The 144179-nt window shown below is 41.8% G+C and overlaps 1 protein-coding gene across 1 annotated transcript; it reads right to left on the bottom strand.

The window, feature by feature from the left end:
• Nucleotides 1-31702: 31702 nt before the first annotated feature.
• Nucleotides 31703-131612, bottom strand: LOC132404307 (cadherin-23-like). Its single transcript, XM_059988480.1, has 40 exons — nucleotides 131349-131612; nucleotides 129901-130010; nucleotides 124705-124841; nucleotides 122498-122586; nucleotides 121722-121799; nucleotides 121439-121546; nucleotides 121158-121267; nucleotides 120926-121071; nucleotides 119999-120187; nucleotides 118880-118968; nucleotides 117898-118005; nucleotides 117678-117787; nucleotides 117435-117580; nucleotides 116587-116775; nucleotides 101756-101844; nucleotides 100704-100811; nucleotides 100485-100594; nucleotides 100248-100393; nucleotides 98677-98865; nucleotides 98094-98182; nucleotides 96924-97083; nucleotides 88892-88980; nucleotides 87872-87994; nucleotides 85893-86008; nucleotides 84600-84745; nucleotides 82801-82986; nucleotides 81717-81808; nucleotides 77713-77826; nucleotides 76996-77108; nucleotides 75587-75732; nucleotides 74186-74366; nucleotides 68239-68395; nucleotides 67020-67125; nucleotides 66706-66921; nucleotides 64728-64873; nucleotides 55183-55324; nucleotides 52701-52954; nucleotides 51975-52105; nucleotides 37901-37961; nucleotides 31703-32219 (listed from the first exon to the last, which is right to left on the bottom strand). Exons 1-39 carry the CDS (start codon nucleotides 131610-131612, stop codon nucleotides 37922-37924), a joined length of 5262 nt encoding a protein of 1753 aa, XP_059844463.1. The 3' UTR covers nucleotides 31703-32219; nucleotides 37901-37921.
• Nucleotides 131613-144179: the final 12567 nt, after the last annotated feature.

Here is a 144179-nt window from a genome sequence, read left to right as displayed (position 1 = left end):
ATAGTACCAGCAAACAACGTGACCAACTGCGACGTCCTGCAGACAGTCCATAAAACTACTTCTTTTACTACTTCTTTCAAATATGATTCTACTACTAAGTTCTGTGCAACTGGAACCTGTCATTTACATTCAGATGGTGTTTTTTTTTTTGACCAACTGGGCAATCTGGTGTTTTGCTATGTCTGAAGGAGTTCGGTGAGACTTAGACCAGAGTGTATGACCTGGAGAGAGGCTGCAAGCCCCTGTTCGAATCCTCTCCATCTCTCTGACTGAGGCGTCGAGGATGCGAGTTCATAATTGGCTCCGCTGCATTTCTCCGATTCAGGCATAAAGAAAGGTCGAAGTTGACAAGGACGAGAGCGGAGGACGGGCAGGAGCTCGGCGGCTGACTGCTTGCATTTGACCCGTCTTCCTCTCCCTCTCACCAGCCGCTCTCAGAGGAAAGTGGAGGAGTCTGGAAATCCACATTGCAAGGATTCACTGGAGAGGCTGTGGAGTCGCTTTGGGGGACATTGGGGTTGAGGTTGCATGAGTTCCTACTTTCTGTTGGCTCATTTTGAGCGGTTCAAGCTAACAGTGTGATGCTGAACTGGGCTAGACTGAACACTGCACGATTCCTGGTTTGATGTTTGATGATTCCTGGTTTGATGTTTGATGTTTGATGTTTCAAGCTAACAGTGTGATGCTGAACTGGGCTAGACTGAATACTGTTGGATTCCTGGTTTGATGTTTGATGTTCTATGTGTTGCCTGCTTGCCTTTTGCCATTCACACAATTTGTTCATTTTCTCCTGCACTGGGTGTTTGATGTTCCTCGAATGGGTTCCTTTGTTTCATGGCTGCCTGCAGAATGATCTATCTCAAAATTATATTCTGCATACATACGTTGATAATTAATGTACTTTAATTTTGAATTTCGATAGACAGGGACTGGTTCAGGATAGTCTGCATGACCTTGGGTGTGGTAGGCCATGTCTAAGCAATCTTACAGAGTTTTTCAAGAAAGCTACCAGGAAAGTGGATGAAGGCAAAGCAGTGGATATGGTCTACATGGAATTTGCTAAGGCAGTTGACAGGGAACCACATGGGAAGTTGGTTAGGAAGGTCTACTTGCTCAGCATTCAAGATGAGGTAGTAAAATGAGGATTAGATATTGGCTGTGTGGGAGAAGCCAGGGAACAGTAATGAATGGTTACCTCTCCGACTGGAGCCTGTGACTAGTGGAGTGCTGCAGAGATCAGTGCTGGGTCCATTGTTGTTTGTCATCTATACCAGCGATCTGCATGATAACCTGGTGAACTGAATCAGCAAAATTGCAGATGACGCCAAGATTGGGGGATATAGTGGACAGTGAGGAAGAGTGTCAAAGCTTGCAACGTGATCTGTATTAGCTGGAAAAATGGGCTGAAAATGGCAGATCGGATTTAATGCAGACAAGTGTAAGGTTTTGCACTTTGGTAGGAACAACCAGGGTAGGACCTACACGGTGAATGACAGGGCACTGAGGAATGTGGTAGAACAAAGGGATCTGGGAATACAGGCCCATAATTCATGGAAATAGCATCACAGGTTGATAAAGTCAAAAAGAAAGCTTTAGGCATATTGGCGCCATAAATCACAGTGAGTACAAGAGATAGGATGTTATGTTGAAGTTGTATAAGACATTAGTGAGGTCTGATTAGGAGAATTGTGTGCAGTTTTGATCATCTACCTATAGGAAAGATGTAAATAATGTTGAAAGAGTTCTGAGAAAACTTACAAGGATGTTGCTGGGACTGGAGCACCTGAGTTATAAAGAAAGATTGAACAGGTTAGGGCTTTATTCCTTGAAACATAGAAGATTGAGGGGAGATTTGATAGAGCTATACAAAATTATGAGGGGCATGGATAGGATAATTGCAAAGCATGTTTTTTCCACTGAGACTGGGTGAGACTACAACCAGAGGTCATGGATTAAGGATGAAAGGTGAAAAATTTAAGGGGAATAGGAGAGGAAACCCCTTCACTCAGGGGATCATCAGAGTATGGAACAAGCTACCAGCGTAGGTAGTGCATGCGAGCTCGATTCCAATGCTTGAAAGAAGTTTGGATAGATACGTGGATGGGAGGGGTATGAAGTGCTATGGTCCAGATGCAGGCCAATGGGAATAGTTAGCTTACATGGTTCAGTACTGGCTAGATGGGTCAAATGGCCTGTTTCTGTGCTGTATTTTTCTATGACTCCATGATGTCTTTATCAGACTTAGCCTCCATCAACAACGTTCAATTATTAAGAGAGAGCATTGCAATCTTTCCTTTTGTTCCTCATCTTCAGTCAGTGATTGCTACTCAAGACATTCTGCACACACTCTCTTCCAAGTTATTACAAGAACCTCAATGATAAACACTAACTAAAAAGGAGCAATTTTATATATAAGCATGAAACCAGCACTTAAATTCAGCCTCTTTCATTGACTTTATTATATTTAATGTCTTTAAAGCTATTGTAAACATTTTTTTCTATTGCAGTAACTTTTTAGGGTCAGAAACAGCTAAGTGAAATGCATGTTATGTTTTGTATTTTCTGACGTTCTCAGAATGTTTCTGGTGCCTGGCGGTTAAAGGTCTCAAACCTATTGGCTGCAGAAACAGTAGCCCGCTATTTGCTGACTGTGCAGGCAGTGGATCTGAATAATGATGCTGAGTCTGACCCACAGAAGCAGAACTTTACCACAGTCACTGTGAACGTTACAGTAAAGTACCAGAAAGTATCTGCTGCCAAGGCTCTCCTTTTGCCTTACTCACTTTTGGCACTTTTGAGTTAATGGAGGCTGTATTATATTTTATAACTAGAATCTTGGTCTGTGACTTACCAGAAAGGAGGAGGAAGTTAAGCTTCTTTCACAACAAATGTGCTGGGTACTGCCTTTCAGGGGAGCAATATCTGGGTCTTGGGCAAGATTTTCCAGAAAGATACTAGATCTTACCAGAGCTTCATTATAAGGAAAGACTACATAAATTTAGCCTCTATTCTCATGAGTGTAGAAGATTGAGAGTTGTTTTAATTGAAGTGTTTAGAATGATAAAATAATTCAATTGGGTAGATGCAGTGAAGCTATTCCTCTCTAGGGGTCTCAAAATCCAGGACACAGATGGAAAATCTGAGCTTAAATTACAAGTGGAACGCGGAGCTTTCCTGCCCAAGTGACTGAAGATAGTGCGTCAGATAAAATGTTCAAGATGCATCCAGATAAAATCTGTGCAGCAAAACTTCGACGGATGTGGAAACATAAGCACGTTAGCTCAATTTTTGTAGAAAATAGACAATTTTCATGAGTAAATAAATAACTCAATATCAATTCAAAGGTCATTAGGCCAACTCTGCCAGCATTTTCTTCTTCATTTTAGATATAAAGCCTTTGCAATATTTTGCTTATAACTTAATCCGGATCATATCGTTAGTATCCATTTGAGTGTGTGAAGAAATGCAATTCACAGCCAGGTCAGCAAGCTGATCCAGAATGCTGTCAATAAAAAGTAATGGAAAAACCTTTAATACCACACCATGTCCCAAGGAACAACACCTTCTCCCCGCTAACAGATTTCTGAACTGTCCATGAACCAGTAAATATTACCTCACTATTGTTCTTTTGCACTGTTAAAAATTTTTTTACGTCTTGCACTGTACAAAACAATAAATTTCAGGGCATGTGTCAGTGATCATAAACCTGATTCTGATTTTGAAGAGCCGGCTTAGTGGGCCACGGTTCAGAAAAGTTTGAGCACCTCGGTAGCGTAGCGGTTAATGTGATTCTATTACAGCTCGGGATGCTGGAGTTCAGAGTTCAGTCCCGGCATCCTCTTTAAGGATTTTGTACGTTCTGCCTGTGATTGTGCGTGAATTTTCTCCGGGTGCTCTGATTTCCTTGCGCAGTCGGACCAAGTATCAGTTAGTAGGTTAATTGGTCATTGTAAATTGTCCCATGGTTAGGTTCGGGTTAAATCAGACGTTGCTGGTGGTGCAGCACAAAGGACTTATTCCATGCTGTATTTCAAAATAAATAAATGCATTTATTTAATTTAATCATGAACCTATGCACACAGACTGAGTATGTGACTTAGTGAGTGACTGAACATTGTGTCTATTCTGCACAGGCCCAGACTTGCTGAAACTCTCTAATAATACGCTGGAAAATCCCATGCTCTTTTTAGATCTTGTAGAGGATCGATTAATTTCAATGAGAGGTCGAGGTTTGGTACTAGGAAACACTGTTTTTCTTTAGTTTGATGCTTTTGAATAGCTCTCTGTTTTTTCATGGACTGAACCGTGTCCATGCTGGCTGATGCACCATCAATAACTCTCTCTGAGACGTAAAGGCGAGATATCGGCTTTTATTGACTGGAAGAAAGAACAAGCAGTAGTTGACCACCATACTACATCCTGGAGACTGAGAGGCCGGGCTCAGGCCTCGATCAACTTTATACAGGGGTCTGTGGGAGGAGCCACAGGAGCAGTCAGCAGGGGGCGTGTCCAGACAGGTATATGTAGTTCACCACACTGGCTAACACCTCACTTTGGCTTCTGCGCGTTCCTCACAGCCACACTATCAACTGCCATGTGGCTTTGGTTCGATGGAAGGCTCTGGCTTCCTCTGAGGCAGTGGGCTCTTTGAACAGTGCTGGGCCTCAGGAAGGGGATTGGAAATCCAGGTTACACCAGGAGTCCAAGGCCTCTTCAACTGTTTCTGTCTCTGGTGATGAATAATAGATCTATTAGAAACACTAGAAAAATAATCTATTTAATAATACAATTAATGAATATAAGATAATAGAAAATACTTTATTATAAAATATTAAAAAGCCTACCACATATATTGTGCACTTTTTCAGCCTGGCTTGGTCATCACATTAAAATGACCCGGGCTACGGTGTATACATCTTATGACCATAAGATAAAGAAACAGACAGAAGTAAAACTCTGCCCCCCCAGATTCATGTCCCATCAGTGGCATTCTGTAGGTGGGTTCTCAACACTCTGCTCGTGACCTAGAGGCTATCTAGAACACTTGGTTAGGTCGGAGGGTGCTAATGTCAGCCCACGTATGTACAGGCATGTGGGGTCTGCAGGTAATTGGCCCGATTCAGCAAATCCTGTTCAACGTCTTTTTAGTGAAATATTTGACCATGCATGTGTGCATGAAAGCTGCCAAGGAATAAAAAAATGCATCTAATGTGTTAGATGTGACCTCATTATGCACCGGTTGGGCGGTTCCTTTAGCTCAAATGTTATCCTCAATACAAGAATGTAAAAGAGTAATTCTATTTTTAAGTTAAATCTGTTTAAGTTAAATTCAAGTAGCCCATTTTAGAAATTAATAATGTTAAAACAAAAATAATGAACTTAAATCATAGAAGTATCCTCAATCTGCTTTCCCTGCTGGTTGAAGGCACTTCAAAGATTTGAGATTTCAGAATTTAAGATACTTCAGTGATTTACGATTTAGAAATTCAACTTTATAATATTCCAAAGTAAACAACTTGAAATCCAGTTTGAGTTGGAATTTTAAAATTGCCTTATATGGAAGACATCTATTTCATTTGCTGCTTCTCTTTCTATAGAATATAAACGATGAGCCTCCAGTTTGCAACCCAGCTTACTATGAAGCTACAATATACTCCACCATTAAAACTCTCTTTCTTCAGCTCCACTGTTCGGGCAAAGATTCTCCAAATGACCAACTCAGTTACCTGAATGTGGCAAGTAAGTGCACACACAGTGTCTCTAATTTTAACTGTTGGCCACTCGTTCCTGGGCCATTTTGGTGTCAACTCAAACTGTCATAATGTATCCAGCCTACCTTGTCAGATAGGAAGCATCCCATGTGCACTGTAATCCTACTTTTCAATGTAAAGAGCCTGTGTGTTTTTAATGAGTTTCTGGATTTGAGGAAGACACTAACAAATTATTTATTTATGAATTTAGTAATACAATTCATTTCTGAGAACAATTATAAAATGATCATTGAGAATATTCCCATAAGTATAACTTATATGAATTTGCTCTTCCTGGGGAGTGGCTTAGACCCAGAACTTTTGGAAGTTCAGTGTAGTTTCATTAAAACAATCTGATTCTTAAAGCCCACCAATATGAAAGGTACATTCAAAATTGTTAATTATAGAAGTAACATGAAGTATGTAATCATATTCATGGGGAGGCACAGTAGGGTAGTGGTTAGCACAACACTTTACAGTACAGGCAATCCGGGTTCAATTCCCGCCACTGCCTGTACATTCCCCTTGCGACTGCGTGGGTTTCCTCCGGGATCTCTGGTTTCCTCCTGCAGTCCAAAGACATACTGGTTAGTAGGTTAACTCGTCATTGTAAATTGACCTGTGATTGGGCTAGGTTTAAATCGGGAGATTGCTGAGCACCAGCAGGGCCTATACTGCACAACATTGCAATAAATAAATAAATAAATAAATAAACAAACAAACAAACAAATATTCCTCTTATGAATGGTTCATGTACAGGTCCTTTTGATGTTGTGCCAACACTTTAACCTACTCTAAGACCAATCCAACCCCTTGCTTCCACATAGCCCTCCATTTACTTTAATCCATATGAGTCTCTTGAATCCATAAGAATCTCTTGAGTCTCTTAATCCATAAGAGTCTCTTGAATCTCTCTAATGTATCTGCCTCTACCACCACCGCTGACAGTGTGTTTGGTGCACCCAGCACTCTCTGTTTAAAAAAAACTGCATTTCACATCCCTCCTATATTTTCCTCCAAGCACCTTAAAATAATAAAATCTCCTCCTGTATTGGTCATTGCTGCCCTGGGGAAAAGGCATAGACTCTCCACTCTGTCTATGCCTCTTATCACTTGTACACTTCTATCAAATCAGTTCTCAACCTCCTTCATTCTAAAGAGTAAAGCTCTAGCTGACTCAACCTTTCTGTTTATTTATGGTCTGCTTTCCATATGCCAGGTGAGGCAGGATGGGTTTCTAATTCAGATTTTTTCCTGTTTAATTCTCCCATTCAAATTCAACTCACCGATATTTGAGGGTAAAAATTGCATGATTCTCAAGGCTCATCTCGGGACTTTCAAAAGGTTTGATCTCCCATAATTTCTGGAGACCGGTCTTGATGATGCTTCATTATTTCATGGGCTAGTCCACTCCACTGAATGAAGCATTTGGTACACATTGAGCAATATACAGGCTTTGCTCTTCCGCTGTTTGTGTTTGCATGCATGGCGTTCTATCACTGAATGTAACATTCTACATCCAGAACTTAACTGGTTTTGAATCGTAAGGATTTTATTTTTCTCAACGTTGCTTTTCTTGTGGTTTGTTCTTAGGCAACAAATGCAATTTCTTGTGCTCCAGAGAACAGATATGAACTTACCCACTCTGGCCATGACGCAAACCTTCCAGTTTGACATCCTCACGGGTGAACGTGAACCAGGAGACTATCAACTGTTGGTTGAAGTCACTGATGAGTTTGGTGGAATCAGTGGACAACAGCTGACCACCACAGCTGCTGTTGTTATACACGTGATTACGTGGAAAACAACACAACCAACAACTGGTACGCTAACTACTCCGGTATTGCCTTTTAACATTAACCAACAATATTGCCCATTCCAGAAAGTGGCTGACTATATCTCAGCATTTTATCAGATTAATATTTACTTTGGACTTAATTTGGACATTGTTAGCAAGGAATTGTTGCTTATCCCTAATTCCCTTTGAGAAGGTGGGGTTGAATCACCTTTGATCACTTTAGTCCTGCTGAACTGTGGTGAACTATGTATACCTGTCTGGACACCCCCCCCCCCCCCCGCTGACTGCTCCTGTGGCTCCTCCCACAGACCCCTGTATAAAGGCGATTGGAGGCACTGCTCCTCCCTCAGTCTCCAGGATGTTGTGTGATGGTCTCTTGCTGCTGACAGTGCTTTCTTCCAGGTAATAAAAGCCTATCTCTCGCCTCACATCTCCGAGAGTTATTGATGGTGCATCATGAACAGACAAGTATTGATACAACTGAGTGGCTTGCTTCGTCATTCCAGCATCAACTACATGGGGTTAGGGCCTGGAATCATGTATATATCAGGCCAAGTGAGAATGCCAGATTCCCTCCCATGAAGGATATGCATCAGATGTAAATTTCTGCCAAATTATAGTTTTGTTGCTTATTGTTAATGTTGATGATTTTTTTTACAAAATTCCAGGTTATTGATCTAAATTTAAATTCTACCATTGTCAGTGTGGAATTTGAATTTAGATTTCCATTTTGTTAGTTAGGCCCTCTGAATTAGTAATTCAACCACTCCATCTCTAACTAGGCAGAGTCTTAGGTAGCTCTTGCTTGTGAATACAGAGCTGGGTCTATTTTGTATTCCAGGGATTTGAACACAAAATTGAGGTTGACATTCCAATACAGCACAGAGCAAGTTCTGCTTTATCAGAAATCCCAAACGCCTGATATATAATGGTCTTCAGATGCTTTTGAAAGGTTTGCTTGAACCAAGGTTATTTCAAAAGTATTCTATGCTAAAACTGGAAGTCAAAAGGATACAAAACACAACTCACAATTCACCAATTCACTTTAGTTTCCTACTTGTAAATACTTATCAGATGAGCTTTATTTGTAAAAAAAAAGATCACACTGAAAAAAAAACAAACTGAAATAAAATACTAGGAACGGATAATGAATTTAGTGATGCATTGGTTAAATAACTAACCCAGAGGGCAGGACTAACAAGATTTTAGACCACAAGATCAGCAGTTGGGGCATTTGTGTTGGGGAATAGTTCAGTGGAAAAGATCTTGCTCATCGGTCAGTGTTTCTCCAGTGCAGTTCTGATCACAGTCCTCTGCTGCGAGCCTGCCTTCCAACTCACTGGTATGATCCAAGTACAACACAGGAGCTATCTCCTCACACATGGCCATCTACACTGGCAGGACTGCTTTGACACCAGTTCACCATCCACCAAAGTTGCCTCTGAAATTGAATGATTGTGATTACTTGAACATTTACAAACCTGCAAAGATATTTTGGGACCCATTTTAATTTAAAATTGCTTTTAAAAATAAAAATACCTTTTAATTAAAGACCAAAATCCACACATAAAATAACTATTAAAAATGTTCAGACAGCCTAAATTAATCAAACAAAAAGCATTGTTTACCTTTCTGCTGCTAGCCGATTCCTCCCATTTTTTTCAATGGGCAAGTTTCAAACCAGACAGCTAGGTTATCTGGGGATGTCTGTGCTACCCCAATGGAGTCCATGATGAGGACTCCGGTTCATCAGGTGTCCCAACCTAGAGCTCTGTTGAGCAAAAAACTGTACTGTGGCTTAGGATCTGAAATGAACCTGTAGGGCCTTACTTGCTGCCCAGACAGACCTGGTGGATCTCTTTTGAAGATCTACTGTCAGTAAAATATTAATGAAAAAGCAAAGTTGCAAGTTCCTTGGAATTGGGGAAGAGGTTAAATTCTGAAATTGGTGGGCAATAAATCTTTTTTTCCATTTCCGTGTTTGGTGGGCCTTGCTGGGTGCCCCAACACTGCCTAAATCAGGCAGTCTTGCATTGTAATGTACACAATGCTTGACTACTGTTATCAAGTGGTACTGAGCGGACCACATTCCATTGCTTGACGTGCCCAGCATTCGCCATTAATCTGGCTCAAAAAGAACCTGAGAGACAAATAAGCATATTTTCCAGGACCAGCATAAGCAGATGTATTATGGTATTTCATAATGTTTTAATCAGTTTTCTGCTTTTAACAGTTTACAACAGCTGTGCTGATGCAGCTCTCTAAGTACTGGGGCCCTGAGGGACAGTTTGTTGCCCTGCTGGTTTTATTAGGAGAGTCAACCTTTGTAGGCCTCTATGTGCTGGCCTGGGCTCTCCTCAAAAAGTAAGGCTGTCTGATTCTGTGTTAGCCTCGACATTAACTTCTTAATAGTCCACTAAGCTTTAAGCAGATTAATTTAATTATGATAAAGCAGTTACTGATAGCACCTCTTAATGTCTGACAGTCATCCCAGATATGGCCATATTTTTTCCCAAATGTGAAAAACCTGATAAAAGACCTGGGAGCAACATCATCAATGATGGCCAGAACCAACCAAGGTAGCATACAATTTTAGCCCATCCTTAAGGGAAATAAACATCAGATTTATGCATTGATTTATGCATTTGATTATTTTCAGGACTTTCTCTCTAATGGATGAAAAACCCAAGTCAAGAGACAAATTGATGTTACTTCCTGCTAACTGGGTGAGAGGAATTGTCCTGGTATGGTATCTTTCTGATGCACAGTAACTCTGGATTGTTTTAACTGTTTTGCATTTTGATCATGAGAGCTGGGTGCACTTTTTAGCTCAAAATCCTGTTTGTACTAAAGTTTGTAGCTTTCTGAAACTGGCTATATTCAGCATGGTTTGTGGGAGATCCTATACTATTTCCATCCTTTCTTTGTTTGACATGAGTGTTTCAAAAAAAATATATTTCCCATTGTGCTGCCTTGCACCAAATCTCTAAGCTTCTCTTCCTATTACTTCTCTTGCTAAGGATGCTTTGATTTCTTTCAATGATGCCAAATGAATTAATCTCTTTTGCTTAACTTCGGATATATGAAGGCTGGGCGACCTTGTACCTACATTCCACACTGCCACATTGAGCTCACTGGCTTGAACTATAAGACCATAATACCATAAGACTTAGGAGTAGAATTATGCCATTCAGCCCATCGAGTCTGCTCCACCATTTCATCATGGCTGAACCTGGATCCCATTTGACCCCATAAACCTGTCCTCTCACTATATCTCTTGATGCCTAGTCAGGAATCTAACAACTTCTGCTTAAATATACCCAGGGACTTGGCTTTCACTATAGTCTGTGGCAGAATTCCACAGATTCACCATTCTTTGGCTAAAAGAACTCCTCCTCACTTCCATCTAAAAGATGAGCCCTCAGTTTTGAAGCTGCTCCCTCTAGTTCTGGATATGACCACCAGAGGGAACATCCTCTCCACATCCATCTTATTTAGTCCCTTCAACAGTCGGTAGCTTTCGATGAGATCCCCACACATTCTTCTAAATTCCAGTGAGTACAGGCCCAAAGTTGCCGTATGTTCCTCATATGTTAACATCCTCATTCCTGGAATCATCCTCGTGAACTTCCTCTGGACTCTTTCCAATGACAACACATCCTTTCTGAGATATGGGGCCCAAAACTGTTGACAGTACTCCAAGTGCAGCCTGACTAGTGTCTTTTAAAGCTTCAGCATTATCTCCTTGTTTTTACATTCTATTCTCATTGAAATAAATGCCATCATTGCATTTGCTTCTTTACCACAGACTCGACCTGTGAATTAACCTTCGTGGAGTCTTGCACAAGGAATCCCAAGTCCTTTTGCACTTCCGATGTTTGAATTTTCTCCCCGCTTACAAAATAGTCTATACTATTGTTCCTTTTACCAAAATGCATTAACATACATTTCCCAAACCTGTATTACATCTGCCACTTTTTGCCCATTAATCCACCTAATTCCTGCTACAATCGCATTGCTTCCTTAGCACTACCCACCCCTCCACCTGTCTTCGTCTCATCCACAAACTTTACCACAGAGCCATCAATTCCCCTATCTAAATCATTGACAAACAATGTGAAAAGTAGTCCCAATACTGGTGGAGGAACACCACTAGTCACTGGCAGCCAACCAGAAAAGGCTTCCTTTATTCCCACTCACTGCCTCCCGTCTGTCAGCCATTCCTCTATCCATGCCAGTATCTTTCCTGTAACACCATAGGATTTTATCTTGTTAAGCAGCCGCATCTGAGACAGCTTATCAAATGCCTTCTGATCATCTAAGTAAATGACATTCACTCCCTCTCCTTTGACCACCCTGCTTGTTGCTTCCTCGAAGAATTATAACAGATTTATCTGGCAATGTTTCCCTTACAGAAACCATGTTGACTTTGGCTTATTTTGTCATTAGACTCTAAGTACCCAAAACCTTGCCTTTACTAATGTATTCCAACACTTTCCCAACCGCTGAGGTTAGGCTAACTGGCCTATAGTTTCCTCTCTTTTGCCTTCTTCCCTTAAAGAGTGGAGTGACATTTGCAATTTTCCTGTCCTCTGAGACCATGCCAGAATCAAGTAATTCTTGAAAGATCATGACTTTCAAAAAGATCATGACCTAGGCTTTTATGCAGTCCTTAACTTCCCTTGTCAGCCATAGTTGCCTATTCCTACCATTTGAGAGCTTCTTCTTCCATGGGACATGTCTATCCTGCATCTTGTGAACTATTCCTAGAAACTTCAGCCTCCTCTCTTCTGCTCTCATCCCTGCTGATGTTCCCCTCCAATCCATCTGAGCAAGCTCCTCCCTTGTGCCTCTGCAATTCCCTTTATTCCATTGTGACACTGATACATCTGACTTGTGCTTCTCCCTCTCAAATTGCCATATGAGTTCCATCATATTATGATCACTGCCTTCTAAGGGTTCTTTTGTGTTAAGTTGATTAATAAAATCTGGGTTATTACAGAACACCCAATCTAAGATAGCTCTTCCCCTGGTCGGCTCAAGCACAAGCTGCTCTGAAAAGCCTTCTTGTAGGCATTCGACAACTTCTCTCTCTTGCAATTCAACACCAACCTGATTTTCCCCGCCTCCTTGAATATTGAAGTTGCACTGAGTTGCAGATGAGGAAGTCAGCTGGCACAGAAACTGAAGGCAGGGGAATGGATTCTAGTCACTTCTGTCTTGCTGTCATTCTTCTTATTGTTCCTTGACCATTCCTAACAAGCCTGGCAGGTACTGTGTTAGAAAGCTGAGCTTAGCAAAAGGACCCCCCAACCCTGGACTGTAAATATCTATGACAGATCTACATTCACTTACTGGGAAGTGAGACAATGTTGATATTTTTATTTAAAATGTAAAAATGGAATTTTCCCAATAAACCCTCTTGAATTGAACGTGTATCTAAACTAACAATATTCTCATTGGTGACTCTTTTGAAGGTGATTTAGATCTATATAACAAGATAGATAATAACTTAGTATTTTTGTACTGCTAATGGGGAAACCTCCCTTCATTAGCAAAACATTATACAAATTGATGGGCGTGCTGTCCATGTCTAAAAAAGTGAATGCGCTGGAGATATTGGATAGCCAATGAGGTTTCCTACATTATCTCTTACTCCCCACCCCAGATACTCAGTGGCTCCTTAGTTGTTCAATATGTGGAGAGACTGTTATAGAAAGCTTTTAGAGAAGGTGGTGAAGGATTTTGCTTTTCCTGTCAAGCTGTTGTGCAGAGCATAGAAAGAGAAGATGAGAAAATCTGCAGATATTGGAAATCCAAGAAATGCACACAAAATGCTGGAGGAACTCAGCAGGCCAGGCAGCATCTATGGAAAAGAGTAAACAGTTAATATGTCGGGCCAAGACCCTTCATCAGGACAGGAGAAAAAAGGTGAATAAGTTGGAACAAGAAGGAGCGTGGAGGAGAGGAAGAAGGTGCTACATGATTGTTGAAAGCGGGAGAGGGGGAGGGATGAAGTAAAGAGCTGGGAAGCTGATAGGTGAATGAGATAAAGGTCTGGAGAAAGGGGAAACTGATAGGAGAGTGTGGATGACAATGGAAGAAAATGAAAGGGGAGGAGCACCATAGAGAGGTGATGGACAGGTAAAGAGATGAGGTGTGGACTGCTGTATATTGGTGAGACCTGGAATAAATTGAGACACCACTTCAATGAGCACCTACACTGCGTCTGCCAGAAAAAGCGGGATCTCCCAGTGGCAACCCAATCAAATTTACCTCCCATTCCCATTCTGACATGTCAGGCAATGACCTCCATAACTACATGATGAGGCCATAGATGGGTTGAAGGATCAACACCTTATATTCTGTCTGGGTAGCCTCCAACTTGAAGGCATGAACGTTGATTTCTCTGGCAATTGCCCCTCCCTTCACTATTCCCATTCCCGCTTCCGTCTCTCACCTCATCTTCTTATCTGTCCAGCATCTCCCTCTGGTGCTCCTCCCTCCTTTTCTTTCTTCTGCCCTCTGCTATCAGATTCCCCTTTCTCCAGCCCTTTATCTCTTTCACCTATCAGCTCCTCAGCTCTTTACTTCACCCCTCACTCTTTCCCAGTTTCGCCTATCACCTACCACCTTGTACTTCTTCCTCCCCTCTCCCCACCTTCTTGCTCTAACTTCCCATTTTTTTCCAGTCTTAATGAAGGGTCTCTGCTCGAAATGTCGACTGTTTACGCCTTTCCATAAATGCTGCCTAGCCTGCTGAGTTCCTCCAGCATTCTGTGTGTTTTGCATAGAAAGGAAAATATTCATTACATTGAGTGTAATTCATTAAAATGATTACCCTGTACCTCAGACTTTGGCTATCATACTTGTTCAAAGGCCCTGTGAATAAGGTGAAATATCCATACAAATGGCAGTGCAAAACTAATGTTAAACAAGACATTTCTAAAACACTTTTTGAAGTCTCACCAGTCCTAGAAGGTTACTATGAGAACAGATGCATGTTGATATATTACCTGCTTTGGTAATACATCTGAAACTTTGACAGCTGTCTACAGATGTGTAGTGCAGAGTACATCGACGGGCTGCATCACAGCCTGGTATTGAAACAGCAATGTTGTTGAATGGAAAATCCTACAAAAATTAGTGGTTACGGCCCAATCCATCACAGGCAATGCCCTCCCAACTATTGAGCACATCTACATGAAATGCTATCGCAGGAAAGCGGCATCCATCATCAGGGTCTCCACCACCCAGGCCATGCTCTCTTCTCACTGCTGCCATCAGGAAAAATGTGCAGGAGCCTCAGGACTCACACCACCAGGTTCAAGAATGGTTACTACCCCTCAACCATCAGGCTCTGGAACCAAAGGTGCTAACTACTGAACTTCACTTGAAGCATCATTGGAATGTTCCCACAATCAGTGGACTCATTTTTAGGATCCTTCATCTCATGTTCTTGATATTTATTGCTTATTTATTTATATTATTCTCTCTTCTTTTTGCACTTGCTCAGTTTGTTGTCTTCTGCACTCTAGTTGCACATCCTAGTTGAGTCATCTTTCATTGATTCTGATGTAGTTTTTATTCTATAGATTAGTTGAACATACCCACACTAAAATGAATCTCAGGGTTGTATATGATGACATATTTTGATAATAAAATTTACATTGAACTTTGAACATTGTAAAAGAAACTAGAAAGAAGATCCTCACATTATTGTTTTCTATTTTTCTGCTGATTTGTTTCCTTTATCATCTCCTCCCCTGGATATGTTGGGGGAAGAAACTCTTCTCTGATGTTAGTGCAGATTAATAGTTAATCTAGTTTCTGTTTTACGGTCATAATTTCTCTGATGGAATAAGATGTAAAAAAGATTAAATATTGAAGATTTGCTGTGATTTGTTTAGCACAAATGTTCAAAGTGAATTCACCTGGATTAAATCTTCCCTAGAAAGTAAGTAATTTTCTTCACCATCCTAACATGCAAAATTGGTGCATGACACAGTTGCCTCACCCTAGACCTGAATATAATGTATAAAATTAATTCCATTATAATTTAATCATGAAATTAAGACTTGTCATCAAGTATATCATATTGCTCAATTCTAGAGGGATGTCCTTTCCGGTGCCCGTGACAGCCAGACATTTTAGTAGAAAATGGTAATGCAGTTAGTAGAGCAAAGCTCTTATATTACATTTTGTTAGAAAGATTATCCAAAAAAAACAGTGTTATGCTCCTGAGACTGTATCTCTGGTATTCACTGGAGCAATATTTCATATTAACTGAAATGTATTGCTAATCTCAGCGAACAGGAAAATATCCTCATCAGTCCCTTCTTACCAGTCCCCTCCCATAACAGGGTACACTACAAAATAAGACATAATTGTAAGGAGTTGTACCGTAAAAGATGCAAACACACTTGTTTATGAAGTTGAGGCTGTTGCCATAGCTACCTTGCTCCCCCAGGTTAATTGAACAACGTCTGATTCTGGTCTTCCCAAAACATCAAGAAATGCCTGAAATAGACCTAAGATTATTTTTTTGATAGGGTTGTATTTGTCCAAATGTCACTGGAATGGAACAATTTTCCTTGGGACTCTCTAGAGAGAAAAAAAAATTAAAGGCTATCAATTTGCAGCCGTCAATGATTCACAAAAATAGCTGACTTTTGCCTTGATCATTTTCCCAGGCTGGAAGTGCTACAAGAAGTTGGGCTCATGGCTGTGGCGAGACTCTGTGGTGGCAATACCCTCTCCTATGTAATGTGAAGGGTGAGAAAAGTGATGGGAGGTCGGGGAGGTAGGAGGTGCAGAACATACTCCCCCAAACAAGGAGCAGAGAAAATATTGACAGCAGGTGAAGCAACACCACCTAGTTGAGCTGGCTACCAAAGCAGAGAATATGCCAGACTTTAAGGCTAGAACTGCTTGACGTTGAACGCAAGGCTTTTCTGCTGAAAGTCGGCAGCCTTGCACCAGTTCTAATACAGCCACTGATTCAGCACTGCAAAGGAAAATTTGGACAGGCAAAACTATGTTAAAGACAGGTAACAATTTGACTGGAGTGATTGATTGATATTTTGGGTGGCACATTAATATACAAAATTGTGGTGTTGGTTGATTTTACTTTTACTTTACCACTCTACAGTGATCAGCTGGAGTGGGCTGACAAGCTGTGGAGATATTGGTGACGTGGTGTTGTGTTCTTTACTAACACCGTTCGGTAGGATATTGATGGTCAGCCTGGTCAGGAAGGGGTTGCTGAGGTCTCCTCTTCCTACTCCATTTTTTCTATTCTCTGCAGCCATCCCCTTTAAAGCAACTGATGAGGGAGGAGGCTTCATTAGGGTGAGATCCTGTAACATACAGCTGATCAGCCAGAAACTGGACATTCGGTACACTAGGATGGTATAGAGAGCAAAAAACAGCAGTTTGGCCACCCAAAGCTGATTCCACGTATTTCATATGATATTTGTTATATGCCATTACCCCTTTGTTCTTGGCTGGTGTACTGGAATTGCATTTTCACCAAGTCAGCTCCATTGATTTCATCCTATGCTTTAAATGTTAAATGACGTTGGGAAGAATAGTTGGTTCACTCTGAGGGCATCATGTCTGCTGTCAACCTATCAGCCACACCCCTGCTCTGCTCATTGCCTAAGACCAAGCAGAGGCTGGACATTGATTTGCACTTGGTTGCATTGAGGAACATTATAACCACAGTGGAAATCACCTCGCAGAAGCCCGCAGCCTACACGAGTCATGTGTGCACCTACATGATACTCCAAGGCAAGGGAGAGTGAAATGTGTTCAAATTTTTGTTTATTAGGTGCTAGTGATCTCCCTTGTGCTAAAGGTAAGATATTGTAAACTTCTCTGAAAGGATGTATTTATTTAGTTAGTGATACCGCACAGAGCAGGCCCTCTCGACCCATCAGGTCATGCCACCCCAGCAACCCAGTAATGCCAATCAACCCTACCCTAATCATGGGACTATATACAATGGCCAATTAACCTACCTGGCATGTCTTAGGAGTGTGGGAGGAAATCAGAGCACCCAGGGAAAACCGATGCATTCCACAGAGAGGACGTACAGAGACTCCTTACAGAACAGTGCCAGAATTTAACTCCAATCTCCAGGGCTCCCCAAGCTGTAAAAGTGTTACGCTAACTGCTATGCTCTTCAACGAAGGGTGACTGATAGATATTGGCAATTCAGTCCTTGCTCTTTTATGGGACTGCAGACGAGGCTAGACCGGTTGAGAGAGATCTTAGTCAGGAAGTACATGCTGAAATGCAGAATTCACACATACTGTTTTAAAGTTTATTGCTCTCTGAACATCTGTGGCACATGATCCATTATGCTGTAACCCTCTCTTTCATCCCGTAGCTGGGCCATTCTGTATGCCCTCAGTTCATTTGACATGCTGTACACCATGTAGTGTACCTGTAAGTGTGTCTCATTCTGAATGAATGTCTATCGTGCCTATTCTGAACTCAAAAAAAACTTTTTACAGTATTTGAAACAATACTCTCTGTAGGTGTTTTGTAATTTTAAACTCCAAACATTTTTGCAATCATACTAATTGACAGAGATATTTATCATTGAGCCTAGGACTAGAGGGCACAACTTTAGAATAGAATAAACACACACAAAATGCTAGAAGAACTCCCCTTACCTGTTCATCACTTCCCCCTGGTGCTCCTCCCCCTTCCTTTTCTTCCATGGCTTTCTGTCCTCTCCTAGGAGATTCCCTCTTCTCCAGCCCTTTATCTCTTTCACCAATTGACTTCCCAGCTCTATACTTCACCTGCATCCTCCCCCACCCCCCACCCCCAGTTTCACGTATCACCTACTACCTTGTATTTCTTCCTCACCTCTCCCCACCTTCTTACCCTGACTTCTCATCTTTTTTCTCCAGTCCTGATTAAGGGTCTCAGCCCAACGTTGACTATTTACTCTTTTCCATAGGTGCTCCCTGGCCTGCTGAGTTCCTCCATCGTTTTATGTGCGTTGCTCAAATTTCCAGCATCTGCAGATTCTCTCTTGTTTGTTAGAACAGAATGATGTATCTTTGGAACAGAGATGATGAGGAACTTCTGCAGCCAGAGGTTGGTGAATCTGTGGAATTCATTGCAACAGACAGCTGTAGAGGCCAAGCTATTGGGTATACTTAAAACGGAGGACGATAGGTTCTTGATTATTAAAGGCGACAAATTACGGAGAGAAGGCAGGCGAATGGGGTTGAGTGGGAAAATAAATCAGCATTATTCAAATAGTGGAGCAGACTCACTGGGCCAAATGGCACATTTCTACTCCTCTCTCTAATGGCTTCATATCCAGCAACAGCTAACCCTTACATTTAAATTATAGCTTTAATAATTTCAAGGTGATCTTATTATCAAAGTACATATACAACACTGAGCAAACATGAGGAAATCTGCAGATGCTAGAAATTCAAACAACAACACACACAAAGTGCTGGTGGAACACAGCAGGCCAGGCAGCATCTATAGGGAGAAGCGCTTCTCCCTATAGATGCTGCCTGGCCTGCTGTGTTCCACCAGCATTTTGTGTGTGTTATACAACACTGAGATTCATTTTCTTGCAGGCATACTCAATAAATCCAATAACCATAAGAGAATCGATGATAGGTCTCATCAGCATGATGGATCACCAGTTTGCAAAAGAACAACAAACAATGCAAATGCAAAAATAAAGAAAATAAAAATAACAATAATAATAATGAAAATGAGCAAGGTATCCATTGTCCCAATAGTAATATCGACAATTAGTATCATCCCAAAGTTACTACACAATAACATTAAAAATTAGACACACACTGTAATATTTTATTAAATCTCCAGAAAACTAGAATACCAAACATCACTGGAATGGTCTGAAAGTTTCAAGAAATTGAGAAATGAATGTGCTTGGCTATCCCTGTTCTTCAGGCTTTACCAGCTTGATTTGAGAAAAAAAATAAAAACACAATAATAATAATACATAAGCAATTAATATCAAGAGCACAAGTCCTTGAAAGTGAGTCCAAAGGTGTGGGTACAGTTCAGTGACGGGGTGAATGAAGTTATCCTCTCTGGCCCAAGAGCCTGATGGTTGAATAACTGTTCTTGAACCTAGTGGTGAGGGAATTGAGTCTCCGGTACCTTCTTCCTGAAAAGAGCTGAAAATGGGTTATTTCTGTTGATTTTCGGTCATTCTGCTGTCTGGATGAATGAAATAGTGTTATATGGAGTCTACGTCTATGTGATACTAAACAAAACAAACCCTCCCTGCACAGTGAATAATGTCACAATCACACGAAGTTCCGGCAGACAATGGAAGTGTATGTACTAGCACCCTCATGAAACAAATCCAGCTGTATATGTGCATAATGCGCCCAATATTGTTAGTGAGTTAGCACTTGTAGCACCAAAATTCACACTTAATCTAACCAACATAAAAGAAATTCACAGGGAGATGCACAGGTGGCAATTTTATCCCAACGTGTTGGGCAAGAAATCACAAGAGGACCTTCAACTTGAATTCTGCTTAATATTACTTTCTGTTGAGTACGGTGGGGTGTCAATTTGGACATAATGCAAAAACCCAGATTGAATCTAGTCCCGTCAGATTCCCAGAGGATAGATGATCAAAAGCCCTAAAAAAAAATTGTTACACTTGATGCATCTTGTAGAATTAAGATACGCACTTGCTGCATTAAGAAGATTAAAACAATTACTGCAGAGTTTGAAAAAGAAATCACTTGTCTGGCAGCTATTTAGTTCAATGGTAGTCACATCATTAGTCAGTAACAGGTGTTGAAATCTACGGTTTCCCTCATGATCCTAACCTCAGCCTTGGGGAATGTTGCCTTTCTGAGCTCAGCACACAAAATGTGAGTGAGCTTCCTGTATAGATGAAGGTTCATAGTTTTACTCTCCTTGATGCACATACATCTCTCAGCTTCAATTAGTGTTCCTTTCAAAAACTAAATGATTACATAGAATTATTAACTTAAATTGATCCCAAATGCGAATATGGGTTCTGCAGGTATTGTTTCACTTGAACTCGAATTGTTAGATATCTCTGTGTGTGTGCAGGGGGGATGGGGGAGGTAGGGGGAAGTTCATTTTGAGTTAAAGTTCAAAGTTAATCCCACATCATAAAACAATTAACATTTATGCTGCCTCCAGCCAATCTGAGACCTAATCGCCTAGGGATAATGTACCCCTGTGAACACATCCTTCTTTACATCTGAACTTGGTTATTTATTTAATTGCCAACATATGGTGTTAACAGATTATGAATGGAGACATATATAGCACTTGTCCTTCTATCAATGAGTTACCACTTCAAATGCTCAGTGAATGCAACATTACATTTAGATATTTATCAACCTATTTGTTCCAGCTTATCGTTGAAATATATTTGAACCTGAATGGTGATTTGAAAAAGCAGGCTTGCAAGAGTTATTTTAGAACGGTATTTGATTCATGCTTGTTCAGTGCAAATGAAAGCAGAATTAATCTTGGCAATGATGTTTTTTGTAATTACTCTCCTCAACCCACATATTCACTGGGATTTCTTGTATATGAAAATGATAAGAGATTGTATTAGCAATGTATATTTGGTATTTTCACATAGAAAATTGTTTTTGTTTAAAGTTAATTTGACTTTTTGAATGCTGTCATTGAAATATGTTATCCATTTAAAAATATTACTATGTTTGCTTAATTGGTTTATTAACTTGACTTTTAGCGTTTGTACATTTTGATGGACATGCTGTAGATAATTATCAATTTTCATGCTTTCTGTTCCATTTTTTTTAATATGAGGAATTATTATTTTATTTCAGAACAGTTCAATGCAGCAAGCTGACCTCCTAAATTTTCAATGATCAAAAATAAGTCGAAGGGTAACATATTGTGATAATCACAAGATTTTGCAGATTCTGGAGATCTTGAGCGATACACACAAGATGGTAGAGAAACTCAACCAATTATAAACACAAAAGAGTCTACAGATGCTGGAAATCCAAAGTAACATGCACAAAATATTGGAGGAACTCAGCAGGCCAGGCAGCATCTATGGAGATGAATAAACAGTTGCTGTTTTGGACCCAGAACATTCTTGGGGACTGAGAAGGAAGGAGGAAGACACCAGAATAAAAATATGGGGAGAGGGAAAGGAGAGTGGCTAGTAGTTGATTGGTGAAGTCAGATGGGTGGGAAAAGTAAAGGGCTGGAGAAGAAGAAATGCATAATAGGAGAAAGGAATGGAGGAGGGGACCCAGGGGAAAGTGATAGGCTGGTGAGAAGAGGTAAAAGGCCAGAGTGGGGAATATAAGAGGGGAGGAGAGAAAACTTTTTTTTAACTGGAAGGAGAAATCAATATACATGCCATCAAGTTGGAGGCTACCCAGATGGAATATAAAGTGTTGCTCCTCCACCCTGAGGGTGGCCTCATCTTAGCACAAAATGTCAGAATGGGAAAGGGAATGGGAACCAGAATTAAAATGTTTGGCAACTAGTAAGTTCATTTGTGGGCAGATACAGCGGAGATGCTCGATGAAGCGGTTCCCTGATCTACAATGTCTTGTCAATGTTGACAAGGGCGTATCAGGAGCACTGGATACAATAGACTGACCCAGCAGAGTAACAGGTGAAGTGTTGCTTCACCTGGAAAGTCTATTTGGGGTCCTGAATGGATGTGAGGGAGGATTTGAGCTTCCAGGTGTAACAATTAGGACACTTTCAGGGATAAGTACCAGGATGGAGATTAATGGGGAGGAATGAATGGGCAAAGAAATAATGGAGGGAGTGAGTCCAGTGGAAAGTGGAGGGGAGTTGAGGTAAAGATATGTTTATGTTTAGTGGTGGGATCCCATTGAAGATGGCAGGAGTTGTGGAAGGATGCTATGTTAGATGCGGTGGGTAATGGGGTGGTAGGCAAGGACAAGAGAGATGGTTAAGGTGGTGGAAAGATGGAGTAAACGCAGATGTTCAGGAAATAAAGGAGATGCAGGTGGGGCAGTGTCAATAGTAGGGGAAGGGAAACCCCATTCCTTGTAGAAAGAGGACATCTCTGATGTTCCAGAAGGGAAAGCCACATCCTGGGCTCAGACGCGGTGAGGCGAAGGAACTAAGAAAAGGGAATAGTGTTTCTACTGGAGATAGGATAGGAAGTGATATAGTCCAGATAACCATGGGAACTGGTAAGCTTATAAAAGATGTCAGTTGACAGTTATTTCCAGAGATGGAGACAGAGACATCGAGAAAGGGAAGGGAGGTGAATTTAAGGGTGGGTGGAAGTTAGAGACAAAGTTGATGAAATTGACAGCCTCAGCATGGGTGCATGAAGCAGCATCAACGCACTTGGCAATGTAGTGGAAGAAGAGCTGGGGAGTATAACAGGGGAAAGCTTCGAACATGGACTGTTCTATGTAGCCAATGAAAAGGCAGTCAGGTGGCATCTCTGGAATGGCCATAAGACATAACAGCATGATTCAGCAATTTGGCCCATGAAGTCTGCTCTGCCATTCCATCTTGCTTAATTTATTATCTCTCTCAACCCCATTCTCCAGTCTTCTTCCATAACCGTTGACACCTTTAAGGACCTATTAACTTCTGCTTTAAATACACCCAATGACTTAGTCTTCACCATCAGCACTGGGATGAAAGGGCACTGTGACCAGAATAAGAAGATGAGGGGACGAGGGAAAAGACTGCAAATTGACAGGAAATAATAAGACTAGTGGGGATGGGGAAGGGGGAGGTGGGTGGGTAGCAGATGAAATAAAAAGCTAGGAGGTGATAGGTGGAAGAGGTAAAAGCTGAAGAAGAAGGAATCTGATAGGAGAAGACAGTAGACCATGGCATAAAGGGGAGGAGGAGAAGAAGCAAAAGGAAGTGATGGGCAGGTGAGAAGAAAAAATCAAGAGAATATAAAGAGTTAGGCAGATAGCTGAAAGACAGGGCCTCCAGAGTAGGAATCTCTGGACTGCTGCCACACAACAGTGAGGGTAAGAATAGGATGAGTTGACATTTGACCCTGTGGCTGAGGAATTGGTGCAGGGGGCAGGCTTTCATATTTCTGCATCACTGGGATCTCTTCTGGAGAAATATGGCCTGTACAAAAAAGGACAGGTTTCAACTGAACCTGAGAGGGACCAATATCCTTATGGGTGAGTTCACTAGAACTGTCGGAGAGGATTTAAACTAATCTGGCAAGGGGATGGGAACCAGAGCAATGGGGTGGAGGATGGGGCAGTTGGTATACAACTAAATGCAGTGTGCAGTGAGACTGTCTGGAAGGTAGGATTAAACTGCAGTCAATGGAATGTGATATGGAAGCAAAGTTTTAAAAGGGTACACGTTGTATCAAAAGGACAGGCAGGTAGGCAGAAGCAGTGTGTTGGCTGTATTGGTAAAAAAAGAAACCAAATCCTTAGGAAGAGGTGACATTGGATTGGAAGATGTATAATTCTTGTGGGTAAAGTTAATAAACTGCAAGGGTAAAAAGACCCTGATGGGAATTATGTACAGGCCTCCAAACAATAGCCAGGATGTGGGGTGCAAATTACAATGGGAGATAGGAAAGGTATGTAAAAAGAGCAATGTTACAGAAGTCATGGGGATTTCAATATGCATGTAGATTGGGGAAAATTAAATTGGTGCTGGATCCCAAAAGAGGATTTTTAGAATGCCTCTGAGATGGCCTTTCAGAGCAACTTGTGGTTGAGCCCACAAGGGAAAAGGCAATTCTGGACTGGGTGTTGTGTAATGAACCAGGTTTGATTAGGGACCTTAAGGTGAAGGAACCCTTAGGAGACAGTAACTACAATAGAATAGAATTCATTCAGGTATATCAGTGGAGTAGGATTGAGTGAGGAGTTGGCCAAAGTTGATTACACTATCAAGGATGACTGCAGAACAGCAATGGCTGGAGTTTCTGGAGGTGATTTAGATGGCAGAGGATAGATACATCTCAAAGATCATGATAAGGGAAGGATAAGTGAACTGTGGCTGACAAGGGAGGTTAAAGATGGCATAAAAGCAAAAGCAAAGGTATATTATATAGAAAAAAGTAGTGAGAGGTTAGCACATTTGGAAGCTTTTAAAAACCACCAGAGGGCAACTAAAAAGCCATAAGGAGAGAAAAGATGAAATATGATAATAAGCTGGCCAATAATAGAAAAAAGGATAGCAAAGGTTTTTTTTAACAAATACTCTAAATAAAGAGTTAAAGGAAAATAGTGGTCGATATCTTACTGCTGGAAACCGATGCCGGAGGTGCAGTAATGCGACAAAGAAATGACAAACTTTAGTATTTTGCATCAGTATTCACTGTGGAAGACTTCAGCAGTATGAAGAAGTGAGTGTAGTTGTTATTACTAAGGAGATGGTGCTTGGGAAACTGAAAGGTCTGAAGGTAGAGAAGTCACCTAGACCAGATGAACTACACCCCAGTGTTCTGAAAGAGGTAACTGAAGACATTGAGGAGACATTACTAATGATCTTTCAAGAATTACTAGATCCTGGAATGATATAAGAGAACTCGAAAATTACAAATGTCACTCCACTCGTTAAGATGGAAGAGAGACAGAAGAAAAGAAATTATAGGCAGGTTGGAAGGTATTGGAATCCAACATTAGGATGAGGTTTTGGTTAATGGAGGCACCTGATAAAATAGGCCAATATCAGCATTGCTTCCTTAAGGGGAAATATTGTCTGACAAATCTGTTAGAATTCTTTGAGGAAATGGGTATACAGGATGGACAAAGGAGAGTAGGTAGATATTGTATGCTTGGATTTTCGGAAGGCCTTTGACAAGGTGCCAAACATGACTTTCCAATTTTAGAGCCCATGGTAATATAGGAAAGTCGCACGCATATATTAAATATTGGCTAATGAGCAGGAAGCAGAGTGGAAATAAAGGGAGCCTTTTCTGGTTGGTTGCCAGTGATTAGTGGTTTTCTGCAGGGATCAATGTTGGAACCGTTTCTTTTCATGTTATGTGACTATGATGTAGATGATGGAATTGATGGCTTTGTGGCCATGTTTGCAGACAAAAGAGTTGGAGGGGCAAGTAGTAGGGCTAGAAATTAAAAGGAAGGATGTAATGCAGAGACTTTATAAGGTATTGGTCAGACCACACTTGGAGTATTGAGCAACACACACAAAATGCTGGAAGAACTCAGCAGGCCAGGCAGCATCTATGAAAAAGAGTAAATAGTTGATGTTCCAGCCAAATTCCTTCATCAGGACTAGGGGAAAAATGAGAATCCAGAGCAAGAAGGTGGCGGGAGGGGAGGAAGAATTACAAGGTAGAAGTTGATAGGCGAGCACATGGTCAAAGAGTCAGAAGGCAGCAGGGATCACAGAGAGGAAATAGTGAGAGAGGATTTCACTGAACTACCATTGAAGTGAGGAGTTAAGCTTCTTCAGGCTAAGCATTTCTGGAAGAGACTTCACATGCAGATTTTTTTTTTGCATTTGGAGTATTGAGAGCAGTCTTTAGACTCATATCTAAGAAAGGATGCACTGGCATTGGAGGGGGTTCAGAGGAAGTTCATGAGAATGATTCCAGGAATGGAAGATTTATGGAGTATTTGATAACTCGGGACCTGTACTCCTTGGAGTTTAGAAGAATATTGAATGTTGAAAGCCTTAAAAGGAGTGGATATGGGGAGGATGTTTCCAATTGTGGGGGAGGCTAGGACCAGAGAGCACAGCCTCATAATAGCATTTAGTACAGAGATGAGGGGGAATTTATTTAGCCGGAGCATAGTGAATCTGTAGAGTTCATTGCCATAGATGGCTGTGGAGGCCAGATCATTGAATATGTTTAAAGTGGATGTTGATAGGTTCTTCATTATTCAGGGTATCAAAGGTTATGGGGAGAAGGTAGGAGAATATGGTTGAGAAGGAAAATAAATCAGCCATGATGGAATGGCAGAGCAAACTCTATGGGCTGAATGGCTAACTCCTGTCCCTATGCCTTATGGTCTTATAATCAGAAAGGTACTTCTTTGAGCACCTTCACTCTGTCTGTCATAAAAGAGAAGATCTCTTGGTGGCTACCCATTTCAATCTGACTTCTCATTCCCATTCTAACATGTCTGTCCATGGTGTCCTCTACTGCCAAAGTCTGACTGATGGAGCAACATCTCATAATTCTGTTTGGGGAGCATCCAACCCGATTTCACAAACTTCTGGTAATCACTGCCCACTTCCCCTTCTTTCCTTTTCCTTTTCTGATTCTCTTCTGGTTCCACTTCTCCTTCCCTTTCTTCCATTGTCCCCTGTCCTGTCCTATTTGATTCCTTCTTCTTCAGCCCTTCTTCCACCTATAGCCTCCCAGTTTCTTTCCTCATTGCCCCTCCTTCACACCCCACTTCCCCCATACCTGATCTCATTTATCACCTGCCAGCTTGTACTCCCACCTCGGAGGGAATAAATACCAATTATAATCATGTTATATTTATATATTTGGATGATTTTTATATTTTGAACTTGTGGTGTGCAATGTTCTATCTATTTTGGACCATTGTTTGGGGTTGCTAGGCAGCATAGCTAATTGGGCTGGAAGTGTTTGTTCTGCACTCTCTCTGTAAATCAATCAATAAATACATAAATAAATAAAAAATAAAATATTAACACCAACTGTCTTGTGTTCCAGGTCATTAAGTTCAGATAGTTGAACAAACATCAAATTAAGAATGTTGAAAATCTGTTTGTATTAAATGGCACTATTTATTTGCTGTCTTAGAAAAATTTGATTTTGGATACAATTTTATTAAGTGGATTAAGTTACTATATTCCCATCCAATAGCATCAGTTTTGACTAATTCCCAGCAATCCCAACCGTTTGATCTTAAACGTGGCACCTGACAGGGATGCCCTCTAAGCCCTCTGTTATTTGATCTGGCTATCGAGCCATTGGCAATTGCGTTTCGCAGTCGTACTGAACTGACTGGGATCTGGAGGGGCATTTTTGAGCACAAAGTCTCTCTATACGCCGATGATTTGTTACTTTTTATATCAAACCCGACCACCTCCTTACCTTCGTTGTTTTCACTTCTCAATAAATTTAGTCAGCCATCCGGATATAAACTCAATCTACATAAGAGTGAACTTTTTCCAATAAATAAGTAAGCACAATCACAATCTCCCTTTTAAAGTAGTAAACAATTGTTTTACTTATCTTGGTATTATCATAACAAGGAACTATTCAATGAGAATTTCAATAATCTTTTAAATTTTACAAAACAAAGATTAGCACAGTGGTCACCTCTGTCCATGTCTTTAATTGGGCAAATTAATGTAATTAAAATGTATATTCTCCCTAAATTTCTATACTTATTTCAATCTTTACCTATATTTATTCCTAAAGTGTTTTTTGATTCTTTAGATTCTATTATCTCATCATACCTATGGAAGGGTAAACAGCCCAGACTCAATAAAGCTCATCTCCAAAAGCCTAAAAGAGAAGGTGGCTTGGCATTGCCTAATTTTCGTTCATATTATTGGGCAGCCAATATTCGTAATATTATCTTTTGGTCCTAATTCTATAATCAGTCTGTTTGTCCAACATGGGTGGCAATGGAATTAAATGCTTATAAAAAATTATCTATTCCAGCTTTACTTGGATTTCTTCTTCCTTGCCAATTGCCAAAATCTATTATTAATCCTGTAATCAGGCATACTCTGAGAATATGGGCTCAATTTAGAAAATACCATGGTCTTTGTAGTTTTTCTCTCTCTAGTCCTATTCTATACAATCATTTATTTCAACCGTCTATGCAGGATTCCACATTCCAAGACCGGTGTAGGAGAGGTATCAGGCACTTTGAAGATCTTTTTATAGACAATCGGTTTGCGTCTTTTGAACAGTTGTCTATAAAGTTTAATTTACCGAATACTCATTTTTTTAGATATCTTCAAATTAGACACTTTACTAGCCCTTTAATACCACATTTTCCTGAACAACCTGATAAAAATGTAGGAGACTTGTTTCTTCAAACGAAACCTTTGGGCAAAGGCGTAATTTCTACCATTGGTGTTAAATTTATGACTCTCAGACAAGCCCCTTGTGATAAAATTAAAACTGCTTAGGAGCATGACTTAGGTTTTTCTTTGTCCAACAAGGTTTGGGATTCAATTCTTAAATCCGTTAATTCAATCTCTTTATGTGCTCGTCATTGTCTCCTGCAATTTAAAGTGTCCACAGGGCTCGTATGTCCAAAACCAAATTGGCGAAGTTCTATCCTGATATTAGTCCCTGGTGTGACAAATGCAAAGGAGGTGAGGCCTCCCTTTTCCATTTGTATTGGGCCTGTCCTACTCTGGAAAAATTTTGGAAAGATGTTTTTTTAACTTTATCTTCTATATTAAATTGTCATTTGGAACTTGATCCTTTGATCGCTCTTTTTGGTATTCTTCGAGACCCTGACAAGCATTTGACCCCGGCTAAACAATGAACATTGTCCTTTGCCTCTCTTCTAGCCAGATGAGCAGTACTCCTTAAATGGAGAGATGTAGCTCCCCCTACCCATGTTCAATGGCTTAGGGATATTATGTCTTGTTTAGATCTTGAAAAGATTCACTACTCACTTTCTAATTCGGACATAAAGTTCCATAGGGTGTGGGGATCTTTTCTCGAATATTTTCATAACTCTCACCTAGATTGACAGGTGTTTGTTCTTTTTTCCCTTGATAATCGGACCCTACATTTCCAGCTTTTCTTTTTGACTTTTGTTTTTTTTCTGATCAGGTAGCAGGCTGCCCCCCCCCCCTTTTACTTTTATTACAATATGTAGTTCTGGGTTAATAAAAGTGTTTCTCATATAATGGTTGGCTTGGAGTTGGATTGGGTGCTTTTCTTTCTTTCTCTTTTTTTTTCCCTTTTTTACTATGGGTGACTTGCTCATTTGTTAAGACATGTATTATTGTTATTTTTGTTTATTTGGCAATGATCCTTCTATATGTATTATTGACTTTCTTCGTTGTACTTTGTAGAAAATTATAAATAAAATATTTTTTAAAAATATTTTATTTAAAAAAAGGAACTAAACATATTAAAAAAGTTAAGTGTGTATTAATAAAATGCTGCTTTCTGCTGAGACCTATTGTTAAATCTGTTTTTAGGCTTCTCAACTTCCTTGACATCAATACAGATTTGGAAACCATTAAACTTAATTCTGATTGCACATAATTTGGTAGCAAAGATATAGTTGACTACAGTGTTGAAAATAAATGTACAGATTTATTAGCAGAGCAGTAATTGTGGCCTTGAAAGTAAGTGAGGTTGTATATATGAAAGAGATCAGGTGTTAATTTCAATTGCTGACATAATATTGGGGGAACACAGACAGAAAATACAATTTGTATCCAGGCATAAGAAATTGAAATTTCTGTTGCGTTAATGGAGCTACCTTGCCGCATAAATATGCTATAAAAGAGTAGCACCTGTTACGTTTCCCGTAACTGGATAACTTACCAGCAAAGATAGAGAGGCCTGTTGAAGTCTGATGTCACTATTTTCAAACGTTTTTATTTATAAAGGGGCACAAAAGTAAGGTTAATGCAAACATTCAGATAATGCACATCACCAATACGCAATCTAAAGCCCAGATATAGTCATAATCATCATTAATCTCGGCTGTTGTCTAGGGGATAATATTTTTTGTCCATTGGAAATCTAAAGAGTCATTCAGAAGTCTTGCGAGGAATTGTTGGGTTTCACGTGTCTTAGAGGGATCGGTGAGAACGAAAAGAAGACTTGCCCGTATCTTTTTGACCACTCCGTTAAAATCAGGGGAGCGTTGGTTTCCCCGTTGTTAGTTCGAAGTCCTTCTCGGTATTATCAGCCACCCGCTCCCCAGGCAAAGGAGTTAGGAGCACACGTGGCGTTGAGTGGCTTCCAGCTCTCCCGGGAGCGTTGAGCGAGCAAGTTCCTCTGGTGCATCGCTAGGGTACCGCCTCCTGCAGTCCGCTTTTATCTTTACTTGCAGAGTTGGCGCTGTCCATCAAAGTAGGGGGATGCAATCTCCACCCCCACATGGCCCGAGGGTGTTCAGGTTCATGGTAGTTGTCACGTAGCCGGGACTTGCACGTGACACAGGTGCCTCTATGAACAAATGGTCAAAACCGTTGCATTGTCTCTCACTTCCGAGTCCCGAATTAATAGCGATCTTGCGATTCTCCGGAAGGAGGGGGCTGCTCCCGCTTCTTCGGCCCCTCAGAGCTGTGGTACCTTCATAACACACCCGAAGATGGCCTCAGTACCCTCCATTAGTGACAAGCTGATAGAAGTACTCACCAAAGAAACTGATGGTGGAAACTCCACCTATTTAGGATAGAAAACTAAGACATGGGAGGTAATCTCTATATGTAAAGGGAAAAACACTGTGTTAAGTGAAGGAAATTTGAAATCAGATAGGCAGAGCTGGAAATAAAATTGTTCCATTTCTTTTCTGACAACTCTCCTCCTACAAGGTTTAACAAAACTCAAAAGAAACTCAGGCCAACTTTTTGTTAGTTAATTTATTAGCTGACTGTTGAGTCCAACTTTAATTGAGATAGTATTTCCTTATGACTGGTTTTGAAATTATGGAAATGATACTGCATAGAGAGGATTACTTGTAACCCTTTTGTTCCTTAAAGCCTCCCTGAGGATCTTGCTAAGAACAAAAGAAGAAATTCTCTACCTGGTAAAAGCTAGTTATTGTTATTGTGAGGAAACTTTTGAATCAAAAATTAAGTTGTTGATGGCTTGTTATCAGATCAACCAATCTGTGTCCCTAAGCACGTGTAGAATATAACCCAAGAATAGATGTTCCTTTTGATTATTTTCTTAGTTTTATCAAGAACAATCAGAAGCATTTTCATGGAAATATCCCAAAGGAAATAAAACACAAGACTTCATTTTTAGTATAGTTTGATGAATAAACAGTGGATGTAACATTCCACTGTGGTAGGGCTATAAAACTGTGGAATAGGGATCATCTGCAAGTGCCCAACTTTCCTTCCCACTGAAGTCAGTGAAGGAGATAAGATAATGTGAATTGTTTAAAACATTTTGCCATAGTTTGCATCTTTTGGATAAACTAATTCATTAGAATTTTTCACCTCATAAGACCTCATTTCCATTTGTTCTATTAACAAGTTACCCACTGTCCATCCTACAGATATGACTATACAGTTTGTACATGCTACTGAGGGGCAAATCGGACATTTACTGCTGAATGTTTGGGATGTCTTGACAAAGTTCAAAACCAGATCCAGTTTTGGCATTACTGTAATTGAGGTAACATGTCAATAAATAGATTCAATGTTATTCCATTTGTTGTAGCATTAAACATTGACAGAGAAACTAAGTTTACAATTCATCATAACAACTTTCACGTATATATTCGGATCCATTCTAATGGAACAGTCCCATCATCCAACAGTTGCTCATGTTATTTATTCTTCACTTATCCATTTACACTGCGCCATCTCACTATTGTACATGCACCAATTTTCTGAAACTAAGGCAGACGAGTTAACAGTATTCCTTGTCCAAGATAAATGCTACATAGATGAGCTGCTATAGTAGAAAGCATCAATTGTTCATGGTAATTCACTCCACCTGGTTTTACAGCTTTCCCATCGGATGACTCCTACAATCAAAGACAAAAATTGTAAATGACGTTTGTTTTTCAAATGAAATTATTTAAATGCCTTTTTCAATTTCATATACACTGAGTGGCCACCTAATTAGGCACAACTGCTCATTAATGCAAATATCTAATCAGACAAACGTGGCAGCAACTCAGTGCATAAAAGCATGCAGGCATAGTCAAGAGATTCAGTTGTTGTTCAGATCAGATATTAGAATGGGGAAGAAATGTGATCTAAGTGATTTTGTCTGTTGGTGCCTGACGGGGTAGTTTGAATATCTCGGGAACTGCTGATCTCCTGGAATTTTCATGCACAAGTCTTTAGAATTGACAGAGAATGATGAGGAAAAACCAAAAGTATCCTGTGAATAGCAGTACTGTGTGTGAAAACGCCTTACTAATGAGTCCTGCTCAAGGTTTTTGGCCTGATATGACAACTGTGCTTTTTTCCATAGATGCTGCCCAGCCTGCTGAGTTCCTCCAGCATTTTGTGTGCATTGCTCGGATTTCCAGCATCTGCAGGTTTTCTTCCGTTTGTTAATGAGAGAGGTGAGAGGAGAATGTCAGACAGGTTCAAGCTGACAGGACGGTGTTGTGTTATGTCAGTGATGTGCAGGAAAACATCTTTGAATGCACAGCGCATCGAACCTTGAAGTGGATGGGCTACAGCAGCATGGTCCTACACAGCTTAAAGTTCAAAGTTCAAAGTACATTTATTATCGAAGTACCTATACGTCATCACATACAACTCTGAGATTTTCTTGGGGGCAGACTCAATAGATTCATCATAGAATAATAACCAGAATAGATTCGATGAAAGATCACACCAACTTGGGCATTCAACCAGTGTGCAAAAGAAAGGTGTACCTAATAAAGTGGCCAGTGAGTATATATCTTCATTAAAATAGCATGTCCAAATCAAAATTAGAGAAATCACAGAGCCTGCTATGCGAGTCATTCCTTATCAAGATGTACTTGTAGATTAAATAGGATGAATGAGAGTGGGAGTAATAATTAACCCATCACCTTGAGTCAGTATGATAAGTTGGCAAAATTATAACCTAAATTAGAAACTTGATGCAAAAGAAACACAAACAAAACACATAAAATATCACATTTTGTGTGTGTTGCTTGGATTTCCAAATTCTGCAGATTCTCTCTTGTTTTTGGTGCAAAAGAAGCAAAACTGTATCCAAGTGTCCAAAACTTTATATGAATAGGACTGAAATATTAAAAGTGCAGTTTTTATTCTAAACTTTTTTCAGGTTGCAAGTACTTTTGACAGGTCCAGCATTCATTGCCCATGCCCGTAGTGAACTGCTACAGTCTTTTCGGTGAATGTAATCCCATAATTCTCCTTGGTAAGGGATTGGGGGATCTAAATCCAGTGTTAATGTGGGACACAGGATATTTCTACAACAAAAAAGTATGTGACATGGAGCGGAGCTAGAGGTGGGGTTTTTCCCATTGCACCTGCGGGTCATATCCATTTTTGGTGGGTGTTGAGGGATTTGGCAATGTTATGGTTGCCTGAGTGAGTACTGCAGTATATTTTGTAGTTGCCACAAGCTGCAGCCACACCCTTTTTAGACAGAATGAATGCTATGCTGCTGGGTGGCCAGCTGCTTTGTTGAATTTCTTGAGAATTGTTCAGATCACTCTCATCCAGCCAAGAAGTCCGCATCCCAGCATAGCATTAATGTACCTCAGAGATGATGGAATGGACTCAGGAGCCAGGACGTTAGGCACTTGCTGCATGTTACGCGGATTCTGACCTGTTCTTGTAACCACAACGTTTATGTGACTGGTCCTACTGATGACAAAGATGACAACCAGGATGCTAGTGACAGATACTCAGTCACAGTAATGCCTACAACAACATTAAGGCCTAATGATCATACTCTAGTGTAAAAGGTGCCCTGTATTATTTAGGTTACTTGGTGCTTTTCAATCCATACTAACGTTGGCTAGGTTTTATTGCACACTGGTATGTAGGAGTTTCAGACTGAACTCAGCCTCATGCAGTCATCAGCAAGTGTACCATTTCTGACCTTATTGTGGAAGGAACATCCTAAATGAAGCAGATGAAGATGGTTGTACTACCCTCGGGAATTCTTGCAGTGCTGTTGCGGAACTCTGATAATTGATTTTCAACAACCATTTTTCACGCGAGTTGGGAACGTATAACACTTGGTAGCCATTAATTTCAATTTTGCAGGACTTCTTTGTGTCATACTTGGTCAAATGTCGTGGTATCATGGGCAATCACTCTTGCCTCATATCTGGAGTTTAGCTCTTTGACCCATGTTTGCACTGAGTCTGTGGTGAATTCTGTGGCGGAGTGGTCACAGGGAAATTCAAAGTAGGTATCAGTAGAGGTTTTATTGGTGAGTATGTGTCAATTAGCCAGTATTTATTAACCTTCTCTAATTACCCTGGATTAGATGATGATCTATGGATGATGATGATTCACTACAGGATGGTTTAAGTTGCGAGTAGAGATTAGATAGGCAGGAACTTCATTCCCTGAAATGTAGAAGGCTGAGGGATAACCTTAAAGGGGATGTGTTGCCCTAATTAAGATTTCTACTGATAATACTGTGGGGTATTTCACTTTGTAGCTTTCTGTAAAAGCAATGTATTCTACTGGTAGATTGTTTCCGTTCCGGCTAAAGACGAGGGGTTATGATGTTCAATTTAGACATGTTGTGTCAGCCAGTCAGGATGGTGGAATTGGGAGGAGGTTCTAGAGGGAGCTGGATGGAGAGAGATTTGTGACGGACACTGGTGGGGTTTATGGTTTTCTGGTGGGCGAAGCAGAGAAGATCGGGAGAGATGGATGTATGATCTGAACCGACGGGAAGACGTGATTGCAAGGAGTGCATCGGGAAGTGAAGGAGTTCAAGATGGGAAGCTCTACTGCTGAGTGGTGCTGAGAATTCGGCATTGTGAGTAACGGTCTTACCCAGCTTTTGGACTGTGGGATTTCCAACGCTATGTGCACATTTAGACTGGCTTAACTGTAATGGGCCCCTCTATTTTACTTTTCTTACTCTTAAAAACTGTTTGATACAGCTGAAATTAGTAAATACATTTCCCTTATAATTGTGTCTTGACAGTATTTAAACAGCATTCACTCAAATTAAGGTTCCTTTAATCTGAAAATCTCAGCTTTCCTGTTTGGTTGAAATCCAAATCATAACGACCGTAGACGTGTGTTGTTTATGAAAAGTGGCCTTCTCACCGCTGAGTCTTGTGGCTGTTAGCAGAGATGCATATGAGCCCAGTGAGGGGGCTACAGGGGCCTGTAAAAACTTAAGGATCATGGATAAGGAGGATGGCCACAGTTTTTTTCACAGGGTATGTGAGCCTAAAATAAAGGGGACAATTAAAGTGAGAAGGAAGAGATTGAAAAAGAACACCAGAAGTAAGTTTCCCAAACTCAGAGGATAGCTGATATATGGAGCAAGCTGACAAATAGTAAAGGCAGGCATAATTATAGCATTCACAGGACATTTAGACATGTTCAGGGGATGGAGACCGTATGCAGGCAAATGGAACTAGCTAAGGAAGGAACCTGCTCGACATGGACAAGATGGCCAAAGAGGCTCCCGTTTCCATACTGTATAATCTATAACTCCTTATCCAAATGCATTAGTGCCCTTCAGATGAAGGTACTTACGTATCATTGTTGGGGAAGGAAATCCAGGATTTAGATCTTGCAGTGATAAAGGAATATACTTCCAAAATCAGCATGGTGTGGGCTTTGGAATAGAACCTGCGGGTGGCGGTGTTCTCAAGCACCTACTCTCTTCGACCTTTTCGGTGATTGTGGTTGTAGATTTATGAGGTGCTGTAAGAGTGGCCTTGGTAAGAAGGTACAATGAATTATGCAGATAGTACGCACTGTGGTGCACCAGTGGTGGAGGAAATTAATATTTAGAGCTTGTTTGATTGGGTACTTCGGATGGTGTTAAAATTATAATATGATGTTGGAACTGTACTCTTCAGGCAGTTCACTCCTGAAATATGCCTTGTAGATGGTGGGAAAACTTTGAGGTGTTGGGGTATATCACTTATTGCACAATCCCCAGCTTCTGACCTGCCCTTACAGAGAATCTAATGATGTGGTTTGTCCAGTGGATGACATTGATTTGCTGATTAAAAATAACTCTGATTGGCATGCAATTGACTGGATTGGATTTGACCTGCTTTATCCACATGGGACATACCTGGGCAAATTTCCACCTGGTAAGATCAGTGCCAGTGTTGTAAATATACTAGAGCATCTTGGCTAGTGGTGTGGCTTGTCTGGGAACCCTAGTCAATGTTGTGTGGTCCCAAAACTTCATAGGATTTTCTGCATTCAGACATTTCTTGACTAAATGGGAGGAGAATCGTATTTGGTTTATCTCTGATTTCCATGGCAACATGGACCTTAGAAGGAAGCCAAGCAACAATATCCACTCTGACCACTTTTGCCTTAACGTTAGCACCCAGCTTTTGCACTCTGCCACTGTCCTTGTACATGTCCTTGGAGCCTCCTCCTCTCAGTAAGTCTGTAACAATTCATCAACAAATATGTCAGAGCTGCAGAGTTCCGATCTGATCTTTTGGCTGTGGTACAATTTAGCTCTGCCTATTGCACAGTGCTTTGGTTCTTTAGCTCACAGGTTAGGTCAGGTGTGGTATTATCAGGCTTAAAGAAACTTTGGCAAGATAGTTAAACTCCCAGTACCTTCAGTCACCACCAAGATATTTTCCAAACTAAATCTTGAACTCCTATTTAGTATTGTCCACTCATGAAACAATTAGTAATATGTCTGCTGACTGACACTGTGCCAGTTAAGTATTTTAATCAACATAAAAGCAAAGAGTATATTTTTTTTCTGCTTACAAAGTCAGACTCACTAGTTATTTCAGTTACCACTATCTGTTAAAGGTAACAAAAGTTAATCTACAAAATCTTCAGATTTAACATTCCTTTATTCACCTGGAAATCCAGCCATGGCCTCACCCTTCTTACAGTATCTATATAACATTCTGCAAGATTATAAACCTAGATAATATTCAGATGTGCCAATAAGTAGCAAGTAACATTTGTGTCACAGAAGCGGTACATGATTACTGGGCTCAACAAACCTGAATCCATTCCGTACCATCAATATCTAAGGGCGAGTGAGTCACTATTGTTCAGCATGGAATAGATGGGCCAAGGGGCCTTTTTCTGTGCTGTATTTTTCTATCTCTCTAAGTGGGTCAAGTACATAAATACTATGGCGACAAGAGCAGGTCAGAGGCTGTATACCCTGCAGAAAGTGATTCATCTACCTATGTCCCACATCCTTCCCACCATCTACAAGCCCCAAGTAAGTAAACGAGTAAGTGGCACTGGAGGACGAAGAAAGCAACAAAAGAAACCTCAATACTGACATACTAAATTTCTTAGAGTAGAAATTCTCACCAAAAACAAGTAACACTGCTAAAATGCAGGATTAATATTTAATGCAGAAATCAGCATAGATAAAGATTTGTTTACTGCACTGTATGGCAAAATCATATAATATTTCCAAACAAAATTAATTTTCTGCTACATATGACACAAGAAGAAAACAGAATCTATTGCAAGGGAATTATAAAATGTATCTCCTTGTTTAACGAAGCTGTATTTATGGAACTACCTCTGGTTGTGGAGAAAGGATTCATGGCCTTAGTATAGATCTCAGCTTGTTTGGTGGAATCCTGAAATACATAATGTCACCATGTAACCATCCACAACAATCTTATTGGCTAGAAGAAATGACGTCGGGAACACATTAACAACTTGAGCAGCTTTCACCATCTGATATTTTATTTTAGGGCAAAATAAAATCTAAAATTTTCCAGACTCTGCCAAATTTTTAAAAAGTTGTTAGAAAGCATAGGACTGAATAAACAGAGGCATAGAATATGAAGGAAGTTATGATATACCTTCACAGGTTCCTGGTTAGACCTCAGCTGGAATATTATATCCAATCAGTGTTGCTGACCTGCAGATAATAAGTAAAGTAAGTTCCCGAGGAGGGTGGGTTAATGGAATGTGGAGTAGTCATTAGATGTTGATGGAAGAACTGCAGACACTGAACACAGCTGAAGTGTTTGAGTTTTATCACTTAAAATCCAGATGTTGAATGTTGCTCACATTTTGTTACAGCTTTAAACTCTACCTAATTACATATTGTTCCAATACACACAGTCATATATTAGAACCATTCACAAAGATCTAAACATTTCCAGTCTGAACCAATTGTTCAGAGGATCAAAGCAGAAAGAGGTTACAGTGATAAAACAGAACACATATTAAAGGTAGGAAGCCTTTTAACTCACAACTTTACTCAAAAGTGAAGATCCCGGTGCTGAATTTGAAAGAATTTTGACAGATTCCAGGGTAGTAGGCAATCAGGAGCAGAAGGAAATGTTTCACCTCTACAGTTCGAGAATTAAAACCCCCATTTTCAAAGTTATTTTGACTAGGGTGGCTAACGCCATAACAATTAAGAACGATAGCTAACTAATCAACCACTGTCATAGTGGCCCCAGCAGTGAACAAGAGCAGAATTTCCTCTCTGTTACCATTCCCTCATTCAGTGCCTAGACAAAAACGTCATGGCTGCCCGCAATGATCACCTTGAACTTTAGATAGACGGACATTGAGTGTACCATATACAAAAGGCACGGCAGCAACTTGTCAACACATCACTTTCTAAACTCACACCCTCAGCCACCTGGAAACAGAACGAAATGGGGAATATTTTCTCACCATGCTGGAAATTTAGTTCCAAGGTTGGGAATTAAATATTCCAGCATATTTAACTATAGGAAGATCTGGGCAAAGTGGAAAATGAGTTGGGATAGCACTGAAAATATAGAGTGGGGTGAAAATGTTGTGATCTTAGCTTAGAAAATTATATAAAAAAAGAGGAAACAAAATCAGAAAATAAGTAGTGGAGAAGGTACAACAGATATTCACCAGGATTTTCCCCAAGATGGAGCATCTCATAATGCGGAAACCCTGAATTTGGGTTTAGAGCAAAAGGAAACTAGGGATGACTAGATTAACATATACAAAATTACTAAGGATATAGACAGGGTAGGTAATGGGACACCTTTCCCCACGGCAAAGGTGCCTAAAACTAGTCTGCATAGATTTAAAGTTAGGGGTAAGAAGTTTACAGTGGATTTGAGGAAGAATCTTTGCACCCAGGAGGTGTGAAGAACCCGGAACACACTGTCTGAGGTGAGTGGTGAAGGAAGGTACTCAGAATATTTGCAATAAGATTCTAGATGAGCAGCTGAATTACCAAGACATCGAAGGTCACAGAGCAGATCCTGGTAATGGGACTAGAGCAGACTGGAATTTGAAGGTTGTCACGAATATGTTAAGCCAAAGAGCCTGTTCCTGTGCGCTATAAATTTATAACTCCAAGATTATAACAATTCTGGAGACACTCAGCAATCTTCCAACTCTGATGCTAATGCTGCTCTTTCCACTAACACTGTGCATTGCCAGCGTTTCTCACTTTTATTTCAAATTTCTAGCGTCTGAAGGTGCATACATCAAGGGAAATACAACAGGCCTGAGGCATTTTAATCTAGAAAAACCGGAGGGAAGGACAAAACAGTAGCAGGAACTCGTGGAGTATGTGCAAGATGCTTTGGTAGATCAATATTCTGGGGAAATAGCCTGCTTTAAAACTGCTGTTGGCTGTCTGGTACATGGGGGCAGTGATTATAATCTGACAGAAGTTTACATAAAGATTAGGTGTAAAACTATGTAAACATGAAGCAGTTATGGTGGATAGAGAACCTGTGTTAAAAGCTATGGCAGACAACAAGCAATGGTTAACATTGAGAAAATAATATTGAATTTATAAGTAGCATAATTCTTTAAAACAGAAGCAGTGGTTCAGTAGCTGCTACCTAGAGGCTTGGTTTTGATTAACAGACAGAAAAAATGTCACTGAAGTAAATGGAACTTTTTGGGTTGTAAGATTGTAACCAGTAGAAAGCTGCAAAGATCAAAGTTGTGACTTCACTTAATAACGTCCATGACCGGAATTAAGAATTCAATTGCAATATATCCAAGTTTGCTCATGAAACGAGGTTACGTGGGATTGTGGGCTGTGAAGAGGATGGAGCAAGGCTTCAGATGTTTATAAACTTCCAGAGTGAATGAGCTCGGACTTGGCCAATGGAAACACCTAAAGTCATCCACTTCAGTTAAAAAAATAGTAGAGACTTGGGTTACTTTTAAATGATAAAAGAATGGAAGCGCTGATGTTAATACTGACTCAAGAGGTCCTGCTGATGCTGGAAATCCAAAGAAACATACACATAGCGCTGCAGGAACTCAGCAGGTCAGACAGAACCCACGGAGCTGAACAGACAGTTGACATTGCGGATCGAGACCCTTCATTAGGACTGGAAAGGAAGGGAGGAAGATACCAGAACAAGGAGCTGGGGAGTGGGGAAGGAGTATAAGTTAGAAGATAATAGGTGAAGCCAGGTGGGGGGAGGGTGTGAAGTATAAAGCTAGGATTGATAGGCGGACAAGTTCAGGGGCTGGAGAAGAAGGAATTGAATAGAGAGGAGGGAATGGACCATGGGAGGAGGGGCACCAGGGGGAGGTGATAGGTAGCTGAGAAGAAAAGGTAAGAGACCAGAGTGTAAAAATGAAAAAGAGGGGAGGGGAGAAATTACAGGACATTGAAATTCATGCCATCAGGTTAGAGGCTTCCTAGACTGAATTATAAGGTGTTGCTCCTCCAACCTGACTGTGACCTCATTGTGGCAGACGAGGTGGCCACAGACACAGCATTTTGGAGTGGGAATAGGGATAGGAATAAAAATAGTTGACCACAGGGAAATCCTGCTTTTTGCAGACGGAGCAGAGGGGCTGAACAAAGTGGTCCTCCGATCTGTGTCGTGTCTCACCGATGTAGGAGATCCAGATCGGGAGCACCAATACAGTAGACAACCTCAACTGGCTCACAGGTGAAGTGTTGCCTCACCTGGAAGGACTGCTTGGGGCCTTTAATGGAGGTAAGAGAGGAGGCGAATGGGCAGGTGTAGCATTTAGGCCCACTTGGCCACTTGCAGGGATAAGTCCCAGGAGGGATGGTCAAAGGGAACCGTAAAGAGAGTGATTCCTGTGGAAAGCAGAGTGTTGGGGGGCGGAGGTGAAGATGATAACGTGTGTTTGGTGGTAGGTTCCCGTTGATGATGGTGGAAGTTGCGGAGAATGTTATATTGAATGTGAAGGTTTATGGACAATGTTCCGTCTAATTTGTAATGACCAGTGTGCACTGATTAATTCCTTCAATTAAGAACAGTATAAACAAGCCAGTTATAAAATCTGCAGACAAATTATCGCAAACTCCGCATTGTCAACTCTGTCCACGTCAGAAACTGGAAAAGGAAATGTGATTGTGTATGATCATGAACTATACTGAACATGCCAACGAGGTAGAGGGTGATAACCATTTGTGCGCAGTTTAAATTCAATTGTGCACTTGTAGCAAAAGATGTGTACACACACACACACACACACACACACACACACACACACACACTCACACGCACACACACACACACACACACACACACACACACACACTCACACACACACACACACACACACACACCTTAGAGGGAACATTGCTCATGGGGTGGTAGGTGAGGACGAGAGTAACTCTATCCTTGTTAATGTGGCAGGAAGAAGCGGCAACTTTGGATGTTCGGGAAATGGAGGACAACAATGGTGGAGAAAGGAAAACTCTGTTCTTTGAAAAAGGACATCTCTAATCCCCTGGAAAGGAAAGACATCCTGGGAATAGATGCAATGTAGAGCAAGGAATGGAGAAAAGGGAACAACATTTTTCCAGGAGCAGGGCAGGAAGAGATATAATCAAGATAGCAATTGGAGTTGGTAGGTTTATAAAAGATACCAGTGAACAATTTGTCTCCATAGACGGAGACAGAGAGATCAAGAAAGGAGAGAGGTGTCAGAAATAGAACAAGTGAAGTTAAGAGTAAGGTGAAAGTTGGAGACAAAGTTGATGAAATTGACAAGCTCAGCATGGGCACATGAAACAGCACCAATGCAATCATTAATGCAGCACAGAAAGAGTTGGGGAGCATCACCAGAGAAGGCTTGAAATGTGGATTGTTGCCTGTGCCCAGCAAAATGGTAGGCATAGAATGGGCCAATATGGATGCTCATGGTTACACTTTGAGTTTGGAGAAAGTCAGAGAAGCCAAAAGAAAAATTACTCACTGTGAGGAGCAGTTCTGTCAGACAGAGGAGGGTGGTAGTGGAGGGGAACTGGGTGGGTCTGTTGTCGAGAAAGAACTGGAGAGGTTTAAAGCCTTCTTGAAGGCTGATAGAAGTGTTTAGGGGCTGGACATCTATGGTGAAAATGAGATGATCAAGGACAGGAAATTAAAAGTTGTTGAGGAGATTGAGAGCATGTTACAAATGTACGTGGGAAGGGTCTGAACCATGGAGGTTAAAATGGAGTCAACGTATGCTGGCATGAGATCTTCTCCCCCCATCATCTCGTTCTGACATCTTACACTTCATGTCCAGTCCTGATGATGGGTCTCGGCCTGAAATGGCGACTGTTTGTTCATTTCCGTGGGTGCTGCCTGGCCTGCTGAGCTCCTACAGCAACTTGTGGGTGTTAAAAGTGACCTAGGTTCCTTATCCACACTGAATCCCCCAGGAAATCGAAGAAACTCCAGATCATTCATCCAGCCCTGAAATACATTCTTAACTGGGACATTACAGGCTGCAATCGTTAGCAGCTCAGAAGAAGATGAAGAAGTACTACATTAATGTAAGTTACTGTGTATGTATAGTAATAGCAAAAAAGGGAAATTATATGTTTGCCTTTCTCTATAGCAACAAATTCCACAGTTTCAACATCCTCTAGGTGAAGAAATTCCTCCTCATCTCAGTTTTAAAGGAACATCCCTTTTATTCCGCAGCAGTGTCTTCAGATTTTCCAGCAAGATGGCGCCAGTGACCAACGGCAACATCTTGCAGGCCACTGGGTACTCTTCTAAATATAGAACTTCTTCATCTTCTTCCTCTGAACTGCTATCAAGTGCAGTCTGTATTTCCCCATTTAAGAAAGTATTTTTGGGCTGAATAAACAATCTTGTGCTTCTTCGATCTCCTGGGGGATTCGGTGTGGAAGAGATTCTGTGTTGATCCCTAATGGCAGAACACGAGCCGGTGCTGATTAAAGGATCAAGTGAGATTAAAATCATTGAGGAGGAGAGTGGAAAGCAAACAGGGCCACCTGCCTGCATTTGACTGATCACTCTCACTGCTGCTGGCAGGCAGAAGGTGCAGGAGTCTTGGGTTCCACACAGCCGGGTTTGGAAAAGCAGCTGTCGCCTGCAACCATCGGGCTTGTCTCAGTGCTGAACGGGCTCCGCACTTGTGGTCTCTGCAGTTCATCCTCCTTGTGTGTTTTGTCTACTTCTTTTGAGTATTTGAGCGATTGGATCAGGGCCTTTCAATGCTGAACTGACAGTGGACTGCAGCCATTGGCACAGCACTGGGGAGTCACTTTTGGGGACACTGTGGTTAATGTTACTTTTTATTGTTTACATGATTTGTTTCTTTCTTGCACATTGCGCGTTGATGATCTTTTTCTGTGGGCTTTTCTTCGAACAGGCTCAATTGTGTTTATTTGTTTTGTGGCTGCCTGCAAGAAGACAAAGCTCCAGGTTGTATAATATATACGTACTTTAATAATAAGTGTAAACTGAACTTTGAGATCCTAGACTCTCCTAGTGGAAACACCCTCTCTACATCCACTTGAATCAGGCCTTTCAGTTCTTGACAGGTTTTAATGAGAACTTCCCCACCTCCATCCCCCCCCCATCCAGTAAATACGGGCCCAGAGACATCAAATTCTCCTCAAATACGAGGGATGATTGATAAGTTTGTGGCCTAAGGTAGAAGGAGATGAGTTACACAGTTCTCGTTACATGCACATGCAGTTCAACTCTGAGTGATTATGCAGAAAGTTTGAAGTTAATAACTTATCAGTTTATAACTCATCTCCTTCTACCTTAGGCCACAAACTTATCAATCACCCATCTGTGGACACTTTCTGGAGGTCCAAGATCCGTATGCTCCACGACCGCTGGACTAAGTGTGTACATGTAGGAGGGGACTATGTTGAAAAATAAATGTGCTAGGTTTTCTAAAATTGACTCCTTCTACCTTAGGCCATGAATTTATCACCCCTCATATTAAGCCTCGCAATCCTGGAATTAGACCATAAGACCATAAGATATAGGAACATAATTAGGCCATTTGGCCCATCGATTCTCCTCTGCCATTTCCTGATGGCTGATCCATTTTTCCTCTCATCCCAATCTCCTGCCTTCTCCCTATATCCCTTCAAGGCCTGACTAATCAAGAATCCATGAACGTCTACTTTAAATAATGTCTTGGCCTCCACAGCCGTCTGTGGCAATGAATTCCACAGATTCACCACCCTCTGGCTAAAGAAATCCTTCCTCATTTCCGTTCTAAATAGTTCTATTCTGAGGCTGTGCCCTCTGGTCTTAGATTTCATCGCCATAGGAAACATTCTCTCCGCTTCCACTTTATTGAGACCTTTCACCATTCGATCAATTTCAAAGAGTTCACCCCTCATTCTTCTAAATTCTAGTGAGTAGCCCTTCAATCCCAGAATCATTTTTGCAAACCTCCTTTGAACCCTCTCCAACGTCAGCAAATCTTTTCTTGGATAGGGGGCCTAAAACTGCTCACAAAACTCCAAGTGAGGCCTTCCCAGTGCAGCTGAAGAGTTCTTCTTCTTGGAAGGCTAATGGCAGTCAGCAGACCATTACTGGCACCTATGTTGGAGTGCGGAGCAAAGCAACAGGAAATATACCCACTTAATTCCTGCCCCCCAAAACTTAAATAACGTCCAAGTCTAATCAACACAGACAAAATGCTGGAGGAACGCAGCAGTCCAGGCAGCATCAATCGAAAACAGTACAGTCAATGTTTCAGGCTGAGATCTAATGCCTTTCAGAAAGCCACATATACACCTATATATACTACAAAGGCAGTGATATCCAAGAACTTTCCACTGTAAACTGTGTCTGTCCCAAAGAAAATTAAAAAAATAATTTGTGAATCTCCTCTGGACCCCGTCCAGGGGCAGAGCGTTCTGACCAAGACAAGAGCAGGATGGTAGAGGACCTTGGTCTTGAACGTGTGGAGACTAAGACATTGGCTGTGGTTAAAGCAGAGATTGATAGGTTCTTGATTAGTATCAGGGTTAAGGGTAATTGGGATAAGGCAGGAGAATTGGGGAGAAAAAATAACAGCCATGATTAAATGGTGGAAAAGACCTGTATGGTATGGTCTTTTGATATGAATGAAATATCTAAGATACCCTGTTCCACTTATATCAAACCCCAATGAGACTTCATCTGGAATGTTGTACTGTCTGGTGTTCCTCCGTAAGGAAGGATATATTTACGTATGAGAATTTAAAAGAGCTGCAGTCCTTAAAGTATAGCAACTTCAGAGATAATCTCAAGGAAATGGGGAAAAAAACACCTTAGGAGGCTTTATAGGATAGATTTCTAGTGATGATTCCCTGGTTAGATACATAGAATTGCAGGTCACAGTCCCATTTTAAGGCACAACAGTGCCTCTTTCACCTCAGATGGTTGGGAAGATTCGTATGGGCCCCCAAATCCTAAGAACTTTCTACAGGGGCACAACTGAGAGCATCCTGACTGACGGCATCACTGTCTGGTTTGGGAATTGTACTTCTCAATCACAGGACTCTGCAGAGAGTGGTGCAGACAGGCCAGCGCATCTGTAGTTGTGAACTTCCCAAGATTCAGGACATTTACAATGACAGGTGTGTAAAAGGGGCCCTAGGATCATTGGGGACTGAAGCTATCCCAACCACAATCTACTGTAGCTGCGGTACCGCAGCATAAAAGCCAGGACCAACGGCCTCTGGGACACCTTCTTCCACCAGGCCATCAGACTGATGAATTTACACTGATTTGAATGTACTCTATATTACATTGACTGTTCTATTTATTATAAATTACTATGATTGCACATGGACCATTTAGACGGAGATGTAACATAAAGATTTTTACTCCTCATGTATGTGAAGGATGTAAGAAATAAAGTTAATTCAATTCAGGACAGTATTGAGAAAAATATGGATAGATATATAGAGGGATGGGGTTCAGAGCAATACACAGGAAACTGGGTCTAACTGGTTGGCGTTGTGGTTGGTCCGGGTTCATTTGGCCAAAGGGGCCTCTATCCATGCTTGTTGTTCTATGACTCGATAACTTCCATCACCCAGAGGGTATTGACCCTTTGGAGTTCTCTACCCAAGGGACTTGTGGATACTGAATCTATTCAAGGCAGAGATCAATGCATTTTTAGATGATGAGGGAATCACGAGTTGGTGCAGGGAAGTCATGCTGGGGTGAAAGATCAGCTATGATCAAATTAAAAGCTGAAGCAGGCGTGAGGGACTGAATCACTTCTATTTTTGAGGAATTTAGCAAGTCAGGCAGCATCTATGGAGGAAATAACCCGTTGTTGTTTCAGGCTGAGATAATTCTGCGTGCTAGTCCCGATGGAGGGGTCTCAGGTGAAAAATTGACTATTTATTGGTAGGAATAATCCAAATAGGACATACATGGTAAATGGTAGGGCATTGAAGAATGCAGTAGAACAGAGTGATCTAGGAATAATGGTGCATAGTTCCCTGAAGGTGGAATCTCATGTGGATAGGGTGGTGAAGAAAGCTTTTGGTATTTTGGTAAAGCTGGCCTTATAAATCAGAGCATTGAGTATAGGAGTTGGGATGTAATGTTGAAACTCTACAAGGCATTGGTGAGGCCAAATTTGGAGTATTGAGGACATTTCTGGTCACCGAATTATAGGAAAGATGTCAACAAAATAGAGAGAGTACAGAGAAGATTTACTAGAATGTTACCTGGGTTTCAGCACCTAAGTTACAGGGAAAGATTGAACAAGTTAGGTCTTCATTCTTTGGAGCGTAGAAGGTTGAGGGGGGACTTGAAAGAGGTATTTAATTTTAAATTATGAGGGGTATAGATAGAGTTGACGTGGATAGGCTTTTTCCATTGAGAGTAGGGGAGATTCAAACAAGAGGACACGAGTTGAAAACTATGGGGCAAAAGTTTAAGGGTAATACGAGGGGGAATTTCTTTACTCAGAGAGTGGCAGCTGTGTGGAATGAGCTTCCAGTAGAAGTTGTAGAGGCAGACAATAGACAATAGGTGCAGAAGTAGACCACTTGGCCCTTCGAGCCTGCACCGCCATTTTGAGATCATGGCTGATCAACTATTATCAATACCTGGTTCCTGCCTTGTCCCCATATCCCTTGATTCCCCTATCCATAAGATACCTATCTAGCTCCTTCTTGAAAGCATCCAGAGAATTGGCCTCCACTACCTTCCGAGGCAGTGCATTCCAGACCCCCACAACTCTCTGGGAAAAGAAGTTTTTCCTTAACTCTGTCCTAAATGACCTACCCCATATTCTCAAACCATGCCCTCTGGTACTGGACTCTCCCAGCATCTGGAACATATTTCCTGCCTCTATCTTGTCCAATCCCTTAATAATCTTATATGTTTCAATCAGATCCCCTCTCAATCTCCTTAATTCCAGCGTGTACAAGTCCAGTCTCTCTAACCTCTCTGCGAAAGACAGTCCAGACATCCCAGGAATTATCCTTGTGAATCTACGTTGCACTTCCTATACAGCCAGGATGTCCTTCCTTAACCCTGGAGACCAAAACTGTACACAATACTCCAGGTGTGGTCTCACCAGGGCTCTGTACAAATGCAAGAGGATTTCCTTGCTCTTGTACTCAATTCCCTTTGTAATAAAGGCCAACATTCCATTAGCCTTCTTCACTGCCTGCTGCACTTGCTCATTCACCTTCAGTGACTGATGAACAAGGACTCCTAGATCTCCCTTAACTAACTCTACACCGTTCAGATAATAATCTGCCTTCCTGTTCTTACTCCCAAAGTGGAAAACCTCACACTTATTCACATTAAATGTCATCTGCCAAGTATCTGCCCACTCACCCAGCCTACCCAAGTCACCCTGAATTCTCCTAACATCCTCATCACATGTCACACTGCCACCCAGCTTAGTATCATCATCAAATTTGCTGATGTTATTCTCAATGCCTTCATCTAAATCGTTGATGTAAATTGTAAACAGCTGTGGTCCCAATACCGAGCCCTGTGGCACCCCACTAGTCACCACCTGCCATTCTGAGAAACACCCATTCACCGCTACCCTTTGCTTTCTATCTGCCAACCAGTTTTCTATCCATGTCAATGTCTTCACCCCGATGCCCTGAGCTTTGATTTTACCTACCAATCTCCTATGTGGGACCTTATCAAATGCCTTCTGAAAATCGAGTTACACTACATCCACTGGATCTCCCTTGTCTAACTTCCTGGATACATCTTCAAAAAACTCCAATAGATTAGTCAAGCATGATTTACCCTTGGTAAATCCATGCTGGCTCGACCCAATACTATCTAGAGATGCCACGATTTCATCCTTAATAATGGACTCTAGCATCTTCCCCACCACCGATGTCAGGCTGATGGTCGACAGTTCTCTGTTTTCTCCCTCCCTCCTTTCTTAAAAAGTGGGATAACATTAGCCATTCTCCAATCCTCAGGAACTGATCCTGAATCTAAGGAACATTGGAAAATGATTACCAATGCATCTGCAATTTCCAGGGCCACCTCCTTTAGTACCCTAGGATGCAGACCATCTGGACCTGGGGATTTGTCAGCCTTCAGTCCCATCAGTCTACTCATCACCGTTTCCTTCCTAATGTCAATCTGTTTCATTTCCTCTGTTACCCTATGTCCTTGGCCCATCCATACATCTGGGAGATTGCTTGTGTCTTCCTTAGTGAAAACAGATTCAAAGTACTCATTAAATTCTTCTGCCATTTCTCTGTTTCCCATAACAATTTCACCCAATTCATTCTTCAAGGGCCCAACATTGTTCTTAACTATCTTCTTTCTCTTCACATACCTAAAAAAGCTTTTGCTATCTTCCTTTATATTCCTGGCCAGCTTGCGTTCATACCTCATTTTTTCTCCCCGTATTCTCTTTTTAGTTAAGTTCTGTTGTTCCTTAAAAACTTCCCAATCATCCATCTTCCCACTCACCTTAGCACTGTCAAACTTCCTTTTTTTTAATGCTATGCAATCTCTGACTTCCTTTGTCAACCACTGTGGCCCCTTTTCCCCCTTTGAATCCTTCCTTCTCTGGGGGATGAACTGATTTTGCACCTTGTGCATTATTCCCAAGAATACCTGCCATTGCTGTTCCACTGTCTTTTCTGCTAGGATATCCGTCCAGTCAACTTTGACCAGCTCCTCCCTCATGGCTCCATAGTTTCCCCTGTTCAACTGCAACACTGACACCTCCGAGCTGCCCTTAGCCTTCTCAAATTGCAGATAAAAACATCATATTATGGTCACTACCTCCTAATTGCTCCTTTACTGTAAGATCGCTTATCAAATCCTGTTCATTACATAACACTAAATCCAGAATAGTCTTGTCCCTGGTCGGATCTCGTACAAGCTGTTCCAAGAATGCATCCCGTAGGCACTCTACAAACTCACTATCCTGTGGTCCAGCACCAACCTGATTCTCCCAGTTCACCTGCATGTTGATATCCCCCATAACTACTGCGACATTACCTTTGCCACATGCCAATGTTAACTCCCTATTCAACTTGCACCCAATATCCATGCTACTGTTCGGTGGCCTGTAGACAACACCCATTTGGGTCCTTTTGCCCTTACTGTTCCTCAGTTCTATTCACACAGACTCTACTTCTCCTGACCCAATGTCCCCCATTGCAAAGGACTGAATCTCATTCCTCACCAACAGGGCCACCCAACCCCCTCTGCCCACATTTCTGTCCCTACGATAGCACGTATATCCTTGAACATTCATTTCCCAGGTCTGATCTCCCTGCAGCCATGTCTCCGTTATCCCAACAACATCATAGTTACCCATTCGCACCTGGGCTTCAAGCTCATCTGCCTTATTTCCGACACTTCGTGCATTCAGATATAGAATTTTTAGCCCATTTCTCCTTTCTCTGTTTCGGCAGGTTCGGTATTGTCACTTAAAGCAAAATTGGACAGGTATATGGATGAGAAAGGAATGGAGGGTTATGGGCTGAGTGCGGGTCAGTAGGATTAGGTGAGAGTAAGCGTTCGGCACGGACTAGAAGGACCGAGATGGCCTGTTTCCGTGCTGTAATTGTTATATGGTTATATGGTTATTCCCCTCTAGAAAAATGCTGGCTGACTTGCTGAGTTCTTCCAACACTGTATGTGTTACTCAAGATTTCCAGCATCTGAAAAGTCTCTCGCATTTATCACTTCTATTTTTTGTGTTCTTAAGAAATACAAGGACAGCAGGGAGATGGCAGCTTGGAACCTGCTTCTCTCCAAGTCACACACCAGCTGACACCGGAATATTCCTTCACCACTGTAGATTCATATCCTGGAACTCCCCACCTAATGCAACCACAGAATTAGCTTCGCGAGAGTGATTGTAGCAGTTCAAGAGGACATTTCTGAGCATACAGAGTTGGGCATTAAGTGCCAGCCGGGGCAATGAGACTCGCTTCTGTGTCTCAGTACAGCGCCCAAAGCCCCTGCCTTTAGAGGGGAGGCAGTTTATTTTTCTCTTGAGTTGGAAGGAGGATCTGATCACATTAATTCGCAGGCAATGAGGGGCACTGAAAGAAAGGTACCTGCAAATTCGCAGTTTGCAGATAGAAGTGCTTGCAATGGTACAAAAAACACATTATTCAGCAAGCGCTCCAACTCAATTCTGTCACCAGTGGATTTGATGAAGAAGAAGTACTCGGGCAGCTGAGAAAAGGATGGTTCTCTCAACAAATAAAACATAACTGGCCCAATTCTTGCTTTGTGCCTGTGGGAAGTTCATTCCCCATTTGCAATACAAAGTAAACTTGGTTAAAACTTTAGGGCTTTTGATAATTTTCAGGAACCTCTCAAGTGTGTAGGGCAGGTGGGACAGGGGAGGCAGAAGTACCTACAGTACTTCTTCAAAAGGTGTAACCTTGGACAGAGCATGTAAGGGAGGTATCAGGGATGCTCCAGTGACCTCTGTTGGATCTTTTATCATTGCAGGCCAGTGCATTAGTAGAAACTCTATCAATAGCTGTGTGAGAAAAGGGACTTGTCCTTTCATCCAGATCTGCAAACAAAAATATGAAGAGAGTAGGCAGCAAAATGAGAAACACAAAGGAGGCCTTCCATTGTCTTTACTTCTCCAGCAATCTGCTTCTCTCGCCAGAGATGCCGCCGACTCGCTGAGTATCTGTTTTTATTTCCTGTTTCTATTTCTTCTATCAGTTCCTGACTTCCTGTACATGCAGTAGTTCTTGCTTTCAGTTAATCATTCTACAATCCCTCAAATCCTACCTTATCTTCTGGAAGCCAAATATATTCAGCAATTACTTTTCACTCACGTTCCTCTGCAAAGTCTGATTGCATTATTCGTACAACACTGTGCAGGTTTATGAATTTGTCAAGGCTGCGGGCATGACACACTTGCAGAAAGGAATGCCCGGGTGTTGTACTGACCTTGTGGCACAAGCCCAGGCTATTCCAGAGATGACAAGCACCGTCAGGGCTGCAGATAGAGTAATCACTGCCACAAACCAACTCTCAGGAGCCCAGTAGGAGGAGGTTATTGACAAGACACTGGTGGTAAACTGGAGAAGAGAGTGAGAAACCTCCATCAGGCTGAGCAAAATCAGGGGGAAAAAAATTCAACACTTTAAAAAGGTCAGTAACTTTTTTCCAACTATTCAAGTCGTAGTGTGAAGAAAACTTAATGCAGGGGAGATTTGAATTAGTGCCCAGGACTCGCGACAACAGTTAATGAAATAGATTTCTGGTCAGTCAATGGGAATTCCAATGGGAATCAGCATGGTGGGGGGGTTAACCACAGCAAGGGACTGTGCGGGGAGGGGGCATCTGCTAGTAAAGAGTCATTGTGAAACAGTGATAAAATACAGATTTATGGGTGCAATATATGTGATTTGCGTGCATCTCCCCAGTTAAAATGTAGTAGCTGTGCTATTATGTGGGCGTATTTCGAACTTCAGTTCCCAGCAGGCATTGTGGGTGGTTTACCCGGAACCGGAAGTTTCAATTGTGACCTGGCCGCACAACAGTTTAGTAATAAAGTGTTCTAGTGGTAAACCCACCCCAAGTTTGTCTCTATTAAGAAGAAACATAACAGTAACCACCCCCAAGACCCACTGATTGGTAGGTATATTTTGACAGGTGTTGGAGCGGGGATACCTGTGTGGTGGTGGTGGTGGTGGTAGTAGTTGGTTGTGTGGTTGTCCATGGCACCACATGTATCACCACAGTCGCCGTGGACGTGAGCTGCTGATGTTTGTCCTTGCCAAGCTCATCTGTCACCTGGATCAGCAAGGTGTACTCCCTGGAGTGCTCAATACCTCGAAATGTGTCAAACTGAAACCGCTGAGTGGAGACCACCTTAGGAGGATTGTTGTCTGGTCTCTGTAGCTCAAAGAGGTCCTCTGTGTTTTCTGCAGAACATTAAGATATTTCACTAATGGATTAGCAATTGCCTGGATGGTATTGCTAAGATGGTTATATACACATATTTAACACACTTATCATCTTCATTGAAATCAATTGAATCAAGTGGTTTGATGGATTCCTGGCTGGATGGCAAATTACTCCAATGGGTGTTGGTGCGAGGCCTAGTGGCTAAGGCATCGGTCTAGTGATCTGAAGGTCGCTAGTTCGAGCCTCAGCTGAGGCAGCGTGTTGTGTCCTTGAGCAAGGCACTTAACCACACATTGCTCTGTGGCGACACCGATGCCAAGCTATATTGGCCTAGTGCCCTTCCCTTGGACAACATGGGTGGCATGGAGAGGGGAGACCTGCGGCATGGGCAACTGCAGGTCTTCCATACAACCTTGCTCAGGCCTCAGTCAACACTGAAATTGATGGACAGCCGAAGAGAAGAAGGGGGGCTCAAGTTATAGGCAGGGTCTCTTTTTAAGAGCTGCAAACCCTGTACTTGGGTCTGTCTTGCACAGTCATATTCTCCTGTATCTTCAATTCTATTGATTCATACTCTCCTTCTCTGATTTCAAACCTTTTATCATTTTACCTATAATATTACTCAATTCTCCCCAATGGTGTTGCCAGTATCTTTTATTTCTTTTGAGTGTTTGCTTTCAGCAGAAATCTATTGGAGATGGAGTTGATCATCCTCCATTAAAACATCTCCTGCCTATTGTTTCTCATTCAAGTCATTGATGTTGACATCTCTCAGCACGTGTACACACGCACACTCACACTCACACTCTCTCTCTCAGTGCCTATTGCCAGCCGTACGTGTTGCCCCATGTTCACTCTGTCATGTTGAAGCTAGCAATTTGCTAAAAGTGGATGATTAAGGTAATTGTTATGAGCCATGGCTTTAGCTGCAGACTATTCCATTTCCTAATGATCCCAATTTTATTTCTCACACAATTTAATCTTTGAGGAAGTCAAATGAAACTTAAATATTGTCAGATGTTATGGACTTCCCTACAACCTAAAATCCATCAGTCACAAATTTATGTAAGTGAAGTGTAAAGATGCATCAGAAACACAAGAAAATCAGCAGATGCTGGAAATCCAGACAACACACACACAGTGCTGGAGGAGCTCTGGGCAGGCCAGGCGGCATCTCTGGAAAAGAGTAACCGGTTGATGTCACGGGCTGAGGCCCTTCATCAGATATGCTACTGTTCAGCTCACATGTTAATGATCTGGATGAGGAAATTGATGTCTTTGCGGCTAGATGGCAGATGATACCAGGAGTGGTGCAGGGGGAAATAGTATTGAGGAAGCAGGGAGCTGCAGAAGGACTTGGACAAATTATAAGCATGGGCTAAGAAGCGACAGATGGAATATTGTGTAGGGAAGTACACAGTCATGTACTTTGGTAGAAGGAATAACTGGGAAAAATTAGAAATTGAAGATGCAACGGGACTTTGGAGTCATAATGTCGGATTCCCTGAAGGTTAACCTGCAGGTTGAGTTGGCAAATGCAATATTTGCATTGATTTCAAGACTAGAATATAAAAGGAAGGATGTAACACTGAGACTTTATAAGGCTTTGGTCAGACCACCCTTGGATTATGATGAGCAGTTTTGGGCCCCTTATCTATAAAAAGGGTGCTGGCATTGATGAGAGTTCTTGAGAATGACCTGGGAAAGAAGGGGTTAATATATGAGGAGCGTTTAATGGTACTTGCTGGAGTTTGGAAGAATGAGGGTGGATCTCATTGAAGCCTATTGGATGTTGGAAGGGTTAGAGAAAGTAGGCGTGGAAAGGATGTGGAAAACTCTAGGACCAGAGAGCAGAGCTTCAGATCAGAAGATCCCGTTAGAACAGAGATGAGGAAGAACTTCTTTAGCCAGATATGGTGAATCTGTGGAATTCATTGCCAGAGACGGCTGTGGGGATCAAGCTATTGGGTATCTTTAAAGTGGGGGTTGATAGGTTATTGATGAGGAAAGGTGCTAAAGCTTACGGGAGAATGCAGGAAAATGGGGATGAGTAGGAAAATAAATCAGCTGTAATCAAATGGCAGAGCAGACTCTAAGGGCCAAATGGCCTAATTCTGCTCCTATGTCTGATGCTCTTATGGTCCTTCCCTGCCCCTTCCTCAAGTAATCTACACACTTTGTTTTATTGATTACAATTATTAAAATAGAAAAGAATATTTTCCCAATAACACAGTGTTATGCTCACCTCCCACTATTGAGTAGCTGAGTTCACTGTCAGGAGAATCTCTATCAGAGCACTGCAACTGAACAAAGGGGGTGGTGATGGTGGAGTAGATGGTGCTCTCGAAATAATCGGGGTTACATACTGGAGCCTCATCATTCACATTCTGAAATTTCAATGAATTAGTGTTAGCAACCATAGCTGACGTGTATGTTGTTGATGAAAAATGAAACAGAATGAAGACAAAAGTAATCAAACTGGAGCTGGGTCTCCGACATTAGAGGATGTTTGATCCATTCTAATAGAAATATCTCTTTCAAGCAAAAAGCATTGGTACATTGAAGAATTTCTTAGTTAAAAGACATTAATACATTTTAAAGATCCAATTTATTTCACATTGGATAATGAATTTTAAGTAAAAACAGAAACTTTGGGAAAACTTGGGAAGGTCAGGCCAAGTCTGTGGAGAGAGAGGACGAGAGGAAAAGTTAACCATGGCCTTTCAGCAGAATTGAGTGGCCGGTGTCATTTCTGGAGAAGGTTTATTAACCTGTAACATTAACTCTGTTTCTCACTTCCCAGATGCTGCCTGAATTGTTGAGTATTTCCAGTACTTTGTTTTTATTTCAGATTTCCAGTGCCCATAATTTTGCTAACTTTCAAATATGTCTAGTTTAATTCATGAACTTTCTCAGGGTTTTGGAATCTACAGTGCAAAATAACTGTGATTAGGTACAAACGTACTTCGTGTTTCTATCTTAGTACTAGAGTTAACCCAAATAAGTTTTTAGGTACTATTGATACTTACATGAATATATTTAACAGCATAACTTATAAAGTATGTGTTTAAGACATTCAAAATGGTCTGAACTCTTCTACTTAAGTAGATTAATCAATTTGAATTATTTCTATTGATATGATGTTGGTCTTGCATCTGCTTTTATAAAACCCTAGCTTTCTACTTCAAAACATCTTTTATCCAACATTTTGCTTCAGTTGTGTTCCAAATCTTAAAGTAGTCTTGATTTCATATCCCTTTTTGCATTATCGTCCTTGGATTGGGGTCAGGCTGTCTTTGCTTTGTATCAGTGTTCTCGCTCAGAGACCCTGAGAGCCAATCAGGCATTCTAGGGTTGTTGATGTGGATGGGAAGGGAGCTTTGTGTAGTGACTGACAGATCCCTCGCAGCGGTGGATAGAGTTCGGAGGCCACAGCATGCCAAAAAGTTTTCAGAAAAGACTAGGTGAAACAGAGCGTTGCTGGAAATTTGAAATAAAGTCAGAAATTGTTTAATGGCAGAGTACTAATGGAATGATAAGGCCTAAGCCTAGATCAATGACTTGCATTTTAGACAGGGAGGGAGAGCAGCCAGATGTCTTGGTACATTTTGGTACCAGTGACGTAAGACGGAAATCAAAGAAGTCCTGAAAAGAGAACTCAGACAGCTAGGTAGAACGCTGAGAAGCAGGACCCCCAGGGCAGTAGTTTCTGGAATGCTGCTTGTGCCAAGGTACCAATGAGGGTAGAAACAGGATGATTTAGCAAATTAATGCATGGCTGAGAAGCTGGTGCAGGGGGCAGGTCTTCAGGTTCTTGGATCATTTGGATCTCTTCTTGGGGAGGTATGTCCTGTTCGAAAATGACAGGTAGCACCTGAACCTGAGGGAAACCAATATTCTCACTGGCAGGTTTGTTAGAGCTGTTGGGGAAGGTTTAAACTATTTGAACAGAGGGTTGGGAACCGGAGTGAAGGGCCTCAGGATAGGACAGATGGTACAAAAGCAAAGATAGTGTGCAGTCAGTCTTTCAGGAAGGGCAGGTAGATGATAGGACAAAATTGCAACCAGCAATGCATTAGGGATGCAGAATCAAAAAGGGTAGGAAGCACAGTGCTCAAAGTATTATAAGTCAATGCACGGAGTACAAGAAATAAGGGGGATGATCTTGTTGCACATTTATGGATTTTCAGCTATGATGTTGCAGCCATCATTAAATCATGGCAGAAGGATGGTTGCAGTTGGGAACTAAATGTCCAAGGTTACACATTGTATCAGAGGGACAGGAAGGCAAGCAAAGGGAGTGGCATGGCTCTGCTCATAAAGAATGGCATCACATCATTAGAAAGACGTGACGCAGGATTGGAAGATGTTGAATCCTTGTGGGTTGAGTTAAGAAACCGCAAGAGTAAAAGGACCCTGGTGGCAGTTATATACAGGGCTCCCAACAGTATCTGGGGTGTTGACCACAGAATACAACAGGAATTAGGAAAAGCACGTCAAAAGGGCAATGTTACGATAGTCATGGGAGATTCCAACACGCAGATCAATTGGGAAAATCAGGTTCAAAATAGATCTCAAGAGAGTGAGTTTGTTGAATGCATACTAGATAGCTCTTTGTCATTGAGCCTACTAGGGGATCAGCTACACTGGATTGGGTGTTACCTTATGAACCGGAGGTGATCAGGGAGCTTAAGGTAAAAGAACCCTTGGGAGACAGTGATCACAATATGACAGAGTTCAACTTGAAACTTGATAGGGAGAAAGTAAAGTGTAATGTAGCGGTATTTCAATAGAGTAAAAGAAATTACAGTAGTATGAAAGAGGAATTTGCCGAAGTACATTGGAGGGACATGCTGGCAGGGACGACAGCAGAGCAGAAACGGCATGAGTTTCTGAGAAAGGTTAGGAAGGTGCAGGATAGATGTATCCCAAAAACAAAGAAATACTCAAATGGTAAAATCGTACAACCGTGGCTGACAAGGGCAGTCAAAGTGAATGTAAAAGCAAATGAGGGAGCACACAACAAAGCAAAAGTGAGTGGGAAGACAGAGGATTGCAAAGCGTTTAAAACTCTACAGAGAGCAACTGAAAGAATCATTAGGAGGGAAAAAAGGAAATATGAAAGCAAGCTAGCAAACAATATCAAAGTGGATAATAAAAACTTTTTCAAGTATGTAAAACTAAAAGAAAGACGCGAGTGGATATAGGCCAACTAGAAAATGAGGCCGGAAAAAATAACAACAGGGGCCACGGAGAGGGCAGGTGTGTGCGTGTGTGTGTGTGTGTGTGTGTGTGTGTGTGTGTGTGTGTGTGTGTGTGTGTGTGTGTGTGTGTGTGTGTGTGTGTGTGTGTGTGTGTGTGTGTGTGTGGCATCCGTTAGTCTCGTGAGACCATGGATCTGCCACCCCTCCAGGGCGCAGGTCTGGGCAAGGTTGGGTGGAAGACCGGCAGTTGCCCAAGTAGCGAGTCTCCCCTCTCCACGCCAACGATGTTGTCCAAGGGAAGGGAAAGGGCCGATACAGCTTGGCACCAGTGTCGTCACCGGAGTTGCCAGAACGAGGTTGAAGGCAATGTCGACTGCCTTAGGGACTCCAGCTCTGGATTTGTCCTCAGGGTTTACTCCCTAAGCCTTTCCCATGAGTGGCCACAAGGCAGCGGAGGTTTGAAATCAGAGTTTTCCCTCTCTTAGAAGGACTGCCTTCCCAGGCTGAAGAGCTCCATCTACCTGAAGGGTACTAAATTAGTATTTTGCATCAGTTTTCACTGTGGAAGACACTAGCAGTGGGCCAGATGTTGCAGGGGTAAGGGAAGAGAAGTGAGTGTAGTTACTATTACAAGGGAGAAGGTGCTCAAAAAGGTGAAAGAACTAAAGGTATATAAGTCACCCAAGACCAGATAAGCTGCACCCCAGCATTCTGAAAGAGGAAGCAGTAGAAATTCTGGAGGCATTATTAATGATTTTTCAAAAATCATTGGACTTTGGTATATACCAGAGGACTGGAAAATTGCAAATGTTACTCCATTCTTTAAGAAAAGAGGAAGGCAGCAGAAAGAAATTATAGACCAGTTAGCCTGACCTCAGTGGCTGGAAGGATATTGGAGTCACTTATTAAGGATGAGGTTATGGAGTACCTGGAGACATAGGACAAGATAAGACAAAATCAGCATGGTTTCCTTAAGGGTAAATCTTGCCTGATAAAGCTGTTGGAATTCTTTGAGGAGATTACAAGTAGGATAGATAAAGTGGATGCTGTGGATGTTGTATATTTGGACTTTCAGAAGACCTTTGACAAGGTGCCACACACGAGGCTGCTAACCAGGTTAAGGGGCTGTGGGATTACAGGAAAGTTATTGGCATGGTTAGAGTATTGGCTGATTAGTAGGACACAGTGAGTGGAATAAAAGTATCCTTATCTGGTTGGCTGCTAGTGAGAAGTGGTGCTCTGCAGGGGTCACTGTTGGGACCACTTCTTTTTATGCTCTATATCAATGATTTAGATTATGGAATAGATGGCTTTGTTGCAAGTTTGCAGAAGATACAAAGACTGGTGAAGGAGCAAGTAGTGTTGAGGCTGCAGAAGGACTTAGACAGATTACGAGAATGGGCAAGAAGTGGCAAGTGAAATACAATGTTCAAAATGCATGGACATGCATTTTGGTCGAAGAATTCATTGTGCAGACTATTTTCTAAACAGGAAGAAAATCCAAAAATCTGAGATGCAATCATCCTAAATGTTAACTTTCAGGTTGAGTTGGTGGTGAGGAAGGCAAATGCAATGTGAGCATTCATTTCAAGAGGTCTAGAATACAAGAGCAGGGATGTGATATTGAACCCTTATAAGGCATTGGTGAGGCCTCACTTTGAGTATTGTGAACAGATTTGGGCTCCTCATCCAAGAAAGGATGTGTTGGCATTGGAGAAGGTTCAGAGGAAGTTCAAAGGGTGATTCCGGGAATGAAAGGGTTGTCACACAAGCAACAGTTGATAGCTGGAAGTTAGAAGGATGAGGGGGGATCTCATTGAAACCATTGAATGTTGAAAGGTGTAGACAGAGTAGATGTGGAAAGGATACTTCCCATGATGAGGGAGTCTGGAACAAGAGGCCACAAACTCAGGATAGAGGGGCATCCATTTAAAACAGAGATGCGGAGAAATTTCTTCAGCCAGAGGGTGGTGAATTTGTGGGATTTATTACCACAGGCATTGGGAGTCATTGGGGGTATTTAAGGCAGAGCTTGGTAGGTTCTTGTTTGGACAGGGCATCAAAGGTTACTAGGAGAAGGCTGGGGAGTGGGGCAGAGGAGAGGAAAAAGGATCAGCCATGATTGAAGACTTGATGAGCCAAATGGCCTAATTCTGTTCCTTTGTCTTATGGTCTTATGGTTAACCCAAATTTCAAACCTCTTCCTTTGCCTGACATTCTGTAATTTCATTAATTACCACATCTGGTTTTGAATAAATGATTTCATATTGTTGAGTTTATGCAGCTATATAATTAATTTTCCCATCAAATAAATAATTATTCATTGGTTTATCATTGAATTTTTTTCATCATTATAATTTGTTATTTATTGCTAAGCTTTCTTGAAGTATTTGTAGCGATCTTATCCATGACCTTGCAGTTAGCAGTGAAGCTACACGTGTAGCTATCAACATTTTTACAAGGCTTTTCTCTTTTCATTGTCTTTATTTTAGTAAAATCATTGAGGTGTGAAAACCAAGAATCTGTAGAAACTCAACTGTAAATGATTTTCATTTTACAACCACGTAAATCTTCAGATTGGCTGTAATACTGATTCCACCTTCCTTAAAAGTTTGCCTGAAAATGCCAGGCAGTGGCACTAGATGGCGCTCTATGTATGTACAATCACAGCCTAGAACAACTGAGCAGATACACGACCCTTACGGGAATGTGTATGTGGAGCAGTTTGAATAATATCTGCAGACCAACACGTCAATTTTAAGCCACTTTTCTCAGTTTAAGATCCATGTTTAAACTTTGGTTTTGTCAGCTAATACTATAATTTATTGATGAGAATCAAGAACTTAATTCTAGTATCAGCTTTTTAAAGCAAATGTGTAATGTGAAAGTTTAAACACCATGGAGCAAGTTGGACAGAAAATTTCATATATTCTTTTACAGGATCAAAATGCAATTGTTCGAATGGTGTCACCAGTGAGGCGACAATGGGCTTAACTGATTTGACCTCTGAACTGGAGGGGTACTAACATTCTTGCAGGAATGTTTGCCAGTGCTGCTGGGGGGGGGGGGGGGGGGGTTTAAACTAGATGTGCAGGGGGCAGGGATCCAGATTACGAGAGAAGATGATATGATGAAGGATAAAGGGACAGGTGGGGAATACACGTTTCCCAAATATTAATTGTGTAAAGGAGAAAGGTGAGACAGAACATATGTCGGAAAAGTTACATGTACAGAGGGTTGGTCAGAAGGAGCATGGGGTTAAATGTGTAGAAGGTTTGGGTGATCTTGAAAAGGTCATCAAAATTCAGGGTGCAATTAGCCCGATGGAAGTTCAAGGAGCTGGGTTAGGTACAATAGACAGTGTTTTAAGCAAAGAGAGGAGGAATGGGCTAAGAATTCTATACTTGAATGCGCGTAATGTCAGAAATAAGACAGATGAGCTTGAAGCTCAGATGAAAATGGGGAACTACGATATTGTTGGGATCACGGAGACATGGCTGCAAGGGGATGAGGCCTGGGAATTGAGTGTACCAGGGTATACGTGCTATCGTAGAGACAGAAATATGGGAAGAGGGAGTGGGGTGGCCCTGTTGGTGAGGAATGAGATTCAGTCCTTAGCAAGAGGTGACTTGGGAACAGGGGAAGTAGTGTCTGTGTGGATTGAGCTGAGGAACAGTAAGGGTAAAAAGACCCTAATGGGTGTTGTGTACAGGCCCCCAAACAGTAGCGTGGATATTGGGTACAAGTTGATTAGGGAGTTAACATTGGCATGTGCTAAAGGTAATGCAGTCGTTATGGGAGATTTCAACATGCAGGTGAACTGGGAGAATCAGGTAGGTGCTGGACCCCAGGATAGGGAGTTTGTGGAGTGTCTAAGGGATGTATTTTTGGAACAGCTTGTGCTTGAGCCAACCAGGAACGAGGCTATTTTGGACTTGGTGATGTGTAATGAACAGGAATTGATAAGTGATCTTGAAGTAAAGGAGCCATTAGGAAGTAGTGATCATAACATGATAAGCTTTTATCTACAATTTGAGAGGGATAAGGGCAGATCAGAGTTGTCAGTGTGGCAATTAAATAAAGGAGACTACGGAGCCATGAGGGAAGAGCTGGCCAAAGTTAAATGGGCTGGTGCCCTGGCAGGAAAGACAGTGGATCAGCAGTGGCAGATACTCTTGGGGATAATACAAAAGATGCAAAAGCAGTTCATTCCAATGAGAAGGAAGGATTCAAAGAGGGGAAAGGGGCCACAGTGGTTGACAAAGGAAGTCAGAGATTGCATAGCATTAAAGAAAAAGAAGTATGACAGGGCTAAGATGAGTGGGAATACAGATGATTGGGAAAGTTTCAAGGAATAGCAGATCTTGACTAAAAAAGCAATACGGAGAGAAAAAATCAGGTAAGAGCTCAGTCTAGCCAAGAATATAAAAGGGGATAGCAAAAGCTTTTTTAGCTATGTGAAGAGAAAGAAGATAGTTAAGAACAATGTTGGCCCCTTGAAGAATGAATTGGGAGAAATTGTTATGGGAAACAGGGAAATGGCAACAGAATTTAATGCATACTTTAGATCTGTCTTCACCAGGGAGGACACAAGCAATCTCCCAGATGTATGGATGGGCCAGGGTCATAAGATATCAGAGGAATTGAGACAGATTGACATTAGGAAAGAAACTGTGATGAGTAGACTGGTAGGACTGAAGGCTAATAAATCCCTGGGTCCAGATGGTCTGCATCCGAGGGTTCTAAAAGAGGTGGCTCAGGAAAGTGCGGATGCATTGGTAATCATTTTCCAATGTTCCTTAGATTCAGGATCAGTTCCTGAAGATTGGAGAGTGGCTAATGTTATCCCACTTTTCAAGAAGGGAGGGAAGGAGAAAACAGAGAACTACCGCCCTGTTAGCCTAACGTCAGTCGTGGGGAAGATGCTTGAGTCCATTATTAAGGACGAAATAGTGGCACATCTTGATGGCAGAAATAGGATTAGGTCGAGCCAGCATGGATTTACCAAGGGCAAATCATGCTTGACTAATCTGTTGGAGTTTTTTGAGGGTGTAACAAGGATGTTAGACGAGGGTAAGCCAGTGGATGTTATGTACCTAGATTTTCAGAAGGCATTCGATAAGGTGCCACATAAGAGATTGGTGAGTAAAATCAGAGCTCATAGCATTGGGGGCAGGGTTTCAACATGGATAGAAAACTGGTTGGCAGATAGAAAGCAAAGGGTAGCAGTGAATGGGTGTTTCTCGGACTGGCTGGAGGTGACTAGTGGGGTACCACAGGGCTCTGTATTGGGACCACAGCTCTTTACGATTTATGTCAACGATTTAGATGAGGGCATTGAAAACTATATCAGCAAGTTTGCTGACGATACTAAACTGGGTGGCAGTGTGACATGCGAAGAGGATGTTAGGAGAATACAGGGAGACTTGGATAGGCTGGGTGAGTGGGCCGACACTTGGCAGATGTCATTCAATGTGAATAAATGTGAAGTTATCCACTTTGGAAGCAGGAACAAGAGGGCAGAGTATTGTCTGAATGGTGTAGAGTTAGGTAAGGGAGAAATGCAAAGAGACCTAGGAGTCCTAGTTCATCAGTCAATAAAGGTGAATGAGCAAGTGCAACAGGCAGTGAAGAGGGCAAATGGAATGTTGGCCTTTGTTACAAGGGGAATTGAGTACAAGAGCAAGGATGTCCTTTTGCATTTGTACAGGGTCCTGGTGAGACCATACCTGGAATGTTGTGTACAGTTTTGGTCTCCAGGTTTGAGGAAGGACATTCTGGCAATTGAGGAAGTGCAGCGTAGATTCACTAGGTTGATTCCTGGGATGGCAGGGCTGTCTTACGCAGAGAGATTGGAGAGATTGGGCTTGTACACACTGGAATTGAGGAGATTGAGAGGGGATCTGATTGAAACGTTTAAGATAATTAAAGGATTTGATAGGATTGAGGCAGGAAATATGTTCCAGATGTTGGGAGAGTCCAGTACCAGAGGGCATGGATTGAGAATAAGAGGTCAGTTATTTAAAGTTGAGAAAGAACTTCTTCTCCCAGAGAGTTGTGGAGATGTGGAATGCACTGCCTCGGAAGACAGTGGAGGCCAATTCTCTGGATGCTTTCAAGAAGGAGCTAGATAGATATCTGATGGATAGGGGAATCAAGGGATATGGGGACAAGGCAGGGACTGTGTATTGATAGCAAATGATCAGCCATGATCTCAAAATGGCGGTGCAGACTCGAGGGGCCGAATGGTCTACTTCTGCACCTATTGTCTATTGTCTATTGACCTTGTGCAATAAGACCGCACCATATTGTAGAGCAAGGTGCGGTCTTTGGATTTCTTTAATGCGTAGCTGTGTTCTGAATCACTTGTTATGGGGGCGGGGGGGGGGGGCACCAAGTTGTGCCCCAATGCTTTTCAATAATCTGGGCGCATCGTAAAAAAAAATAGCGGTGAAGTATTTAGCTCACTAAATCTTCATAATATTCACCTGACATGAAAATGAAAAGAAATTGAATGATCAGTACAAAGGTATAGTGAATCATGCCAGGATACTTTCACTGACTGAGCTTCAGGGTTCTACCTTACCAAGACATTAACAGTCACTATGGCTGAGCTGCTCCTTTGCTTAAGCGGGTCGATTTGAAGATCATTTTTCATATCTGTTGCTTTGACAGTGAGGACATAAGTCTCTTGTTTCTCTCTGTCCAAGGAATTTAAAAGTCGTATTCGGCCTGTCAAAGCAAACATTAGTATATTGCTGAGCTAACGAAGACTGAAAATGGCATCAAAAGAACACTAAACCGCAGTCCAGACCAATAAATATAAAGTATATAATTTTCACATTGTTTCTCTTTGATTTCCTGGTGAAATGTGATACGACTGAAGGAAAATGATTATCAGGTGATGATCACAATTTGTTCCTCGAATGCACTAGAAAATGATAAGTAATGATTATAAGCTTTGCTCTCACTATTATGCCTTCATTACCCACTGTAGCTGTTAATGTTCTCATTGTTTTTGACTCACCACACCACCAGCCTTCACGTTCAGTACATAATTCTCCATAATTTCCATCATCTCCAACAGGATCCCACCACCAAGTACATCTTTCCCCCCCCCCCCCACTTTCTGCTTTCTGCAGGAATCACTCCCTATGTGACTCCCTTGTCCATTCATTCCACCCCCCACTGATCTCCCTCCCGGCACTAGTTCCTTGTAAGTGGAGCAAGTGCTACACCTGCCCCTACATTCCTCCCTCACCACCACTCAGAGCCCCAAACAGTCCTTCCAGGTGAGGCGACACTTCACCTGTGAGTCTGCTGGGGTCACCTCCTGTATCTGGTGCTCCCGGTGTGGCCTCAGGTATATCAGTGAGACCCGACACAGATTGGGAGACCGCTTCGCCGAGCACCTACGCTCCATCCGCCAGGAAAAGCAGGATTTCCTGGCGATCATCCAATTCGATTCTACTTCCCATTCCCATTCCGACATGTCAGTCCACAGCATCCTGTACCACTGTGATGAGGCCACACTCAGGTTGGAGGAGCAACACCTTGAATTCCGTCTGGGTAGCCTCCAACCTGATGGCATGAACATTGACTTCTCGAACTTCTGCTAATTGCCCCCCAGCCTTCACCAATCCCCCATTCCTGTTTCGCTCTTTCACCTTATCTCCTTACCTACCCATCCTCTCCCTCTATTTCTCCTCCTTTTTCCTCCATGGTTAACTACCCTCTCCTATAGACTACCGCTTCTCCAGCCCTTTATCTCTTTCACCAATCAACTTCCCAGCTCTTTACTTCACTCCTCCCCCTCTCCCGGATTCACCTGTCGCCTGCTGCCTTGTGCTTCTTCCTCCCCCTCCCCCATCTTCTTGCACCTCATCTTTTTTCTCCAGTCCTGATGAAGGGTCTCGGCTGGAAACATCGACTGTACTCTTTTCCATAGACGCTGCCTGGCCTGCTGAGTTCCTCCAGCATTTTGTGCGTGTTGCTTAGAATTCCAGCATCCGCAGATTTTCTTATGCCCTCTGCTTTAAGCCCACCTAAGTTTACACTGATAATTATGATTAATCTGTTTGCAATGGAACTAAGCTTAAACTCGGTTTACACGGTATGATAGTGCATGTAACTCTATTGTAGCTCCAGTGATCCCAGCTCATTTCCTGCCGCTGTCTGTACGTTGTCCCCATGACCCTGTGAGTTTCCTCCAGGTGCTCCGGTTTCCTCCCACTTCCCAAAGACATGTGTCCTAGCAGCTGATTTGGGTCACATGAGTGTAATTGGGTGGGGCGGGTTCTTTGGGCTGGAAGGGCCGGTTACCGTACTGTATCTCTAAATAAATAAAACAAATGAAACTATTTCAGCAGTTATGGCACTGAATCATTTCATGGATAAATCTGCAGTGGCAATAAACTACATATACCATACAAAAACAACCTGCTTAACTACACAGATTTTATATTTCACAAGGCCAAATGAAGTTGTTATATAGCATCTCCAGTGGAACGTATACAGCCCCTTATAAATAGGACTTATGAATGGAAATTCATAATATATATTACCTGAGTCAGATTCAATGTAAAATATAGGTGGGATTTCACTGTTGCCTCCTACGATCGAATATTTGATGTTGTTAAACGGGAGGTCATCATCAGTAAATATTGCAGTTCCAATGAGAGCCCCAATTGGGCTGTCTTCAAAGACGTTAAACGTTCGTGATCCTGATGCAGGATTCCACTCATTCACTGGTGTAACCTTCACTATAACTGTGGCGGTACCTAAGGTAAACAAGTTAGCTTGTGAATTTAAAGTTCATAGCCGCGCCAGTGACTTGATGTTTTGGAAAAACAATGTATAAATAGAGCTAAAAACTTACTTGTCAATTGAGGCTTTCCATTATCTGTTACCTTAACAATGATCAAGTGTTGAAAATGAACTGCAGCAAATGAGTTATCATCATACTGCAAGAGCGATGACCCAATCTGTAAAATAATTGGTGTTATACAGATTACTTGTTCTGGGGGATTCTTAACAAATTCAAGATTTTACAGAATTCTTAATCACTATGACTGGATCAGAGGTAGAATTGTTATTCTTCTTGTAGTTGAATTCTCCTATGTTTGTATTTTTATATAATCGCCGACTGTATATACGAGTAATTGTTCGGTGAATTAATTGTTCAGTAATTACCGTGCAGTTGCTTTGCATTTTTCTAGAACCTTAGTTTTCACCGTTAGGTGTCATATCTTTTGAAACAGGCTATTTTATAGGTTAATCGTTTTCACTGGACTGTGTTGCTTTCTACAGTTGGAGAATAAGATTACTACAACTATTTTCCGTCTGTTCTTTTCTTTGTTCTCTCAATACCTTTTCCTTTTTGTTCTTCATTGTTCTTGTATCACTTGATGAATTGATGAATTCATTCCTGACTTCCAAATAACCTTTGGATCGCAAAAGCATCAGAATCCAACGCTGGTTTCACATGATGGGTGTTGAAATGTTACAACAAACAACTTTATTTTAACTCATCTTTTTATTTTCTGAGGGGATGAAGACAACGCTGTCACGTAGGGTAGCACGGTGGTTAGCACAATGGTTTACAGTGCAAGTGACCTGGGTTCAATTCCCTCTGCGGCCTGTAAGGAGTTTGTACGTTCTCCCATGACCTCGTGGTCTCCTCCAGGTACTCTGGTTTCCTCCCACATTCCAGTTAGTAAGTGAGTTACCCATTGTAAATTGTTCCGTAATTAGGCTAGGGTTAAATCGGGGGGTTGCTGGGCAGCGTGGCTCGAAGGGCTGGAAGGGGCTCTCCTGTGCTTTACCTCAATAAGTAAATAAGAAAATATTTGTTGCTCTAATGCAGTAGATTTCCCAAGGACAGAAATTTGACACTGTCTTCAAGCCTGAGACAAATCAAAGCGTCAGAAAATGAATGTGCAGCTGCCTTAGGAAGAGTTGAGTAGTCCCAGCTAGTCTGATTTGACGTCTCAGTGGTATGTTGTCAATCAGAAATAGCTTTGGGGTCACATATTGCAGTGGCTCATAGAAGCTTGAGTTTATTGCTACCAAATATCAACAAATTTACTTGTACTTACTGTTATTTCATTACCAGTGATGTTAAACCTTCCTGTCGAATATGAGTCAAGAACCATACTGTAGTTCAAGATATTATTTGCTGGTGTTCTGTCATTATCCCAGCAGTTTAGTGACACAACTGGAGTACCCTGTGGGGAAGTCTCAGCAAGCTCCATGCTGGGAAATGAAATATGGATAAAAATTAGATCTACCATATAAATGTGGTCAATAAGAACAGTGTTTCCAACTCAACCATTAATAAAGGGCTTATCAGAAACCGACTTTAAGAGTATGGATGTAAAATATTTGTATGTTATGGTGCAAATGAAGACAAAGAGCCTTAAGAAAGAAGATGTTCTTTAACAAATACAAAATACAGATCAAAAGAAACTTCTTTTAGTGGAAATGCTCAACTCTTAAAGGTGAATATTGCAGCTGTATTCAATGGCAAACTAAAACAATAACGGCGAAAGGAGTAGACTGAGTTTGAAAGAGACGGATGAGGATGGAGACTGAGTAAACTAAACCCCAGCTTAGATTCAGTTCACTGCTCTTAAAATTTTGTAATCCTATAGTAGTTGTAATAGTGACCTTTAGCATTGGCCTAATATGCAAATGTTATGAACATAAACGCTTAATCAAAATTTTATTAACAATTTGGACATGGTGCGTATTCTTGGCTCAAGCTTGGAACTGATTTGAAATGTTTGTATTAACAACAGTAAAGAAGATATATGAATTTTAAAAGCCAGAACAACTGGCAGTTTAATTTTTTCAGGCATGTGGTTATTAGAGGATGAGTGATTGACTGGTTGCCTGTTGTATCCAACGATGACGGTGAAACTTGTGTGGTGTGTTTGTGAAGTGGAAAAGCCATTGCACTGGGGCAGTCCCACTCTCTCAACTTCAAGACTGGGCCAAGTGGTACGAATAGTCATCACAACTGGAGTCTTCCCTGATTGCAGTGGATGATGATATTAGACAATATTCTTATCATAAAGTACTAATTTCCACTGAGAGTGGTAATATTTCCTTTAAACAATTACTTTGCTTTTAAAAAGTTAATTCAAGGAATAAACACCAATGCCATGACAATGAACCTTTGACCTGAAACATCAACTCTGTTCCTTTCTCTTTCGAAGCTGCCTGACCTGCTGAGTACTTCCATTATAATCCAGCTTCATTTCTGATTTCCATAATACATATCTAAACTCTTTCTTGATATCAGTTCCTCCCACTGATATTTGTCCTCCTTACTGATATCCTTCAACCTGAGTGGTACCCACTCAGGCATATGTATTATTTTCCTTTGCACCTCAGCAATAATTTTTGATTCCCTAAATAAATATTTAGCACATAAAAAAGAGGAGATAATAATGGATGAGCATCTATAAGCTTGTTGAAAATGGGCATAACCCACCAGATTAACACAGGGAAGAGCCAATTCTTCCCGCAACTAATTTGCTTTTTTTCCAAGTAACTTTTGTCCTGTGGTTAGGGTTAGGATTCATAGACAACAGACTCTAATCGAAAAGATATTAGAGCAGGTGCTTCCAACCTAGTGTTCACAGACCCCTTGCTTAATGATGTTAACCCGTGGTATAAAAAAAGTCGGAGGCCCCTGATTTAGAGAAATCTCCATTTAATGGGTTAAAATGTTTGAAGAAGCACTATCTGCATTTTGACAGGGGTAGACCTCATTGATGTTTGTTACTTCCCTATCAGTGACTTGGTATTGCCTTGTTAATAATCTGCCATGCCTTGCTGAAACCCCACAATTATTTTTAAAGCAGCATTATTGTACTGCTGGGAGGATGCCCATATTGTTTGAATACAGTTCATATGAGGTGCAAAGGAAACATCCACTTGCTAAATGGAGGTCTTTGGGTCAAACACAAGTTAACATGGAAAGCTTGCAAGCATGTCACTGCTCCTGTAATGTAAATAAGTGTGCATTTGACTTTCTGAAAAGCATTAGATTTTTTGATATGACTTGGGTTTTTTTGTGAAGAGGGTATACCTCCTATCACATAGCTCCACGTGCTAACTCAGTAGCTGGTGCTAATACACCTTATGCTGGTCTGCTGACCACTATTAATCTTTACAAGAAGAGCACTGCTGAGAGAAGTAGAAATAGAGGTCAAGAGAGCGAGCCTGGAGCGCAGTGTGTTCTGGACATTGTCGGTGAGAGTGATGGGGGCTGGCAGTTTGCACCACCTGTGGTATGGCTGAGGGGAGCCTATGGTGGGAAATTCGGATGGGGAGCCAAGTGATAGTATGGAATGGATTTCAGCAAGAAATAAAAGAACAATGAGTCGCGGGGGGGGGGGGTACAGGTTTGGATGAGGAGGGTCTCCCGCTGAAGGGCTTCAGGACTGGGGTAGAAGATGCTGTCAATCTCAAGATGATGGTTACTTTCATACGGTGACCCAGTTAGATTGATGAAGGCTATTCAGTAGGACATTGGTAAAGTCAGCAATATGTCTTAGCAAAGGTAGGGTGTTGATTACATGTGCTGATTTAAAACAATAGGAGATAATACTGAAAATGAAGACTTTGGAGAGGAGTAAAATTGTTACCACATTGGTTGGGTTAAAAACAAAGGTTTGAGATGTTATTTCAGGTGTATCTCTGTGTGTATCTATGGAGGATATTAGGGACCATCTGAGAGGGGGTCAGGCTGGTTTGGTTAAAAGATTACAGACCTGGAGAGAAGGGAATAATGGAATACTTTGTTCTGTTGTGACTTTCTGATGAAGTACTACTGTCAAAAGTCTATTTCGGCTGCATTAGTTAATCTGTCAGAATGTATGACCCTCCACTGTTGCAATGTTTTAAATGCCAACATGGGACACGTTACTGCTTCTTGCAGGGGGAAATTGTGATGTGCAAAATGCAGAAGTGAACATGAATTTGGGAATTACGAAGTTGGTGCCAAGGCAAGGTGCTGCAACTGTGAGGGAGCTCGTAATGCAGCTTATTTAGGTGTCCTGTTTTACAAAAGGCTTGGGAAATTCAGAAGGTGAAGTAAGTGCAAAATACTTCTTATGCTGATGCTGTGAGAAGATTTGATTCCTGTACATCTGTAGGGTGTTGGGTTAAAATGAACATTTACAGGGATTTGGCGGGAGTAAGATCATCGAGTGAGGTTGTATGTGTGGGGAGTGGGAGAGGTGATGCATCTAGTGAGGTATTGATTGTTAAAATAGATTTTCCTGCTTGTAAATGTACTGTGGCAAATGGAACAGTAGCAGTGGGAAAAAATCTGATAGACTCAGAATAATGCTGGATGCAGCATCAAGGTATTGGGGATTTTTGGGAATTACTGCAGAATGGACACCTGAAGTTCTTCAGAGAGAAGATTTGGGGAATGATAGTAAAAGGAATGGGCTGGTGATGGAGGGTGATTGGGGAATGGGGTGGTGATGGAGGGTGATTGGGGAATGGGGTGGTGATGGAGGGTGATTGGGGAATGGGGTGGTGATGGAGGGTAATTGGGGAATGGGCTGGTGATGGAGGGTGATTGAGGAATAGGGTGGTGATGGAGGGTGATTGGGGAATGGGGTGGTGATGGAGGGTAATTGGGGAATGGGGTGGTGATGGAAGGTGATTGGGGAATGGGCTGGTGGAAGGTGATTGGGGAATGGAGTGGTGATGGAGGGTGATTGGGGAATGGGGTGGTGATGGAGGGTAATTGGGGAATGGGGTGGTGATGGAGGGTGATTGAGGAATGGGGTGGTGGTGGAGGGTGATTGAGGAATGGAGTGGTGATAGAGGACTACTTGAAAGTTATATTTACAGCAGTAGTAATTTTTGCTTTTTGCCCATCTTTACAGATGATTCTAAAAACCCAGTTAGTAATTGGAAGGGCTCTGGGATATTTATCCCTTTTTAATGTGTTTTAATGAGATTAAGGCTGACAGATGTATTGTCCATCAGAAATTATGGCTGTTATCATTAGTTTGCAATGGGTCCAACAAGTTAAGACAAATTGAGTTGTGATCTACTCAGATTCTGTCTCAGTACTGCAGAGTTTGGAATCAAAGCTCTTAAGCAGACCCGGCCTGTTGATGGAAGAGTACTGTCATTTATATTTCGTGGAGAGTGCGGAAATAGTAATACAGTTTTGTTGGGTACCAGCACATGTGGGTGTATCTGGTGATGATGTTATAACAGACAGCCTCTTACCAATTCAGAGGTAGATATCATAGTTAATATTGAAAAGCATGCAGCCAGCTCTTGTATTACTTTGGCTGGGATTAGAAATGGCAGAAATTGAGGGATGGGGGTGGACAGGGAGGTGATACTACAACTTGATTCCATCAGTTCAGGGGAGGTGCCTTTTGGGAAGGGATAGGAATGAAGATGTGTGGTTGGAGAGACTGAGGTTTGAGCATATGGGATTGCACTGCACTTTTGGCTCTTGTTGGTAAACATTGGAATAGGTGGTGTGACTTTTGGAACGTCACAGAGACGGTGGAACATGTGATCATGGTGTGCCACAGATATTCGTTAGAATGTAGCAGCAATTATTGGGTAGATCGGTTGCAGGATTTTGTGGCCCCTGAGGCAGGGATGGCTAAGTCATGTAGGGCCCTGGTGAATTTTTTAATTAAGAGAGGTTTGGTGGACAGGTTCTGATCCCCATCAAGGCTCCTTTCCTACTCCATTACAGCAGGTGATGGTAATACACTTCCCTGACAGGTGTGAGCCACCATTAGCACAAAAGAAGTCGTTGAAATAGTCAGGCAGAGCTTGCTGTCCTGAGGTAAATTCAATAACACTGCAGCTAAAGTAATAAAGGTTTGTTGTTAACTCTTATGAACTGGTTCAGGGTTATAACTGGAACAACCTACAGAAGGACCAAACCTTAAGCAACCCTGGGCTCAGAGGAATTTGAAACAGGGCAAGCAGTGAACTATTGAAAATTTAGCAATTTACTTTACTCTTTGGAAACACAACTTTCTCAATGTGTAGATGCTCGAATAAATGACTTGAACAAGGCTGATAAAAATTATTCAGAATGTAAGTTAAATTACTTTTCACTGCTAAATGTACAAGAAAGGGATGTGCAATATTACTAGTTATCTGAGGCATAGTTTGCTTCCGTGAATTTTAGGGAACAAGAAAAACATAGTTTGCATAAAACACTAGGCATATTTCAAAGTATCTGTGAATTTGGATGTACAAATTGCAATTGTGGGTAATTTTCTGAAGTTACAGTTCTTGTATTGGATCGATGGCCTTAGCCAGCACTTGAGGCGAAAATGAGTGTTACTGAAGAGAAAACCCGGGAGTGTTGTATGTTGTAGAAAAGAAACTCACTTTGAGAAGATACAAAAATATAGAGCTATCAAGACCATAAAGAGACAACCTTATCAGGGCTCTGTGGTTTTCTTTTCTCTGATGATGATGTCACAAAATAAAGCACTGTAAACTTTCTGCTTTGTCCTCTGAAGTATTAGCATCTTTGAAATTGAAATCTAGTTGTGCCACTTTTTCATTGTGATCAAACAAACTTTTCAGTGGGCAATAATCTCGCAAAATCTTTGATCCAACAAAATGAACATGTTCTGACTTGAAGCAAACGGTAAATCACAGGGACAGGTGAACTGAAATGGTTCAGCACTAGTGGCAGGCTTGGACGTTAAATGTCACAGAAGAAGAGGAAACAGTTTTTTTTTAACCGTCATGAAGTAGTGATAAGGAAACAAAAATATTAATCGGTAGTATTACTAGTATCTTCCAAACCTAGTCAATCTGGATGTCATGATCCTCAATGAAGAGCAGGACACCTCATCCTGTGGATGGTCTAAATATCACTGTTGACAGCCTGTGCAATTTCTTCAACCCAAAGCACTACCCTCTATCTTTAATTCCACAACAAGAACTTTTAAGGCTTACTGCTACCGAGGTTGCAAACTCCTGGTTCTGGTTAGGTTTATGCTATCTTTAATGGATACTTACTTGTAAAGGTACCGGGAGCACTGGGGAGGGTTATCGTTCACATCCGCAATATGAATAGTAAGCGTTGCGGTGGAGGAATGCACTCGGTCTGTATCATAAGCTCTTATCTCCAGAATTGAAGTGGTGAGTGTGTTGATATCATCATAATCCAACAAGGAGGCTATTTTGATCTCACCAGTATCTGTAAAAGAAATGTGAAGATATTATTGAGCATCTCTGTTGCAATATCAAAGGATCTTTTGAAAAGATCTAGTAAAATAGAAGCATCACCTAAGCACACAGAGTAATTAATGGTCATTGTCATTTGCTGATTGGAACAAGTAATGATAAAATACTTTCCGGATTTGTCACTTGTAAAGTGGACTACATAGACCTTTCATCATGTTAAAGTGGAAGATAAATATGCCCAAAATCAGCTGAGGTAATAATCAAACATGCTATATGTCTATAATGTGGCTACCATGAACATATATCTTCATAGACTTTGCATTTCACCAAGTATAGCAGCACAACTATGCAGCCAATGGAACCCAGGCTCAGTCCTAACCTCGTGTCCTGTCTGTGTGGAGTTCATATACCCTCCCTGTGATTGCATATAGGATGTTTCCTAGGGTTTTCTGATTTCCTCAACATCCTCACATTTTGTCCAAACTTTCCTTTATTGCTTGTGCCCTCTAATCCAGGTGGCCCCCTGCTGGACCTCTTCTGCACCCTCTCCAAACCTTTGACGTCTATCCAAGAATGGGGTGACTAGAGCTATAAGTGGTACTCCAAGTGTCATCTGACTATATAGCTGCAGCATGTCCTCCCTACTCTTATACTCGCCTAACAATGGGAGTAAACATGCCATATCCCTTCATGTTACTCACTTGCATAGCTACTTTCAGTGAACCATGGACTCACTCGAACCCCAACATTCCACCCTACTTCAATGAGAATAAAGGGCCTGCCATTAATTATATGCTTTCTCCTTTCATTTGTCTTCCGAAAATACATCGCCTCCTATTTGTCCAGATTAAACTCTTGCCAATTCTCAGTCCATATCTGTAACTGATCTGCATCCCTCTATGTTCATCGATATATCCTCAACTCCACCAATATCGGATTCATCTGCAATCTTGCTAATCCACCCAGAAGGGTCTCAGACTGGAAGGTCCAATGTTAATTCACCCTCCACAGAAGCTGCTTGACTTGCTGAGAAAAAGACAACATTAGTTGTTTGTCATTCTTTGTTTGCATTTTTCATTAATTCTACTTGATTTCTCTGTTCTACTGTGAATGCCTGCAAGAAGATGGATCGCTAGTTAATATATGGTGTCATATACGTACTATGATAATGCATTTATTTTTACTTTGAGAACTTCCTAATACCGTATGTGAGGTATATGAGTTTGATCTTACCTTCTTCAATCAGGAAGCCCGTGTGAGTCTTCACAAATTCATAATAAATGACATCATCTACATCCTCGTCAGTGGCGTTAACTCTAATTAAGAATGTTCCCCAAGGCAGATTCTCATCAATAGTTAATGGGTTAGGTGATATTGGCCTTGAAAGACAAAGGATGTAGCTTAATTGTTCTATGCATATAGTTACATGGTTAAACTTTCAGTTTTAATCTTGCAACAAATGCCATATAACATATGGCAAGCTCTGCAGTGTGTCCAAGCTTGGGGTCTTGTATGAAATGCAATATTCATGCCAGGCATGGACATAACATGTGGCTTGAAAGATATAAGGAAGAATTGGAATAGTTGATATAATAACTCAGGCTTTTTTGGAACTGGATATATCATAAATTCTGGGAATTTCAAAGCTATTAAAATCTTAAAAATAATCACAGTCAAAAATAATTAAACATTTAAAATAACTGGAATTCCTTTGGATATTCATAAAACTGCATTGGAAAGATTTAAACATATTATAAACTAATGAAATTCCAAGTCTTTGAAGGTTACAAAACTCTTAACTAAGCAATTTGGAACTGTTCCAGTCCACTTATCTCAGTGGGAATAAATACCTCAAGTGTCCTTAAATGCCACTTGGGGAGTTGTTCAATTGGCTCAACAGTTTGCTTTCTCACTGAGTGCTACAGTGAGTCTAGTGTTGGGGTACAAGCTATGGCTGATCAACCTCTGTCAGCCTGTGTACCCTACCATGTATAGCAAAGCCAACATTACTGTCAATGTAAAGGTGCCAGCTCACAGGTACAGGCAGTGGGCAATGGAGGGTTCTGCCCAAGCACTGACTATGCCCAGGTGATTCAGGAGAGGAAGGATGCATTGTCCTCTGGCTGGTTCTCTGGTGCCCAAAGGGCTGGAGTGCATCCTGAATAAAGATAATAATGTTTTATTTTGGTGGTTTAATTTGATGTATGTATATATGTGTTTGATTAATTGAGATTATGTAAATATACCCTCTTGGAGGAAAACAAACTGTAGTTTTGACCCTATTATGTTGCAAAAGCTGGGCCACTGGAATGAGACTTTGTCTGTGCGGTGTTCTCCACTGTTGGTCTTGATCTGCCTACCTGTGCGTCTATTTGGACATACATTTCTGTCTCAATTTTAACTGGATCAAGAGCCTGAACATTCAAGGAAACAAACAACCCAGAGCAAAGTCTGTGGGGAGTGTAACAATTGTTGATGATTCAGGTCACAGTCCACCGCCCTTCCATCAGATCGTTCATCTCTCCACATTCCAGTATCTGTGTCTCATGGACATTCAGGAATCTGCCAGCAGGTTGAAATTAAGAGCTCGAAACTGCAGATACACATCCATTTGTTTAAAAAGTAAAATCAAAATTGCTCACATGAATTGTGGCGATTCATCATTGACATTTTCCAGATTAATTGTAATGGAGCCAGTGCAGGACTTGGGGCTGCTCTTTCCCACTTCCGCCACCACTATTTTCATCTGAAACCTCTGTCGTGAAAGGAAATGAAGAATGATTCATAGATAGAGGCACATTACCGGAAAATCAGAGTACAGTATAACCTACCAGAAGTAGTAACTGTAATAGAAGATGTGCAGCCTTATGGGGCATTTAATGCTTTAAGAGTTCCCAGTCTCTTCGCATGAGAGTATGATAGATGCCATCTTTTTGAGGTATCACCTTTTGAAGATGTCTTTGATGGTGGGGAGGTCAATGCCCATGATGGAATAGACTGAGTGGCTTGTTTCTATTAACCATCTTGTTAAGCCCTGCTTTATTGTGAGTGGCCAGTGTTATGTTGGAATCCCATTTGGGGCAGAAGAATTTTTGCTTCAGAAACACGTAAGTGCTCAGGGCACATTCTGACCCTGAAGACTAGGAGCAAATTCCTGGGCAGCAGCTACCTACGGAGTTCAGGGACTGGGTTTTCCACAATGTTTCATTGTGCTGAATATACAAACGTTGCTCTGTGTTTCTCGACCAATAACAACAACTCTTGCCGAAGCACGGTTCAACCAATTTTACCAGGAAGTAAATTGTTAAATCCCGCAGGATGTTTGTGAGCCAGTAAAAAGTTAAATTCTCATCAATTACCTTTATGCCTTTTTCATAATCTAAAGGTGAAATGGAAGTTCTAGAAATGAGTCCAGTGCTGGAATCCAGGATGAAGTATTGTTTAGTTCCTGAGGTTTCTTCTGTTATAGAGTACTGGGATAGGAGATTAGAATATCAGTAGTCTACAAACACACCAAGCCAATTCACAGAATTCAACAAAATTGCAATAATTTTTAAAGATAAAAAATGATTTACTTGTATTTCATGTGTATTTGTATTTATTTAAAATCTTCAATTAAAATCATAGAATGTAAAACATAGAACATAGAGCATTACCACACAGTACAAGCCCTTCACCCCATGATATCTATCAACCTTTTAACCTACTCTTAAGGTCAATCTAACCCTTCCCTCCCATATGACCTTCCACTTTTCTATCAGACACGCACCTATCTACAAGTTTCTTAAATGCACTCTACCACCACCCCGGCAGGGCATTCCACACAGCCACCACTCTCTGTGTAAAAAAAAAAGGGGGGAAGGGTTAAGGGGAGGGGGAGGGCTGATATCATATCATATTATTCTATTCATTCTATCTAATTATCTTAAAAATTTAATAAAAATAATTTAAAAACCTATCCCTTAGATCCCCTTATACTTTCCTCCAATCACCTTAAATTATGCACCTTGTATCAGCTATTTCTACCCCGGGAAAATATCTCTGGCTTTTCACTCAGTCTATGCCTCTTATCATCTTATAGACCTCTATCATGTCACCCCTCATCCTCCGTCACTCCAAAGAGAAAAGCCCCAGCTCACTCAACCTATCTTCAGAAGACATGCTCTCTAATCCAGACCACATCCTGGTATATCTCCTCTGCACCATCTCTAAAGCTTCCGTGCTTCCTGTAACGAGTCTAACCATGGATTTATAGAGTTGTCACATGATCCATTTGCTTTGAACCCAATCTCTCGCCTAATGAAGACCAACACACTATATACACCTTCTAAACAACTCTATCCACTCGAGCAGCACCCTTGATGGATCTGCAAACATGGACCCCCGAAATCCCTCTGTTTCTCCATCTTTTTATTTCTTAGGTGGTCCCTCAGGATCAAGGATTAGTTGGTTCCATCCTAGTTCTGTGCGTTCTGAGACTGTTGATGAGGGGAATGTGAGACCATCAGACGCTACTACAAGTGGGACAGGACACTGTCAGTGGTGTAGGCAGTGTGGGAATAGGCAGGATTCTGTGTAATCCTGTTGCATGGGCTCCAGGTTCTAAATGCTATCCACAAATGATACTGCTGAATTTTTAGTTCTATGGGCTAGGGATCCCCATGAGTCGGTAGGGATGCCACACCATTTCAAGAAGGTTTTGACAATATCTTGTCAATTTTTGAAGAGGGGACAGACCATTCAGATCAAGGCATCAGAACAGCTTGGGGCTATAGAAACTTCACCTACTAATTTCTTTGGTCTGGTATCACAATGTTATCCATTCCTGAAAAACACATTCATAGATTTCAATATATTCCTGGATGTACTGAAAGGAGCAATGGTATTCAAAGTGAGAAATAAATTCTGACATTAAGGTGCCAAAATCTTCTTCCTCATAGTGAAAGCTCACCGTTGGGGTAAAATGGATTACTTCTTTCCAAGAGGAAAAAGGCCGCTGATGAAATTGCACTCATGATTTTTAGAATGTGCCACTAATTGTAAATAGATAAATTAGTTTACAATTGCAACAAGTTAAAAGTTAAAGTCGAAGTCCTGTCCCGAGCCTTATAGGCTCATCAGGCCGGTGCTTATGCCAGTTTCCATGGCGTGAAGCGACTGAGAGTACGAGACTCCCCTCCCCCCCCCCCCCCCGCCCCAGATAGGTCGCCAGTCTATCGCGAGGTTAACCCCCAGCATTTTGCCAGTACCCATTTTCAGCTGGGTGGATTGGAGCAATGTGTGGTTAAGTGCCTTGCTCAAGGACACAACACGCTGCCTCGGCTGAGGCTCAAACTCACAACCTTCAGATCACTAGTCCAACAGCTTAACCACTTGGCCATGCACCACACATTGCAACAAGATAAAGTGGAAAAACTTGCCTTGCATTCTTATCATAGAGATCAATTCATTACAACAGTGCATTGAGATAAAACAATAACGGAATGCTGATTAAAGTGTTACAGCTACAGAGAAAATGCAGTGCAGGCACACAATAAGGTGCAAGGTCATAACAAGTTAGATTAGGAGACCAGAAGTCATATCTATCAAATTAGGGTACCATCCAACTATCTTATAACAGTAAAGGCTGTCCTTGAGTCTGGTGGATTCAGTTTTCAGGCCACTTCATCGTCCATATGACTGCGCCATTGACCTTTCACCTGGCACATCTCCCCCAAGAAGGAAGAAGAAGGAAGAGAGAATTTCCATGATGAATGGGATCTTTGATTATAAGGCAGTGAGAAGTGTCGACAAGATCAATGGAGGTCCCTCCCCTTTCTCTGGAGAGAGTTTATTATCGATGACTAATGCAAACCCACAGAATCTCACGGCTACTTGAACTATACCTCCTCCCACCCTGTCACTTGCAAAATTGCCATTCCCTTCTCCCAATTCCTCCATCACCACCACATCTGCTCTCAGATAAGGCTTCCAGAACAAATGAGATGTCCTCCTTTTTCAAAGAAAGGGGCTTCCCTTCCTGCACCATCAATGCTGCCCTCAACTACATCTCTTCCATTTCAAGCACATCTGCTCTCATCCCGTCCTTCTGCCACCTTATCGGAGATAGAGTTCCTCTTGCCCTCACCTACCACCCCACCAGCCTCTGCATCAGTGCATAATTCTCCACAACTTTCGCCATCTTCAAAGGGATTCTACTACCAAGTACATCTTGCCCTCCCCCCCCCCCCACACTTTCTGTTTACCACAGGAGTTACTCCTTACGTGACTCCCTTGTCCATTTGTCCCTCCCCACTGATCTCCCTCCTGGCACTCGTCCTTGCAAATGAAACAAATGCTACACCTACCCCTACACCTCCTCCCTCACTACCATTTAGGGTAACGAGGCACCTTTCAGTGTAACCAATACCCAAAACAGTCCTTCCCGGTGAGGCAACACTTCACCTGTGAGTCTGTTCGGATCATCTACTGTGTCCAGTGCTCCCAGCTTGGCCTCTATCGGTGGGAACTAGTGTGGATTGGGAGACTGCTTCTATACACCATTTGCCAGAAAAAACAGGATCTCCCAGTGGCCACCCATTTTAATTCCACTTCCCATTCCCTTTCCAATACGTCCATCCATGGCCTCCTCCATTGACATGATGAAGTCACACTCAGGTTAGAGGAACAACACCTCATATTGCATCTGGGTAGCCTCCAACCTGATGGAGGCTCGAACTTCCGATAATGCCTGGCTGTGACATCTATGTGGTTGGACCAGGGCACTCATAGAACTTCAAAGCTCTCAACCTTCTCGACCTCAGCACAGGATCAAGTGCACCCCGCACCCCCCCCCCCCCCCCCGCTTCCTGAAATCGGTGACCGATACTTTTGCTTGGTTATGGATTGAAATAAAATAAATAAACTGGTGGTGAAACTGGTTGACACATTCAGAGCTTAATGTGCGTACTATTCTAACATACCAATTAGAAGAGTAAAGTAACTAAGTTATGGTTTATTACATTTGTTGGAGATGCCATCGAAATTCAGTTCAATTTTTAAGAAGCAACATACTTGCTTTAAGTCTGCAGTGCTGGAAAACTTTGTGCTTCATCAAGACAGAATTGATTAATGCAAAGTCGAAAGAAAAGACAGCGGGATGGTATAAAGTTTGCTCAAAGATATATACAAGGACAAATTTTGAGTAGGTAAACTACATTTAGAAAACAGATCACCTAATGAAAAATTTGTAAGTGCAGACTTGGAAATACTGACTTATGAATTAATTATAAAGGGACATGATGTGAAAACACCATTGCCATTTAACAGTGACATCACAAGTCATTTTCAATCAAAGTAAAGAATGTGATCTGCATTTACTTACTGTGACAGAATCGTTGACATCTGGGTCAGCAGCAAGGATCTGATAAACTGATCCTGAAGTTGGAAAGTTTTCAGGAATACTCAGTGAAATACCTGGTTAGAAGAAAGAACATAGGGTAATTTGAATCTGGAAACCTATTTAACAAAACACTGCCTTGTTCTGCTTTCATTAAACTGCACCTACTTAAGAGGAGTAACTTGGCATGTAACGTTAGAGAATTTTCCATTAAAGTGAATAGCATATATAATCATTAAAGTTAATAATGCATATAACACTCTGAGCATAGTATTGCCTGCAGGTGCAACGGTATTCAAACTTTTGGTCACTCCATCATTTTTTTCAAATAACATATAATTAGTTATTTATTTGTATTATTTAAATGTGCTGGAATCCTTAAAGGTGCCCTCTAAACACAAGGCAACAAATCTCTTTTCTGATTATGGTGATAATTTTATTCCAAAAGAATGTGATTTCCTTTTTGTACTTTTCGGTAACTATCAGCAGTTGAAGCTGTTCAGTCTGTTGTGTAACAAAATCAACTTTCTTCAATTACCTATTCGAAGAGGACAAAACAGCAGATTCTTTCAGTTTATGCCATATAATGGAGTGAATGGGGAATAATTATGTTTGTTTACAATACAACTCAGCAGTGTGGTCAACCAAATGACCAGGCAGGGGGAATACCTGATCGTCACCAATGGCTGAATGGCTGTAGAGATATCAATATGCGTCGCTGTTCAGTAAAATCATTACAAGAAATTTAAGGCCTGCATATAATCATAAATTTCTAAACATGCTCTTGCTGTTGATTTCAAGCAGAAAGCCTAACAACAAAATCAGCTGACTTTCAGATCATTAATAACTGAGGCCCGAACACTGATTTTATAAGAAAACAAAAACAGGCCACTGGAAGAGCTGAGCGAGTCACGTAACATCTGTGGAGGCAAATGGATTGTTGATGTTTTTGGGTGAGACCCTGCATCAGTCCTTTTGCTTCCATAGATACTGTTTGACTCACTGAACTCCTCCAGCACCTTGTTTTTGTTACATAAAAGTAATTTTGAGTGTGATTTTAGATAAATACCTGCACCGACAGTGAATGCAGGGTCGCAGTTGGGTGCTTCATCGATATTAACCACAGAGACTGTCAGGGTGTACGTGGATGAGTGCGTCCGATTATTGTCGTATGCTCTGATGGCTAAAAAGTGGACTTGTGCAACATCGGGGCTGTCGTAGTCCAGCCGGCTCTGTAGAATAATATCGCCAGAATCTGAGAAAAAAATAGTTGAAAATAAAGGCAATAATCATGTCGTCTTTAAGATGAAGCAACATGGAACCTTAATGATGGAGACAGCACCATGTCATGGCAATTAGTCCTGAAATTTTGGCACAGTATTCTCAGCCTCTCTAACAGTGGTGCAAAATTAGATACAGTTAGTAACATTAAAACATAACCAACAGAAACTTCTTGAAAATTAGCCTCCAACCTGATGGCATGAACATTGACTTCTCTAAATTCCATTAATGCCCCTCCTCCCCTTCTTACCCCATCCCTGATATATTTAGTTGTTTTTTTCCTCTCTCTCTCTCTCTCTCTCTCTCTCTCTGCCCATCACTCTGTCTGTTCTCCATCTCCCTCTGGTGCTTCCCCCCTGATGCACCATCAATAACTCTCTCTGAGATGTAAAGGTGAGATATCGGCTTTTATTGACTGGAAGAAGGAACAAGCAGTGAGTGACCACCATACTACGTCCTGGAGACTGAGAGGCCGGGCTCAGACCTCAATCGCCTTTATACAGGGGTCTGTGGAAGGAGCCACAGGAGCAGTCAGCCGGGGGGGGGGGGCGTGTCCAGACAGGTATATGTAGTTCACCACACTCCCCCCCTTTCTTTCTCCCGAGGCCTCCCGTCCCATGATCCTTTCCCTTCTCCAGCTCTGTATCACTTTTGCCAATCACCTTTCCAAGCTCTTAGCTTCATCTCACCCGCTCCGGTCTTCTCCTATCATTTCGCATTTCCCCCTCCCCCCACTACTTTCAAATCTCTTAGTATCTCTCCTTTCAGTTAGTCCTGACGAAGGGTCTCGGCCCGAAATGTTGACAGTGCTTCTCCTTATAGATGGTGCCTGACCTGCTGTGTTCCACCAGCATTTTGTGTGTGTTGCTTCTTGAAAATTAATTCATTTAGTTTTGTTAGTACCAACTAGTGTTATTTCTGTTGATTCACGGGCCTTCATTACTATTTACTGTTGGGAATATTGTACTCTAAGGCATACCAGTATGATGAAATTTGCTATTTTCAGCTTTCTTCTGTACTGTACAATCTTTCTGCTAACTCCAGCGTAGGAAGCTGTGCCTGAATAATGAGAACTACTTATTGCCTACATCTCCTAATCCCAGATGTCACAAGCTAACTTAATGAGCTGGATTACAACATGCAGAGTTTAATTTTTCTTGCATGCCCCTATAGTAAGCCAGCAGTTTGTAAAGAGCTCTCTGTAAGTGACTGAGCTTTACTGTTTTAAAAAATGGCTTATTTAACCAAATTTAACAATTTAACCATATTTAACAAGGCAGGATCATCAGCACTGCTCCACTGCTTGATCATCTCTTTGTAGCATTGAAGTAGTCTGCAGTCTGTATCCAGTAGACTGTGTTCAAATACTTGCATAGTGGCAGAGCTGTCTGGGGGCACACATATCAGGTTGGGTTCTTGCAGCATTGGCAACATAGCGGAGTGAGGGTACTCCCTCCACCAATGACACTTTGTACCCCTCGTTGGTTCCGGGTTGCTGAAATCTAATTCTATTGGTTTGTGGAGAAACGTAATCCAACGGGTGTTGTTATGTCTGATTGTGCAAGCTGCAAGTTTAGATAGACTCACCGTTGTCCAAAGAGAACAGAGGCTGATTATCAATGAACTCAAACAAGACATTATCATTCTCATCCCAGTCAAAAGCTTCCACCTTCCCAATTAGAGTTCCAAGAAGCACTTCCTCTTGTGCTTGAATTGTATGCGAGGGAATAGGTCTGTAAGAGGGTAAGGTTCCAATTACCGCCATAATAAAAAGTAAATAGTGTGGCAGCACGACAGTGCAGTAGTTAGTGTAATTCTCTGGTTTCCAAGACGTATGGGTTAACAGGTTCATTGATCACCTGGGTTGAATTGGACTGGAGGGGCCTGGTACTGTACTGTAGCTTGAAATAAGAAATAAAGCAAAACTTGTACACAAAGCAAACAACCTTCATCTGATGCATTGGTAATGTTCTGATTTGTGCATATTATACGTTTGGGAATTGGACTGATTATTTTGTGATAGTGCAGAACAGTTTGCTAATTAATCTGTTTCTTTAGGCTACCTGATGTATCCTTGGGCAATAGCTACAGGAGAAACTCTGGGCTAGTTACTATCTGAGCTTCACACGTCCTACAACTTAACTTCAGGATTACTCAAAATAAGAAACTTGAAAGCCAACTAATGCAGCGCCTAACAATTTTCAAATTTAATGAGGGAGTAAACAGTGATGGTAGCTGCTACTCTGGGGCCTGCTGTATTAAGAGCCTCCTGGCTCCGTGTGGAAAATTAGATGCCCAGGAATTCCAGTCACCAAAGTTCATACACTGGACAAGTGCATAGACTCCTCCAACATGAGGTTTGGTGGTGGGCTTATCACTATAAAATTGAATAGCCTCTAAAAGGATGTTGTACTGTTTTGTAATAGACCTGGGACTGAGACAACAAGATTGTGACTGGTTTAGATACGGGAAATAGAGAGAAGCTGTTATTGGTCATGGATGAATCAAGGTGGGGAACACAGTAAAAATTACAAGAAAAATGTGAGAAAAAGATTCTTTTAACATCTTCAGATTACTAAAATGTAGAACTCACTGCCTGTAGGAGGGGTGGAAACAGATTCAGCCAGAAGATTCAAAAGAGAACTGGGTGAATGTTAGAGGAAGTTGCAACATCACGTTTACAGGAACCTCTGCTTGCTGATCTTCCCTTGGGGGCTTACATTGTTGTCTGAGACTCACCCCCACCTTGCTGCCACCCAACCACTAGCTAGAATATCACCTTCTGCAGAGATTTAGACGTTGTGTTACCGTTAGCATTGCAACCACTCTTGGAAATGATGTGGAATAGTCTATATACTCGAATGTGAAAACCTTACTTACGTAAATATAGGTTCCTCATCATTTAAGTCATTTACAATGATGGTCAAAGTTCCCTTGCAAGAGTGTTGTGGAGCCGGGTTTCCTTTGTCATCTACCTCAATCTTTAGTGTGAAAAACTGTACAAGGAAATAATGAATCAATTAATACAGTAGGATTTATTGACATCTAGCCCATCAATGGGACAGTGACCAAATTTGCCTGAAATCAGCGCCGTGTTTTCATGGGGGGAAGGAGAAGAGTTTAGCATTAACTGGCTGGCATCTACTACCCGTGCTGATGATGTATCATTTAAGTGGAAGAGCTGCAGGGAAGCTGGAGGGTCTGTTCTGGCGGTGTAGTAGTCTCTGGGACGACACTCAATGGTCCTTTTATGAAGATACAAATTCCACCAATGGGCCAATGATAAGAAGTGAAGTTAAACTAGATTTAAGGCAGCCTTGTTTGTGTTTAGAGAGTAGCATTGCTGATGGGAAATTGCTCTCCTGTCTTGTATGATGTCAAGTGCCAGGAATTTCCCTCAGTCTTCCAGTAGACTATAGAATAAAGAAGTTTACTCCTGTCCAAATCTTGCCACTTCCACAAAATAATTATTATTTTTCATATAATTGAAATTCCATTACAGATACAAAAATGATGATGGAATCCATTCTTTAAAGCTCCTGTACACAATTTTGCCTGAAAATCTATCTTACCAAATGGATTTTCTGTTCATGTACTGAGATTCCCTTTGGAAATCACACACAATATTCTGTACATCATTACTCAACAATTCCCCCCCCCCCTCCCACCATCACCACCAGCAGTACTGATAAAAGGGAAAGAGGTTGGCACAAATTGGTCAGTGGTTAGGAAACATTGTGTTTATTGCAACAGAGCTATAAGAAAGAACGAAAGTAAGAAGGCTTTGCTGAGCATACAGCTTCAACCACCAGAAACTGGAGACTTTCCCAGTAAGCTATTTAGAGGACAGTGGCATCTCTCTATTTATTCATTTATTTTTATTTATTGAGATACAACATGGAATGGGCACTTCTTGCCCTTCAATTCATTCTGCACAGCAATCCCCTGATTTAATTCTAGCCTTGTCATGGGACAGTTTACAATGACCAATTAACCTATCAACTGATGTGTCTTTGGACTGTGGGAGGAAACCAGAGTACCTGGAGGAAACTCCTGCAAACACGGGAAGAAAGTACACACTCTTTACAAAAAGCAGCAGTAGTTGAATCTGGCCTGCTTGTACAGAAAAGCATCATGCTAACCACCGATGGGAAATGGACAGTCAGTGTTGCTGTTCAAAAGCCTTCAACTGGATTGGATGACAGCTGCCGGCTTTCTACAAGAAAGGTTTCAACCCAAAACGTCAGCTGTCCATTTCCCTCCATAGATGCTGCCTGATTTGTTGAGCTCCTGCCCCTTCTTCTGTCTTGATAACTAAAAATAAGTTCCGGTGAAATTCCTTCTGTTTTCATTCTATTTTAAACTAAATTAAACGTAGCTTGGCGTTTTGGAATATCAACTGAAAGCAGTGAAGCTGCCATCAACATCTCAAGTTGTGATTGGCACTTGTGGTCTGAGTAGTGAAAGCCCCCAGTATATTCTTGAAAGTTGTTTTTAAAGCAAATGCAGCTTTCCAAGAAAATATTAATTCAGTGCTCTCTTTATTTTTTTATCATGCAGGATAATGTTAATACCTCTTTCAGTAGATAGAAGAAATGCAATGCACTCTTCTTCCAAAAGTCATATGAAATGAGCAATAGAATTAAGTACTAAATAAAAACATTGTGACTCTTGATTTCAGGATAAAATCGTAAAAGTAAGAAAATCAGTTCAGTTCATTGTAATGTGAAAAAGTAGGTGTCAATCAGATATTTCAGGATAACTGCTTTGATTTAATCATCAGTAAATTAAAAAGAAGCTTTGCACACAAGAATAAAAACATTGGCTATTAGTGTCTTGTTAATATTCTTTTGACTCACATGATATGTGTGGTCGTAGTCCAGAACTGTTGTTGAGTTTCTGTACACGATTCCTGTGTCAGGATCAATGCTGAACTGATTACCTCCGGTGATTGGACTAGATTCCTGGGACACAATGCTAAACTAATACAAATATGAAGTCTCGTTAGTTGATTTCAGTATAGATATTGTTGCTGGCATTTAATTACAATGGTGCTACGTGATATATAGAGTAGATTAAACCCTGGACCGAACTCTGATTGCATGGTGAAAGGTTGTACGGCTAGGTTTGGTTGGAAACTTTGATCATCAGGTAAGATTAGTGATAGAATTTGAGCCTGTAGGATTAAAGTTGTCATGCTAACACCAAGAGTAGGAGGTTATCAACAAGTGAAAACTGACTTAGTTGGTGGTAGATGGAGATCAGTGTAGGAGAGTGTGTGGTAAACTGACAAGTATGCAAGACTGGCAAATTTGAGTATTTTCTTGAGGGGACATGAGAAGTAGTGGAGGAGTTTTGTTGTTGAAGAGTACAGATCATGTTCGCTTGTGAACAATAGTGCAATATTCAGGAAAACTAATGGAACATGCATGAGTGGAAGTCTTACCTCAGTTTTGGTCAGTCATTACGTGATTACTGAGCTTAGTGTGAGTTGTTCATGCTGGGAAAGAATGTGTTCCACTTCAAGGGACCAAGAGCAAATTCCCAGAAAAGCTGTCAAAGCTTAAAGGGTTAAATAATAAAGAATGGGCTGTATGAGCCTCACTTGAGTTTTAGGAGACAATCCTTCAAGGAAGATCTATTTCCGGGCTTTAAATTGAATAGGATAAATAGAGAAAATTAATATCCACTGTTGGGGAAATTCAGAAGTGGGGACACAAACTCAAAGGTTCTTCTTGCACAGTGATACTTAACCATTATTCAAACCATTTTGAAAGGCGAGTAGCACAATATCATTGGTGCATGTCTAAGAATTGTCTATTATCAATATTTACCATTGATATAATAATTATATAGCTCAGAGGTAGGGCAGGACTTACTGTCAGTGAATCCCCTTCATCAGGGTCTGTAGCAGTAACCTGGTAGATCGTTTTCAGATTTGGGTAATTCTCATCAATGTTCATTGTGGCTGCAAATATTAAAGTAATCATTTTAAAACACTGTATGCAAAGACTTTATACTGCACTGTATTAGACTAGATGGATATCATCTCCTCCCTCCCCTCGCCATCTTTTCCAAGTGAAACAAGCCTTCCTCATTCTCACTCATAGCAGACTTTACAAGATGAACAAAAATAAGATTGTGTGGAAAGTGAGGTGTTCTCTGTGTGCTGAATGTAAGGGACAAATGTTAAACTTGCCAGTTCCTGCTGCCAGCTGTGGTGAAGTGCACACTGGTGGTTCATTGACAGGCTGAAGCACAATGGTCAGGCTGACTGTAGCCGTGTTCAACGCTTTATCTGTGACAAACACTTGCAGTGAATGGAATTTTATTGTCGTGCTGTTATCGTAGTCCAACACATTTGTTGCAGTCAATATCCCTGTAACTGTAAAGATAGGTACACTTCAATAATTTATTGTTTCAACCTGTTGTAATCAATTAATATTTTAATTCTCAAGATGCATGAAAATGGGACTCAAAGAGAATACAAAAACAATGAATTGCAAATCATAACAGTGTTGTGAGTCAACATTGCAGATTCTTGCATTATTAACAAAGACTTCTGTTCTAACAAATGGGATTTACAGAAGTAGAAAAAGTAATTCAATAATGTTATACATGTAAAAAAAGAAATTTTTTATGCATGACTTGACCTTTGATATCCTTAATGTTTCTTGCATTCAATTTGATCAGAATCAGGTTTAATATCATTGGCATGCGTTGTAAAATTTATTGTTTTGCGGGTGTTGTACATTATAATAATAATAATAAAAACTATAAATTACTATAAACTATAAATAATAATCTATAAACTACATATTTATTTTTATTTTTATATATACTGAAGTATATATAAAAAGAAAAAGAAGTTAAATATGTAGCGCAAAATTGAGGGAAAGATACTGAGGTCGAGTTCATAGGTTCATTGCTCATTCAGAGATCTGATGGCAAGAGGGGAAGAAGCTGCTCCTGATACACTTGAGTGTGTGTCCTCAGGCTCCTGTCCCTCTTCCTTGATGGTAGCAATGAGATGGGGGCATGAGAAATGGGTGATGGATTCCACCTTCCTGAGGCAATGCTTTTTGAAGGTGCCCTGGTTGCTGGGAGGTGAGTGTCCATGCTAGGCCGGAGCTAATAGCTCTGTGAAGCTTTTTCTGATCCTGTGTGTTGGCCCCTCCATACCAGACAGAGATGCAACCAGTTAGAATGCTCTCCCCAGCACATCTATAGAAACTTGTGGCTGTCTTTGGCGACGTACCAATTCTCCTCAAACTTCTAATGAGATACAGCTGCTGCCTTCTTTGTAATTGCATCAATATTTTGGGCCCAGAATAGTTCCTCAGAGACATTGACACCCAGGAACTGCTCACCCTTTCCAGTTCTGATCCCTCGATGAGGACTGGCATGTGTTCCCTTGACTTTTCTTCCTGAAATTCCACAATCAATTCCTTTGTTTTACCGACATTGAGTGCAAGGCTATGGCTGTAACACCACTCAATCAGCTGATCACACCTATCTATTCCTCGTCACCATCTGAAGTTCTGCCAACAATAGTTGTGTTGTCAGAAAATATATAGATGGGATTTGACGTGCCTAGCCACAGTGAGAGTAGAGTAGTGGGCTAAACGCGCATCCTTGAGGTGAGTCGGTGTTGATTGCAGACTCCTGGTGAGGAAGTCAAGAGTCCAGTTGCAGGCCCAGGTTGTTGATTAGAACTTAGAGTAATGATTGTGTTGAATGCTGAGCTGCAGTCAATAAACAATAGGTATTGCTGTAAGCCAGGTGATCCAAGTCAAGCAGAGTGCCACTGAGACTCTAGACCTATTGTGGCAATAGGCAAAATGCAGGGGGTCCAGCTCCTTGCTTGGGCAGGAGTTGATTCTAACCATGACTAAACTCTCCAAGCACTTCGTCACAGCAGATGTGAGTGTCACTGGGTGATAGTCATTGAGGAAGCTCACCCTGCTCTTCTTGGGCACTGGTATGATTGTCATCCTTCCTGAAGCAGCTGGGAACCTCCGAGTGCAACAGTGAGAGACTTAAGGTCCCTGAGCACTCCCACCTGTTGGTTGGCACATGTTTTCAGAGCCCCACCCACTAGGTGCACCGTCAAGACCTGGCGCCTTGTGAGAGTTCACCCTCTTGAAGGATATCCTAACGTCAGCCTCCAAGACAGAGATCTCAGGGTCACTAGATGCTGCAGGGATTCACATATTCTTGCTGGTCTGAGATAGCCATCTGCTTCAAACAGGCTTCAATTATACAGGTGCCCAAAATGAATGTGGTGACCTGCCTCATTGACTATCATTCAGTAGTCCATGGTGATGAAGTGTTTTGAGAGGTTGGTGATGAAAGATTTCAACCCCTGCCTGAGAAGTAACCTGTATCTGCTTCAATTTGGCTTCTGGAGCAACAGGTTCACAGCAGATGCCAATGCATTGGCTCTTCACTCAGCCCTGAAACATCTGGATAGAAAAGGAGCATACCTCATGATGTTCTTTATCAACCACAGCTCAGCATTCAATGCTATTATCCCCAGAAAACTAGGCAATGTTCCTGGACCTTGGCCTCAATACCGCCTTGTCCAATTGGATCCTCGATTTCATCACTAGATGTCAGTCAGTTCAGACTGACAACAACATCTCCCCCAAGATCTCCATCAGCCCAGGTGCACCACAAGGCCATGTGCTTACCCCCTGCTCCACTCACTTTACACTCATGACTGAGTTGCTGAGCACAGCTCCAATGCCATTTTCAAATTCGCTGATTTCACCGCTGTCACAGGCCAAATCATAGACGGCGAAAAAACAGTGTATCGGAGGAAGACTGAAAATCTGGCTTAAATTTGGCCACAGCAACACCATAACAATAATTCAACATCAGCAAGACCAAGGAGCTGATAATTGACTTCAGAAGGAAACCAGAGGTTCATGAGCTAGACCTCATCAGAGAATCAGAGGCGGAGAGAGGGGTCAGCAATTTTAAATTCCTTGGTGTTATCATTTTGAAGAACCTGTACATAAGTGCAATCAGGAAGAAAGCACAGCATTACCTCTAATTCCTTAAGAGTTTGCAAAGGTTTGGCATGGCATTTAAAACTTTGACGAACTTCTATAGATGTGTAGTAGAGAGAATATTGACTGGTTGCATCACAACCTGGTATGGAAACACCAATATCCTCAAATGAAAAATGCTACAAAAGTTAGTTGTATGGCCTAGTCCATCATGGGTAAAGCCCTCCCCACCACTGAGCACATCTACATGAAATGCTGTCACAAGAAAGCAGGGAACCTCACCACCCAGGACATGCTCTTTTCTCGCTGCTGTCATACAGGAGCCTCAGGACTCACCCCACCAGGCTCAGGAAAGGCTTTTACCCCTCAACTATCAGACTCTTGAACTAAATGGGATAACGTCACCCAACTTCATTTGCCCCATCATTGAAATTTTCCTATAACCTATGGACTCACTTTCAAGAACTCTTCATCTCATGTTCTCAATATTTATTGCTTATTCATTTATTATTATTATTTCTTTCTTTTTGTATTTGCACAATGTGTTGTCTTTTAGACACTGATTAAACGCCCAAGTTGGTGCAATCTTTCATTGATTCTGTTACAGTTATTATTCTATGGATTTACTGAATATGCCCACAAGAAAATGAGTATCATGGTGGTATATAGATCATAAATGTACTTTGATCATAAATTTACTTTTAACTTTTTCCTTTCAAAGTGCACATAAAAGGCATTGAGGTCATCTTGGAGTTTCATGACTTTCATGAAGTTAGGTTTTGCTTTGAATGAAATAATGGCCTGCAAGCCCTGCCAGAGCTGACGTGCATTCAATTCCAGCTCCAACCTCAATCAGAATTTTTCTTTCACCCTTAAAATACCCTTCTGTAGGTCATACCTGAACTTCATGTATATCTCTACATTACCAGTCTTGATATCCAAAGATCTGACCCTCAGTGAACTATGACGGTCCAGGTTTATCCACAGCTTTTGGTTTGGGTATATTTGTTATATTCTCGAAGGCACACACTCATCCACATAGGTCTTAATGAAGTCAGTGACAACTGTGGCATATTCATTCAGACTCGAAAATGAATCCCAGTATATTGTCCAGTCCACCAACTCAAGGCAGTCCTGTAAGTGCTCTTCTGCCTCCCTTGACTATACCGTTTTGGTCCTCATCACTGAGTCTCTATCTCTATGCAGGAAATAGAAGCATAACCAGATGACTTGACTTGCCAAAGTGTGGCAGTGGGATGGGATGATAAGCATCCTTGACGGTGGTATAACAGTGGTCAAGTTGGCTCCTCTGGTTCCATGGGTTGGTGGTAGATGTTCAGAGACTTCTTCAAGCTGGCCTGGTTGAAATCTCCGCCAATGAGAGCAAAGGCATCAGGGTGTGCAGTTGCATGCCTACTGATTATGTTTCTTAGCTCCCTGATGTTGGCCTGAGGTGCAATGTACGCCATTACAAGGATGATGGTGGAAAACTCCCTTGATAGGTAAAATGGATGACATTTGACCACTAGGTGTTCCAGATTGGGTGAGCAGGACAGAACCACCACCTTTGTGCATGCAATGAGCTAATCATAAAGCACACTCCACCTCCTCCACCTTTAAAAGACGCAGCAGATTTGTCTTTGAAGAGAATTGTGAAGCTATTCAGCTGCAGTGCTGCTTCCAAAATGGCGAGCTATAGCCATGTTTCTGTGAAGCAAGGCGTACAGCATTCCCTGATGTCCCTCTAGTACAGCAACTTTGCTCTGAAGTCTTCAATTTTATTTTTCAGTGATTCTATACTTGCCGGCAGGATAGTCAGGAGTGGGGGGGGGGGGGGGGGGAACGGGTGGTCTAACGCCTCTGCGATTCAATTATACCTGCAGACCAGCGCACCATTCCTGATTCCATTTCCATAAAGGGGAGCTGCATACATGACCCGAGTCTGCTATCTGAGGTCGAATTTGGAGTATCGATAGATTTTTTTAAACGTCTAAAAGGATGCTCCTTATGAAGTACCCTACTGTTAAAGTGAATCGTTCCAGAGGATCCAAGACATTCTGGTGCTGTGAAATCACTAAAACGCCAACTACCTAAAACTCGGATTGCTTTCACTGGAGTGCATATATATACACAAACACATGCATATGTACATCACCAACACCACCATATACCATATTGAGATTCATCTGCTTGCAGGTATTTAAAGTAGAACAAGAAATACAATAGAGGCAATTTAACACTACACATAAGCAAAGACAGACAAACTACCAATGTGCAAAAGAAGACAAACTATGCAAATAAAAAAGAAATCATGAATTAATTAAATAATACTGAGGATAAGTTGTGGAGTCCTTGAAAGTTAGTCCATAGGTTGCGGAGTAAGTTCACAGTTCAGGTGAGTGAAATTATCCACTGAGTTTATCTATGGGATTTTTGTAATTTCCATATTAAACTCCATTTGTACAGGAACTCCAAAGTTCTGTCTCCTTTTATGGAGTAGTAATGATAAACAGCAAGGGTTTCAGACATTTCACTGCAAAAAGCACCTCAGTTGCAACTTTGGAAAAGGTGAGAATAGCACTGGACAAGGAGAGCCATAGTAACAGTGTCAAGATGAATTATAATAGCGTTGTGGCGCCATCTAACAACGTACACAGTGGATATGGCAGGATATGAAGGAATGCTTGGAACTCGTCACAATAACAGTAAGCTTTTCACATATTAAATACATATGTGTGTAATGTCCTTGCCTGGATTAATGGAAAAGTCTTGGGAAGCTTCAGCAAGACTATAAGTTGCAACATCACCAGCATCCCTATCAGTGGAATCCAGTTGCACTACCACAGTTCCAGCAGGACTGTCTTCTGTGAAATTTATTGGATTTGCAGGGCTAAAACTTAAAACAAATAATCAAGCTTTATAAATCATTCTCTGGAGTTAACAACATGTATGCTTCTGTCGTATTAAAGTTTTCATGAGCACGCTTGTTCCAGCATTAAAATAAAAAAGGGTACTTGTTTAAGACAGTAGGCAACTCATGATGTCTCAAATACTTGACAACAAGTAATAAGTTGTTTTAATGCATGATGTGTGACAGACAATTTGCACGTTAACAGTATGTGGTGATGATCACATTGTTGCCTGTAGTTCTAGTGTGTACAGGTTTGTGTGCAATATGTCCATTGTGACAACAGGACAACAATTGTTTCAGCCGTCAGCTTGCAGCTGCAGATGTCAATAGTACTGAAATGGCATTGAACCTTTACTAGGACAACATTATACTGCCAAAGCTGGGTGCATCGGGTTCACTGAGAGAGGGTAGCCAGCAGATGTAGGCCCAAATGAGGCCAACGGATCAGATACACAGTTGAGAGTGGAGGCTGGTGTCTGCAATCATGATTTGGGTCAGATTATGAGCAGGTAATGGGGCCTGGGGACTGAACATTGAGCTCTCCATTCTGAGCCTCAGGTTCACTAAATCAGGGGCTGAGACAAAAGAAGGATAGTGGACTTGCCTTTTGAGGGGTTCCAGTCCAGTGGAGTGGTCTGAAGAATTGGTTGCGCTGAAAGTGGTCACTTCAGAAATCAGGTGAAGCATTTTTTTTTCCTGCTCATGCCATGGGGAATTAAATGATTTGCTGAGTGTGTGATGCAGAAATAGCATCACCTGCACTGTCGCACTTCCTATTGGGAAGAGTCTGATCAGATTTCTGGAGTGACAGCAAATGACCCGGAAATGGTCCTTATGATGCTTCTCTTTGTGTTACCCAATGTCTAAGCCAATCACTTTAATGATTTTGACCAAGAGGTAAAGCTTCCTACAAAACTGTGCAGTATTCTCCTCAGCAAGCAGGCTAGGCCTTGGTCTACCATCTCATCCAGAGGACTCACCCCTGACAAAGTGTCACCTTTGGAACAGCATCTCCATCCAAATACCACAAAGGAAATGATTCCATCCTCATCTTACCTCACAACAGGAAGTTCATCATTCTGATCTATGATATTTATGGTAAGAATTCCTTCACAGGACTTCTGTGGAGATGGGTTTCCTTTATCTTTCACTGTAACATCCAATGTAAACACCTGTGGTGAATAAATTGATTAGTGATATAGTTACGTTGGACAACAAGCACACTACCCTAGTTTCCAATTCCACTCCAGTGTGCCCATCTCCAACGTTAGCAGATATAGCTTTGATTTCATCACATTATGTTTGGGAGCTTCAAATTGATGCTTAAATCTTACCCAAGCTTTGGGATACCTGGCAGTTAAAGGACTGTTTTGTGGAAGAAGCAGGTTGCTAAGGGAGAGCAGTGTTTGCCTTCTACCTAGCCTGGTCTCAGATCCCTTCCTTAACTCCACCACTCAACACATGACCAAACTTCTTCCCGGACTGAAATTTGGATCATCACTACAGGGAGAAATGTTAAAGCAAGCTGTGAAGTTAAAATGGCACAGGATATAAAACCCCCACACTTCCTACTCATCCCCCAGTAACTACCACAGGGTTGCTTGTCTCCTTGATCTGACTGATTGAAGGTACCATCATATACCCCACTCTTGCACACCAAGATGCCCACTAGAGGGCATGCTTGCTGAACCGATCTCAAGAAAACCAAGTTTGCCATCAAAACTCCACCAAAATTTATACAGATAATGAATAGTGAATAGTTTTCTTTTAGTTGGGAAAAACCAGGCCAATTTCATGACCCTTGATTTCACTGTGATATGCACCTTAACTAATCTGAAACGTCTTTGCTGAATGATCAGTGCAGAACTGGTTCAGGCTGGCTTCAATAATTTCAGTTGTGATACATAAGTAAACCAGAGCAGTGAAAAGAGAAAGCACATTAATTCAATCTTGATCCTGATCTCATGCATCCACTCTTTAATTTACCCTTGTAATTTGAATAAAATTTATGATATAAACTTGCATGATAGCCAGAATCGTAATCCAGTGATGTTGATATATTTCTGTAGATAATTCCAGTCGCTGAATCGATACTGAAGATATTTCCTCCTATAAGTGGGCCAGACACCTGGGATGCAATCTCATACTGAAAATAAAAATAAGGAATAATTATTTCCATGTGAACGTCACAAGGACATTACTGCCATTACATATGAAGATTCCATCACCATCTCATGACTTGGTTCCTGCCCCATAATAGGCTCCAGCTCCTATCTATAACTCACCAGAAAAGCTAGATGAATGATGGTAGCAATTCAACAAGCGGTGAATTTAACTTTGAGCAGGTGTAAAGCAATAATCTGTTCTACAATTTTCATTTCTTTTGATGTTGCTAGAATCTAAATTGCAAGAGTCATGACAGGCAGCCATTTCTGATATATTTTCATCACTAACGCACGCAGTTTATGAAATGATCTTTGAACAAACACTGGTTAAATTCTACTTTTGATCATCTATAAAGATGAGAAAATGTGTGTGTTGCTTCATACTTCTATATTTGGGACCAGTGAGACAAACTGGATTCTGGTTAAGATGGTGCCAACCTGCAATGTCCATTGGTATCGTGGCTCAGACCTCATTGCTTTTTAGGTTCATAGGGATAGTTTTGGAGACAGCACAGGGAGTTAGGTTAGGGTTTTGGGCCAGGGTTGAGGGGGAGTTAAAGGTTAGAGGTAGTTAGTGAAGAATCAGGGGCAGGAGATGCTGTTTGGAATCCAACTCAGAGCATTCTGAGGTCGAAGGTCAGCAATGCTAGAGGTCAAGTCAAGGGGCACTGAGGAGATCATTAATCCCCAGGTTGATGTTAAGAGCAGGAGTCACGAGGGCCTGTGACCCTTGGTAAGGAAAGTCCATTTAAGGAGGGATTACAGGCAGTGAATCAGGGCAGGGCAGCATGGTTTAATATCCCTTTATCTTATGGCACTTTAACTTTCACTAATCCCAGTAAAATATTCATCACATAGCATGCATGATTTCAAAGCCTTAATGGGACTTCACAATGTCTGTCTTTGGTAACTGAATGGCCATTCATTTCAGACAGGTAGCTGTTTTATAAATTATTTGTTCACTATCAATATGGCTGAAGTGGAACCTTACTGTCAAAGAGTCTTCGAAATCTGGGTCTGTTGCAACGACTTTGTAAATGGTTGTCAGGACATCATGGGTCTCATTAATATCCACAGAGGCTGCAAATCAGGAATAAACAAAGGCAGGAAAATGATTAATCTCTAAATAATTGGTACATCAGTGGCCTCATAAATTGGCAATGGCTGAATGATAAGAGTTCCCGGAAAGAACCTTTTTCATCATTGCACAATGCCATGAAGAGGGGCATTTGTCTTTCAGTAGTACCCTTATGGAGATTAAAGTAGCAAGCCTTAGGGATTACCTCTGGTTGTTCATTTTACCAACGATACCAGCTTTTACAAGTTAGGAACACAGATAATTTGGTTTCGGTTTTTGTCAGAGTAAGCAACCCTTCTGGGTACCCACTGTGGGATTATCTGGAAAAACTAGCTGTCTCATGACCACACCACCCAGGAATGGATTTATATGCTTCTTAGGCTGGTAAATTGGAAATGAAAAACAAAATGGTGGACAGAAATAAAGTGGCTACCAGAGAAAATACAACTCATTGCAATCACTTTCACTTTGCCATTAATAGCTTAAGCACATTTACCTGTTCCTGCTTCAAAATCAGCATCACATACAGGAGCTTCGTTGACAGGAATCAATGATATATTCACATTACACATTGCTGTATTTCCTGCCTGGTCCATAACAACTATATTTAATGTATAGAATCTGATGGCAGAAGCATTGTCATAGTCCATCTTGAACACATTGGTAATTATTGCAGTGTCCTCAACTAAAAAACAAAAGAAGCTCATATTACAATAAAATTTTCAAACTTCAGGTTATCCTATTATAAAGTGGATCTGTTGAGGGCAGTCATATGTAAATTCTGAGCAATGAGAAACCATGTAATGATACACAGGCTAGTTCAGGGGGAAAATAAAAACTTTGCCAGTAGTACCCCACTGATTTGTCTAGTCAAGCTGAAGGCATTCTCAGTAACTAACTGAAGGTTCCTGAGTAGGCTCTCCTGAGGAGGATCACGTAAACCAGCACACAGAACGTAGACCATGGTTCCCCATACATTTTATCAGCCCTTGCCTTCAATATGTTTGTTAATACAAATATTCAAGAGGATGCCGGGGTTTCCAACCAGATTAGTGAGAACATAGGGCTCTGCTCATCAAAAACACTGATAAAATGCTTTTGTAGCTGCAGTCCAGTCAGACTTAGTTGTCAAGAGTGTGTCTGAATAATATGTTTGAAAAGATAAAAACATAAATTTTCTTTCCTCCCTTTCAAAGAGTCCTCTGCTTTAAATGAATAGTCGCTGGTTCAGAGGGTAGATCTACCAACATACAGCTGAAAACCTGCAGAAGTCCAGAGACTCAGCCACAAAACTGCAAGTTCCATGTCATGTAAGTTGGTGATAACACACTTGATTCATACCCCACTGCTGGATGACAGAAGCAGTTAGCCAGGTGAACGTTGATGTGTCCTTGCACTGGGAATAGGACTCCTGAACCGCCTTGGAAATATGGAGGCTGTTGCTGACAGTTCTACACAGAACTGCTATTTTTGTGTGTCCGAAAATTTTAGGCCATTATAAACTTACAGCTAAACACAAAGCAAAAGGGGCATGCTGGAAACATAAAGATGATACAGAAATACATGTCATGGTGAACAATATACTGCAGAAATGCTCAATTATAGAACAAAGTGTTAATTAGCATCACATTAAAAAGGTGCTCATGTACAGATTTCTCATAGGAGAGAAGCTGTTAGCTTCTAATAGCTTCTCTCTTCATATTCAATTCAGAGATCAAAGTGCAGAAACAAACTTTCACAGCCCAGCAGAGTGAAAAGCAAATGAATGGGAAGGGTCAGCCCGAAACGTCGACTGTTCTCTTTTCCATAGACGATGCCTGGCCTGCCGAGTTCCTCTAGCATTTTGTGTGGGTTGCTTGGATTTCCATCATCTGCAGATTTTGTCTTGTTTGTGATAAGAATGCATAGACTTGACACATTGTAAAAGTTGCACAACAATTGGATTGATTCACACTAGTAACAAGAAAGTTGGACATTTGCTAAACTAGGAGTTGCATCATATTGTAATTTTTTAATAGATTGGTTTTGCCCTAGTTTGTCACTGTTGAAAGTTAATGCTAGTCCTACCTTGCTGTATTTTAAAGTCAGGCTCATTTACTGAGAAGCTAAATGTTAGAGTATCATTGTTATCATTGTCTGAGGCAGATAAAGTAGTCAATTTGGTTCCAGCGGCCACTTCTTCACTTAGGATCAAGTTGCTTGATGGGCAGGAGCTGAAATGTGATAAACATTCTAATTAATAAACCAAAGAACATTCATTACAGCTGACCTTGTTTGGCAGTAGTGAAATGATACGTTACATGCCTGAATGTTGGACTTTCATCATTTACATCAGTAACTGTGATTGTCACTGTGCCCGTGCAGCCAAGGCCTGTAGTCGCATTGTCATTAATAGATACTACAGCATAGAAAAACTGGTGGCAAAGAACAGATTGAAGTGTTTGAATAAAATACTCATGGCAGATGTATAAACTGGTTAAATTTTGTCTGCTGAGGATCTTCTTGTTATTCAGACTCTCTTACCGTGTCACCATTTTCAAAGTTCAAAGCAGCTGCTGTGGAAATTTGACCCAAATTGTCCACGCTAAATCGAGCAGTGGTATTGGTAGAAGAGCTCGTCAGGATGGAATACTACAGGGAAAAAAACATCTACATTCATATTGGTAAAAAATTTCATTCTGTGATTGAACATTTAGAGAAGCTTTACTTCCTGCATAACTTTTATCTGTTTGCTGAGATCAAACACAAGCTATGCAAATTCTAGATCATTCCGGATTCAACTAATTGCAGCAAGTTCCGTAACCGGAAGACATCAAGTCACTTCTGTGTTAGGAGCTAGTAGCTACTTGTTTGCTATTGCTGTGGGACAGGCGGTGTCAAAGTGAGGAGTTCACACCAACTCGAACAGCACGTGGGCAGATAACTGGATCAGAATAGATGTGGGATTAATGAGTGCCTGAGGAAGTCAACAGAGCGGTTAGGGTAGAAAAGAGGAAGGAGAGTGAAGTATGAAAGAAGAAAGGAGGGTGCAATTCAGTGGAAACCAGCAGCAAAAAGAGAAAGTGGTACAGGAGAGAAGGGGAGGGATTTAAGGGAAAATATGGAAAGTGAAAGAAAAGGAAAATGAATGCAGGAGATGGCATGAAGTTGGGGCAGGATATAGAACGGAAAGTTTGAGAAATAATTGGAAAAAAGGAAATTGAGAAATGTGTTAAGGAGACAAAAGAAGTAAAGCAAAACTCAGTGAAAAGATAGCCAATAGCATTCTCCAAGAGAAAAAATAATGTAATTACTTGCACTGATTACCATGTCCTACCTGATATTAACCTCTTGGGGAGAACCAATAATTGCCACTGTTTCATTTGATGAACTAACCTACTGGCAGTAAAGAGGCTGGCTAGTTGCAAAATGTGGTTCACCTTTAATCATTCATTAGCACTGCTTTTTTTTAATGGAAAACCACAGTGAATCATTGCAATAAGGATAACAGGGGTTCAAGATGAGATTGAAAACTTCAATTTTATCTCTATAACTTGACCAACAGTAGAAGCAATCTATTATAAGGAAAGACTTACATGTAAAATGTCTCCATCAGGATCAGATGCAGTTAACTTATAGACCGAGGTACCAGCAGGACTCGTCTCTGGAATGGTGACAGTTGGTCCTGCCCAGAAGAAATATATTTAATATGAACAATATCCTACTTACTGTATATAAAGAGAGCAGCAAATTAGTTTATGGTTTTAGCATGCAAATAATTCAATTCTGAATAAGCTGAGAGGAACTTTTCATATTGGTCTGGTATTAATCCACTTATAAAACAGTAATCCCTTCAGTAATCATCAGTACACGTGGCTACAGTATTTTCCATCTACAAAATATCCTGCAGTTTTCTGCCTGAATTACTCAAAAAACATCTTGCAAACCTTCAACTCTCTGACCAGGAAGGATAAAAGCAGCTGTTGTATAAAAATGCCAACCACCAGTAATTTGGCTCTAAGTTACACACCACTCTTAACTGAAAGTATGCCCCTATTCTTATTTTAGGTACAAAAGGGAATTGATGAACTGGAATCAGCATTCCTTCATCATCATGTCTGACTCTGAGATGCCTTACGCAATTACGTTGTGAGAACAGCACCTGTTCAAGAAGAAGGTTTGCCAGCAAGTTCGTGATGGCAATGAAGAATGGGCAATGCCTGCCAACAAAATGACTAGTTCTTTGTACAAGCCAGAGTCCAGATATTCCCACATCATATCCTTGCCTATTTCAGTAAAATCTGCAGCTTTACATATCAAGTACTGGCGAATAAGTGCATTGTGCTAATTGCTATTACTAAAAGTGCTGTTAAATCTCTGTCATTTTCGCTAGTTATGATATGTGTTATATTATCTGAGTGTTTGCATTTGTGTTGTAGAAACCATTTTTATTTCAAAGTTCAAACTCAATTTTACTATCAAAATACATCTTTGTCACCATATACAACCCTGAAATTAATTTTTTTGTGGGGATACTCAGCAAATCTGTAAATTAGTAACTATAACAGGATGAACGAAAGACCAACCAGAGAACCAGAGTGCAAAAGACAACAAACTGTGCAAATGCAAATAGAAAGCAATAAATAATGATAACATGAGATAGTGAGATAAAGAGTCCTTAACATGAGATCATTGGTTGTAGGAACATTTTATTGATGGGGCAAATGAATGTCATTATCCCCTTTTATTCAAGACCCTGATGGCTGAGGGGTAGTAACTGCTCTTGAACTTGGTGGTGTGAGTCCTGAGGCTCTTGTACCTTCTACCTGATGGTAGCAGCAAGAAGAGTGCATGGCCTGGGTGGTGGGGATCCCTAATGATGGATGCTGCTTTCCCACGACAGTGCTTCCTGGTGGAATTGGAAATGTTAAAGTATAGATCCACTGGAGTGTCCTTTAAAGAAAAATATAAGTACATATTGGTCACAGATCTACCAAAAAACTGCATATCCCTTCTTGCCCTTCAGAATGTGCTGGTGAACCACAGCGCTAATTGCTGAGGTACTTTATTTTGCAATGATTGCCTTCACTGTGGTCTGGGACAAAATTTAGATTCCGCATTGGTAAAAGATGTAAAATATTCAAGTCAGAATGGTTTATGCCCTGGAGAATAGGAAGGGGATAATATTTTCATGAGCTTGCCATCCTTGTACAACTAGATGGTTGAGATTGTAGGTATAGATGCTACTGCTTTAGAATCCTACACGTTTGTTGCAATATTGCATTTAAATGGCACACACAGCTACATCAGATCAGTAGCAGAGGAGGGCTTGAATATTTAAAACAGTTAATGGTATGTCAATGAAGCAAGCTCCGTGGCTCGCTGCTCCTGAAGGAAAGAACCTGCATCCAAATGGTCTCTCAATGTGTCGGAGGATTGTGACGGAGTTCTGGGTCTTGGGCATGGTTTGATTGAAGCAGCTTCTGGATTAGACTCTAGTTCATGTCACCATGTGCTTCTAATTTCTGGTCACATCTTTTTTGTTGCTGTTTGGGGCAATCTTGAACCAAGCCCGTCTGCAGATGATGGATACTGAGCTGTACTGAATATGCCTGGGCTCCTTCAATTTTGTGTTTTATATTCTGTGGTTTTTGCTCTTATTTTGCCATTTGTGTGGTTTGATTTTTTGCAAGTGGAGGTTGACATTTTTCTTTGAATGGGATCTATGGTTTGCTTTGTTTCGTGGCTGCCTGTGGTGAAGACAAATCTCAGGGTTGTATACTACATACATACTTTGATAATAAGTGTACTTTGAATCTTTGGTTTTAGATTAGAGGCTCCCAATCTGGGGTTCATGGACCCCTTCGATAACAGTATTGGCCTATGATATAAAAAAGGTTAGGAACCCCTACTCTAGTGTTTTACAGTTTGAGGTTATTGTATTTATGACTAATTGTACTTTCATTCACCCCTTCTGAATGGAGTAAAAACTTTGAGGAGCCAGAAAGCAGAGCAAAGAGTGCACAATTATTGAGCTTTTGACTTATCCTTACAGTCATGGATTTTATATAGCTATTGTATTCTTATTTCTCATAAATAGTGAAGCCCTCTCACCTTATTCATGTACATTAATGGAAAGTGGTTAAAATATTTCTCATTAGAGATGTCGAATACTTACTGAGTGTGTGAGTGACTGAGTGACTCTGTGTGTGTGTGTGTGTTACTCTCCATCTATTCACTTCAGTTTTTGACATATTGTGAACAGAATCGCCATTCATCATCATGTAGTCATAGAGTACTACAGCACATGCAAACTGTTATTTTGCCTACTCCCATTCACATGCACCTGGACTGTATCCCTTCCATCCATGTACTTATCTAAACTCTTAAATGTTGAAATAAAACTCTGGCATCCTATTCCACACTTGCAGCGGCCTCTGAATGAAGAAGTTTCCAATCAGATTCCCTTTAAGTATTTCACTTTTCACTATTAACTCATGACTTCTAGTTCTAGTCTCTCCCACTCTCAGTGGAAAAAAGCCTGCTTACATTCAACCTATCTATTACCCTCAGAATTTTGCATATATTTCTATAATTCCTCCCCTCATTCTCCTACGCTTCAGGGAATAAAGTCTTAACCTAGTCAGCCTTTCCAATTTAACCAATTCAGCTCAAGTCCTCAAGGCCCAGTAACATCCATGTAAATTTTCTGTGTACTCTCAAACTTATTGATACCTTTCCTGTTGGTAGGTGACCAGAACTGCTGACATGTTTGAGAAATTAATAATTGAACAACTAAAGCATGGCCGTAAGTGCAAATAGATGTAGCTTCAACACTTTTGGCTGAGATAATAAGCTTTTTACAGCTATGACTATATATCTCTAAGTATGATTTTCTCCTTGACTTCACTTTTACTATTGTTCCTTGATTCCACATGCATTACCACCTTGATTTCAAAACAGTGCCTGTCACATCAGCTCTGAAGTTCTAGGTTCGTTCATGGCAGACTCATCAAAAGGAAAAGGAAGGGAACCCAGGGGATCCGATGGAAGCGGATCTGAAAACTGACCCAGTGCCAGGATTATTGCTTGACAAGGGTTTTAGTAACTGTAAGGTAGCTATGCAATGAAAGTTGAACAAGACTCCGCACTTGGCCCCTTGATTTTTGTAAGATACATTTATGATTGAGACAATTGTAGGGGCATTACAAAGAAGTTTGCAGATGATACAAAATATAATCTTGCAACTGGCAGTGAGGTCACGAACCTTGGACTATTCTGAATCTGGTAATGAGCAGAATAATAACAGATTGGTGCAAGATGGCACCAATGTAACTAACAGCAACGTACTGCACTCAGTTCATAAAACTACTTCTTGTCCTTCTTCTTTTAAATATCTTTCCTCTCCTCCTAATCTGTATGTGACTGGAGCCTGTAATTTACATTTTGATGATGGGTTGTTGGGCCGACTGAGCAATCTGGCACTTTTGCTGTCTCTGAGAGAATTCACTGTAGTTGAAAGCAAGATTGAGAATAGAGCGCACATCCTAACGGCTAAGCGTAAACCCAAGATCATCTCTAATTCTTGACCAACTCAACGATCAAAGCATACAGCAAGACTAAAATCAGTGAGAATGAGAGTGGAAGGTGAGCAGGTGAAAGGGTTCTTGCTCCAAGTCCTAATGAAGGGTCTCAGCCTTAAACGTCAACTCTTTACTCTTTTCCAAAGATGCAGCCTGGCCTGCTGAGTTCCTCCTTTATTTTGTGTGTGTCACTTGGATTTCCAGCATCTGCTGATTTTCTTGTCTTTGACCTCCTGCTGCACAATCGCCAATTGGCCATACTGCAGACAGCCCCAACCAATCTGCAGATTGTGATTTGTTAAGACAGACACACACACACACACACACACACACACACACACACACACACACAGCTGTTTTGCTGCCTCGTTTGCAGGATCTAGGATATCTTCCCATTCATTCAGTTCAGGGTTCCAACTAAATTACATTCATTTCTTTTTTATTTATATATTTTCATCATTAAAACAGTAAATTACCATGGCCCATTCAGAAACTCCCATCACCCCCACTCTCTTGTTTTTCACTTGTGGTCCCTAAGAAATCTGGCGTGGCCCTCTAGGGGCCATAACGTTGAGACCAGTGAGTTAGGCCATTGTTTGAATAATGGTTATTGAATTACATTGGAGAGGCTGTGGTGAACTATGTGCCTGTCGGGACACGCCCCTGCTGACTGCTCCTGTGGCTCCTCCCACAGGCCCCTGTATAAAGGAGACCTGCGGCCTGAAGATCGGCCTCAGTCTCCAGGACCTTGTATGATAGACACTCACTCCTGGTTCCTTCTTCCAGTCAATAAAAGCCGATATCTCGCCTACGTCTCAGTGTGAGTTATTGATGGTGCATCAATTTTATTGACTGGAAGTTTTAAAACATGGAACCCGTTTTGCGTCCGGACCGGTTGGATTTGGACCCTCAAGACCCTGACGCGGCTCTCGCTTTTGAACACTGGCTTGCATGCTTCCAATCGTACTTGGCGGAGCTTCGTGCGACTGAACCCGCCGTTATGCACAGAATCCTACTCTCGAGGGTCTCCTCCAAAGTTTACTCCTTTATCCGGGACCTGCCGACCTACGAAGGGGCACTGGACGCCCTCAAACGACAGTACCTGCGGCCGGTGAACACCGTCTACGCAAGACATCGCTTAGCTACCCGGCAACAGCGGCCTGGCGAATCGTGCGCTGAGTTTCTCCGAGCACTACAGACACTAGTCCGAGCTTGTGACTGCAAGACGCTCACGGCAGAACAGCATGCGGAGCTGCTGGTGCGAGACGCCTTTGTGACGGGACTGAGGTCAGTGTACATGCGCCAGCGGCTGCTGGAGAACTCGGATCTTACCTTAAGCTCGGCGATAGAGAAGGCCAACGCTCTAGAAGCTGCGTGGCATAACGCCGACACTGTCCAGTCGCGCGATTCCCCGCCGGTTCCGTGGACGCCTCAGACCCCGCCACCGCCGGCTCCCGGGAGCGAATTCGCCAACGCCGCCGCCAGTCACCATTCCACGAGCTCCCCGACCCAGACCACGGCTGTGGCCCGTAAGAAACTCGTGCTTTGTTATTTCTGTGGCCAAAAGAAACATCCTCGACAACGCTGTCCAGCGCGAGAAGCGACCTGCTCCAGCTGCGGAAAGCGGGGCCACTTCGCCAAGGTCTGTAAGTCTCAACCTCGAGCGGAGTGCAGCGCTGCGGGTGAAACGTGGGGGCCGCCATCTTGCATGCCGGGATGTGGGCGGCCATCTTTGTCGACGTCAGCACGCCCCGCCCCCGATCCTCGGACGCTGACCGGGTACCCCGGATGTGAGCGGCCATCTTTGTCGGCGTCAGCATGCCCCGCCCCCGACCCTCCGATGCTGACCGGGTACCCCGACGGCGATCCAACTCTGGCCACTGTGACTCTCGACCAAAGCGCCCCACACCAGCTTGCAAGATCCATGATGGACATCCAGGTGGAGGGGCACTGGACTGGATGCCTGTTTGACACGGGCAGCACTGGGAGTTTTATTCACCCGGACACAGTGCGACGCTGCGGACTTGCAACGCGGCCGGTCAGTCGGAGGTTCCATTTGGCCTCTGGGTCGCAGTCCGCAGACATCCGGGCGGGTTGTGTAGCGACTTTGGTGGTGCAAGGCACAGAATATCGGGACTTTGAACTGCTGGTCATGCCTAATCTGTGTGCACCTGTGCTATTGGGGCTGGACTTCCAGAGCCATCTCGAAAGTGTGACTATGGTATACGACGGGCCCCTCCCACCACTCACTGTCAAGAATCCTCAGTTTTGTGGGACTTCTTCACATACCCCGCTACTGACCACACACACACACGGACACACACATCCCATCCAGAACCAGGCCAACAGCTGCGCTACCGACACTTGCAGCCTCTCCACTCTCAAGATCCCTCCCCCACCGCCAACCTGACCCCCGACTGTAAACCTGTGGCAACCAAAAGCAGGAGGTACAGCGCGGGGGACCGGGCCTTCATTCAGTCGGAGGTGCAGCGGCTGCTCAGGGAGGGGATCATTGAGCCGAGCACAAGCCCTTGGAGGGCCCAGGTGGTTGTTGTTCGGACTGGGCAGAAAAATAGGATGGTGGTGGACTATAGTCAAACCATCAATAGGTTTACGCAGCTTGACGCATACCCCCTACCCCGCATCGCGGATATGGTCAACCAGATTGCTCAGTATAAGGTGTACTCGACAATAGATCTGAAATCCGCTTATCACCAGCTCCCCATCTGCCCAGAGGACCGCCCCTACACCGCCTTCGAGGCGGGCGGCCGGCTCTATCACTTCCTGCGCGTCCCTTTCGGTGTCACGAATGGTGTCTCTGTCTTCCAGAGGGAAATGGACCGGATGGTGGACCAGTACCAACTGCAGGCCACATTTCCCTATCTGGATAACATCACCATCTGTGGTCATGACAGGCCAGATCACGACGCCAACCTCCAACGGTTTCTCCAAGTGGCCGCAGCTCTGAACCTTACTTATAACAGGGACAAGTGTGTTTTTGGTACCACCCGCCTTGCTATACTTGGGTATGTCGTGGAAAACGGGGTTATTGGGCCTGATCCCGAACGTATGCGCCCCCTGTTAGAGCTCCCTCTTCCCACCACTCTCAAGGCCCTCAGACGGTGCCTGGGGTTTTTTTCCTATTACGCCCAATGGGTCCCCCATTACGCAGACAAGGCTCGCCCCCTGGTCAAGTCTACCTCGTTTCCCCTCTCTGCTGAGGCCTGCGCGGCCTTCAACTGCATTAAAGCGGACATTGCCAAAGCTACGATGCATGCAGTGGACGAGACCGCTCCCTTCCAAGTGGAGTGTGATGCCTCCGATTTCGCTCTGGCTGCTACCCTTAATCAGGAAGGCAGACCAGTAGCATTCTTTTCCCGCACCCTCCAAGGCTCTGAAATTCGGCACTCCGCGGTGGAGAAAGAAGCCCAGGCCATAGTGGAGGCTGTTAGGCACTGGAGGCACTATCTTGCTGGCAAAAGATTCACTGTGCTGACCGACCAGCGCTCGGTTGCGTTCCTGTTCAGCAACCAACAGCGGGGCAAGATCAAAAATGATAAGATTTTGCGGTGGAGGATAGAACTCTCCACCTACACCTATGATATCCTGTACCGGCCTGGCAGACTCAATGAGCCCCCTGATGCCCTATCCCGGGGAACATGTGCTAGCACACAGCTCGACCAGCTGTACGCCCTTCATGCACAACTTTGCCATCCGGGGGTCACCCGATTTTACCATTTTGTGAAAGCTCGGAACCTGCCGTACTCCCTGGAGGACATCAGGACGATGACCAGGGACTGCCAAATTTGTGCCGAGTGCAAACCGCACTTCTACTGTCCTGACACGGCACAACTTGTCAAGGCCACCCGCCCTTTTGAACGCCTGAGTGTTGACTTTAAGGGCCCCCTTCCCTCCACTGACCGCAATGTCTATTTTCTCAGTGTTATTGACGAGTTCTCACGGTTCCCCTTTGCCATCCCCTGCCCCGACACCACTGCCACGTCCGTCATAAAAGCCCTGCGCCAGCTCTTCACTCTGTTCGGGTATCCCTGCTATATCCACAGTGATAGAGGGTCCTCCTTTATGAGTGAGGAGCTGCGCCAGTACTTGCTAGCTAGGGGCATTGCTACCAGTCGGACCACGAGTTATAATCCCCGGGGTAATGGCCAGGTAGAGCGGGAGAATGCCACAGTGTGGAAGGCCACACTTTTAGCCCTTAAGTCCAAAGGGTTGCCGGTCTCTCGATGGCAGGAGGTCCTCCCTGAGGCACTGCACTCTATCCGCTCTCTGTTATGTACGTCCACCAATGCCACCCCTCACGAACGCCTATTCTCTTTTCCCAGGAAGTCTGTCACTGGGACCACCCTACCAGTTTGGCTGACGTCCCCGGGGCCAGTGCTGCTCCGGAAACATGTGAGGAGCAATAAATACTCCCCGCTGGTGGAGAGGGTTCACCTTCTCCATGCGAACCCCCAGTATGCTTACGTGGTCTTACCTGATGGGCGGGAGGACACGGTCTCCATCCGCGACCTGGCACCCGCAGGTGCAGCAGACCACTACCCTGAAGGCTCTCCGGTAACTGTGAACCCTGCACCAGAGGTGACACCGTACTCACCAGGCCCTACACAGACTCCTCACGACACTTGTATACCGGGCGTTTCGTACGCATTTATACCAGGCGCCTCGCACATGCATGAGGGATCACCGGCGCCTAGTGGGCAAGAACACGCGCAACCCCCGTCCCCTGTGCAATCGCCAATGTTGCCGGCACCTACGCGGTCACAGCCGGTGCTACGTAGATCGCAGCGACAGATTCGACCGCCTGATCGGCTTGACTTGTAAGAACCTTCGCTACATGAGGACTTTTTCAAACGAAGGGGGGGTGAATGTGGTGAACTATGTGCCTGTCGGGACACGCCCCTGCTGACTGCTCCTGTGGCTCCTCCCACAGGCCCCTGTATAAAGGAGACCTGCGGCCTGAAGATCGGCCTCAGTCTCCAGGACCTTGTATGATAGACACTCACTCCTGGTTCCTTCTTCCAGTCAATAAAAGCCGATATCTCGCCTACGTCTCAGTGTGAGTTATTGATGGTGCATCAGAGGCCACAGAGATTTATGAGCCTGTTGCCAAAGCTGAAAATTTGTAGTGCTGATGAACGATCGAATAAAACTGGATTATTTTCCACAGAACGGGGTGGTTGACGGGAGGTGTTACTGGATTATTTTCCACAGAACAGGGGTGGTTGACGGGAGGTGTTACTGGATTATTTTCCACAGAACAGGGGTGGTTGACGGGAGGTGTTACTGGATTATTTTCCACAGAATAGGGGTGGTTGACGGGAGGTGTTACTGGATTATTTTCCACAGAACGGGGTGGTTGACGGGAGGTGTTACTGGATTATTTTCCACAGAACAGGGATGGTTGACGGGAGGTGTTACTATGAGGAGCATAGACAGAATCAACAGGAAGGAAGGATCAGTAGATGGTAAAAAACTAAGGGACATAAATGTAAAATAATTGGCAGGACTAGAGGGGAGATGAGTATTTTCTCCCACCTGGATATTGGTAAGCCTCTGCAATTAATTGTCCAAAAGTACCTAGATGTGCAATTGAGGACCTGGTACCGCCAGTGGTTCAAATAATGTTGTTGCCCCCTCATAGATCCAGTGACCCAGGTTCAAATCTGACCTCTGGTGCTGTTTGTATGAAAGTTACCAGGAAAGTTAGTGGAGGAATAGATTCTGTTCAATGAGCCAAATGTGCTCCTTCCATGCAAGAAGGAGGTATGAGGGATGGAGGTATGAGGGATGGAGCTACGATGGCACTTAACAGTGACTCCTTTGAGCTCATCTGCAGAAACAGCTTAATTTCTACCTTTGCTGTCTCCCTTTTTCCTTTTCAGGGTGGACAGGTCCTATTGGAGACCCTGACCTTGGTCTTTGGTTCTTTGCGGTGGTGAGCCCCGTTCCCGGGGGCTCAAATCAGCCGCTTTTCAAAATTCTGAGGACACTGTGTGGGGTTCTGAGGCTTTGCGGCCCTTTGTGACTCTATGCCGTTACTGCTGTCTGAGGCACCATGATAGAAAACGGGACATCGGAAACAGCAGATCAGCTGCTGGGGGAAAATCGCGGGAGTCTCTCTCTGTCTGTGTCGTTGGTGGGGGAGAGTTTGTTGCCGAGCCTTGAGTCAGAGAATCTGGAAAAAGCAGCGCAGCAGACTTTCTCACTGCAAATCAGCGAGTTGTTTTGTTATGCCTCCCCTCTCACTATGAAAAGGTGACACCTCCCTGTCCCTTTATTGGGGAGAGGGACAGCCTGTGGTGTGTCAGATTGTTGGGTGAACGATTACTCTTTGTTGTATTGCAGACCATGGTCTTTCCTGGGTGATGCACCATCAATAACTCTCGGAGACTGGAAGTGAACGATTGGCTTTTATTAACAGCAAAAGGGAGCACGACATGTCAAAGACTGTGGGAGGAGCAGTACCCCAATCGCCTTTATACAGGGGTCTGTGGGAGGAGCCACAGGAGCAGTCAGCAGAGGGGCATGTACAGACAGGTATACATAGTTCACCACACTGGGGGCTAGGCTCCCCATCACTGATGCAACATAATTCAGCAGTTCAGATTCCAAGCTCAGCAATTTTGATGCCGTATTTGCTCAAGAGATGCAAGCACATACCTGGACCAAATAGTTTTAGCCTTTGATTTCGAGATCTCATAGCCTGATGGGTGGGAAGGTAGGCTGTTGCAGACCATAGGTATATAGAACAGGGGATCACGTCATGGGATAAAAAGTAAGGTACAGATATTAGAAGAGAGAATAATGAAAAGGATATGGCTCTCTGTAGCTGCAGCAGGGCTATTCACTCTGCCTAAACCTCTCATTATTTTATACGCCTGTTAAATATCCCCTCAGTGTCTCTTCCCTCCTGAGAAAATTCCAGTCCTGCCAGTCTGTTCTTGTGACCTTAATTAGAAACATAGAAAACCTACAGCACAATACAGGCCCTTCAGCCTACAATGCTGTGCCAAAGATGTCCTTACCTTAGAAATTACCTAGGGTTACCCTTTAGTTTTCTGAGCTTCATGTACCTGTCCAGGAGTCTCTTAAAGGACCCGATCGAACCCACCTCCACCACCGTCACTGGCAGCCCATTCCTAGCACTCACCACTCTCTGAGTAAAAAACTTACCCCTGACATCTCCTCTGTACCTACTCCTCAGCACCTTAAACCTGTGTCCTCTTGTGGGAACCATTTCAGCCCTGGGAAAAAGCCTCTGACTATCCGCACGATCAATGCCTCTCATCATCTTATACACCTCAATCAGGTCACCTCTCATCCTCCGTTACCCCAAGGAGAAAAGGCCGAATTCACTCAACCTATTCTCATAAGGCATGCTCCCCAATCCAGGCAACATCCTTGTAAATCTCCTCTGCACCCTTTCTATGGTTTCCACATCCTTCCTACAGTGTGGTGACCAGAACTGAGCACAGTACTCCAAGTGGGATCTGGCCAGGGTCCTATGTAGCTGCAACGTTATCCCTCGACTCCTAAACTAAATCCCACAATTGATGAAGGCCAACGCACCATATACATTCTTAACCAGAGTCAACCTGAGCAGCAGTATTGAGTGTCCTATGGACTCAGACCCCAAGATCCTTCTGATCCTCCACACTGCCAAGAGTCTTACCATTAATACTATATTCTGTCATCATATTTGACCTACCAAAATGAACCACCTCTAGTATACGCTCAAGTCTGCTGTAAGTCATCCCTACAATCGCCAAGATCCTTTTCCGTAGTGAATACTGAAGCATAGTACTCATTAAGTACCTCTGCTATCTCCTCCGGTTTCATACACACTTTTCCACTGTCACACTTGATTGGTCCTATTCTCTCATGTCTTATCCTCTTGCCCTTCACATACTTGTAGAATGCCTTGGGGTTTCCCCTAATCCTGTCAACCAAGGCCTTCTCATGGCCCCTTGTGGCTCTCCTAATTTCTTTCTTAAGGTCCTTCCTGCTAGACTTATAATCTTCTAGATCTCTATCATTACTTAGTTTTTTGAACCTATCATAAGCTATTCTTTTCTTCTTGACTAGATTTACAATAGCCTTTGTACTCCACGGTTCCTGTACTCTACCATCCTTTCCATGTCTCATTGGAATGTACCTATGCAGAACTCCACGCAAATATCCCCTGAACATTTGCCAAATTTCTTCCGTACATTTCCCTGAGAACATCTGTTCCCAATTTATGCTTACAAGTGCCTGCCTGATAGCCTCATACTTCCCCTTTCTCCAATTAAACACTTTCCTAACTTGTCTGTTCCTATCCCTCTCCAATGCTATGGTAAAGGAGATAGAATTACAATCACTATCTCCAAAATGCTCTCCCACTGAGAGATCTGACACCTGACCAAGTTAATTGCCCAATACCAAATAAAGTACAGCCTTTTCTCTTGCAAGCTTATCTACATATTATGTGAAGAAACCTTCTTGAACACACCTAACAAACTCCACCCCATCTAAACCCCTCACTCTAGGGAGATGCCAGTCGATATTTGGGAAATTAAATCGCCCACCACCACAACCCTGTTATTATTACACCTTTCCAGAATCTGTTTCCCTATCTGCTCCTCAATGTCCGTGTTACTATTGGGTGGTCTATTAAAAGAAAACACCTAATAGAGTTATTGACTCCTTCCTGTTCCTAGCTTCCACCCACAGAGACTCCGTAGACAATCCCTCCATGATGTCCACCCTCTCTGCAGCTGTGACACTATCTCTGATCAGCAGTGCCACATCCCCACCTCTTTTGCCTCCCTCCGTCCTTTCTGAAACATCTAAAGCCTGGCACTCGAAGTAACCATTCCTGCCCCTGAGCCATCAAGTCTCTGCAATGGCCACAATTGGGCACCAATCGTGTAAATGTTCCCTGAGTCTTTCTGCACTTCCTTCCTAGGAATATTTATTTTATTTATTTAGTGAACCAGCACGGAACAGGCCCTTCCTTTCCAATGAGCCTCACCGACCAGCAATCCACCTATTTAATCCTAACCTCATCACAGGACAATTTACAATGACCAATTAACCTACTAACCCGTATGTCTTTGGACTGTGATTGGAAACGGAGAAGAGGCCTAATTGGTGTTTCACAAATGAGAAAAGCTGCAGTTACTGGAAATCCAAGCGACATACACTAAATGCTGGAGGAATTCAGCGGGCCAGGCAGCGTCTATGGAAAAGAGTAAACAGCCGACTTTTTGGCCCAAGACCCTTCATCCAGATGTGTGTGCTAATTGGTGGTTGGTACAGTTCCAGTGCCAGCTCCCAGTCTTCGTATTCTAAACCTCAGCCAACGAAAGTAAACATATCTCATATGCCTCTTCAATTGACCTTTGCGAGTCAGTGAATATACACTGTAAGGTTCCTCAGAGTTCCTCTATAGTATTTTACTTTATATTATGTATCCCTTTGTCCTGTTTTTCACACCCCTCCCTCTTCAAATGCATTCACTTTATGCTTCTCTCAGCTAAAGTATATAGTCCGCCCTCCTTATCCACGAGTTCCGCATGCGCAAATTCAACTAACCGCAAAGTGAGAAAACCCGGAAGTGCTCTTCCAGCACTTGTTGTTCGAGCACATACAGACTTTTTTTCTTGTCATTATTCCCTAAACAATGCAGTATAACAACTATTTACATAGCATTTACATTGTATTAGGTATTATAAGCAATGTAGAGGTGATTTAAAGTGTACAGGAGGATGTGCGTAGTTTATCGTGGATTGGAATCGAAAGAAAATCGTAAGTTCTCTTACTAAGTAAGTCGGAACAGGTACGTCCGGTGTTATTTAGCGTCAGTTAGTCAAATGTTTGTCTTAGTATGTAGTATATATTTTACCTTTCTATGCATATAAAGTACTTAAGAACGTATGTTTCTGTGCCGGGCTTGGGAATGGAAGCTCCCAAGTTTGATCCAGTGACAGACCACTTCCAAGTGTGCTCTCCATTCGTGCCAGGTTGATGTGGAGGATCAAAAACCCAAAACCCCAAAATTAGACCACTGCATTGCTTAGTAATAATTGTAGCTTTCATTGGGGCAGGGCCTTTCTCACTTTATCCTTTAAAATTGTTCTGATCGTTGACCAACTGTAGCCTAACACTTTTCCAATGACCAATGGCATTTCAATTCTTTCCAATCACTTTATTATTTCCACTTTATTTTCAATCGTGATCATGATCATTTTCGTGAACAGAAACACTGTGGATTCAGAGCTCCACCACCGGGTCCTAATGTCCACCACACTAAGACAGGTTAAATAAGGTCTGGGGTTCTGCTGGGTCCTAAGGTCCACCGCATTGCAACAGGTTGAATAAGGAACTTGAGCATCCGCGTCTTTTGGTATCCGCGAGGGTCCCGGAAACAATTCCCCACAGATAACTTCCTGAAGTCTCACTATCAACCACACTATCAATTTAGGTGTCATCAGAAAACATACAACAATTGCTGCACTTGAGTCCAATTCATATAAAAGGTTAGGCTGCTCATACTAAGCTCTGCAAAACCCCACTGAACACAACTCACCAGTCACCAAAGCTTCTCTTGACCATCAAGCTTTACTTACTTCTACTGGGCCAACTTTAATCCAATTTGATATTTTCCCTTGGATCCCATGAGCTTTAACCTTATTAATAAGGCACAAGTCAAAGATCTAAATAAAATTCATGTAAACTAAATCAAATTAAAATGGGAAAATGAACTAATAAGTATGAAGATACAGCCTTCAGAGAAAATCCCACTTGTGATCACCACTTAACTCTAGGCTGAATATACTCACCTGTCCCTGCTTCAAAATCAGCCTCACATATAGGAGCTTCATTGATGGAAAGCAAGGCTACATCCAGGTTGCACATTGCCGTGTTATCTTGAAGGTCTGTAACGACTAGATTTAGTGTGTAGGATTTGACAACAGAGTCATTGTCATAGTCCAGTTTAAGTGCATTGGTGATTATTGCAGTGTTGGCAACTGTAAGGCAAAAAGCGACATGTTGCAACCAAATGAAACATGGATCAATACCAGCTATTAGCAAAGTACTACACGTGACAACTTCTACCTTCTGATGCCTGTGATCTTTAGTTCGTGAGCAATGGAACAGAATAAACACATCAGGTGAATAACTAACGATAGGGTATTTTGATTCTTCTTAATCAAAGTAGCCCAAGGAATCAGAAACATAACTGAAAATTGGAAATCCATAGAGATTCCCCATACTTACCCATTATGACACGATAAATCAGATCACACTGAGAGGAATATACCAGGGAATGGACAGTCATTTGCATGCAACTGATACTTCATGGTTATACACAAAAACAAAGAGCACAATTAAACACGAGGAAGCATTACAATTTGAAGTCAAAATACAGAAGTGTTACAGTAAATATCTGCTACACTGGAGAAGGAAGAACGCATGAAAGTGCTATAAAGGCAAGGCCAGCATTTTGTGTGTGTTGTCAGTAAGTTTAGAGGTTTAATACAATAGTCATGGACCTCACACATACAGGAATTCCCTGTAAGCAATGTCAGAGGAATTTCAGAAAATATAACACTGGAATTTAACCCTTTGAAATGGTTGGAGTTTTACTCTGCCTCGCTCCATTGTTCTTGCTAAATGGTATTCCTACCTTGGTGGATTTCAAAGACAGGTTCATTTACTGCGAAGCTAAAGGTTAGGTTCTCATTGTCATCATCATCCGAGGCAGATAAGGTGATCACTGCTGTCCCAGCAGGAACTTCTTCATCCATGATCAAAGTACTCACTGGACAGGAGCTGAAGTGTTGTAAATGTTCTGATTAATAAACTAAAGAATATTTAATATACAATGCAACTGATCTTGTCCGTCAATATGAAGAGTCAGGTAATGTACCTGAATGTCGGACTTTCATCATTTACATCAGTTACTGTGATTGTCACTGTGCCTGTGCACCCGAGGCTTGTAGTTGCGCTGTCATTAATAGCTACCACAGCATAGAAAAGCTGGAGGAATGAACACAAAGAAGGATTTGAAGGAAATACTCTATATAGTGCATAGGGCAAAGTAACTGTGAGGAAAACATGTTTATTATTATTGACAAAACTTCTCCTACCATGTCACCATTTTCAAAATTTAAAGCAGATGCTGTAGAAATTAATCCCAAATTATCCACGCTAAATCGAGCGGTAGAGTTGGGGGTGGAATTTGGCAGAATGGAATACTGAAAAGTAAAGCAAAGTAAGATTTAAGTGAGCATCATGTCCCATTCTGCAGCTATACTCATTTAGGTAGGTTTGTATTGTCTCCTCTGTATCTTCATCTATTCTCCTCTACTCTATGTCCTTTTGTTCTCTCTCTCCTTTCCTCTTTTCCCTTCATCTTAAAGCCTGAAATGTCGACATACAGAAACAATTCTCCTCCAAAAGAACCACCACCTTGTCGTAGGGCTTGGAGACTTGTGTGAGTTATATTGGCTAGAGTCAGGGCCTTATGTTTTGGTCCATGCCAAACAGTTCAAAGGGTAGAGGCCAGACCAAGAGTGGTCCACTGGTCCTCCAGGTTCAGGAGTTCCATTCAGGGCTAACAACTTTAACTGGTCAAAAAATTGTTACAGATGAGCAATAAAGAATCCTTCTACATCTGTGTGTGGCCGGTATTCATTGCTGTCCTAAACGCCTGCAGCATAACAGGCAGTAAATAAGTAAGAAAGAATTCTCCATTTCTCCCTCCATGTGTTCTTGAAGATTTGCTGTGTATTGACAGCAGCTCATTTTTAACTCAGATGTCCAGCTGCTCGCTTAATTTGTTCTTCTATTATTAACCCGCAGGGTCTTCAACTTATCTCTTTTCTCAACCTTGATTAGTTAAAATGAAAGATGTGGAATGGGAATTCAGGGTCATTCAGGATTTAGACTTATTTCAGTAATCTTTGAGTCACCTATTTGAGTGGTTTCTACAAGTCAAGCCCAAAGTTCAGTTGCAATTTACACGTTGGTTAGTTATTCTGGACAAAAGTGAATCAAAATTAGACTGAAATTATGTTCTGTTTTACATCTTTAAACTTTACGAACAAATATCCTGTAGAAAAGACTTACCTGCAAAGTATTTCCATCAGGATCAGACGCAGTTAATTTATAAACAGAGGTACCAATAGCGGCTGTCTCTGGAATGGTGACTGATGGTCCTGCACCAGTGGAAATAATTTAACATTACACCTTTGATCATGTACATGTGAACAGATTTTGTCCCTTTATCTAAGAAAGACTGTGCTGACATTGGAGAGGGTTCAAGCAAGGGAAGTTCAGGAAAATGATTCTGGGATTGAAAGGCTTATCATATGAGGAGCTTTTGATGGCTCTGGTCCTCTACTCGCTGGAATTCAGAAGAATGAGGGGTGACCTCCTTGAAACCTATCCAATGTTGATAGAGTGGAAGTGGAGAAGATGTTTCTTATGGTGGGGGGAGTCTAGGACAGCCTCAAAACAGAGGGGTGTCCTTTTAGAACAGAGATGAGGAGGAAGTTATTTAGCCAGAGAGTGGCGAATTTGTTACCACAGGTGGCTGTGGAGGCCAAGACATTGGGTATACTTAAGGCAAAGGATGATAGATTCTTGATTGGTCAGGGCATGAAGGGATATAGGAAAACAGCAGGAGATTGGAGCTGTGACAGAAAATGGATTAGCCATGAAGAAAGACTCGATGGGCCAAACAGCCTAATTCATCTCCTTTATTTTGTGGTCTTATGATGGAGCTAATGGAAGTAAATTCCTAATTCTGATGTTCTAATAGTTCAGTGTTCAAAGAAACTGAAAAGACCTTTTCACTTTTGACTGAGGAATTATTCCATGGCAAGAAGTAAACAATTCCCAATGGTTTGAGGACTAGCTTTATTTCTCCCTAAATTATTTATGAGAATGTATGTGGTAAACTTTGAGGTCAGGCATTATTTCTTTCCTATCTATGACAATTCCTGTTGGCGAAAGCCTATGGCATGGTTTGAAAGCGAAGAAGGCATCAGAGCAGATAGATGACTGGGGCGAGCAGTTCTCCTTGTTCTGTCACAAGAACAGTGCTGGAGTCCTGTTGCCAGTTTTCCCCAAACTCTGGTACAAGAGCAAGGACAAAAATGAAAATTTCACAGGAAAAAAAAACAAAGTCAAACTCTTACAATCACTGATTAACTCTCAGTCAAGGTTAATATTAATGGTGTTCACCTGTTCCTGCTTCAAAACTAGCTTCACAAATGGGAGCTTCATTGACGGGATTCAGAGATACATTCACGTTACACATTGCTATGTTACCGCTCTGATCTGCAACAACTGTTCTTAGTGTATAGAATCTGATAGTTGAGGTATTCTCATAGTCTAGCTTCAATGAATTGGTAATTATTGCAGTGTCAGAAACTGAAATATAAAAGAAACATGTAAGACAATATCAGAAAATCTCCTTCCCCACCTTCCCCCATGTTTAGTACCAGTTACTAAATTAGCTCACAACCACATGCCAGACTGTGTAAGAGAACCATTATTATGATCGTTGTGATTTCAGCATACATTATTATAATTTTTTAAAAATGCAATGTATTACTACTGAGAGATGTTGATTCTTAATAGGAGAATTGTTCAGTTAGGCCAGTTGGTGGCACAGTGACATCCGTGCTGGACTCCGGGGCGAATGGTCCCGAGTTTGAATCTAGCCAGCTCCCTTGCACGCTTTCCATCTGTGCTGGGTTGAGTGTCGAGCTAGCAACCCGACCTCATAAAAAAAAGAACTGGAGAATGCTACAGAAATGCCACATGATGAGCAATCACCAAAAAGATCAGTGCAAAAAGCTTGTCGTGACGGCGCCCCGATAACTCCACCAGGAGTTAAGGGTATTCTTCTTTCTTTCTTTCATTGTTCAGTTTGATGAAGGGAATGTCAGAGTAAAGAGATTTTCAGCAAAAGTGAGACAGACAAAAGTGAGACAGTCAGACTCATGCAAAAGTGAGACAGAACAATACGCCAATGTTACACAGTTGACACAAATTGCACAGATTGTGTTCACTGTGAGTAATGTTCTGGGAGCTTCCCCAATATATTAACAATTTCTCTCCTATAGCTTGTAGACTTTATTCCATTTCACTTGCTACTATTCCTACCTTGGTGGATTTCAAAGTTGGGCTCATCTACTGCAAAGCTAAAAGTCAGATTATCGTTGTCATCACCATCTGAAGCGAACAAAGTGATCAATGTTTTTCCAGCAGCATCTTCTTCATTCAGGATCAAGGTGCTCAAAGGGCAGGAGCTGAATTGGGAAAAATGTTCTAATTAATAAACTGAAAAGCGATCATCACAAGAGAAACAATCTTGTCTGCCAACAGTTCAAAGTACCTGATGGTTGGAGATTCGTCATTTACATCAGTAACAGTGATGGTCACGGTACCTGTGCAGCTAAGGCTGGAAGTAACATCGTCACTAATAGACACCACAGCATAGAAAACCTGCAGGGAAACAACAGATTGAAATCTAAAACACAGTTGGAATAAAGTGTATCTATTGCAAATCTTCTCAAAAACAATAGAAAACAGAGTAAATAGCTTTAATGAAATGTTGACTATTACATTTATGCTGAGGACCTTCTCATTATTCAATAATTATTATGTATCTCCTACCATGTCACCGTTTTCAAAATTCAGTGCAGCTGCTGTTGAAATTTTGCCCAAAGTATCCAAACTAAATCGAGCAGTAGTGTTGTGTGAAGAGCTTGCCAGGAAGGAATACTTGAAAAATAATGAAAAGTAAAATTTCTGTAAGTGTAATGTTTACTTCAGTTGCAGAAGTACCTTACTTTCTCTCTTAGTTTAACATACAATTGTTGAAATCAAACACAAGGAAAGGGAACTTCTGCATTGTTCGGGATTCAGACCTCAGACCCGTTATCATCGATGCCCATACCTGATTTTGTAAAGCAAACTCCAAGCTTGGAGCTAATATTTCACTGGCCCAGATCATGTGCTGTTGGTAAGGGAAAGTCTGGACAAGTGCAATATTCAGGTCAAGCAGTGCACGTACAGGGAAAGATAACTGGATCCTGTTGGAGATGGGAAATGATGGGAACTGTGAGACAAGCTGTGCATTTGGTGATGGCTAACAGGGTGGAGAAAGAAAAGGACCAAAGCGAGTGGATGAGGAAAACAAATTAGTTGTTATGAAAGTAGATGAGTTAATGGGAAAAAAATATGAGGGAGTGGGTGCTATGAGGAATGGTGGTGGAGATAACAGGAATGGAGAAAAGAGGTGAAACAGGACAAAGCAGATGATGGAAATGACATTTAAAGGAATTAGGGAAGAAATATATATTTACATAATAGGAAAGGGAAGGAATCGCTGTCTAAAAGCAGTTGGGAAAGGTCAATGTGAACATCCGTCAAGCAGTGAAATGATTGGTTTTCCCAAAGGTCAGGCACCTTCACTAATATCTTAGGATTACCATTAGGCTAATTGAAACAAATCTTAATTAAATATTTTTTTTCGATCATTGAATAAAATACATAAACGGTCTAACTCTGTTTCTTTTTGTCTTCTGATCTTCTCAGGAGGTCTCACACTGGAATGTTATAGACTTTGCAAATTAATACATCCCAGGCGAAAATGGTTCAAGATGACATTGGAATCCTAAATTTTATGCCTTAATTAAAAGCAGAAGCAATCCATGATTAAAACTTACTTACTTGTAAAGAATCTCCGTCAGGATCAGATGCAGTTAACTTGTACACCAAAGTACCAACAGCCGTGGTCTCTGGAATAGTAACTGCTGGTCCTATAACGAAAGAGATTTATTCATTAAGTTAGGTTTCATTTTTACATTAGACCGTAAGACATAGGAGTAAAATCAGCCCATTCAGCTCATTAGTCTGACGCTGATTTATTTCCCTCCTCAACCCCATTCTCCTGCCTTCTCACCTTAACCTTTGATGCTCTTAGTAATCAAGATCTTATCAACCTATGCTTCCGATAAACCCATTGACTTGGCCTCCACAGCAATGAATTCACAAATTCACCACCCTCTGGGTAAACAGATTCTTTAAGAACTATTAATATTGGCAGTGAATTAATATATCATTTAGATAAACTGATGATTTGGTATTAGAATAATCTAACTATGCTTTTCACTTTAGTCTTGCTATTAATTCCAATGCAGAAATAAATAAATTCGACTAGTTGTGGCTATTGAGGACAAGCTTTCTTAGCAGATCATTATTTCTCAATAATGAAAGGCTATTGTTTTTGTGGGAATATATTTGAGGGAAAAGAGAAGTACCTTGTATTATTTCAGAAAGCTGTCTGGCAGTATAACAGGAAAGGCCACACTTGGAGTCCTTGGCTGCTGACAAGTCTGCAGCAAACTGCGGACATTAGATGTGTGGTTTTTATTTCAAAGGTGAAGCTCCTGTACCTTAAGGATGTAAAGGGCCTCTATATCACATGCTCTAGAGTTTGAACAATTCCCACCTATTTTGTATGGCATTTAGGAGCAATAAGTCTGGTCTTCAAAACCCGGTGACAGGTTAAATCCCAAATCTCCAGTTACCAGGTTGGATACAGAGTTTCTGTTTGTAAAGGTCTTCTGTCTGAGCTTCCCTCCAGGATTCAGGCAAGTAGAATACAGTGAACAGTGGGGGGTGGGGGGGGGGGGGGGAGTATGGTTGTGCATTTTGGTAGAAAGAATAAAGGCATAGACTATTTTCTAAATGGAGAGCAAGTTTGGAAATCAGAGGTACAAAGGGATTTAGGAATCCAAGTGCAGAATTCTCTAAAGGTCATTACAGTGCCAGTGACCCAGGTTCAATTCCCGTCACCGTCCGTAAGCAATTTGTACATCCTCCCTGTGACCGCATGGGCTTCCACCAGTTGCTTCAGCTACAGTCTACTTTCTAAGAGGTATTTGGGTTGGTGGGTTAATTGGTCACATGGGTATAACAGGGCAATGCATGCTCAATGGACCAGAAGGGCCTGCTAGGACCCCGTATCTCTAAATAAATAAAATTTGGCGGTTGAGTTGGTAGCAAAGAAGGTAAATGTAATGTTGGCATTCATTTTGAGGTGACTAGAATAGAAAGCAAGAACCTGATGCTGAGGCTTTATAAGTCATTGGCCAGACTAAATTTGGAGTTCTGTTTGGAGTTTTGGGCGCCATACCTAGGAAGGGATGTGCTGGCATTGCAGAGGGTCCAGAGAAAACTAATAAAAATGAGTCTAGAAATGAAGGGGTTAATGTATGAGGATTGCATGATGGCTTTAGCCCTGTATTCACTGGAGTTTAGAAGAATGAGACAAAATCCCATTGAAACCTATTGAAAGTTGAAAGGCCTGGATAGAGTGGACATGGAGAGAATGTTTCCAATACTGGAATAGTGGGAGGTTCGAGGATTAGAGGGCGAAGCCTCCAGACAGGAGGTCATCCTTTAGAACAGAGATCAGGAGGAATTTCTTTAGTTCCAAGGGTGGTGAATCTATGGCTTTCTTTGCTACAGCTAACTGTGGAGGCCATCTCATTAGGTATATTTGAAGCAGAGACTGATGGATTTTTCATTAGTAAGGGTGTCAAAGGTAGGAGAATGGAATTGAGAGGGGTAATAAGTCAGGTATGACTGAATGGTGGAGCAGACTTGAAGGTCCTTAGAACATAGAAATCTACAGCACATTACAGGCCCTTTGGCCCACAATGCTGTGCAGACCATGTAACCTATTCTAGAAGCCGTTTAGAAATACCTTACTGCACAGTCCTCTATTTTTCTAGGTTCTATGTGCCTATCTAAGAGTCTCTTAAAAGACACTATTGTATCCACCTCCACTACCGCTGTTGGCAGTGCATTCCACGCACCCACCACTCTCTGCCCTTAAGCCCAAATTCTTCTCCTATGTCTTCTGTTCTTACGATTCCTCAGTGTTGAGCAGTTCAAGGCTCTGGATTCATTTCCACCAAGATTTCCAGAGATCACATTTCTGGAGATCTCAAGGATTTCTGTGAAGAAGATGGTCTGGCTTGCACCCCATGCAGTTTGTACATACCTCCTGCCGGTCAACAGTTTCTCATTATCAGGTCAAGCGATAATTAATTTAAACTAAATCCAGAATTTTAGCAGATGTTGGTCATTTATCTTTGGAGCACAGCATTGAATGTTTAATGCTCTATATTTGGGCTCTAGTTTATTGCCTACAACTAAACCTAAGAGGTCTCTTGTTCATTGTAGGACATATTGGGTCGGAGTCTCCCACTTGCACTCACTTTGACGTAGTAATTACTTCTTGTAGCTGCACCCTTATTGTCTTGCCCATAAGTAATGCCAGCATCCTAATTAGGAAGGCCTTGCACAGTGACAGGGCCCTGTACAATGCAACGTCATGCCAATGGACCTGAAGAAGCCCAAATTTTAAAGCTGATGAAAAAGATTTTAACGGCCGAACCACACACATCAGCTTAGCCAGCTCTTGAACTTACTGTGCACTTGAATGCGTCAGAGTATTCCTTCCATTTGGAAATGTCCATAATCATTTCCACTGAATTGAACACATTTGTTTGTCCTGTTTCAGATCTAACCTGATAAAGTGGCCAGATCCTTTGACCACCAGGGTCAGTGGACAGGTCCCCAGGGCCCTGTGATCAGCGAGCAGGCCCTCGATTGTGGGCAGCATTAGTGAGCACATTCCTTAGCTGCTACTGGGAAACTGAAGCGAAGCTGAGCTTTGCAGCAGAATTCCCCGAGTATTCGAGTATAACCAAAATCTCCAGCAAACTGAGTTCACCAAGCTGAGGCCAGCATCCAAACTTGACACCTTTTTACATTTGCCCAAGAATTGCAAGTACTTCTGAACAAGGTCCAGCATGGCATTGCTGAATTCTATGTTGGATTTGCTACAAAAATGTACTAGCACTCAGAGAAGTTACAATCCATGTGACAGTAGAATTTCCCCATCGTGGAATGGCACCAGTCTTCGTGTTTCTAGCTATACATTAAAACAGAGCAGGAGGCTGAATTTATTGCTTTTTGTGACATGTTTCCTGCTATGACCGCACAAAACCCACATCAGTTCACCATCATTTTCATGCGTTCTCATCTGGTAATTGAGGCATGAAGACATTAGCTTGCAAGCAGAAAACATGACCAGAAAGGTAAAAGTAAATCTTTGCAATCACTATTCAACGCCAGGATATGAGCATTAGTTTCAGCATGTTAAATGTACCTGCTACAAGGTCAGCATCACATACAGGAGCTTCATTGATGGGAGCCAATGATACGTTCAGATTACACGTTGCTGTATTAAGCCCACTGTCTGTAACCACTACATTTAATGTATATAATTTGATTGTTGAGGCATTGTCATAGTCAAGCTTCAATGAATTGGTAATTGTTGCAGTATTGGAAACTGAAAGAGATAAGCTTACATTTTAACAAATTACTCTCAATAACATTAGATAACAATATAGATCTGTCGATCAGAATTTCTAAGTTGTGAACCCTGAGCTACAACAGACAACAGTACTAGAGTCCACAAGATATTTTGCAATGGATTGCTACATAGAAAATTATCATAAAGAGAAAATAGCACAAGGAATCACTAATATGATTCAAAGCAACACACACAAGATGCTGGAGGAACTCAAAAGGTCAAGCGGCATCTACAAAGGGAAAAGAGCGGTCAAGATTTCAGGCCAAGACGCTTCATCAGAAATGTAATTCAAAAGCAAAGCTTCAAATGTTCTACGCAGTCGCAGAGTTGAGCAGTAACAAATCACAAATGACATCGCACTACTAACTACAAAGAAGTGCCAAGATATCCTCTGTCTTATTCCAAGGGATGGCACAGAAGCATTGTGGTTTACACAACCCTTTACTGTACCAGCGACCCGGGTTCAATTCCTGCCACCCTCTGTAAGGAGTTTGTATGTTCTCGCTGTGACTGCGTGGGTTTCCTACCACAGTCCAAAGATATACAGATTGATAGGTTAATTGCTCATTGTAAATTGTCCTGTGATTAGGCTGGGGTTAAATTGGGGATTGCTGAAAGGCTGCAGTTCGAAGGGCCTATTCTATGCTATATATCAATAAATAATTTTTTTAAAAAGCTTCTTGGTCAGTCTGCAGGGACTGAAGATGACTTGCTTCTACTTCTGTTCTGAGGTAGGCAATCAGGCTAATGGAGAACCCGCAGATTCTACTGTAGATGGGGCTGAAGGAACTTAATGGAGCTGACGACTGGGTAGTTTCAGTGTTTACATTTTTTTCTATGTACTCCTGTAGAATAATTTAGAGATTCTCAATCTTATTCCAAATATTCCACTTCCATTTTAAGCTCTCATGAGCCAGGAATTTTCAAAATAAATGTTTTCAAGTTGGTTTTGAAAACATTATTCTGAGTATATTTTCCTCTGTCCATTTACTGTGACAGAGTGGAAGAGGATGTCTGTTTTGGAAGGTTAGTGTTGGACAGGAAAATAACATAGTCTGCCCTCTCCTTACAGTATGTACTCTCTAATCCAGGCTGCATCCTGTAAGCCTCTTCTACACCCTCTCCAAAGCCTTGACATCCTTCCAATAATGGGTGAACCAAAACTAAATGCAACATTCCAGATGTGCCCTAAGAAGAATTGTATAAAGGAACAACATCATTTCCTGACTCTTGAACTCAATGCCTTCTTTATCATGCTACCAACCTTTGCAGCCACTGTACAGGAGCTATTGAGTCAGACCCTAAGATCCCCAAGTACAGAGATGCTGTGATCTACAGAGGGGTCTTGGGGTTCAAGGGGCTTGCCATTGACAACGTACTGACTCTTCCAATTTAATGTCTCAAACTACGACACTTCAAATTTGGCCAGATTAAACTCCATCTGCCAAGTCACTGCCCCATAACTGCAACTGATCTATAGCCCATTATATCCTTCGGTAATCTTCTATACTATTCAGAACACCACAAGTCACTGTATCATCTTTGAATTTGCTAATCCACCCATCTACATTTTCATTCAAATCATTTATATATATATATTGCAAACTGCAGAGGTCTCAATATGGATCCCTGTAGAACACCACTAGTCATGGATCTCCAGCCAGATTAAATCCCACCAAACAATTCCCTGTCAATTATGGCCCCAATTGGCTAAGTTACCATGGATCCCACGCATTTTAATCTTCTAGATGAACCTCCTAAGAAGGGCTTTGTCAAGCACCTTACTAAAATCCATGTAGACAATATCCATTGATCAACCTTTAGAAATCATCTTTGTCATCTCTTCAAAAAACTCAATCAAGTTAGTAAGATGACTTGCCCTGCACAAAGTCATGTTGACTCCCTAATTAAGCCACAGTTTTTCATAAGTCTTAACCCTAAGAATCCTCTCCAGTAACTTCCTTGCTAATGATGTGAGACAAGTCAGGCTATCGTTCCAGGATTCCAGGATTATCTCTATTTTACTTCACATTACATTACACATTAGCTATTCGCCAGTCTTCCAGGACCATGCTTGAGGCTCAGGAGGACACAAATATCTTCAACAAGGCCCCAGCAATCTCATCTTTTCCCTCTCTCCATAACCTGGGGTACATCCCATCATACCTTGAGGATTTATCCACCTTAATGTTCCAAAAAAAGACCCCAAACTAACTCCTCCTTTATCTCAGAATGCTTAACATATTAGTGCACTCCATACTGATTTCACTATCTTCCACATCCTTCTTGGTAAACACTGATGACAGCATATTCATTTAGGACATCATCCACCTCCAGAAAGATGGTGCCAAGGAGCAATTTCTACCCAGCCCATCTTCATAACAATTTAAATTCTTCTTCTTTCTAATCCCTCTTCTTTCTTTTTCAAGGTAGCTGGGGTTCTGTCAGAGTCCGTGATCTACAGATGCACTCAAACAGCAGTTCTTCACCTTGGTGAGGTCCTGTTCCTGGAGCTTGCCGATGGGCTGGGTTTCGATATCTCCAGGAGCTACCTGAAGATAGGGGCCTTCAGGGTGTGACCTAAAGTAGCCCTGTGGACTCAATATCTCATTGATATCATGAACTGAAGCATCGTGGGAGACTGGAGCACTGAAACAGTTGTTGGAATCCTCTGCAATTGGGCTATGTCCCTCCCTCTCCCTCTTCCTCCCTCCCTCTCCCTCTCTCAATGGTGAGAGAGAGTTTGCTGCAGATTCTCCAGTCAGTGGAAGTCAAAAGAAAAGTGATGCTTCAGACTGTAACATGGAAACAGCGAGCTATTTGGCTCCCCTCTCTCTGTGGAAGGACTGATCCCTCTCTCTCTCCCCTTGTTCACGAAAGAGAGAGTCTGTTGCATGTCCAACTGTCGGGTGAACAATAGTTCTTGTTGAACTGCAGATCATATTTGCTTGTGCTTGTTTGGCGGGTGGTGGCTGAGGGAGTAAGTGGGGGGAGGGTTGATGCTTCTGCTGCTGCTTGTGTGTGGGAGGGGCTTTGGGTTTCTTAGGTTTTTTCTGTCATTCACTCTTTGGGGTTTTTCTTCTGTTTCATGGATGTCTGTGGAGAGTAAGAATTTCAGGCTGTGTTCTGTGTACACTCTCTGATATTAAATGGAACCATTGGACCATTGAACAGTCAAGCTCCCTCCTTTTTCCTTGAGTGGTCCTACCCTCTCCCTCGAATGATGAAGCGTGGAAAACACAGAAAGCAAAAATCACACACAATTGCAATTGCAAACCAAAGGCAAACTTGACACATATATAACAGGCATAAAACAGAATTTAATGAGGAACAGCATTCCAAGAGGTTGGCAAAAACATGACAAGCGTCATCAGCAAACATAACCTTTCCAACAGATCACACTCTGCCTCACTTTTCATTATTCATAGTTAATGATATTCCTACCTTGGTGGATTTCAAACTCAGGCACATTTATCCCAAAGCTGAAGGTCAAATTATCATTGTTATCATCATCAGAGGCAGATAAAGTAATCAATGTTTTTCCAGCAGCAACTTCTTCATTCAGGATCAAAGTGCTTATAGGACATGAGCTGGAGGTGTGATAAATATCCTGATTAATAAATGGAAAAGCAATCATCATTGAAAGAGCTCATATTGCCCATCAACAATGGAACTCTTATACCTGATGGTTGGAGTTTCGTCATTTACATCAGTAACAGTGATGGTCACTGTACCTGTGCAACTAAGACTGGAAGTAACATTGTCACTAATAGACACCACAGCGTAGAAAACCTGCAAGGAAATAACAGATTGAATGATCTGAATGAAATACTGGCTAACGTATCTGTGCAAAAGATCTTCACGTTCTTCAGTAATAATAATAGTTCTCCTACCATGTCCCCGTTTTCATAATTCAAAGCAGCGGCTGTGGAAATTTCACCCAAACTATCCACACTGAATCGAGCGGTGGTGTTAGTGGAAGAAGTTTCTAGCAACGAATACTTGAAGACAAAAACAGTATTTTATTTCTGTCAGTGTATTGCTCAATTCTGCAGCTTTATTTTTTTTACCTTACTTCAATAAGTTTGTCGAAATGAAACACAATGAATGAGATTTCAGGAAGCGCCAGTTGTCGGAGAATTCAACATCTGCATTGTTCACTGCAAACGCTGGGTTCATGGTCAACAACCATATGTTCCTCCGCTATGGGTCAATAACACGGTGGGCATATTCCTCAGTCCTTGGTTCCTTAAGGTTTTTATATCCGGAGGTGGTAGTGGGGATAAGCTCCCACCACCTATTAAATGCTCCCAGTAGCATGTCTCAAATAGCCTCTGACCACCAAGTCCAGCTCCTGATATTCACATGTGGCTTATCTACTAAGCCCAGTGGAACCGTTTCTACTGACAGGAGAAGGGGCAAAGGCAGGTTCTTGGCACGTTGAAACCAGTCACTTTGGGCAGATGGGGCTCTTCATCAATGGCTGGAAGCTTATTTAGGAGAAGGAAAAGTCTAAACCTCTGCTGCTTTGTGCCTATAGCTGCTCACAGGGAAAGCTTTGTGAGTAAACCCCAGGCTGGAGCTGGAGTCCCTAAGGCAGTCCTGCTCTTAGTTCAACACAGACTGGCAACTCCTGCAGCACCACTGATGCCGAACTATATCGGTCTCTAGCACTCTTTTGGATTCATCAGCTGCCTGGGGAGGAGGAGCTTGCTACATGGGCAACACACACACAAAATGCTGGTGGAACGCAGCAGGCCAGGCAGCATCTATAGGAAGAAGCACAGTCGGTGTTTCGGGCCAAGACCTGCTGCGTTCCACCAACATTTTGCGTATGTTGCTTGAATTTCCAGCATCTGCAAATTTCCTCATGTTTGCTACGTGGGCAACAGTTTGCTCTCCATATCATACTGTGCTAGTTTGTGTATGACATAGACAGCTGGGACTTGACATCCATAGTGGACCCCAACCAACGGCAGGCCTCAACTTAATTTAATCTGAAAAGCATTAGAACTTCATAAGGCTGTGAGTAATATCTGCAAATCATCCTTTACATGCCTAGTTCTAAAAAAAGCTCACTATCACAAGCCCTCATTATCTTTACACAATGCTAACAGTCAACGACCTCACCCTCACACTCATACACATACTCTCCTCGCCAGCCCCTAGACGTTTTATCAACCATGCCTTGGACCGGTTTGTGTGGAGCAGAAGCCTGCCCATGTCCCAGCCAGAGAACCACCAACTCAACCACTGAAGATCAAGGTCCTCGGCGTCAACAGCTCCAACGTTATCCTGATGCCTCTGCTCCGATGACTGGTGTATCAGGCAAGTGAGCCCGAGCTCTGTGTGACCATTTGTGTTCACCTGTATGCACTCCAGAGATGTCCTCATCTTCCAGGAGCAGCCAAGGATCTGACAGGCCCCATCTCTGCACCTGAAGTGTTCCGATGAACCACGAGGGACTATTTGTTCAAGGTTCAGGTTCAAAGCACACTTACTATCAAAGTCAATGAAACAGTTTAAAGTTCAAAGTAAAAAAAAACACCAAATGCTGGCAGAACTCAGTAGGCCAGACAGCATCTATGGGAGGAGGTAATAACGATGTTTCGGGCCAAAACCCTTCATCAGGAGTACTGCCAGCATTTCGTGTTGTTTTTTTTAAAATTTATTTCCAGCATCTGCAGATTCACTCATGTTGCCTTTAAAGTTCAAAGTACATTTATTATCACAGTATGTATGCATTGAGGTTCGTCAATTACAGGAAGCCACAAAACGAAGAAGAAAAAAGAACCACTAAATAAAAGACTGTCAAACACCCAGTGTGCAGAGAAAAAATACACAAATCAGGCAAACAATAAAAGCAGGCAAATAGCTTTCAGAACTGAGGTCCATGAAAGAGGGTCTACCACAGACCCTCAGTGCTACACAGTGCTAAGTAAACGCGTGGAGCAGTGACTGAAACAACCCGTCCCTCGACTCGGGCCCTGACCGCTTCAATCTGGACCAGCACTTAAACTGTCGTCCAAACATCACGCTTAGTCACTTCGATATGCTCTGGGGTCTGGTCCCTGCCACCTCGATTTGGCCTGTACCGCAACCTTTCCGGTTCAGGCCACTGTTTAAATCATGGACCAAACATCGTGTTCTGTTGCTTCAATATGCTCTGGAGCTTGGACCCAGTCCAGGAGTGATCAGTGTCAGTTCAGTTAATCTGAAATCTGTTCAGTTCAGTCTAGTGCTGCGTTGTTTGTAGGCTGCAAAGCCAGTCCGCCCCGATCAGAATCGCACAAAATTTCAACAAAAGAAAGAGCAACCAAACATTAGAAGCACATCATTACGTGAGCTGCAGAGCCCAGTCCAGAAACCACGTTGTTTAAGCCTTGCCCAAGACCACGGCACCATCCTCTGGAAGCAGCGATCAAGAGGGAGAGAGAGAGAGAGCTGCTTCTTGAGGAGCAGTGAGTGAGAGCGGGAGAGAGGCCAGTAATTCACAGGCAAACGGTGCGGAGCACCCGCTTGCCCTCCGCTTTCCTCCCTGTCTCGTTGATTCCTATCTTCCTCAGTGCTTTAATCAGTGAGAAATAAAGGCTCATCATGGGCTCTAGGCTTCTTGGCCTCCAGACTACACACTTTGCTCAAAAACTCCCCAAACACTCTTAGAGACAGCAAAGTGCCAGATCGCTCAATCAGCCCGCAAACACACCATCAGACCGAAGATCACAGGTTCCAATAGTAGCTGAATCATGTTTGAAAGAGGAAGAGCTCGGGGAAGTGAAAGAAGTAATTTTGTGAACAATCTGAAGGATGTCACCCTTGGTCGCTTTGTTTGCTGGTGCCATCTTCTTCAGCTCTGGAGCCTTCTAAACGACCTTCTGCACAACATCGTGCTTCATCGCACCTTTCAGCCTGATGGAGACTGCCACGGGTCAGAATTAATTCAACCACGGCAATCATTAAGAACAAGAAAATATTGAAATACCTTTGGATTTCCTATATAACAACTTCATGAACATTCATTGCTATTAAGAATCGGTAATTCTGAATGATATTGAAAACCTTTTCTATTCAATGTCTTACACCTAATCAAGAACAGAAACAATGTTCCATCTGAAAGACTTACTTGTAAAGAATTTCCATCAGGATCTTCCACATTTAATTTATAAACTGGGGCACCAATAGTTGTGGTCTCTGGAATGGTAACTGATGGTCCTGTACCAAAATAAATTGTACTTAGTATAAACAATAGCCTGGAGGTACGTACTGTATATTAGAGTGGGTGTTAATAGCAATAGTTTCTTTCTGGCATTCTAATGACGCTGTATTGAAATAACGTAACCAGCTTTGTCATCAATCTATTGTAATAGTAAGCAAGTTTTAACTGCCTTTTCCATCAAAGATTAATGGGTTTACGTTTGGATTTTGGTTTTTTTCCTCATGTCCTCTGCTTTAGCCTGAACATATTTGGTGGATCTTGTGTGACTGGGAAAGAAGAGATGTTTTGCAATGCTGTTGACAGTTGTTTGGCTTTTGGTTGAGAATTGCCTAGTGGTCAAAGGAAAGGAAGCTGCAAAGGGCTAGGGTAGGATGCATCAGAGGGAGGTCTCAGAAGAAAAGAGACACCTTGAGACAACATTGCTGTGTGCACCCAGAAAGAAGCCTTGCTCCTGATGGTACACGAGCAGGGGTTAGAGAGCAATCCTCAGCCAGGTACTGAAGCTCATACCTCCCTTCAGCTGTCAAATTTTCAAAGGCCTGAGATTCAATTCCCACAGGCACTGAATTGAGAAACTTACAGAACAAAAAATAGAATGTTATTTTAATGGTACACTTATTGGGCCTTGTCCCCAAAGAGGATTTATCAACTGTCCCTCTCTCCAACTCTATTGCTACCTTACTATCAACAGGTTTGCACTTGGTTGTGGTTGGCTCCGACTTTAACAATTTAACAGCTGAGGCACCATTCAAGTTTACTCATACATTTTCCAATGCACCTTTCCAAATACATTGGAGCCTGATAATTTAGGACTAAAGAACTAAACGATGAATAGTGCAAAAAGTTGGCAAGCAGTGAAATTCAAAAGCATTGTGGTTGCTATTCATGGCTTGATGTTGAGATTAAAATTTAATTATAACTAACCTGCTAAAAGAGCAGCTTCACATACAGGAGCTTCATTGATGTCGACCAATGTTACATTAAGGTTACACCTTGCTTTATTACCTCCCGAGTCTGTAACAACTACATTTAGTGTGTAGAATTTGATAGCAGAGGCATTCTCATAGTTCATTTTGAACGTATTGGTGATTTTTGCAGTGTTGCCATCTGAAAGGTAGAAGAGGCTCAATTTTTCATAGTCACATCATTTCAGAACCGCTGATGGCAGCAATTTGTAAGATATGAGCAGAGAAAGCCATTTGGAAGCAGCAAGATGTTTTATCACACATTGTCGAATGGAAAACATTACAAAACAGGTCAATGCAAGATATCACAAATGCAACTCAGAAATAGAGAAATGCTCCAGCACGTCATCAAATGAGAACGCACTGATCACCAGCTCATATTGACAGAGTCACAAGCACGTGAACAAGCTATAGAGAACAAAAAAGGACTGTTCATTATGAGCAGCAATATTTAATAGAAAACATTATCACAAGCTCAGAGCTAAGCAGAGAAAAAAAATCAGAAAAGCACATGGGTGTGATTTTAAAAACAAGTAACACAAATATAACACAACAATACAAAAACAAAAACTGTATATGCACAAGATTTTTCAAAGAGTAATGTCTAGGCTGATTTGCTAAACAAAGAGAAATATAAATTTGCAGTTTGATTTTTTGAAGTAGTTTGGATGTTGCTCTTTCTCATTCACCTTTGTGCATAGTTGATGGAGATCCTACCTTGGTGAATTTCAAAGTCAGGTTCATTTACTTCAAAACTAAAAGTCAGGTTGTCATTGGTATCGTCATCGGAGGCAGTTAAACTGATCAACGTGGTCCCAGCAGTTGTTTCTTCATACAGGTTCAAAGTGCTCAATGGGCAGGAGCTGGAAATGTGATAAATGCACCAGTAACTTAACCAGACCAAGTTTCGGGTGCTGGGTTCTATGCATGTATTTGTACTCTATGTCTACTCTAATACAATGGAGAATGTTGGGGTCCTATCTTGTATTACCCGTATCATAAGAACAGTTCTCACCAGGATGCTGTCAAATACCAAAGTCACCTCCCAAATCAAGATCCCTGGCATAGACCTGAACTTTTGCTGGGACCACCATTAACACCTGTGCCCCTTCCAAGTCACGTACCATCCTGCCTTGGCATTCCTTCATCCTTGCTGGGTCAAGATCTTGAAGTTCTCCGCTCAACCACAATGTGGGAGCAGCGGAGATGCAGCACATCAAGAAGATGGCTCACCGTCACCTACTTTGGAAGCTCAAATTCAAAATGAAATTTAAAGAATAGATAAAAACAATCTACTGGAGGACCTCTTGAGGTGAAGTTGCATCTGTAAGGGAAAAGGAATTGTCGGCTGATGCAGGGTTTTGATCCAGAGCATTGATTCCTTTCCCTCTACAGATGTTGTTTGATCCACTGAAACTCCAGAAACTACTGTTAAATATTCTCTATTCCACCACACATTGCACCATCTTGTAACAGACAAAATCAGAAAATAGACAAAGTCTTAAAATAGATAAAAAAATAAAGTCTTAAGGCCAAAACAATCAGTGAGATTAGTGTAAAGATGAACTAAAATGGTGCTGCTTAGTGAACCCCAGTTTCTTCTGGTCTGATGAATGTTCATTGACCTGAAATATTAGTTATTTTAACTATGGGCATGCTATGTTGGCACTGGAGTGTGTAACAACACTTATGGGCTGCCCCCAGTGCACATCTGGGTGGGTTGGTAATTAATGCAAACGACATATTTCTCTGTGTGTTTCGACGTGCATGTGAAAAGCAAACTTGAATCTTGAATCTTTTCACTTCTTATTTCTTCACAGATGCAATTTGATGTGTTGAGTAATTCCAGCATTATCTGACTCCAAGATCTGAATGTTTTAACACTTGTGATGTATGACTTTACTGCATGGATTTGGTGCAAAATAGAAACTTAGGAGATGCCGGTCTTCAATGATTTTCTCATAAATGTAAGTGATTTTTGTTGTATATTTAATATTCCACTAATAGGTTCCAAGTTTGTCAAGCTGAGGAATGGTAGTGGGCACAAGCTCCCGCTACTTAAAAATGCTCCACACGACATGCGTCACAAATAGCTTCAGACAACCAAGTCCAACTCCTGGCCTTCTCGTGTGGCCTCTAAGCCGGCGGAACTGTTTCTACTGACAGGAGAAGGGGCGAAGGTGGGTCCAGGTGCCTTAAAACCAGTGCTTCAGATAGATGGAGCTTGTCAGCCTAGGAAGGCAGTCCATCTAAGAGAGAAGAAACTCTGATTTCAAACCTCCGCTGCCATGCGACCATACCCACTCATGGGAAAGGCTTCGGGAGTAAACCCTGAGGATAAATCCAGAGCTGGAGTCCCTAAGGCAGTCTGACGTTGCCTTCAACCTCGCTCTGGCAACTCCTGCGTCGACACTGGTGCCAAGCTGTATCGGCCCTTGCCCTTCCCTTGGACAACATCGGTGGCGTGAAGAGGGGAGACTTGTTGCTGGGGCAACTGTCGGTCTCCCATACAACCTTGCCCAGGCCTGCATCCTGGAGGGGCCACAGATCCATAGTCTCACAAGACTAACGGATGCCACCACTAATAGTGTTAATATACTGTTTGATTAAGCATTATTTGGTTGTTTAAATAATACATGATCAGTTATATGTAAAAATACGTGAATTGTATTCAGTAAGTCATGACGCTGCCATGTTATACGTGTGCACCTTGCTTAAAATGAAAAGAAAGTAAGAGTCACTTTCAGACTCCTTTTCTTCCAATTAGTTTTATGTTTTGGAGATAGAAAACATAACAATTTTTGGTGGCATACATTGGATAGGTAGTTCGAATCTCTTTGAGCTATCAAAGACAGAAGAGTCTGGAAATTGAGGGTGCACAGGTTTAAGACGAGAGAGGAGAGGTTTAAGAGGAATCTGAGGGGCAGCGTTTTCCACACGGAGAGTAGTGAACATCTGCAACAAACTTCCAGAGGCAGATACGGGTGCAAGTGTCAACAGGCATTTGCACAGGAAAGGTGTGGAGGGATATGGGCCTCTTGAGGGCAAATGGGATGAACAGATCTAGGCATCACAGTCGGAAAGAACAAGATGTACCAAAAGGGACCATTTCTGTACTATACATTCTCTATGATTCTATAATCATCTATGATTCAGAGAACAATTATTATAAGTGGGACTACATTTTGTTAATCAACAATTGAATGATATTTACTGTACCTGATGGTTGGAGATTCATCATTTACATCAGTAACAATGATTGTAACTGTGCCTGTGCAGCTAAGGGTTGTGGTTGCATTGTCATCAATAGATATCCTAGCATAGAAAACCTGCGGCACAAGAAGAGTGAAGGATTAGAATTACATCTATAACACAGGTTTTAAAATAGTTGGTGTAATGCAAATGTGCAGAGGATTTTATCAGTAGTAACAATATTTCACCAACCGTGTCACCATTTTCAAAATTCAGCGCGCTTGCTGTAGAAATGAGACCCAGATCATCCACGTGAAATCGTGCAGTGGTGTTGGTGGAGGAGCTCGACAGAATGGAATACTTGAAAATCAGAACAGTAGATTTGTAAGTGGAATGTTCTATTCTGGAGTGGGGAATTTATGAATGGCTTCATCTTGTGCTCTATTTTGATATTAATTTGTCGATATTAAATGTCCTGCACTTCTTGCTTCGCCACACATTAACCTAACAGTTGCCTTTGAAGCCTGATCAATGGAGCCTGCTCTAAGAGTGGTCATGTGCTGTACTGGGCATGACTGGAATCATCTGGTGGCAGGTCATGAGCCCCAAACGGAGAAACCTATTTGACCGCAGCTTGGTTTGATCAATTACAAAGATGCCCAGTATGTATTTCCCTGAACTTCACATTCATAAGTATTCAGACAGTTCTTGCCATTCTTTTAAAAGTGGCCTTGGGAAGCCTAAAAATCATTTTTTAGAATATTTAATTAATAAAGTACATGAATCTGAATTTCATTCAAATGAAATACATCACTAACACAAGGATTAAAGCAGTTTATAATGTATGAATCAACTTCTTTCACTGCCTGTCTTAAAGTCAATAAAGTTAGTAAAAGTACAGGCCATTCCCAGCCCTGCATATGAATGAGTTCCCATTCTATTATTACATTTGAAAGTTGAACATAGATAGATATGTTCATTTCTACAAACAGTAGAACTAGTTTCCTCTCTCTCAGTCTTTCACACATACCACTTTCAGAAATTGTTCTTTCTCATCAGTTTTATGTGCTTTTGATGCCAGTCATTGCACTGTGTGCAGGTGTAGCTGTGATTTTTATGTATTTTCCTACGTGTGGATAAGATGGACATTGGGGATCTGCAGAAACCGAACTCATTCATTACCCAGGGATGCCCCATTGGAAGAAGCTGTTATCACAAAAGGACTTACGCGTAAAGTATCTCCATCAGGATCAGAGGCAGTTAACTTGTATACTGAGGCACCGACAGCACTTGTTTCTGCAATAGTGGCAGTCAGTCCTGTATCAAAGAAAATGCCTTTAATTCAAATGCATTCCATTGATATATAAGTTATGTATTTTTGCATGAACTACGACCAGCAAAATCAACTAGTGCATCAGAATTGTCAAGGTGAAGTTAAGAAGTTATAACATCACTATCAAGTGACTGTACAGAATAAATACAATGATTGAGTCTGTATGCCAAACATGAATGATGCTGGTACCATTGGAAAGTAAAATTCATCTCTGACTGTGTCTGGGAAAGTAGTGGTCCGCTGTGTTTTTGAGCCTTTAGTTATGGTTTGGACAGCTAGGCAGTATCAAGACAATGACTTACTGACAGTGAATGACAACAAACAAATTCTCAGATTTGACTATTCTTTGTCTTGGAAGGGAACATATTCACATATTTTATATATTTATATGGTTGTAATTTAACTTATTTAGAGACACAGCGTGGAACAGATTCTTCCAGTGCAAAGAGCTGTGCTGCCTAGCAACATACTTATTTAACAAGCCTAATCACAGGACAATTTTACAATAACCAGTTAGCCTACTAACCATACATCTTTGGACTATGAGAGGAAACCAGAGCACCTGGAGGGAACCCACACGGTCATGGGCAGAAAGTACAAACTCCTTACAAATAGCGCCGGAATTGAACTCCTAACTCTGCCGCCCCGAGCTGTGGGAGTGGGGCACTAACTGCGACACTTTCATGGCACCCCGCATCCTGCTGCCGTAGTGTTTCTAGACAGGAGATGTCTAGAGATTGGCAGAAATTTTTGAAGAAACTTCAGAGTCGGAGAGGAGGCTTTGCAAACAGTGTACAGAGGAGTTGTGCTGTGCTAGCGAGGGAGGGAGTGAATGAATATTCATACAATACGTGCCAATATAAGGTGCAGGTTCTTTTTCATGCTAGTGTTGCATTGTTGGAGGTACCCATATCTAGCTCAGGAGCTAGGAAAACTTATGAGTTTCATCTTTGGACAGTGGCAGGGTTTTGAGAAGTCAACTGTTAGCTCAGATGCCACAGAATACTGTTGCAACCATAATAGTTTTGTATTGCCGTATAGTTGGTGTAACATCAAGGGGAATTTCTGCATTTTTCTCACACAGCAGTTTCTGATACCAGGTAGAAACAGTCGAGTGTGATGAAGACTGCCATTTATGAAGGTGGTGATCTTCTGAAATTAATTATCCACTTGGAACTTCTGGCATGTGACTATGGCACAGTACAATGTACAGAGATGGTTAATAAACTGCATAGTTTTGTAGCCCTTCAGGGCAAGTCACTGTTAACAGAGCTTCAGTGATAAATTTACATCATGGGATTGCACTGTTACTTTTAAATACACTCCACTCTGGCTCTCAGCAAAAGTCCCACTATCTTCAGTAACACATTATTGTGAACATGCAAAAACTTTGCATAAGGGACTACCCTTGTAATGTGACAGATTTCCCAGTCACATCAATTTGTAAGCAGCTTCAGTTACTAATTTACTACACCAACAATGGACAGACCTATTACATTTTAAATCTAGTAATTAGACATCAAGAACAAAATGGCAGGCACTGTTGCCAGAGTAAGTCCAAAATATTGCATTCAGTCAATTTATATTTCAATTAAAGGTTTGATTATATTCACCTGATCCAGCTTCAAAATTAGCTTCACATAAAGGAGCTTCATTGATGGGATTCAAAGTCACGTTCAAGTTACATATCGCGTAGTTACCTCCCGAGTCTGTAACAACTACATTTAATGTATAGAATCTGATAGCAGAGGTATTTTCATAGTCCATCTTGAATGTGTTGGTGATATGTGCAGTGTGGCCAGCTAAAAGACAAAAGAGGCACATAACACAAGCATACAAGGGTAAGGTAACCAATAACAATTTTGGCTTGCTAGTAACAATGGTCTATTAGCACTGAGCAGTGAGAAACTACAGAGACACAGCAATGATGAAAACCATTACCAGGATGAAACAACGTGAAAACAAATCGGTGTAAGAAACCACATAAGAAACCAAATAAAAAGCAAAAATGGACGTAAGCTAGATAATACCTGTATATCCAGCTCAATACAGAACCCACGAACAAATGAAGTAACACCATTAGCATAAGAATAGAGGAATTTTGAAGAATTTTGTTGGAATTCTATGAGAAAATAACAAGCAGGAAAGTCAGTGGATGTTGTTTGCTTGGATTTTCAGATATGTCAATTATTTAGATGACAGAATTGATGGATTTGAGACCAAGGTTGCAAAGAATACAAAGATAGGTAGAGGTGCGGGTACCATTAATGAAGCAGGGAGCCTGCAGAAGGACTTAGACAGATTGGATGAATGGGCAAAGAAGTCATACTGGATTCTCTAAAGGTTAACTTGCAAGTTGAGTCAATAGTAGGAAGGCGAATGCAATATTAGCCTTCATTTCAAGAGGACTAGAATATAAGAGCAAGGATGTAATGTTGAGGATCGATAAGATATTGGTCAGACTGTACTTGGAGTACTATGAGCAGTTTTGGGTACCTTAATGAAGAAAAGATGTGCTGGCATTGGAGAGGGTCCAGAGGTGGTTCATGAGAATGATTCCAGGAATGAAAGGGTTAATGTATGAGGAACAATTTATGGTTCTGGCCTTGTACTTCAGAGGGATAGAAGAAAAAGGGGAATCCCATGGCAACCTATGGAAAACTGAAAGACCTAGCTAGAGTGGACATGGAGAGGATATTGTGGGAGTCTAGGAGCAGAGGGCATCACCTCGGAATAGAGGGATGTCTATTTAGAACGGAGATGAGGAGGAATTTCTTTAGCTAGAGGGTAGTGAATCTGTGGAATTCATTGCCACAAAAGTCTGTGGATGCCAAGTTTTTGGGTATTTTAAAATGGAGGTTGATATGTTCTTGATTAGTCAGGATGCCAAAGGTCGCAGGGATAAGGCTGGAGAATGGGGTTGATAAGTCAGTCATGATGAAATGGTGGACCAAACTCAATGGGCCCTAATTCTGCTTCTGTGTCATACGTTCAACAAAAGTTGAAATACTCGGATAAGATGCACAGAAATTTGGTATAGAAACAGTGGAAGAAGTGTTAATTTAAGTCAGGTACAAGCTAAACAAAAATCACAAATACGGAATCTTAGGGCATGTGAAATAATTAAAAGTGCAATACTGGTGCCCTTGTAGGTTGGACTTTGCTGTGCTGTCACAGCTCATAGTTGATGAAATTCCTACCTGGGTGGATTTCAAAGTCAGTTTCATTTATTGCAAAGCTAAAAGCCAAGGCATCATTTGCATCATCATCAGAGGCAGTTAAAGTGATCAGTGTGGAACCAGCAGCTGTTTCTTCATTCAGGATCAAGGTGTTCAAAGGACAGGAGCTGGAAGTGTGATAAATGTCCCAATTAATGCAGAGTGCCCTAGTAAAAGTAGGGACTGGTTTATATCAGCAAAGTCAGAATGATAATTAATATACCTGATGGTTGGACTTTCATCATTTACATCAGTAACTGTGATTGTCACTGTGCCTGTGCATCCAAGGCCTGAAGTTGCATTGTCATTAATAGATACCACGGCATAGAAGAGCTGGGATGAAGAATTGGATTGAAGAACAGAATGTCAGTCTGTTAAACATTTAGAATAAAATACTTGTGCAGGAAATCTTCTCATTAGTCAATATTAACAATGCATCACTTACTGTGTCACCATTTTCAAAATTCAAAGCAGTTGATGTGGTAATTTGACCCAAATTATCGACATTAAATCGTGCAGTGGTGTTGGTGGAGGAGGTCGACAAAATGGAGTACTTGAAAATAATGATGGTAAGATTTTTTAAAATGTAATGTTCCATTCTGTAGCAGAGCACATATAGTTATAGAGTCATCCGGCATGAAAAGAGGCCTTTCAGCCCATCTGATCCATGCCAAATATGTTACCCAGTGAGCCAGTCCCAGCTGCTCATAGCCCCATAAACCTCTCCTACTCAGGTACTCATCTAGACATCATTTAAGTATAGCTATAGTGAAGTTTTATTTCTTTTCTCAAATTTCACAGTTTGTTAAGTATATGAGAGGAAATTCACATGGCACATTGATACACAATGTAGGAAACATCATATCCAAAAATCTATTAGAGGAAAGGAATATCAGAGCTAATAGGTGCATAGCACATAGCTCAGAAACACAAAAGAGCCTGATACTAAAACAGAGACAAAGGTCTTGAATCAGATATATTAACACTGACTTGCAGGCATGATGATATTGCTTATTCTGGGATGAGTGATTCAGCTCTTAGTATCCATTCTCCTGTAATTCCACATATAAATGAACTGGCATGACTGCTATTGAGAAAGATGGGCATCTATGACATTGTAACTGGAAAGAACACGAGTTCCCAACATAGGGTGTACAGGCCTCTCAGTTAATGGTGGGGGTCCATGGCATAAACAAGGTTGGGAAGCGCTGATTAGAAGGAATTTTGGTTGCTGATGTCTTAATTGGTTTGAGCCAAAATGAATTTTTGGGAACAACTTACATGTAAAGTATCTTCATCAGGATCAGATGCAGTTAACTTGTAGATAGAGATCCCAAGAGCAGTGGTTTCTGGAATTGTCACAGCTGGTCCTGAGGATAAGCCATATGTTATTGATATATAAATCTGGAAGCTAATGGTGTCTCAGACATATTGGTGATTCGATTGTAAAACAGCTTCAGAAGAGTTTTTCATGTCAGCCTGTCATTAAACTTACTTCAACAAGAAAATAACTTTAACTGCCTTGTTGTGCATGGAGTAATCACAAGAAGCAAAAAACACTTGCTTGGTGGGCACTAAGGGATGATGCACTTCCCTGTTCGTGCGGGTACACAAACTCTTCCGGGAAGGTACACACTGATGGATCTACACCACTTCCGTTCATTTGCTAGGTTTTCCAAATGAGTAGTGTACAGATCAAAGATAACTTAAATACACTGAAAGCTGTCTTAAAATCTTAGTCATAACCCATTGTGCAAGATGCACCTCATTATTTGCTAATCTCTGTCAAATTATTTAATTGATTGGTCTGTTGGACATATCCAAGGACAGGTTTAGTTGAGAGCCATTGTCAGGATATACTATCTTATACCTTAGTTATCTTGACTGCATTACGCTTACCTGTCCCTGCTTCAAATTGGGCTTCACAATTAGGAGCTTCATTAATAGGATTTAAATTCACCATCAGGTTGCATGTTGCAACGTTGGATGCCAGGTCAGTGACGATTACACTTAGTTGGTAGCTTTTGACAGCAGAGG

Source organism: Hypanus sabinus, chromosome 13 (assembly GCF_030144855.1).
Source record: "Hypanus sabinus isolate sHypSab1 chromosome 13, sHypSab1.hap1, whole genome shotgun sequence".
In the NCBI taxonomy this organism is placed as follows: domain Eukaryota; kingdom Metazoa; phylum Chordata; class Chondrichthyes; order Myliobatiformes; family Dasyatidae; genus Hypanus; species Hypanus sabinus.
The sequence above is the reverse complement of the archived record's forward strand: the minus strand, read 5'-3'. Positions and strand labels throughout refer to the sequence as shown.

Coding starts and splice junctions, on each gene's coding strand:
- LOC132404307 (XM_059988480.1), bottom strand. CDS start 131,612: ATGAGGACATCTCTGGAGTGCATACAGGTGAACACAAATGGTCACACA. Junction 116,776..117,434: donor TGTCTTTGAAATCCACCAAG/GTAGGAATACCA, acceptor TTTGCCTTACAG/TTGCCAACACTGCAATAATC. Junction 75,733..76,995: donor GATGAATCGCCACAATTCAT/GTGAGCAATTTT, acceptor TTGTCTTTCAAG/GCCAATATCACCTAACCCAT.